Source organism: Mobula birostris, chromosome 19, assembly GCF_030028105.1.
Source record: "Mobula birostris isolate sMobBir1 chromosome 19, sMobBir1.hap1, whole genome shotgun sequence".
Lineage (NCBI taxonomy): Eukaryota > Metazoa > Chordata > Chondrichthyes > Myliobatiformes > Myliobatidae > Mobula > Mobula birostris.
Genome location: NC_092388.1, coordinates 4,634,109 through 4,778,287, shown reverse-complemented (window position 1 = coordinate 4,778,287; position 144,179 = coordinate 4,634,109). Strand labels below are relative to the sequence as shown.

The 144,179-nt window shown below is 43.9% G+C and overlaps 1 protein-coding gene across 2 annotated transcripts; it reads right to left on the bottom strand.

The window, feature by feature from the left end:
* Positions 1-29,780: 29,780 nt before the first annotated feature.
* On the bottom strand, positions 29,781-138,024 carry LOC140212390 (ubiquitin-conjugating enzyme E2 E1-like). Of its 2 annotated transcripts, none has more exons than XM_072283139.1 (5): positions 137,552-138,024; positions 137,031-137,081; positions 62,263-62,395; positions 58,542-58,689; positions 29,781-30,397 (listed from the first exon to the last, which is right to left on the bottom strand). In XM_072283139.1, exons 1-5 carry the CDS (start codon positions 137,752-137,754, stop codon positions 30,327-30,329), a joined length of 606 nt encoding a protein of 201 aa, XP_072139240.1. In that variant the 5' UTR covers positions 137,755-138,024; the 3' UTR covers positions 29,781-30,326. The 2 variants fall into 2 exon arrangements, with proteins under 2 accessions (XP_072139240.1, XP_072139239.1); XM_072283138.1 differs by lacking the exon at positions 29,781-30,397 and adding an exon at positions 54,755-55,940 and having other exon boundaries at positions 137,552-138,020.
* Between the last annotated feature and the right edge of the window lie 6,155 nt (positions 138,025-144,179).

The following is a 144,179-nucleotide window of genomic DNA, read 5'->3' as shown; positions in this document are numbered from 1 at the left end:
TCCAACAGAGTGTCTCCTCAATTCCAAGCCCTTCCCTCAATCAGGGTGTTCCCCCAACAGGCTGCTTCCTATTCCTTAACTATTGAGAACATCTAGAAAGACTGCTTCTAAAAGAAAGCAGCATTCACCATCCTGGCCGTGCTTTCTTCTCACTGCTGCCATCTGGAAGGAGGTCCTGATCCCTTAGATTTCACATCACCAAGTGTTCAACCATCGGGCTGTTGAAGCAGCTTGGATAACTTCACTCACAATAACTCTGAACTGACTCCATAACCTACAGACTCAATTTCAGGGCTCTTTGCATCTCTTGTTCTCTGTCTTTTCTTTTATTTGCACTGTTTTCTTGCATTCCCGGGAATGGAAAAGGCTACAGTTATGGATACAGCCCAGTCCATCACAAGAAAAACTCTCCCCACCATTGAGCACATCTACAAGGAGCACTGGTTCAAGAAAGCAGCATCCATCATCAAAGATTTCCCATCATCCAGAACATGCTCTCTTCTTCCTGCTGCCATTGGGCAGGAGGTACAGGAGATTTATGTCCCATACCCCCAAGTTCAGGAACAGTTATTACCCTGCAACCAAATTTCAAAGAAAATTTATTATCAAGTACTTATACACTTATTGGCCACTTTATTAAGTGCCTCCTGTACCTATTAAAGTGACCATTGAGTGTATGTTTATGGTCTTCAGCTAATGTAGCCCATCCACTTCAAGGCAACGTGTTGTGTATACAGAGATGCTCTTCTGCACACCACTGTTGTAACACGTGGTATTTGAGTTAGCTTGTTAGCTTTCTATCAGCTTGAACCAGTCTGGCTCTTCACTTCTGACCTCTCTCATTAACAAAGTGTTTTTGCCCACAGAACTACCAATCACTGGATTTTTTTTTTGGCAGTATTCTCTATTAACTCTGGAGACTGTCGTGCAAGAAAATCTCAGGAGATCAGCAGTTTCTGAGATACTCAAACCACCCCATCTGGCACCAATAATCATTCTACAGTCAAGGTCACTTAGATCACATTTCTTCCCCATCTTAACGTTTCAGCTGAACAACAACTGAACCCTTCAACCTGGAGTCCACAGACCCCTCGCTTAATGGCATTGGTCCTTAGCATTAAAAAGCTTGGGAGCCCTGCTTTTGACCATGCCTGCATAGTTTTATGCATTGAGTTGCTACCACAAGATTGGCTGATCAGATATTTGAATTAATGAGCAGGTGCACCTAATAAAGTAGTCACTGAGTGCATATTATGATATAATGCCTTGAAATTTATTTTCTTGCAGGTAATAGAATAGATGTATAAAAAACTATACAAAAACAAAGATTGACAAACAACCAGTGTGCAAAAGAAGACAAACAGTGCAAATTAAGATAATACGGCTACTCCTGAATCTACATGGATAACTTAAGCCACCCCTTCTCTGAACTGATTCTACCATCCACAGACTCACTTTCAAGGACTCTTTATGATTTGTGCTCACAGTATTCCTCAAGAAGCCAAATGCAATGTTAGTATCTATTTCAAGAGGACTAGAATATAAAAGCAAGGAGGTAATGCTGAGACCTTATAAGGCAATGGTCAGATTACATTTGGAGAAGGTTTGGGCTCCATGACTAACAAAGGATGAGCTGCCACTGGAGAAGGTCCAGAGGAGGTTTACAAGAATGCCGCAAAAGATTCTGCAGGTGCAAGAAATCTGGAGCAATGTTCCTCCTCTATATATGCTGCCTGAATTGCTTAGTTCCTCCACCACTCTGTATGTGTTGTTGTAAAATTTCTTTGCCATAGATTTCTGTGGAGACCACATTACTGGGTACATTTAAAGTGGAGGTTGATAAGTACTTTATTACTAAGGTTTGCATCTTTGAGCATTGGTCATGTCTCCAGCCATCTGTGTACCCACGGACCAGTCCAGACCCTACAAACTGTGGATGACTTGAGTGGTAAGAGGTTTGAGAATTATGGGGAGATGACAGTCTACAGTCTGCTCCACCATTCAATCACTGAATTTACTTTTGTCCTTGCAACTACATTCTCCTGGCTTCTCAGTTAGGCACCCTTATTAATCAAAATCCTATCAACCTCGGCTCTAAATCTCTCCAATGACTTGAACCTGGAGGTTTCTGCACCTCCTGCCCAGTGGTAGCTGTGAGAAGATGACATGGCCCGGATGGTGATAATCTTTGATGCTGATGGTGCTTTCTTGAGGCAGAACCTCCTGGAGATAATAATCAATGGTGCCATGGCTGAATGCCAAATTTTATTAACTTATTTATGGTAATATTTTGTCTTATGTGCTGTGTGTGATATATTTTTTGTGGGTGCACCTTGGTCTGGAGGAACGTTGTTTTATTTGTTTGTATTGTCACGTAAACCGTGATGGGTTAAAAAACCAGAAATGGAAAACACTTTGGAGTCCAGTATTGCTATTAATTAATAATATTTATTAGTAACTATGCAATACAGTAATATAAAATCAGATATATAAAGCAGGTTAGCAATGAACATATATATATATGTGGAAATATATGAAAAATCAAGCTTCTTCAAGTCTAGGAGTAAATATATACTGTCTTACGATGATGAGTAAAGTTCAGTTCAGTTCGTGGTATTGAGTTGAGTAGTGATGGAGAGATAGAGAGGGAGAGATTTGAGTCTTTAGGTGAGCCGACGCTGTCTATCTTCCCGTTGTCCTCTGAAATCTTTTAGAAGTCACCGACTGTGACCACAACAAAGGGGACCATTCTTCTGTAGTGGAATTATCAACCCAGGCGAGGGTTGGACACACAAACAACTCCCCATTGGTCACTCCCTTTTTCACACTGTGGGAGCCATTGATCGATCTGCCTGATCGATCCTCCAAAACCCACCCTTTTCAGTGGACACAACAAAGCGCATTCAGTGTCCAAAACCATGTGTCTGTCCATTTATCATCTGACCTCCTATTTATCTCACCGCGCTGAATACTAGCTGTCCATCAAACAGCTCCTCCTCTCTCTCTCTCTCTCTAAGAATACAGAAGCTAAAACCAGTGTCCTTGTAAAAATGTAAACATGCTGCAGCAAACACGTAACATCATCCAAAGCTGTCTTCATCTCTCTCTGTCTCTCTTAAAAACAAGATGTCGGTGTTAATTAACTCTCTCTGTCTCGTTTCAAAAGCACAGCTCATAGGGGTAATTCAGGACCCCATCACAGAATATATGTACAGTCAGATTCAATTCAAGTTTAATTGTCATTCAACCATACATGAATACAGCCAAACAAAACAGCATTACTCCAGGGTCAAGGTGCAAAACACAGTACAAACAGTCACACACAACACAAAGCACACACAAGATAGCAAGCACGTATGCTATCACAATCACACAATAAGAGGGTCCAAACTTGTGCCATCAATCTTCAGTCGACCACAATAGAGTGAACACAGGAGGGGTTGGAGGGCCAGCTCTGACTCCAGCCTGGGCACCGTGCCACACCCCTCCCGTGGAGTGCACCGGCTCTGATGCCTTTCTCAGACAACACTGCAGCATGAGGCCTAGTCCTCCCATATAAAAGATTACAAGCACGTATACTGTATGGTGTACATTGGTTGATGTATAAGCAGGATAGACAAGGGAGAATTGTTTGATGTTGTGTTCTTGGATTTTCAAAAAGCCTTTGACAGGGTGCCACAAGCTACAAGCCCATGGTATTACAGGAAAGATTCTAGCATGGATAAAGTAGTGGCTCCACAGGGATCTATGTTGGGATAGATTATTTTTATGTTATATGTCAATGATTTGGATGATGGACTTAATGGCTTTGTTGCAAAGTTTGCAGATGATACTAAGATAGGTGGAGGGGCAGGTAGTTTTGAGCAAGTAGAGAGGCTACAGAAGGACTTAGAATGATTAGGAGAATGGGCAAAAAAATGACAGATAGAATACAAGATTGGGAAGTGTATGTTTGTGCACTTTGGTAGATGAAATGAAAGGGTTGACTATTTTTTTAAATGGAAAGAAAATACAAGGGACAAAGGGACTTAAGGTGCAAAGGGACTTGGTAGTCCTTGTGCAGGATTCCCTAAAAGTTAATTTGCAGGTTGAATCTGGTGAGGAAAGAAAATGTGATGTTAGCATTCATTTCAAGAGGACTAGAATATAAATGCAAGGATGTAGTGTGGAGACTTTATAAAGCACTGGTCAGGCCTCAGTTGGAGTATTCTGTGTGGTTTTAGGCCCCTTATCTTAGAAAGGATGTGCTGAAACTGGGGAAGGTTCAAAGGAAGTTCATGAAGATGATTCCATGATTGAATGCCTTGTCAAATGAAGAGCGTTTGATGGCTCTGGGCCTGTATTCATTAGAATTCAGAAGAATAAGGGGTGAACTCATTGAATCCTATCAAATGGTGAAAGGCCTTCATAGAATGGCTGTGGAGAGGATGTTTCCTTTGGTGGAGAGTCTGGCCAGAGGACATAGCCTCAAAGGAGCATCCTTTTAGAACGGAGATGAGGCAGAATTTCTTTAGCCAGAGAGTGGTGAATCTGTGGAATTCCTTGCCACAGACAGCTGTGAAGGCCAAGTCTTTATGTTTATTTAAGAAAGAGGTTGATAGATCCTTGGTTGGCCAAGGCATGGAGGCAGGAGATTGGGGCCAAGAGGAAAATTGGATCAGCCATGATGAAATGGTGGAGCAGATTCGATAGGCCAAATGGCCTAATTCTGCTCCTATGTCTTACGGTCTTATAAGTAAAATACAACCAAGCAGATGACTTGAACTTGAACATTCACTTTAAAAAAGATTGGCTATGCATTGCGATCTATCTTTCCAGTTTGCAGTTCACCACTACTCAGATCAGGAGTGAAAAGAACAAGTAAAGAATATGAACACATATTAAGCACTTTATTCCAAATAATAATTAATCTAAAACAGCATTTTACCAGCTATTGCATACACAATTTAAAATAATTTATGGCGTGCCTGAAATTAAATTGCCTTGATCGACCGCTCACTGTGCCATGCACAATTTAGCAGGATACTCAAGGGAGGGAAAGAAACGTTTAAATTGCCTCTGCTTGCCTCAATACTCTTACAAACTTATATTGCTAGTTTTGCATAGTTTGTTGTCTTTTGCACATTGGTTGAATGTCCAAGTTGGTGCGGTCTTTCATTACTTTTATTATGGTCATTATTCTACTATGAATTTATTGATAATGCCCACAAGAAAATGAATCTTAGGGTTGTATATGGTGACATATATGTACTTTGATAATGCATTTATTTTGAACTTTGTACTTTTGGAACTTTAGACGAATGAAAAATCTTCTCAGTTAGACCATAAGTCATTGGAACAAAATTAGGCCATTGAGTCTGCTTTGCCATTCAGACATGGCTGATCCTTTTCTCCCTTTCTCGGTCCCAGTCCACGGCCTTCTCCCCGTAACCTTTGATGCCGTGTCCAAATCAAGAACCTATCAAGCTCTGCCTTAGATACAGCCAATGACCTGGCCTCCACAGCTGCCTGCAGTAACAAATTCCACGAATTCTCCACCCTATGGCTAAAGAAATCTCTCCGCATCTCTGTTTTAAATGGATGCCCCTCTATCCTGCGGCTGTGCCCTTTTGTCCTAGGTTCCCCCACCACGGGAAACATCCTTTCCACAACTACTTTGTCTAGGCCTTTCAGCATTCGAAAAGTTTTCATGAGAACGCCCCTCATCCTTCTAAATTCCAGTGAGTACAGAGCCAGAGCCATCAAACATTCCTCCTATGATAACCCTTACATTCCTCCTATAATATCCCTTTCATTCCTGGAATCATCCTTGTGAACCTTCTCTGAACCCTCTCCAATGCCAGCACAAACAAGGGAAAATCTGCAGATGCTGGAAATCCAAAGCAACACACACACAAAATGCTGGAGAAACTCAGCAGGCCAGGCAGCATTTATGGAACCAGGCCAGTCGACATTTTGGGCCAAAACCCTTTGGCAGGACTTCACACACTACAACATCTGGCACACTGCTAGTGTTGTCCACAGTGAAGACTGTGCAAAATACTCATTTAGTTCATCTGACATCTCCTTGTCCCCCATTAATTCACCAGCCTCATTTTCTAGTGGTGGTATATCCACTCTCATCTCTCTCTTAATTTTTACATACTTGGAAAAGTTTTTACTATCCTTGATATTGTTTGCTAGTTTGCTTTCATATTTCACCTTTTCCCTTATAATGATTCTTTTAGTTGCTCTCTCTGGTTTTTAATAGCTTCCCAATCCTGTACTTTCCTGCTAATTTTTGCTTTGTTGTATGTCCTCTCTTTTGTTTTTACATTAGCTTTGACTGCCCTTGTCAGCCACAGTTGTACTATTTTGCCATTTGAGTATTTCTTCATTTTTAGAATACATCTGTCCTGCACCTTCCTCATTTTCCCTCGAAACTCAAACCATTGCTGCTCTGCTGTCATCCTTGCCAGCATCTCCTTACAATTTACTTTGGCCAACTCCTCTCTCATACCACTGTAATTTCCTTTACCCCACTGAAATACTGCTACATCAGACTTTACTTTCTCCCTATTGAATTTCAAGTTGAACTTAATCATAATGTGATCACTGACTCCTAAGGGTTCTTTTATCTGAAGCTCCCTAAATGCCTCTGGTTCATTACATAACACCCAACCCAGAATAGCTGATCCCCTAGTAGGCTCAATGACAAACAGCTCGAAAAAGTCATGTCATAGGCATTCAACAAACTCACTCTCTTGAGATCCGTTACCAATCTGATTCTCCCAATCAACCTGCATGTTAAAAGCTCTCATGACTATGATAACATTGCCCTTTTGACATGCCTTTTCTATTTCCGGTTATAATCTGTGGTCCACATCCCAGCCATTGTTGGGAGGGGAAGACCCCAAATCCTCGGCTTTGCCTATTGCCTGTTGCCGGGGCTGGGAGTGAAGCACTCGGCAGAGATGGTGCTTGGTGTTGGAGGGCTGGTCTGAGGCTCGAAGTTTTCGGACGGACTCGAGTCGGCTGTGGTCGGGTACTGCATCGGCAAGTTTGCGGCGCTGGACGTTCATGGCAGAGAGAGAGTTTCTGTTCCTTCTACCGTCTGTGTGAGATGATAGGACTTTCGAGAGGCTTTGGGACTTTTTTTTACTGTGCCCATGGTCTGTTCTTTATCAAATTACGGTATTGCTTTGTATTGTTGTAACTGTATGTTATAATTATGTGGTTTTTGTCAATTTTTTTAGTCTTGGTTTGTCTTGTGTTTCTGTGATATCATTCTGGAGGAACATTGTATCATTTCTTAATGCATGCAGTACTAAATGACAATAAAAGAGGACTGCGTGTCCTCATAATCTAATCTAATCTAATCTGCCATCAGGGTCTTTTTACCCTTACAGTTTCTTAACTCAATCCACAAGGATTCGACATCTTTCGATCCTATGTCACATTATTCTACTGATTTGCTGCCATTCTCTACCATCAGAGCCATGTCGGCCCCTCTGCCTACCTTCCTATCCCTCCCATACAGCGTGTAACCATGACGTTCAGCTCCCAGCTGCAGCCATCCTTCAGCCACGACTCAGTGGCTGCAACATCATACCTGACAATCTGTAAAAGCACAACTAGATCATCCACTTTATTTCTTATACTCCCTGCATTGAGATATAACAATGAGTACTGTATTTGCTACCATTTTTGATTCTGCATCCCTAATGCACTGATACTCAGCCTGGTGGCTGCAATTTTGTCCTATCATCTGCCTGCCCTTCCTGACAGTCTGACTGCATGCTACCTTTGCTTTTTTACCATCTGTCCTATCCTGAGTCCCTTCACTCTGATTCACACTCCCTGCCAAATTAGTTTAAGCCCTTCCTAACAGCTCTAACAAACCTGCCCACAAGAATATTTGTCCCCCTCAGGTTCAGGTGCAACCTGCTACTTTTGTACAGGTCATACCTCCCCCAGAAGAGATCCCAGTGATCCAAGAACCTGAAGCCCTGCCCCCTGTCCCAGCTTCTCAGCCATGAATTTATCTGCCAAATCATTCTGCTTCTCGGCTTTCTGCCTAGTTCTCTAAATTCTCTTTTCAGGACCTCATTGCTTTTCCTTCCCATGTCATTGTTACCAATATGTACCAGGTCATCTGGCTGCTCTCCCTCCCCTTCCAAAATGCTGTGGACATGACCCAAGACATCCCTGACCCTGGCACCTGGGAGGCCACAGACCATACTATTCACATCAACAGAATCTCCTGTCTGTTCCCCTGACTATTGCGTCCCTTATCACTACCGCTCCCTTCTTCTCCCTCTTTCCCTTCTGCACCACGGACCCACGCTCAGTGCCAGTAACCCTCTCTCCATGGCACTCCCCTGGGAGGTCATCCCCACAACAGTATCCGAAATGGTATACTTGTTTTTCAGGGGAATGGCCACAGTGGTGCTCTGTGTTAACTGCCTATTCGTAATTCCATTTCTCCTGACAGTCACCCAGCTACTCACCTCCTGCAACTTCGGGGTGACTACTTCCTGTAACTCTGATCGATTATCTCCTCACTCTCCCATACAAGCCAAAGATCATCCAGCTGCTGCTCCAGATTCCTAGCATGGACTTCATGGAGCTGCAGCTGGATGCATTTCACGCAGATGTAGTTCCCTGGGAGACGCAGAGTCTCCCAGGACTCCAACGTCCAGTACAAAGAACTCACAATGCCGTTAGGTCAGTAATAGAGAAAAAGGGAGCCTTAATAGAAACTTACCCAGAACCAACGCCTCTATCGAGCTGAAGCCTACTACTCTCACCACTGGCCTACTCCCAACAATGCATAATCATAAAATACTGTATCTTTTTGAATCCACCTAAACTATACAATTACATTGTTGTCTGCAGTGTGGGTTCTTAACGAAACCAGAGCTGTCTAGTATTGAGATAGCACTGAGAAATGAATGAGTAGGTGGAAAAGAGGAAATAAATAGATACATTTGTGAATAGATATTTGGAAGAGGGTAGAGACAGTTACAATGAGTGATAGAGAAATCTGGGAGGAAATGGGTGAAATCAAAAATATACTCTTTGGTTTAAGATTTTTTTTCCTGAAGGGTAAATCTGCCTTAGTTTGTCCAGAAACAGTTTTGACCTGAAATGCTGACAATTTCTTTCCTCCCTCAGATGCTGCTCAACCTACTGACTTCCTCCAGCAGATTATATACTCATGATATTCTGCAGGTGCTAGAAATCCAGAGCAGCACACACGAAATGTGGAGGAACTAGTTTTGGGTTGAAAAACTTCATCAAGACCAGAAAGGGAAGGAAAGACCTTTCTATCTTTTGATGAAGGGTCTCAGCACGAGCTGATGACTCTTTATCCTCTCCATAAATGTTGCTTGCCCTGCTGAGTTCCTCCAGAACTTTGTGTGTGTTTGCCCAGCAGATTGTTTGTTGCAGCGTCTGCAGTCCTTTATGTCCCTGTCTTTGCATGTACCTGTATAATATGGTAGACACTCTCTTGAAAATACAGGATAGCATTTAGCAGCAATTAGGGAACATCAGAGATATTTTACAATGCTACACAAATTGGTAATTTGTTGAATTAGTTTATTATTGCCCCATGTAGGGGAACAGTGGAAAAATTATTCTTGCATATGCTTCATGTAAGTCAATGATACATTGAGGTAGAACAAAAAGAAAAGATCAGGTTTAGCTTTATTTGTCACATGTACATGGAGACATAAAGTGAAATGCGTCATTTGCATCAAAGACCAACACAGTCCAGGGATGTGTTGGAGGCAGCCTGCAAGTGTTTCCATACTCTGGTGCCAACATAGCATGCCCACAACTTACTGATCCTTACTAATCCCTACATCCTTGGAACGTGGGAGGAAACTAGTGTACTCAAAGGTAACCCATGCGGTCATGGGAAGAACGTAAAATCGTCCCTGTCCCATCAGGCAGTCGAGTATCTCCGTTCCATCCACCAAAAGCAGAAATTCCCAGTGGCCAAACATATTAGTTCCAATTACAATACGTCAGTCATGATGAGGCCACCCTCAGGGTGGAGGAGCAACACCTTATATTCTGTCTGGGTTGCCTCCAACCTGATGGCATGAATATTAATTTCTCCTTCTGCTAAACCCTCACACCCTTCTTCTATTCCCCAGTCTGGCCTCTTACCTCTTCTCACCTGATTATCATCTCCTCCTGGGTCCACTCTTCCTTCTCTTTCGCCTATGGTCCACTCTCCTCTCCTATCAGATTCCCTTCTCTCTAGCCCTTTATCTTTCCCACCCACCTGGCTTCACCTGTCACCTTCTAGCTATCCCCCTCCTCTCCTCCCACCTTTTTATTCTGGCATCTTCCCCCTTCCTTTCCAGTCCCGAAGAAGGGTCTCGGCTTGAAATGTTGACTACTTATTCTGACCTTATGAGTTCCTCCAACATTTTGTGTATGTTGCTTTGGATTTCCAGCATCTGCAGACTTCCTTGTATTAGAAGACACAAAAGCCTGAAAGAATGCAGCCCCAGGCTCAAGGTCAGCATCTACCCCAGTGTTACAAGACTATTGACTAGTCTGCACATACAATAAGATGGATTATTGACTTCACAATCAACCTCAATATGAACTTGCACCTTATTGTCAGCCTGTACTGCACTATCTCTGTAACTGTAACATTTTCTGTTAGTGGTAGAATAGCGGCTAGCACGATGCTTTTCAGAGCCAGTGACTGGGGTTCAATTCCCGCACTGTCTGCAGGGAGTTTGTACGTTCTCCTGGTGACTGTGTGTGTTTCCTCCGGGTGCTCTGGTTTCCTCCCGCATTCCGAAGACATATGGTTTAGGGTTAGTGAGTTGTGGGAATGCTGTGTAGGTACCAGAGGCATGGCAGCTCTTGCGGAATATCCCCAAGCACATCCTCGGACTGTGTTGGTCATTGATGCAAAAAAATGACATCTTTCACTGTATGCTTCAACGTTTCCAGTCTTATCCTTGAGCAACATACACTTAAAAGCTTATTTTTTAATCAATGATTGAGTATAATATTTAATTCAAACAGTCTTCGAATGCCTTCAACAAGACATAGGAGCAGAATGAGGCTACTCGGCCATTCCATCACGACTGATTTATTTTCACTCTCAACCCCGCCTTCTGTCCATAACCTCTGATGTTCTTCTTACTCATGTTCCTGTTTGTTGCGACTTAACATTTCAGTAATATTTGAGTAATTTTATAAATATATTGTTTGATTAAACATTCTTTGTTTATATAATTCATTATTGTCATATGTACAAATACATGAATTGCATATGTCATCACACTACCACGTAATACGTGCACACCTTTCTTTAAGTAAAGCATAAAATTAGACCCACATTTCGGACTCTAGTGTGTTCCTCTGAGTTAGTTTAATGTTTTGAAGTTACAAAACGTAACACTCTCAGCCTACGATTGAAATACTCATTGACTTAAACTCCACAGCGAATTCTACAGATACACCACCCCCTGGCTAAAGAAATTCCTCTTCATCTCTGTTCTAAATGGTCGCCCCCCCCCCCCCCCATTCTGAGGTTGTGCCCTCTGGTCCTAGACTCCCTCACTATAGTAAACGTCCTCACCACATCCACTCTATCGAGGCTTTTCAACATTCAGTAGGTTTCAATGAGATCCACCCCCCCCGTCCCGTCATTCTTCTTAACTCTAGTGGGTACAGACCCAGAGGCATCAAAAGCTCCTCATGTGTTAACCCATTCATTCCCGGGATCATCTCATGAATCTTTGTTAAAGGTATAGTTAGCATGTAACTGTAGTCGAATAATTTGGAAATTCTTCCAAATGCATTTAATTTACAACAACTACAACTTGTATTTAGAGACAACCAACAGGAATTCTGCAGATGCTGGAAATTCAAGCAACACACATCAAAGTTGCTGGTGAATGCAGCAGGCCAGGCAGCATCTGTAGGAAGAGGTGACTGCGTTCACCAGCAACTTTGATGTGTGTTGCTTGAATTTCCAGCATCTGCAGAATTCTTGTTGTTTGCTCTTGTCTTCTATTCCCCCTCACTACCTATCACCTCCCCCAGGTGCCCCTTATTCTTCTCTTTCTCCCATATTCCACTCTCCGCTCCTATCAGATTCCTTCTTCTTCAGTTAGTCCTGACGAAGGGTCTCGGCCTGAAACGTCAACTGCACCTCTTCCTACAGATGCTGCCTGGCCTGCTGCGTTCACCAGCAACTTTGATGTGTGTTGCTTGTATTTAGAGAATGCATTTTAATGTAGCTAGAGGCTTTGAAATTATATCAAATATTGAACCATTTTTCATAAATGTTAATTATTATAAACAATATTAGGAGTTAAGTTGTGAAATTATGTACTTTAAAGTGGCCTACATTTTAGTCACTCTTAAGGCTAAATCTTTGCGATGATACAGCTGAATTACATCTTAGCCCAATTTAATGCATTACTACATTCTATTACATGACTTGACATGAGACATCCTTCATATTGTGTCGACAGCTCTTACAACCGGCAGATTCTAACGACGAGCATATGAATGTATTTTAAAATTTCCAATTATGGGAATAATTATGAGACTAGGGAAGATATCGTACAACAGTGTGCATTGGTTTTTAATTCAGCAATACATAAACCATTGCTCCCTGTAGATGAGAAAGTTAAAATTAATTAAATGTTAGTTCTTACACTTTCTGGATTGTGAATGTGCTTCCATGGTAACTGAATTGGAACAATAGATTTATAGCTATAATATAAATATGTTTCTAAATTTACATTTATAAAACATTATCTGGATTTTAGTGGGGATTTCTCTCTAGTTAGTCACATTAAACCATTCACTACTGCTAGGATCTAAGTTTGGACATCTGGAAAAAGATAGGATGAATAGTTTCCTGAAATAAACTGAAACCCATCTACTAGCTCAGCAGAAGTAAACTCATAACATTGCTCAGTGAAACATAGGAAGTATTCTTGGAATCTTCCATCTGGGTACCTTCGGGGCTGATGGAATGACATCTATTTCTCTCCCTTCCTTGCTTTCTCTTTCCATCCCATCTTCCCCCTCACCCGGCTTCACCAATCACCCCCACCTTCTCAATTCATCCCCTCCCCCACCCACCCACCCACCCCCTCACCCGGCTTCACCAATCACCCCCACCTTCTCACTTCATCCCCCTCCCCCACCCACCCCCTCACCCGGCTTCACCAGTCACCCCCACCTTCTCACTTCATCCCCTCCCCCACCCACCCACCCCATCACCCAGCTTCACCAATCATCCCCACCTTCTCACTTCATCCCCCTCCCCCACCCACTCCCTCACCCGGCTTCACCAATCACCCCCACATTCTCACTTCATCCCCTCACCCACCCACCCCCTCACCTGGCTTCACCAGTCACCTCCACCTTCTCACTTCATCCCCTCACCCTGACCCAGCTTCACCAATCACTCCACCTTCTCACTTCATCCCCCTCCCCCACCCACCGCCTCACCCGGCTTCACCAGTCACCCCCACCCTCTCACTTCATCCCTCTCCCCCACCTACCCACCCACCTGCCTCCTCACCCGGCTTCACCAATCACCCCCACATTCTCACTTCATCCCCTCACCCACCCCCTCACCCGGCTTCACCAATCACTCCCACCTTCTCACTTCATCCCCCTCCCCCACCCACCCACCCCCTCACCCGGCTTCACCAATCACCCCCACCTTCTCACTTCATCCCCCTCCCCCACCCACCCCCTCACCCGGCTTCACCAATCACTCCCACATTCTCTTCATCCCCTCACCCACCCCCTCACCTGGCTTCACCAGTCACCCCCACCTTCTCACTTCATCCCCTCCCCCTCACCCAGCTTCACCAATCACCCCCACCTTCTCACTTCATCCCCCCTCCCCCACCCACCCACCCCCTCACCCGGCTTCACCAGTCACCCCCACCTTCTCACTTCATCCCCTCACCCACCCCCCCCCCACTCCCTCACCCGGCCTCACCAATCTCCCCCCCACCTTCTCACTTTATCCCTTCCCCCACTCACCCACCCTCCCCCTCACCTCGATTCACCAATCACCCCTCACCCCCAGCTTCTAACTTCATCCTCTTTACCCACCCACATTCCCCTCGCCTTGCTCCACCTATCACCTTCTAGCTTGTATACCTTCCCCTCCCCCACCCCATTCTGGCTTCTTCCCCTTCCTTTCCAATCCTGATGAAGGTTCTTGGCCTGAAATTTTGACTGTATATTCTTCTCTATAGCTGCTGTCTGACCCGCTGATTTCCCATGGAATCCCACGGATTTGCAAAAATGTTCTTCCTTCAATTTACAGTCATCAAAACACATTCATGATCAATTTCCTCTCTTGCTTAAGACACCTTGCAAATCCACCTCTGGTGCTTCACCAAGGAGGCACCCAAGAAAAGGCACTATCTCTATAGTACTACCTTGTTACTAATTCCTGTCCTTTCTGCTTTTCCTTCAATAGGCCATACAAATCTTGTGGTTTCCTTCCTTTCTTTTTCCCAGCATCGATCTAAAAGCTGCTTAGTTGGGTGATTTTCTGCATACCCTTGTAGGTTTGCCCAATAAGTTAGTGCAAGCTGTGTTCTTCTCATTTCCAGTGGTGTCTCTCCCAGCTCGCCTGCATTTCCTCCTTAGCCCACTGATGAAGCATAATTCTTGACCTTAAATTATACTGTATCCAACTTCCTGAGTGATACTGATCCATATTCCGTAATCCGTAGTCCAGTGTTGATTTTATTAATCCAATGTATATTGCTTTCAAGGATTTCCGATCAGCTCCCATTCCTTTTCGTTGGAACACTTCAGAACATTGAGCACTTTCTTACTTTCGGTTCTTATTTCCTTAATAATGTGTTGACATGTGAAATTCCTAAAAAAAATTAAAGGTATCCATACTTTCTAATTCTATAGCATAAAGTTTTAGTTTGATCCTCTTCCTAGTGAAAATCATTATTTTGGATTTCTCTGCTGAAAATCTGATTCCCCATTTTACTGCCCAGGCTTTCACCTTAACCATTGCCCCTCGAAGTTTCTGTATTATAAATTCAACCTTAACCATTCCCCCTTGTCCACAGCGCCTCACTCTCCACAAATAATATACTTGAATCTTAAGTAAATAACAGTTTTTATCGATATTTACAAATATATCGATGCTTCAAAAATGGTAATAGTAGATGAGGGGTTGGATTAGTAGTGCCTGATTTGAATATTAAAAAGCAGGTGAGGAGAGGATACATAATGATCTCAGTGTGTACGTGTGAACCAACAGCTGGACTATTGGAATAGGTGGAAGAAGTGAAATCAAAGAGAGTTGTAATATTGTCTGATTCAAGCTCAAGTCTGTGAGTTTTACATTCAGAGGCAAGATCTGACATTATGTGTGAGATAATACAAACCTTATTTAATCGTAAAAATGATGGGACTATGTTTTATGTGGATTCCAGCATGTGTTGGTATTAGAGGGAAAGAGCAAGCGGATAAATTAGCAAAGGAGGCAACTAGAAGAGCAGAAGTGGACATTTAAATAAATTATGGTAAAGGAGAAATGAAAAACATTATTAAAAGTGAAAACAAAAAACTATGCAGAAAACAATGGGATGAAAAGAGAACAGGAAGTAATCTTTATAACATCTGGAAAGAAGTGGGATGGTGGAGGAATAGAGGATAGAGCAGGAGGGAGGAGGTGATAATATTGAGATTGAGGTTTGGGCACACAGGGTTAAATAGTACATGAAGAAACACAATAATGGGAGGTGTGAGAGTAGGGTAACATAATTGGGAGAAATGCATGCAATTCACAACCACAAACATTGAGCTAGGGTTTCCCTTTCAGACTGGTCTGACGTGATGATGTTATGTAAGGGTTTTTAGCCCGCTTTTGTGTTTAGATTTTCGAGTTCAATAAAACGTGTTATAGGTTTCATTAATCATAAAACAACTCACTTTGCTTTATTTGTGAAAACCTACATGGATATTGTAATCAACAAGAAACGGTTGAACATGAAGTACCCAAGATATAATCATGAGAGGGGGATGACTGATTTTAAAGTTGTCATGGAATAAAATACAATTTAATATTAACAGTATTTTACAGAAAGGATCACAAGATTACTGCTTTAAATGTATAGCACAGCTCTTAAGAATACGTCATTTTATATAGAATTTAATAAAAACATAAAAATATAGGATTTAGATATCCTGACCCAGTTTGCCAACCACCATAAAACATCGGAAGAAGAAGAAGCTGGATTTAAAGCTGTTATAATTGGATTTCAAGTTTGAAAACTGCAGTTTCAAAGCAAGAAGAAAAAACAAGCCTAAAATCTAATAGATGCCTATTACTTCTCACAACTAAGGAAGTTCAAAGTAAACTTATTATCAAAGTACATCTATGTCACCATATACGGTACAACCCTGAGATTCACTTTTTTTGTGAGCATACTCAATCAATCCATGATAGAATCAATGAAAGACATCTGCACGATTCCAGAAACAATCACTTATGTCCTTTACTTCTTTCCAAGAACATACTGGTGCCATCATAGAGATATCCTCACATCAGCCATTACCGACTGGTTTGATGCAACATCTCACAGTATACAGCCCAGCAGAAAAGCTCCCTGTCTGCAGTCTACCATCACTGCCGGACTTGTGTGTGTCCAGGACAAAGAAACGGGCAGGAAAATCATTGAAGACACTACCCACCTTTTCTAAAGGCTCCTTTCTGGAAAGTGCTATCGGGCTATTAAAACAAAAACTTCATACCATTTAAAAAGTTTCTTCCCCCAGGCAGTTAATCTGATCAACCATTCTAGTAAGCCTCCCCCATCTATTACTACTATCACTGCACTGTACTGTAAACACTTTAAACCACTTTGTATAATGGTGTTTACATTGTAGTTATTGTGTATTGAATATTTCAGTAATATTTGAGTAATCTTGTGTGTATATATATAGTTTATTTAAATAATTAGGTATGGGTTATATGTACAAATATGTGAATTGCATACGTCATCACACTACCACATCATATGTGCGCTCCTTGCTTAAAATAAACCCGAAGTTAGACCCTCATTTCAGACTCCCGAGTCCTCCTTTGAATTAGTTTAATCTTTTGAAGTTATAAAACGTAACTATAAATACATGCTGATATTTATGCACATTTTATTCCATATCCATACTTTAACATCTAGCTTTAATTTTTCTATAATTCTTTATTTTTCATAATTGCTGAACGTTGTCTTTTGTTGCATGTCTCCTCCTGACCAACACACCACAGCAAATTCCGAACACGTAAATGTACATGGTGAATGAAGTTGATTCCTCGTCCTTGACCCTTGACCTTGTGGCTGCCGGATCTGATGCTATTTATAATTGTGACTGGATTTCAAATGTAAGGGAAGAGGTGCTCGACAAGATTCATTGCTGTGCAGTTTCAAAACAAGTAGAAAAACGAGCCTGAATCCTTATAGTTCTCAGTCACTTCTCAAAAAAAAGCAGCTCAACCAGTTAAAGTCACAATTTTATTCAAGTAACCATCTTGGATACCTACCAAAGTCCTACAGTCAACATGACTATATATAGTATCTAATGAGTGTTGGTATTGTTAGTTAAATAATAACTGTTAACTAGAGCATCAACAGCTATATTTCATTAGGAGTTTGAGGAGATTTGGTATGTCACCAAAGAATTACAGATGTCTACCAATGTACTCTGGAGAGCCTCACCGTCTGGTTTGGGGGGTAGGGGATTATACCATAAGACCATAAGACAAAGGAGCAGAAGTCGGCCATTCGGCCCATCGAGTCTGCTCCGCCATTTTATCATGAGCTGATCCATTCTCCCATTTAGTCCCACTCCCCTGCCTTTTCACCATAACCTTTGATGCCCTGGCTACTCAGATACCTATCAATCTCTGCCTTAAATACACCCAATGACTTGGCCTCCACTGCCGCCCGTGGCAACAAATTCCATAGATTCACCACCCTCTGGCTAAAAAAATGACTTCTCACTTCTGTTCTGAATGGGCGCCCTTCAATCCTTAAGTCATGCCCTCTCGTACTAGACTCCCCCATCATGGGAAACAACTTTACCACATCCACTCTGTCCATGCCTTTCAACATTCGAAATGTTTCTATGAGGTCTCCCCTCATTCTTCTAAACTCCAAGGAATACAGTCCAAGAGCGGACAAACGTTCCTCATATGTTAACCCTCTCATTCCCGGAATCATTCTAGTGAATCTTCTCTGTACCCTCTCCAACGTCAGCACATCCTTTCTTAAATAAGGAGACCAAAACTGCCCACAGTACTCCAAGTGAGGTCTCACCAGCGCCTTATAGAGCCTCAACATCACATCCCTGCTCTTATACTCTATTCCTCTAGAAATGAATGCCAACATTGCATTCGCCTTCTTCACCACCGACTCAACCTGGAGGTTAACCTTAAGGGTATCCTGTACGAGGACTCCCAAGTCCGTTGCATCTCAGAACCTTGAATTTTTTCCCCATTTAAATAATAGTCTGCCCGTTTATTTCTTCTGCCAAAGTGCATAACCATACACTTTCCAACACTGTATTTCATTTGCCACTTCTTTGCCCATTCTTCCAATCTGTCCAAGTCTCTCTGCGGACTCTCTGTTTTCTCAGCACTACCGGCCCCTCCACCTATCTTCGTATCATCAGCAAACTTAGCCACAAAGCCATCTATTCCATAATCCAAATGGTTGATGTACAACGTAAAAAGAAGCGGCCCCAACACTGATCCCTGTGGAACACCACTGGTAACCGGCAGCCAGCCAGAATAGGATCCCTTTATTCCCACTCTCTGTTTCCTGCCAATCAGCCAACGCTCTATCCACGTATGTAACTTTCCCGTAATTCCATGGGCTCTTATCTTGTTAAGTAGCCTCATGTGTAGGGCCTTCTGAAAATCCAAATATACAACATCCACTGCATCTTCCTTGTCTAGCCTACTTGTAATTTCCTCAAGAAATTGTAATAGGTTTGTCAGGCAGGATTTTCCTTTAAGGAATCCATGCTGAGTTCTGCCTATCATATGCCTCCAGGTACTCTGTAACCTCATCCTTGATAATCGACTCCAACAACTTCCCAAACACCGATGTCAAGCTAACAGGTCTATAATTTCCTTTTTGCTTCCTTGCATCCTTCTTAAATAGCCAAGTGACATTTGCAATCTTCCAGTCCTCCGGAACCATGCCAGAATCTATCGACTTTTGAAAGATCATCACTAATGCCTCCGCAATCTCCACAGCTACTTCCTTCAGGATTGTACTGCACAGGATCGGAAAAAGCTGCAGAAAGTTGTAAACTCAGCCAGCTCTATCATGAGCACTAGCTTCCCCAGCAGCAAGGACATCTTTAAAAGGTGATGCCTTTAAAAGCTCATTAAGGACCCCCATCACCCAGAACATGCCCTCTTCCCATTGCTACCATCAGGGAAGAGCTACAGAAGCCTGAAGACACACATTCAACATTTCAAGACCATCTTCTTCCCCTCTGCCATCAGAGTTCTGAATGGACAATGAAGCCATGAACACTATTTCACAATTTTTTTCTCTCTTTTTTGCACTACTTCTTTAAATTAACTATATATATGTATTTCCTACTGAAAAGTATTGTACATTCTGTGTCTTGCACTGTACTGCTGCCACAAAACAACAAATTTCACGACATATGCCAGTGACAATAAACCTGACTCTGATTCTTTGCGTCCCACTTCAAGTTGAGTGGTGATATCATTTAATATTCATTGGATCCAGTAGATGGAGTCTCAGCTTAAAACTCAACATTAGGTGAAACAACTCTCACGCTCCACACTGAAATCCCAGCCTCTATTATCAGCTCCAGAATATTTTTGACACAGGGTCATTAATGTTACTTGCTGAGCCAAAAGTACAGTTACAATGTATATTTGAATGTAAAACAAGGTGTTTATTCTTTATTTATTTAATTTATTTAGAGATACTGTGCAGAACAGGCCCCCTCCGGCCCAACAAGCCACAAAGCTGAGCAACCCACCAATTTAATCACAGCCTAAACACAGGACAATTTACAATGACCCATTAACCCTACTAATCAGTACGTCTTTGGAATGTGGGAGGAAACTGGAGCACCCAGAGGAAACCCACGCAGTCTCAGGGAGAACTTACAAAAAGCGTTCAAATTAAACTCCAAACTCTGATGCCCCAATCTGTACAGCGTCACGCTAACCACTATGATACAGTACAGTATCTATAAATTCAGAATCAGATCAGGGTTATTACCACTGATGTAAGTCGTGATATTTGTTGTTTTGCGGCAGCAATACAGTGCAATACATAAAAATTAGTGTAAGTCACAATAAGAATACATTTTTAAAAAATAAATAATTAATGCAAGAAGAGAGCAAATGTTCATGGGTCCCAGGACCATTCAAATTCTGATGGTGGAAAGGAGGAGGCTGTTTCTGAAACACTGAGTGTGGATCTTCTAGCTCCCGTACCTCCTCCTTCATGGTAGGAATATGAGGAGGCATATCTTGGATGGTGAGAGTCCTTCATGATAGATGGCACGTTCTTGCATGTTGAAGATGTCCTCGATGGAGGGGAGCTTAGTGCCCTTGATGGAGCTGGCTATGTTTACAGCCCTCTGCATCTCTCTCTCTGATCCAGGGCACTGGAGCTTCCATACCAGGCTGTGATCCACCTGTCAGAACGGTCTCCAGTGTACATCTGTAGAAAGTTGCTGGAGTCCGTGATGACATAACAAATCTCTTCAAACTCCTAATTAAATATAGCTACCTGGAGTCCCTCCTTTGTACTTGAATCAATATGTTGGATGTAGGATAGATCTTCAGAAAGATTGACACCCTGGAACGTAAGATGCTCAGCCTTTCGCCACTGACCTCTCAATGAGGAATGGCATTTGCTCTTCTGACTCCTCCTTCCTGGAGGCCATAGTCAATTCCTTGATCTTACTGATGTTGAGTGTGAGGTTGTTGCTGAAACAGCACTCAACTAGCTGATCTACCTCACTCCTGCACACCTCCTCGTCACCATCTGACACCATTGTATGGCTAGGCACAGCTCTAAGGGCTAACTATAAATTCACAGATGACACCCACGGTTATTGGCAAAATCTTAAATGATGACGAGGAGTCAGATAGATTGGCTGGGTTGAGTGGTGTCACAAAGCAACTTCAAATTGACAGTCAGCAAGAGGGAAGAATTGATAGTCCACTTGGGAAAGAGAAGTCAGGAGAATGCATACCAGTCCTACTGAGTGACCAGAATCAGAATCAGGTTTAATATCACTGGCATATGTTGTGGAATTTATGCAGCAGCGGTACATTGCAATACATAGTAATAAAAACTGTAAATTACAGTGAGAAGTGTGTGTGTGTGTGTGTGTGTGTGTGTGTGTGTGTGTGTGTGTGTGAGGTTGCAGAGGGTCGTCGACTCAGCCAGCTCCATCATGGGCACAGGCCCTCCCCTCCATTGAGGACATCTTAAAGAGGCAGTGCCTCAAGAAGGCGGCATCCATTATTGAGGGTCCTCACCATCAGGGACATGCCCTCCTCTTGTTATTGCCATCGGGTGGATGTACAGAAGCATGAAGACCCACACTCAATGTCCTCCCCTCCACCATCAGGTTTCTGAACAGCCCGTATACCCGTGAATACTACCTTTTATTTGCACTATTTATTTTTAAAATTCATAATAATTTTTATGTCTTTGCTCTGAACTTCTGCACAAAAAAACAAATTTCATGTCACATGTCAGTGGTAATAAACTTAATTCTGATTAAATATACAGAAAATCAATTAGAAAGTCCCTTTCTAGCAGAATTAAAGCTCATAAATGTAAATATTTATGTTTGGACAAGCATTTGGTAATTTTATTGACAGCATATTTTTACAATGTGGCCATAATGTGGTATATCTCCAAGGTGATTATATGTTTAACAGTTACAATTTAAATGTTTTAAATTTAAATTTTGATTATACTGTATTTACTCAGTGACAGCATATGAAATTTTGAACTGTTAACATTCTCCACGTTTTAACTTTAAAGTCATATTTATATCTTCCAAAGTTCAGTAAATTGCAATGACTTTTGTGTGGCAGTCCCAAGAGAAAAGGCACGATGACGATGTAACATTAAAACCACTCTGTAATATTTGCCAGATCCAGCAAAAACAGATTGCTACTAATCAACTTGAGCTGCCAATACAAAGTGTGTTTGCATAACACGAAAGGCGTGTGATTTGCACATTGTGTAGATTTTTAGGGTAAGCACAGCTGAAAACCAGTCAACTGTGTTGAGAAGCTACTAATTTTATCATGGGGGAATTAGTAGAATTTCAGATCCTGCAGAGTTGTCACAAAGGACAATTTAATGTCGTTATACTGTTATTATCATCTGCACTAACAGATGATCTCTCTCTCTCAATATGCCTATGACACTTTTATAAAAATTACTTACAAGTGATTTGGGTTTTAGGTTAATAGATTCTGCCATGTAAATAGTGTAATCCTCTCTATTATTCCTGTACTGAGCACCGTTGATTCTGGAAATATTCGGAGTGTAAAAGACCTCCAAATGTCTTTTCTGTTCTTGGCTAATTAATTAAAAAAACACAGGTTAGGACATCAAAAACATTTTATTAATCTTACCACACACAAAATGCTTTAGGAACTCAGTAGGCCAGGCAGCATCTATGGAAAAGAGTACAGTCGACGTTTCAGACCGAGACCCTCCAGCAGGTCCTGCTGAAGGGTCTCAGCCCAAAACATGGACTGTACTCTTTCCCCTAGTTGTTGTCTGACATACTGAGTTCCTAAAGCATTTTGTGTCTGGTACTTTGATTACCAGCATCTGCAGATTTTCTCTTGTTTGCTATTAATTTTAAGTTTGCTTATGGAAGTGATTTAAATTCCAAGTAAAATTTATTATCAAAGTGCATGTATGTCACCATATACAGCCCTAAGATTCATTTCCTAGTGGGTATACTCAATAAATTCACATTTGAATAATAACCGAAACAGAATCAATGAACCACTTGGCCATTCAACCAGTGAGCAAAAGACAACAACTGTGCAAATACAAAAGGAAAGAACGATGAAGACTGCCCTGGCTGCCTGCTAATATGATGAACTGATAAGCAAGGCTTTGGGCCTACTCCAGACTGTTCTGGGGTTCAGAATGCTCTTGTTACTCGCTTCAATTGTTCGCATGATTTATCTTTCTGTCTTTTGTGCATCGAGTGTTGGTCTTTTATAATTTTTTTCTTTAATTGGGTTCTTTCGGGTTTCTTCCTTTGTGGCAACTGTGAACGAACAAATCTCAAGGTTGTATAATTTATACATTTTCTGATAATAAATGAATTTTGAATCTTGAAATAAATAAGCAACAAATACTGAGAACATGAGATGAAGAGTCCGTAGGTGTGGGAACAGTTCCATGTTGGGGTGAGTGAAGTTGAGTGAAGTTATCCCCTCTGATTCAGAAGCATGATGGTTGAGGAGTAATAATTGTCCCTGAACCTGGTGGTGTGGATCCTGAGGCCTCTGTAGAACTTACAGAGCTCTACAAAGCTGGAGAGTTGTACACTCAGCCAGCTCCATCATAGGCACCAGCCTTCCCAGAATCCAGGACATCTTCAAGGGGCAGCATGCGTAATGAAGGGCCCTCACCTCCTAGGACAGTCCCTCTTCTCAGTACTACTGTCAGGGAGAAGATACAGTCCCTCTTCTCATTACTACTGCCAGGGAGAAGATACAGTCCATCTTCTCGTTACTACCACCAGGGAGAAGATACAGGAGTATGAGGACACACACGACATTTCAGGAACATCTTCTTTCCTTCAACCATCAGACTTCTGAACGGACAATGAGCCCAGGAATGCTAACACACTATTTTTTCTCTCAATTTGCACTACTTATTTATTTATTTATATATATATTTGTAATTTATAGTATATTTTACATATTGCACTGTTCTGCTGCCACAAAACAACAATTTTCACAACATATGTCAGTGATAATAAACCTGATTTGGATTCTGATTCTAATGGAGCTTGGCAGAGATCATTTACAGATTGTAGGCAAGGTAAATCTGAAGGTCATTTATAGATCTAGCAGTTAATATCGAGAAACAGTTTTCATTAATATAATTTAAATAGTTTCTGACTTCTTGATGCTGAGAAATTTCAGATGGCTGGTGTAATTCTGACCAAAGGAATTCTGCAGATCTTGAGCAACACACACAAAATGCTGGAGGAACTCAGCAGGTCGGGTAGCGTCTGTGAAGGGGAATGAACAGCTGATGTTTTAGGCCAAGATTCTTCATCAGAAAACTGCCACACTATTTCCTCTCTTTTTGTACTAAATATTCTTAAATTTATATTTCAAAATTGCACTGTTTGTTACAAGTCCATGGAAGAATCTGGATATTCAGTCTCTGTGTAGTTTTTCAGAAATGCTATTGGGTTTCTGTATTTTCCTATAAATGCCTGCTAGAAAATGAATCTCAGGGTAGTGTATGGTGAAATACTTTGTTGATAAATTTACTTACGACTTTGAACTTTCCTCTAAAGTGAACTGTTTCAATACAGCTCCTGTCAGCCTCACTCACTCATCATGAAGGACTTTTTGCAGCATCGATAGATGACATCCAGGTTTCACGAGGTGACCCAGTAGTATGGCAGTGATTCGCTGAGTACAGAGCCCTTGATAGCTGATCTGCTGTTCCCGATATTCCGTTCTCTCCCACGACGCTTCAGTCAGTGGCACTGGCTTAAGATCAGCCCGTCCACAGGGCCGTGAAGCCTCAGAATCCCTAATGCTCCCCTTCTAGACTGCGTCCTTGGAATATCGCAAAGCGGCTGGTCGTGAGCCCCTGGGAGTGTTTCAGGTCCCACCGCCGCAAGGAACTGAACCCTTAGTGTCGCACCAGGTCAGGGTCTCCAACAGAACCCCATCCACCCAGAAAAGGAAAAAGAGAGACGTGGAAGATGAAGGAGTCGCAATTTAGCTCCGCCGCCTCCCACATTCCAAAGGTAAGACCAAAGGGAGATAAAGGAGCAGAATTTGGTCCATCGAGTCTGTTCCGCCATTCAGATGGCTGATCCATCTCCCCTTCAGCCCCAATCTCCTGCCTTCTCCTCGTATAATCAGCAATCTATCACCCTCTGCCTTAAATATACCCAATCACTTGGCCTCCACAGCAGTTGTGACAATGAATTCCACAGATTCACCACCCTCTGGCTAAAGAAATTCCTCCTCATCTCCTTTCTAAGTGGGTGTTGTTCTATTCTGAGGCTGTGTCCTCTGGTCTTAGATCCCCCACCATGGGAAATATCCTCTCTATAGCCACTCTGTCGAGGCCTTTCAATACTCGACAGCCCCACCCAGTCTTCTGAATTCCAGTGAGTAATCAAACTCTCTTCATATGACAAGCCTTTCAATCCCAAAAGCATTTTTTGTGAATCTCCTTAGAATCCTCTCCAGTTTCAGCACATCTTTTTTTAGATAAGGAGCACAAAACTGCTCACAACATTCCAAATGAGGCCTCATTAGTCCCTTATAAAGCCTCAACGTTACATCCTTGCTTTTATATTCTAGCTCTCTCGAAATGAATGCTGACATCGCATTTGGCTTCCTCACCACAGACTCAACCTGCAAATTATCCTTTAGGGAATCCTGCACAAGGACTCCCAAGACTCTCTGCGCCTCATATTTTTGAATTTTCTCTCCATTTAGAAAATAGTCTGCGCTTTTACAGTATTTCTTCTACCAAAGGGCATGACCACACACTTCCCGACATTGTATTCCATCTGCCATTTCATTGCCCATTCTCCTAATCTGTCTGCCCTTCAGTAGCCTCTCTACTTCCTCAAAACTACCTGCCCCTCCACCTAACTTCACATTGTCCGCGAACTCGGCCACAAAGCCATCATTCCCATCATCAAAATATGTATTTGCAAGCTGTGGGTATGTAAAGTCAACAACAGAAGCATGATAAGACTTATGGTCTGCCCCTATCACATCCTCAGATTATATGCAAATTACTAATTTCAGTGTATATTTTGATGTAACGGGCCTATGAACCTTGATTTCTCTAACCTCCAGTAATTTTCCCCTCCCCCTTCTCTTTTTTCTCCATTTCCCATTCTGGCTCCCCTTTATCCCTTCTCTTCTTCCTACCTGCCTATCACCTTCCTCTGTTGCCCCTCTTCTTTCCTTTTCTCTCTTCTCCTATCAGATTCCTTCTTCTTCAGCACTTTACCTCTTCCACCTATCACCTTCAATCCTCTTACTTCAATCCTCTCCCCCATCCACACACTCTCTTCCTTATTTGCTCTCACCTATCACCTTTCAGCTTGTTTTTCTTTCCCTTACCCCAATTTTATATTCTGGCTTTTCCCCACTTCATTTCCAGTCCTATTGAAGGGTTTTGGTCTGAAACGTTGACTTGTTATTCCTCGTCGGGATCTTGTGTGTGTTTGGCTCAAGATTTCCAGCATCCTCAGAATCTCCTCGTTGACGATTCATTTGTCTCATCCCTTGTGGTAGCTTGAAGTGACTTGAAGTGATAATCACGATGCCTGTGGTCTGTCTGTCTAGAGCTGGGAACCACGTGAGGAGATAACAGTGACTGGCAGTGTTTGAGTGAAATCCAGTTGGCATGGTCTGAATTGGCAGATCCATGCCCAAGGATTTTTGATGCCCCAAATCACAGGTCTCCGTTCTTTCCGGACCCTCAAAACTGTGACTGAATACCATCAAACACAGGAGAAGAATTAGGCTATTCGGCCCATCGGGTCTGCTCCACCATTCCATCATGGCTGACTTATTTTCCCTCTCAACTTTATTCTCCTGCCTTGTACACGTTAGGGAGCAGTTACTCTACTGGGGGTATTCTATAAGCCCCCTGGTAGCAGCAGAGATACAGAGGAGCAGATTGGGAGGCAGATTTTGGAAAGGTGCAAAAATAACAGGGTTGTTATCATGGGTGACTTTAACTTCCCTGATATTGATTGGCACCTGATTAGTTCCAAGGGTTTAGATGGGGCAGAGATTGTTAAGTGTGTCCAAGATGGATTCCTGTCACAGTATGTGGACAGGCCGACCAGGGGGAATGCCATACTAGATCTAGTACTAGGTAATGAACCGGGTCAGGTCACAGATCTCTCAGTGGGTGAGCATCTGGGGGACGGTGACCATCGCTCCCTGGCCTTTAGCATTATCATGGAAAAGGATAGAATCAAAGAGGACAGGAAAATTTTTAATTGGGGAAAGGCAAATTATGAGGCTATAAGGCTAGAACTTGCAGGTGTGAATTGGGATGATGTTTTTGCAGGGAAATGTACTATGGACATGTGGTCGATGTTTAGAGATCTCTTGCGGGATGTAAGGGATAAATTTGTCCCGGTGAGGAAGATAAAGAATGGTAGGGTGAAGGAACCATGGGTGACAAGTGAGGTGGAAAATCTAGTCAGATGGAAGAAGGCAGCATACATGAGGTTTAGGAAGCAAGGATCAGATGGGTCTATTGAGGAATATAGGGAAGCAAGAAAGTTACTTAAGAAGGGGCTGAGAAGAGCAAGAAGGGGGCATGAGAAGACCTTGGCGAGTAAGGTAAAGAAAAACCCCAAGACATTCTTCAATTTTGTGAAGGAGAAAAGGATAACAGGAGTGAAGGTAGGACCGATTAGAGATAAAGGTGGGAAGATGTGCCTGGAGGCTGTGGAAGTGAGCAAGGTCCTCAATGAATTCTTCTCTTCGGTATTCACCAATGAGAGGGAACTTGATAATGGTGACGACAATATGAGTGAGGTTGATGTTCTGGAGCATGTTGATATTAAGGGAGAGGAGGTGTTGGAGTTGTTAAAATACATTAGGACAGATAAATCCCCAGGGCCTGACGGAATATTCCCCAGGCTGCTCCACGAGGTGAGAGAAGAGATTGCTGAGCCTCTGGCTAGGATCTTTATGTCCTCGTTGCCCACGCGAATGGTACCGGAGGATTGGAGGGAGGCGAATGTTGTTCCCTTGTTCAAAAAAGGTAGTAGGGATAGTCCGGGTAATTATAGACCAGTGAGCCTTACGTCTGTGGTGGGAAAGCTGTTGGAAAAGATTCTTAGAGATAGGATCTATAGGCATTTAGAGAATCATGGTCTGATCAGGGACAGTCAGCATGGCTTTGTGAAGGGCAGATTGTGTCTAGCAAGCCTGATAGAGTTCTTTGAGGAGGTGACCAGGCATATAGATGAGGGTAGTGCAGTGGATGTGATCTATATGGATTTTAGTAAGGCATTTGACAAGGTTCCACACAGTAGGCTTATTCAGAAAGTTAGAAGGCATGGGATCCAGGGAAGTTTGGCCAGGTGGATTCAGAATTGGCTTGCCTGCAGAAGGCAGAGGGTGGTGGTGGAGGGAGTACATTCGGATTGGAGGATTGTGACTAGTGGTGTCCCACAAGGATCTGTTCTGGGACCTCTACTTTTCGTGATTTTTATTAACGACCTGGATGTGGGGGTAGAAGGGTGGGTTGGCAAGTTTGCAGACGACACAAAGGTTGGTGGTATTGTAGATAGTGTAGAGGATTGTCAAAGATTGCAGAGAGACATTGATAGGATGCAGAAGTGGGCTGAGAAGTGGCAGATGGAGTTCAACCCGGAGAAGTGTGAGGTGGTACACTTTTGGAAGGACAAACTCCAAGGCAGAGTACAAAGTAAATGGCAGGATACTTGGTAGTGTGGAGGAGCAGAGGGATCTCGGGGTACATGTCCACAGATCCCTGAAAGTTGTCTCACAGGTGGATAGGGTAGTTAAGAAAGCTTATGGGGTGTTAGCTTTCGTAAGTCGAGGGATAGAATTTAAGAGTCGCGATGTAATGATGCAGCTCTATAAAACTCTGGTTAGGCCACACTTGGAGTACTGTGTCCAGTTCTGGTCACCTCACTATAGGAAGGATGTAGAAGCATTGGAAAGGGTACAGAGGAGATTTACCAGGATGCTGCCTGGTTTAGAAAGTATGCATTATGATCAGAGGTTAAGGGAGCTAGGGCTTTACTCTTTGGAGAGAAGGAGGATGAGAGGAGACATGATAGAGGTGTACAAGATAATAAGAGGAATAGATAGAGTGGATAGCCAGTGCCTCTTCCCCAGGGCACCACTGCTCAATACAAGAGGACATGGCTTTAAGGTAAGGGGTGGGAAGTTCAAGGGGGATATTAGAAGAAGGTTTTTAACAGAGAGTGGTTGGTGCGTGGAATGCACTGCCTGAGTCAGTGGTGGAGGCAGATACACTAGTGAAGTTTAAGAGACTACTAGACAGATATATGGAGGAATCTAAGGTGGGGGCTTATATGGGAGGCAGGGTCTGAGGGTCGGCACAACATTGTGGGCTGAAGGGCCTGTACTGTGCTGTACTATTCTATGTTCTATGTTCTAAATATACCCAATGACTTGGCCTCCAAGGCCATCTGTTGCAATGAATTCCACAGATTCACTACTCTCTGGCTAAAGAAATTCCTCCTCATCTCTGTTCTAACTGGACATATTTCTATTTGGAGTCTGTGCCCTCTGGCCCAAGACTTTCCTACTATAGGAAACATCCTCTCCACACCCATTCTACCTGGGCCTTCCATACCAATACAGCATTTTCCTGCTATGTCATTAATGACTAGGTTCAGATGACTTGCATTGGATGAAGAACAAGCACTCATTATATTTTAAGTGTTAAACACTCAGTGGCCACTTTATTAGGTACACCGGTGCAAGTATCTAATCAGCCAATCATGTGGCAGTAACTCAGTGCATGAAAACATACAGACATGGTCAAGTGGTTCAGTTGTTGTTCAGATCCAACATCAGAATGGGGAAGAAATGCAATCTAAGTGACTTTGACTGTGGAATAATTGTTGATGCCAGACAGGGTGGTTTGAGTATCTCAGAAACTGCTAATCTCCTAGGATTTTCTCCTGGGGAAGTCTCTAGAGTTTACAGAGAATGGTGTGAAAAATAAAAGGATCCAGTAAAGATCCGTTGGGCATTATTTTTTGGCTGTTTCAAATTCACCCTCACCTATCGTCCTGGTTCCAAGAACGGGAAGTCAGATGCTCTCTCTCGTCAATACGTCTCCAAGGAGGGCCTTCCCAACCTTGATACCATCCTCCCACCATCCTGTGTTGTGAGTGCCCTCACCTGGGAGATCGAATCCATAGTCAAAGAGGCCCAAAGGATGCAACCTGACCCAGGCGATGGACCCCCCCAGTCACCTCTTTGTGCCTGACTCTGTTCAGTCTCAGGTTCTCCAGTGGGGATATACTTCCCGTTTCGCCTGCCATCCCGGAATCGATCGAACTCTGTTCCTTCCTGTGGGTGAAAACACCTTGTTAATGAGAGAGGTCAGAGGAGAATGGCCAGACTGGTTCAAGCTGACAGGAAGGCGACAGTAACTCAAATAACCACACATTACAACAGTGGTGTGCAGAAGAGCATCTCTGAATGCACAGCATGCTTAGCCTTGATGTGGATGGGTACAGCAGCAGAAGACCATGAACATACAAACAGTGTCACTTTTTAGGTGCAGGAGGTACCGAATACCTAATTAGTGCTTACTAATAAAGGAGTATAGTATATATTCCTGCTATGTCATTAATTATTAGATTCAGTTCACTTGAGTTGGATGAAGAACAAACACTCATTATATTTTAAATGAAATACATTGCTCAATAAAACAAGTGGCTCTAGTGGCTCTAGTATTACATTTAACTACCAGTCTGATAGTCAGAACTATCGAGCTGGAGATCAGGATTCAAATCTCAACATGCAGTTTGGAAATCTAAATTTTGACCTGTAGGTACAGTATGTGAGACAAGCTTCTCACTTGGTACATGTGTCAATAATAAACCAAAAGCAAAGTGGAAACTAGAAGTGAAATTGTCTTGCATACCATCCATGCAGATCAATTCATTACAACGGTGTATTGAGGTGGTACAAGGGAAAACAATAACAGACTACAGAATAAAGTGTTACATTTACAGAGAAAGTGCAGGGCACATAGACAATAAGTTGCAAGTTTTTGAGTTGGCGTTTAAAAGTGTAAACTGAGTCTGCATCCCTTATAGTTTTAGTATAGAATTTCACACTTTAGGACCGTAGTTCAAAAAAGCTAACCTGCCAATTACCTTTTGAGGGAGATTGCTTAAATCTAAGAGACTGGCAGAAGAAGACCTGAGAGCTTGAGCAGGGTTATAAAACAAAAGTGATTTTGTGATGCACTCCAGTCCCAGATGATTGAGAGCTTTGAAAACAAGTAAGAGATCTATAAAAACCAATTCCAAAAGATATAGGAAGCCAGTGCAGGATGGGAGTGGTATGGTTCCTCATCCTGCTTTTGAGATTAAAGTCTAGCAGTGGTGTTCTGAATGAGTTGAAGTTTGTCAATAGATGTCTTCGGAAGGCCAGTAAAAAGTGCATCATAGTAATCTGGTCAATTCAATATAAAGGTATTTTTCACTATCATTGCGTGACAGAAACACTAACTAAAAGTTACTAACATGGTTAGAGCATTGGCTGTTGGGTAGGAGGCAGTGAGTGGGAATAGAACAATCCGTTTCTGGTTGGCCGCCAGTACCTAGTGGTGTTCTGCAGGGGTTGGGACCACTTCTTTTTATGCTGTATATAAATGATATAGATGATGGAAGAGATAGCTTTGTTGCCAAGTTTGCAGATGATACAAGATTGGTGGAGGAGTAGGTAGTGTTGAGGAAACAGGTAGAATGCAGAAGGACTTAGACAGATTAGGAGAATGGGCAAGAAAGTGGCAAATGAAATACAATGTTGGAAAATGCATGGTCATGCACTTTGGTAGTAGAAATAAATGTGCGGAATATTTTCTAAGCGGGGAAAAAATCAAAAAATCTGAAATGCAAAGGGACTTGGGAGTCCTTGTGCGGAACACCCTAAAGGTTAACTTACAGGTTGAGTTGGTGGTGAGGAAGGCAAGTGCCACGTTAGCATTCATTTCGAGAAGTCTAGAATATCACATCAAGGATTTGGTGCTGAGGCTTTATAAGGCACTGGTGAGGCCTCACCTTAAGTATAGTGAACAGTTTTGGGCTCCTCATCTTAGAAGAGATGTGCTGGCATTGGAGAGGATCCAGAGGAGGTTCACAAGAATGATTCTGGGAATGAAACAGTTATCATATGAGGAACATTTGATGGCTCTGGGTCTGTACTTGTTGGAATTCAGAAGGATGGGGGGGGATTTCATTGAAACCTTTCGAATGTTGAAAGGCCTAGACAGAGTAGATGTGGAAAGGATGTTTCCCATGGTGGGAGAGTTTAGAACAAGAGGACACAGTCTCAGGATAGAGGGGCGCCCTTTCAAAACAGTGGAAAAATTTCTTTAGCCAGAGTGGTGAATTTGTGGAATTTGTTGCCACATGCAGCTGTGGAGGTCAGGTCATTGGGTGTATTTAAGGCAGAGATTGATAATTCCTTGATTGGAAATGGTATGAAAGGTTACGGCAAGAAGGCCGAGAACTGGGGTTGAGGAGGAGAGAAAGAAAGGATCAGCCATGATTGAATGGCAGAGCAGACTCAATGTGCCAGACAGCCTAATTCTGCTCCTATGTCTAATGGTCTTATGGAAACAGGTGTACCATTGCATGTATGGGAAGAAGACCTGGGATTTTATGTTGCACTTGTACACATTGTACATTGAAAGAGGATGTTTCTGAATGTGGAGGAGTCTGGGACTGAGGGCATAGCCTCAGAATAGAAGAACATCTCTTTAGAGCAGAGATGAGGAGGAATTTCCTTAGCCAAATGGTGATGAATCTGTGGAATTCATTTCCACAGACGGCTGTGGAGGCCAAGTCATTGGGTATATTTAAAGTGGAGTGTTGACAGGTTCTTGATTCGTCAGGGTGTCAATGCCTATGGGAAGAAGGCAGGAGAACACGGTTGAGAGGGATAATAGATCAGCCATGTTGGAATGGTGCTGCAGATTCAATAGGCTGAATGGCCTAATTCTGCTCCTATGTCTGATGGTCTTATAGTCTAAGCCACTGGTGAGGCTGCACTTGGAGTCATCCTGTTATATGAAAGATATAGTTAAACTGGAAAGAGCGCAGGAGTAATTTGTGAGGATGTTGCCAGCACTGGAGGACCTGAGTGATAGAGAGACATAAGCCAGGATAGCCTTTTTCGCTTTGGAATGTAGGAAAATGAGGGATCACCTTACAGAGGTGTTGAAAATGATGAGAGAGATAAACATGGTAGATGGTTATGGTCTTTTTCCCAGGGCAGAAGAGTCTAAAACTTGCAGCTTTCATTTTGAGTGAGAGAGTAAAGGTTTAAAAAGGATCTGAGGCGCAACTTTTTCACACAGAGGGTGGTGAGTGTATGGAACGAGCTGCCAGAGGAAGTGGTTGAGGCAGGTAAATAGTATCATTTAAGAAGCATTTGGTTAGGAAGGTAGACGAGTGGGGCTTACAGAGATGTGGGCCAACTTCAGGAAATTGGGCCTAGCTGGGTGGGTGCTGTGGTCAGCATAGACTGGTTGTGCCAAAGGGCCTCTCTGTGTCTATGCTCCATTCTTCTGTCTCGATGACTTTACAGAACTCAAACTCTAAACTGTAGAGGGCAGCAAATCAGAGATTTTTATACAGTATTTAAAAAAAACTGGCTCATGATGTTAGAGGAAGTTGAAACCACAGATGTTTATGAAGAAAACCTCAGTCTGTAGGTCAGGCAGCAGAGGAGACAATCAGGGAAGAAATGATGAGAAGGAAGAGGAAATTTGAAGAAGCAGTTTGAAGTTCTACAAAAGTCTACAGAAAGTGCCGGACACAGCCCATTCCATCACAGGAAACACCCTCCTGTCCACTGAGCACAACTACACAGAGCACTGTCACAGGAAAGCAGCAGCTGTCACAAGGACCCCCACCTCCACCCAAGCCATTGTCTCCTCTCGCTGCTGCCATCAGGAAGGAGGTACAGGAGCCCCAGGTCCCACACCACCAGGTTCAGTAACAGTTATTATGCCTCAACCATCAGGCTTCTGAACAGCATGGAGAACTTCACTCACCTCCACTCTGAACTGATTCCACAACCTCTGGGATCACTCTCAAGGAGACCACAACTCATGTTCTCAATATTATTTATTGACTTTTTTACACATTGGTTGTTTGTTATTCTTTGTTTATGTATACTTTCTTTTTCATAAGTTCTATTGTATTTCTTTATTTCCCCGTAAATGCCCGCAAAAAAACAAATCTCAGGATTGTGTATGATGATGTACTTTGATCATAAATTTACTCTGACTTGAACTAAAGAACAGGAGGTTCAAAGGATGTGCCAACGAGGGGAGAAGTCCATAGAAAGAAAACCAGCGGCAATGGCTTAGAAGGGTGTAAAAAGAAGGCATCGTACACCAATGACATGTTATTGATAGAAAAGTGGGAGTGCCTGGGATGAGGCACGATTTGCATATGTTGGCGCCTACTTGAGTCTATGGATAGGACGTTGAGAAAGTTGTTGATTAGCTGCACTTGACAACGTACAAGTCCGATACCCAAAATCCAACTATATGTCACTAATGTACAAAATAAATGTGCATATTCTGAGATTCAACCAACTCGGAGTTTATTCCTCAGACCGCTGGAAACTGAGGGGTGATCTTACAGAGGTGTATAAAATCACGAGGGGCATAGATCGGGTGAATTGTTGAGGCCTTCTTTGGAACATTGTGTGCAGTTTTTGGCACCTACCAAAAGGAAGGTTGAAAGAGTGCAGAGAAAATTTACAAGGCTGTTGCCATGACTTGAGGAATGGAGTGATAGGAAAAGGTAATTAGGTGAGGACTTTATTGTTTGGCGTGTAGGAGAAAGAGGGGAGAATTGATAGAGGTATACAAAATTATGAGGGGAATAGATAGGGTAAAAGCAGGCTTTTTCCACTGAGGTTCTGGTGAGACAAAAGTAGAGGTCATAAGTTAAGGGTGAAAGGTGAAATGTTTGATGGAAATATTTGGAGGGGGACTTCTTCACTCAGAGGATGGCAAGAATATGGAATGAGCTGCCAGCACAAGTGGTGAAGTTGGGCTTGATTTCAACACTTAAGAAAAAGTTGGATTGATATATGGGTGGTATAGTCTGCGTGCAGATCGATGGGACTAGGCAGATTAAAAGTTTGGCATGGACTCGATGGGTCAAAGGACTCTGATGACTCTATTTAGAAAGGCACTATGGGGTTTCACACAATAAAATCGATGGTTTGTTTAATCCAAGAAAATCAGTTGAAACTTCAACATTTTGTAAATTCCTAGGGGTTTAACACATGAAAAATGCTGGCAATAGCATTGGCCATTCAACTGGAGTTGTGAGGTAGAGTTGTGATGCTGCTGGGGATTCAGGGGGTTTGTGGTGACAGGGGTGGGGGTGAGGTTGATGAACTGTGGTAATTCCTTCTCTGCAGTTTCAGGAGTCAAATGGTTGAAGGGAAGTAGCTGTTGTTGGTGTGGGATGCCAGGCTTCTGTACCTCCTGCTCGATGGCAACAGGGAGAAGATGGCATGGCCCGGATAGTGGGGATCTGTGATGATGGATGTTGTCAGCTTGAGGCTGAACCTCCTGTAGATACCAGCGATGTTGGGGAGGGATGTGCCCGTGATGTACTGGGCAGAGTTCACTGCTCTCTGCAGCTTCGTACGTTCCTGCGCGTTCGAATTACGGCACGAGACTGTGATGCAAACAGTCAGGATACTTTCAACAGTGCATCTGTAGAAGTCAGCTGGAGTGTTGAGTGACAAACTGAACTTCCTTAACCTCCTAGGAAAGCAGAGAGCTGCTGCACTTTCCCCATGATTGTGTCTGCGGGCTGAGCCCAGGACAGTGGGAGCTAATCAATGTTCAAAATAGATTCGGTAAAACTTCAAATCCGTCTTTCAGAAAGAAAGCACACTGCACACTTCACTCTGTAGGTATAGTCCAAGATGTTGGCAGTTTCTTGCATTTGTGATGTAATAGCATATACACTCATTGGCCACTTTATTAGAGACTACCTCCTGTACCGAATGAAGTGGCCACGGGGTGTATGTTCATGGCCTTCTGCTGCTGTAGCACTCCACTTCAGGTTTTGACTTGCTGTGCCTTCCGACATGCTCCACTGCATGTCACTGCTGTAACGTATGGTTATTTCAGTTCCTGTCACCTTCTGGTCAGCTTGTATCAGTCTGGCCATTCCCCTCTGACCTCTCTCACTAACACGGCATTTTCACCCTCAGACTGATGCTCACTGAACGTATTTTTGTTTTCCACACCATTCTCTGTAAACTCCAGTAACTGTTGTGCTTGAAAAGCCCAGGAGGTCAGCAGTTTCTGGGATAGGCAAACAAACCTGTCTGGCACCAACCATCATTCCACAATCAAAGTCCCTCCCATTCTGATGTTTGATCTAAACAACAACTGAACCTCTTGACCAGGTCTGCATGTTTTTATGTATTGAGTTGCTGAAACATGATTGGCTGATTCGATATTTGCATTAACGAGCAGGTGTACAGATGTACCTAATAAAGTGGCCACTGAGTGTAAATTAGAAAAGCCCAAGGGAAAATAATCATACCGTCCGACAGAAACAAAGCAAGGAACCACCAGAGGCAACAGCACAGAGAGAATCGCCAAAGGCAACAGTGTGGTGAGAGTCGAGACGGGGACGGGACGGAGAGAATCGAGACAGGGACAGGACGGAGAGAATCGAGATGGAGACATGATGAAGAGAATCGAGATGGGGACAGGACGGAGAGAATCGAGACAGGGACGGGACGGAGAGAATCGAGACAGGGACGGGACGGAGAGAATCGAGATGGAGATGGGACAGTGAGAATCGAGATGGAGACGGGAGGGAGAGAGTCGAGATGGAGATGGGACGGAGAGAATCGAGATGGAGGCGGGACGGAGAGAATCGAGATGGAGACGGGAGGGAGAGAATGGAGATGGGGACGGGACGGTGAGAATCGAGGTGGGGATGGGTCAGAGAGAATCGAGATGGAGACGGGACAGTGAGAATCGAGACAGGGACGGGACGGAGAGAATCAAGATGGGGATGGGACGGAGAGAATCGAGATGGAGACGTGACGGAGAGAATCGAAATGGGGACGGGATGGAGAGAATCGAGACGGGGACGGGACAGACAGAATCGAGATGGGGACGGGACGGAGAGAATCAAGATGGAGACAGGACAGAGAGAATCGAGATGGAGACGGGAGGGAGAGAATGGAGACGGGGACGGGACGGTGAAAATCGAGATGGGGACTGGATGGAGGGAATCGAGATGGGGACGGGACGGAGAGAATGGAGATGGAGACGGGACGGTGAGAGTCAAGATGGGGACGGGACGGAGAGAATGGAGATGGAGACGGGACGGTGAGAGTCAAGATGGGGATGGGACGGAGAGGATGGAGATGGAGACGGGACGGTGAGAGTCGAGATGGGGACGGGACGGAGAGAATGGAGATGGAAACGGGACAGTGAGAATCAAGATGGGGATGGGACGGAGAGAATTGAGATGGAGACGGGACGGAGACAATTGAGATGGAGAAAGGGTTGGGTTGGGTTGTGATGGAGGGCAAGGTAGAGTGGAAGGGAACATGGAGAATGAATTATTTTATCTACTGATTTAGAGATACAGTCCATTGTATACATTTACATTTTCTGTGGTGTGTTCGTCATGGTGTGACATACAACAAAAAAAACAATATTCAACAATTGTAAAGAATAAAGATTTATTTATTTAATTTTGTTCTTTTATTTGTTTCGAGATACAGCTCAGGAACTGTCCCTTCCATCCTAATGAGCCCTCGCTGCCCAAATACATCCATGTGACCAACTGAGATCGGTACATCTTTGGAATGTGGGAGGAAACCAGAGCACCCGGAGGAAACTCATGTGTTTGAAACCCAGGGGGAGGACGTACAAACTCCTTATGGACAGCAGCAGGAATTGAACCCTGTTTCTGGCACTGTAACAGTGTAATGCAAACTGCTACACTACCGTCCATTCAAACTCTATTATATGGTTCTCACTGCATTCCAGAACATATGGATCTTGGACAGGGTGTGATGTATATTCGCCAAAATATTCCTGTAGCTGAAAGGATTCAGTTACGGCAGCAGATTGCTTTCCCTCAAGTATAGAGGATTAAGGGATGATCTAATTTACTTAAGATGATTAAGGTATTTGAGAGGAAATGCTTTTCACTGTGGGATGTATTAAATAGAGCAGAGTGTTAAATCAAAGTTGGCCTTGGACTATTTCTGACCTCTCTCCCTTTTGTGTGTTTCTTTGAATGTGTTCCTCTCTGCTGTAGTTATTGATGCAAACATTCCAATGAATTACTACACCAAGCGGCATTTCACAATGTAAAATGCATTTTAAGGCTGAAATAGTTAACATTTTAATAGTCGTTGTTTAAGTTTATTACAGTGCCTATAAAAAGTATGCACCCCTTTGGAAGTTTTTACATTTAAATGTTTTACAACATTGAATCACAGTGGATTTAATTTTGCTTTTTTGACACAATCAACAGAAAAAGACTCCTTCATGTCAGTGTAAAAACAGATCTCGACAAAGTGATCTAAATTAATTCCAAATATAAAACACAAAATAATTGATTGTATAAATATTCACCCCCTTCAAGTCAGTATTTAGTAGATGCAACTTTGGCAGCAATTACAGTCTTGAGTCTGTGTGGATAGGTCTCTATCAGCCTTGCACATCAGGACACTGCAATTTTTCCCCATGCTCCTTACAGAATAGCAGCGGAATTGAACTCTGAACTCCGGAATGCCCCAAATTGTAACAGTTTCGCACCAGCCGCTGTGCTACCGTGGCACCCAATTTGGATAGGTACATGGATGAGGGTTATGAAGGCCTATGGTCCAGGTGCAGGCCGATGGGACTAGGCAAAATAACAGTTCAGCATGGACAAAGTGGGCCGAAGGGCCTGCTTCTGTGCTGTAGTGTTCAACGACTCTATCTCTTTCATTTGTATGTGGTGCAGTTTTACTAACACGGATCAAAGTCTCTTTCTCACCAAAGTTGGTATTTTTAATCACATAAATATAGCTTCAATGACCCATGTTTACCCCTGACCTCCAGAGCTGTGTGTCTGTGTATGTGTGTGTGTCTGTAAGTGTATGTATGAGTGTGTGCTAATGTCGCTGAGTGTGGGACTGTGAGTATGTGTGAGTGACTGTCAGTGAGTGTGTGTGTAAGTGTAGGTATGTGTGTGAGTGTGTCTCTGTGTGTACATTACTGTGTGTGTGAGTGTGCATGTGTGTCTGTGTATGTGTGTGTGTGCCTGTGTTTGTCTGTGAGTTCATGTGTGTGTGCGTGTGTGTGTGAGAGAGAGAGAGAGAGAGAGTCTGTGCGAGTGTATATCCAAGTGTGTGTGAGTGCCTCCATGAATGTGTGTGAGTGTGAGTGTGTATGTGTGTATGTGCCAGTGTGTTTGAGAGAGTGAGTGCATGAGTGTGTGTCAGTGTAAGTATGACAGAGTGTGAGTGTGTGTCTGTTTGAATGTTGTATGTGTGATTGTGTGTGTGTGAGAGAGTGTGTGAGTGTGAGTGAGTGAGTGTGTATGTGTGAGAGAGAGTGTGTGAGTGTGTGTGAGTGAGTGTGTGTGTGTGTGTGTGTATGTGTGTGTTTGTGCGTCTGTGTGGAGTAGAGATTTGCACATTCTACGACTCTGCCTGTTTGCAACGTCAGCTTCTCCTACGTCCCAAAAGAGACTGTCTCTTTGTATTATTGGCTACAGTCAATGAACCTTTGCATAGGTGAGTGCTGGGAGAATCACATCAGAATGTAGTAGTGTTAAAGATTAGCTTTATTTGTCACATGTCTATTGAAACACACAGTGAAACATGCCATTGTATGTCAATGACCAACACCTTCCGAGGATGTGCTGGGGGCAGCCCACAAGTGTCACCACACTTCTGGCAAAAACATAGCATGTCCACAACTTACTAATAACATAGCATGCACACAACTCATAGTCATAGTCATACTTTATTAATCCTGGGGAAACTTACTAATAACATAGCATGCACACAACTTACTAATAACGTAGCATGCACACAACTTACTAACACTAACCAGTATGTCTTTGGACTGTGGGAGGAAACCAGAGCACCCAGAGGAAACCCACACAGTCATGGGGAGAACATACAGACTCCTTACAGACTGTGGTGGGAAGTGGAAACAGGACAGAGAATTGGTTACCAGACACAGACACAAATGTGGGAATGGGGTTGACGGTGTTCCTCCAACAGAAAGCAGTATCTCGATGGGCCAAACATCTTTCAACTACGTCACAAGGAAATACTCAAATAAAATTGTATATAACTGAAAATGTTAAATATTATACAGAACCAACTTACTGCTCATGTTGGTCCAGTGATAACCTCTGTACAGATGATTAAACTTGTGCTTAAACAGTTCTGAACAATTCATGAACCATATCTGAACAGTCTTTGCATTGTACTTCTGCCACAGAACAACACATTTCACCATATTCCTGTTGCTGATAATAAACCTGAATCTGACAAATGTTTAATCTGGCTACATTGAAGTCACATTCAGATGAAACTTGTAAAAAGTGATTCATCTGTCCTGGGGGACAGGCGGGATCAGTTTTAGTTCACTCTCTTAATCTGGCATAGAAAGATAGAGATAGGGAGAGGGAGAGAGAGATAGAGATATAGAGGGACGGATTCAAACACACACATATACACTCACACAAACAGACATGCATACTCACATGGGCGTGCAGCCACACTCACACAAGACACATACACACACAGGTACACACACACACACACACACACACACTCACAAACACACACTAACACAGAAAAAATATTAGAAACCTGATATGACTCAAATTGCTCTTAAAATTCTAATCTTTTGCACATTGCAGTTGCACTCACATTTATGCTTTGAGAGGTTGGTCATAGTTTTTAGCACTACCTTACTTTCCATTTTTCTATTTTCTATTTATGATTTATAATTTAAGTTTTTAATATTTACTAATTTTTACTATTTTTAATATTTAATATTTGTAATCCAGGGAGTGGGAAGCACAGAATCAAATATCGCTGTGATGATTGTACATTCTAGTATCAATTGTTTGGCGACAGTAAAGTATAAAGTATAAAGTTAGAATCGACTCCTGTCTCAGAAGGACCTGGACCCACTGCAATCTGCCTATCGCCACAACAGGTCCACAGCAGATGCTCCCCACGCAGCCTTGGATCACCTGGACAATGCAAATACCGTACCTAGCAGCTCAGCGTTTAACACAATCATCCCTACAGTTCCGATCAAAAAGCTACAGAACCTGTGCCTTTGTACCTCCCTCTGCAATGGGTTCCTCGACTTCCTAAACAGATGATCCCAATCTGTGCGGATTAAAAATAACTTCTCCACCTCGCTGACAGGTGCACCTCAGGGACGTGGGCTTCGCCCGCTGCTCTGTTCCCTCTACACCTGTCCAAGTGGCTGGGCATTGCTCAGATACCATCTATAAGTTTGCTGATGATACAACCATTGTTGGCAGAATTTCAGATGGTAACAAGAAGGTTTACAGGAGCGAGATATACAGTGCCTATAGAAACTATCCACCCCCCCACCCCTAGAAGTTTTTATGTTTTATTGCTACAACATATGATCACAGTGGATAAAATTTGGCTTTTTTGACACTGATCAACAGAAAAAGATTCCTGTGTCAAAGTGAAAACACATCTCCACAAAGTGATCTAAATTAATTACAAACATTAAACACAAAACAATTGATTGTATTAGTATTCACCCTCTTTAACTGATCCACTAAATCATCACGGGTGCAGCCAATTGGTTTTAGAAGTCACATAATTAGTTAAATGGAGATCTGTTTTTGGATATCTCTGTGCAGTCAGGGTGTTTCAATTGATTGTAGTAAAAATACATCTGTATCTGGAAGGTTCAACTGCTGGTGAGTCAGTATCCTGGCAAAACTACACCATGAAGACAAAAGAACACTCCAAGCAACTCCACGAAAAGGTTATTGAAAAGCACAAGTCAGGAGATGGATACAAGAAAATTTCCGAGTCACTAAATATTCTTCAGAATACAGTTAAGTCAATCATCAGGAAATGGAAGGAATATGGCTCAGCTGTAAATCTGCCTGGAGCAGGGTGTTCTCAAAAACTGAGTGATCGTGCAAGAAGGGGTCTAGTGACAGAGGCCACCAAGAAACCTATGACAATTCTGGAGAAGTTACAAGCTTCTGTGGCTGAGATGGGAGAGACTGTGCAGACAACATCTATTGCCCGGCTGCTTCACCAGTCACAGCTTTATGGGAGAGTGGCAAAGAGAAAGCCATTGTTGAAAAAAAAATCACATGAACTCATGGCTAGAGTTTTGTCAGAAGGTATGTGGGAGACTCTGAGGTCAGCTGGAAGAAGGTTCTATAATGCGATGGAACCAAAATTGAACTTTTTGGCCATCAGACCAATCACTACATTTGGCGAAGGCCAAACACTACACATCATCAAAAAGACACCATCCCTACTGTGAAGCATGGTGGTGACTGCGTCATGCTGTGGGGATGCTTCACTGTAGCAGGCCCTGTAAGGCTTGTGAAGGTAGAGGGTAAGATGAATGCAGCAAAATGAGGGGAAATCCTGGGGGAAAACCTGATGCAGTCTGCAAGAGGACTGCAACCTGGGAGAAGATTTGTTTTCTAGCAAGACAATGACCCCAAGCATAAAGCCAAAGCTACGCAGCCAAAAACAATAAAGTTAATGTCCTGGAGTGGCCAAGTCAGAGACCAGACCTCAATCCAATTGCAAATTTGTGGCTGGACTTGAGAAGGGCTGTTCACTCACCATCCCCATGCAACCTGACAGAGCTTGAGCAGTTTTGTAAAGAAGAATGGGGAAAAATTGCAGTGGCCAGATGTGCAAAGCTGATAGAGACCTATACACCAAAGGTGCATCTACTTAATACTGACCTGAAGGGGTGAATACTTATGCAGTCAATTATTTTGTGTTTTGTATTTAGAACATAAGAACATAAGAAATAGGAGCAGGAGTAGGCCATCCAGCCCATCGAGCCTGCCCCACCATTCAATAAGATCATGGCTGATCTGTCTGTAAACTCAGCTCCATCTACCTGCCTTTTCCCCAACTATGTAAAAATCTATTTAACTGTATCTTAAATATATTTCCAGATTCACCATTCTCTGGGAAAAACAGTTTCTCCTCATCTCCATCCTAAATCTTCTCCCCTGAATATTGAGGTAATGTCCCCTAGTTCTAGTCTCACCTACCGATGGAAACAACTTTCCTACTTCTATCTTATCTATCCCTTTCAAAATTTTTGTATGTTTCTATATGATCCCCTCTCATTCTTCTGAATTCCAGAGAGTATAGTCCCAGGTGACTCAATCTCTCCTCATAAATTAACCCCTTCATCTCTGGAACCAACCTGGTGAACCTCCTCTGCACTGCCTCCAAAGCCAGTACATCCTTCCTCAAGTATGGAGACCAGAACTGCACACAGTACTCCAGGTGCGGCCTCACCAGTACCCTGTATAGTTGCAGCATGACCTCCCTGCTCTTGAATTCAATCCCTCTAGCAATGAAGGCCAACATTCCATTTGCCTTCTTAATAACCTGTTGTACCTGCAAGCCAACTTTTTGTGATTCATGAACAAGCACTCCCAAGTCCCTCTGCACAACAGTATGCTGCAAACTTTCACCATTTAAATAATAATCTGCTCTTCTATTATTCCTTCCAAAGTGGATGATCTTGCATTTACCAATGTTGTATTCCATCTGCTAGACCTTGGCCCACTCACTTATCCTATCTATATCCCTCTGCAGACTCTCCACATCCTCTGTACAAGTTGCTTTTCCACTCAGTTTAGTGTCATCAGCAAATTTTGCTATGCTACACCCAGTCCCCTCTTCCAAATCATCAATGTAAATGGTAAACAGCTGCGGGCCCAGCACCGACCCCTGCGGCACCCCACTCACCACTGACTGCCAACCAGAGAAACACCCACTTATACCAACTCTCTGCCTTCTATTGGTTAACCAATCCACTATCCATGCCAATACACTTCCTCTGACTCCATGCATCTGTATCTTATTTATAAGTCTCTTGTGCAGCACCTTATCGAACGCCTTCTGGAAATCCAAGCATACGACATCCACCTGTTCCCCTCTATCCACTGCACTCATTATGTCCTCAAAGAACTCCAGTAAGTTTGTCAAACAGGACCTGCCCTTTCTGAATCCACGCTGCGGCTGTCTAATGAACCATTCCTTTCTAAATGTTTCGCTATTTCTTCCTTAATGACAGCTTCAAGCATTTTCCCAACTAGCCTTCAAGCATTTATAATCAATTTAATGTGATTCAATGTTGTAAAACAGTAAAACTTGAAAACTTCTGGGGGGTGGGGGGAGATGAATACTTTTTACGGGCTTTGTACCAGCTAGTTGAGTGGTGTCATAGCAATAACCTTGCACTCAATGTCAGTGAGTAGTGGGTAGTGGCTCCATACATCACTACTACAGGGCGTGACGACCCTGCCCTACACGAGTCCCGGGCTCAGCTGGCTCCGGCTGACAGTACCCGGAATGGGCCCCTATCCAGGGTTACGGATCCCACTGCCTTGTGAGTATCTTCAGGAGAAGAGAAGACTAAGGAGTAAACCCTACACAAATCCGGAGTGGAGCCCCCAAGGCGGTTGGATGACGTATCACGTCACCTCCTGGCAGCTCCTGCAGCCAAGCTGATGCCAAACGTACTGCTTCGCATTCCTTTGGACCACGTCCGCGAGGCCGAGAGGGGGATCTTGATGTCCGGACAGCCCAGGATCTCCATATTCATTGCCCAGGTCTGTGCCCTGGAGAGGATGGTGCATCCATTGTCTACTTAGATAGACGCAGCCATTATTATTATTATTATTATCAATGTCAGTAAGAACAAAGAACTGATTGTGGACTTCAGAAAGGGTAGGATAAGGGAGCACAAGCCATTCCTCATAGATTGGTTTGGTCAGGGCATCAAGGGCGAGAAGGCAAGTGTGTGGGTTTGAGTGGGATCCGGGATAAGCCATGATGGAATGGAGGAGCAGACTTGATGGGCTGAATGGCCTAATTCTGCTCCTAAGTCTTATGGTTTTATAGAGGGATCAGAAGTGGAGAGAGTGAGGAATTTCATGTTCCTGGCTGTCAATATCTCTGAGGACCTAACCTGGACACAACATATTGATGCAGCCCTAAAGAAGGCAAGACAGTGGCTATATTTCATTAAGAGTTTGAGGAGATTTGGTTTGTCGCCAAAAACACTCAAAAACTTCTACAGGTTTACTATGGAGAGCATTCTGACAGGCTACATCACTGCCTGGTATGGTGGATTGAAGTAAGTTGCAGAAAGTTGTAAAATTAGTCAGCTCCATCATGGTTACTAGCCTCCGTAGTATCCAAGACATCTTCAAGGAGTGGTGCTTCAGGAAGGAGGCACCATCACTAAGGAACCTAACCACCCAGGACGTGCTCTCTTCTCACTGCTACCGTCAGGTAGGGGGTACAGAAGCCTGAAGGCACACACTCAGTGATTCAGGAACAGCTTCTTCCCCTCTGCCGTCCAATTCCTAAATGGACAATGAATCCATGAACGCTACCTCACTTTTTTGTATGTCTGTACTGAGTTAACTTAACTATTTAATAGACATACCGGAATTCAGTTTTTTTCTCTATATTTCTGTACTGCTGCCACCAAGTTAACAAATTTCATAAAAAATGCTGGCGAACGCAGCAGGCCAGGCAGCATCTATAGGAAGAGGTACAGTCGACGTTTCGGGCCGAGACGAGGGGTCTCGGTCGGAAACGTCAACTGTACCTCTTCCTATAGATGCTGCCCGGCCTGCTGCATTCGCCAGCATTTTTATGTGTGTTGCCTGAATTTCCAGTATCTGCAGATTTCCCCGTGTTAACAAATTTCATTTACAATGACCAATTAATTAAGCTTCTAACCAGTACGTCTTTGGACTGTGGGAGGAAACCAGAGCTCCCGGAGAAAATGCACACGGTCACGTATGAACTCCTTACAAACATTGTTGAAATTGAACTCTGAACTGTGACATGCTAACTGCTACACTACTGTGGTGCCCCAATTTCCAATTTGCTCTGAATATAGTACTGTGAAATTTTGAAGCCACAGTATCTAACTCTGTAACACATAGAAAATAGAAAACTATTTCAGGAATTTATTTTTACATTAAAGGTACTCCAAGCAGAGTGCAGTCTGTTAGTACGTTACAGACATTTTAAAAAGTCAATTGTATGTACATTATCAAAAATCACTTTAAAATGAAACACATGCACACTGATCCTTCTCAAATCAAATTGACATTGACTTTTGGATCTCCATTGTTTCTGCCCTGTTAACAAGTACAGCTGATTTAATTAACACCTTTCATCCGTCGAGCTGATCTGCCTGCATATAATCTCTGATAAATATTGACATTGCTGACTACTTCACAGCTTGCGAGCAGCCAGGTTTACACAATCATTATAATCAATTAAAGCCACTTTATTCCTGCTGAATCATTGCCCACTGAGTCTCTGTGGATGTTGACGAGCAAGTGGGTCAGCTCAGTTGTGATATATTCCAATGCAGCATTCTAAACTAACCAGAACAATTGGACTGAAGTCAATCATATCAGGGACAATTGTGCCATGATGGAACATAAACTCAACTACATACTTTGCAACCAATTATTTCACTATATTTTAAATGATATATTAAATGTTTATATGCACTGTTGTTACAGTAAGTAGATTTCTCAATTTTCCCTTACGAAAGAACTTCATTTTCCTAGAACATCGACATTAAAATCTGCAAGTTCAAGTTGATTTTTTTCAACCTATTGATCGGAAGAGTTGTCACAGGAAACCCGCATTGATAATTAAGAACCATCCCACACCACCCAGGACATGCTCTCATTCCACTGCTGCCATCAGGAAGAAGGTACACCCACCACCAGAAACAGTTATTACCCCTCAACCATCGGGCTGCTGAACCAGAGGAGATAACTTCACTCTCCCCATCACTGAACTCTTCCCACAACCTATAGATTCACTTTCAAGGACTCTTCATCTCATGTTCTCAATATTTATTGTTTATTTAATTATTACTTCTTTTGTCTTTTTGATTTTTGCAGTTTTTCATTGATCCTGTTGTGTTTCTTAGTTCACAGTTCGTGCTTAATTATGATTCAATCACACACGTATCCCCATGTATACAGCAAAATAAAGTGTTACTGTACAGTGTCTTTGTATTTACTGTGAATGCCTGCAAGAAAATGAATCCCAGCATTGCATCTGCTGACACATAAATACTTTGATAATAAATGTACTTTGAACTTTGAGGAGGCAGAACATAGTGTAGTGGATACCGTAATGCTACACAGTCCCAGGGGTTCGATACCCGTTGGGGCTCAGTAAGGAGTTTGTACTCCCCCCCCCCCACCCCGAGTCCACGTGGGTCTCCTCTAGCTGTTCTGCTTTCCTCCCCGCATGCCAACGATGTTAGAAAGTAGTAGGCATGCTATGGAAACATGGCATCACAATCCTCAGACTGTGTTGGCTGTTGATACAAATGATATACTTCACTGTATGTTTTGAGTACATGTGACAGATAAAAGTAATCTTTAATCAGAGGTTCCATTGATTTGTTGATTAAGTGAATGCCCACAAGAAAATTAATCTCAGAGTTGTATATGGTGACATACTTTGATAATAAATTTACTTTGTACTTGAGTTTGTCTCTCCACTTGCTGGCTGACCTACTGGATATTGAAAGGCCTAGACGGAGCGGTCGTGAAGAGGGTGTTTCCTATAGTGGGGGAGTCCAGGACCAGAGAGAGAGTGAATGTGGAGAGGATGATTCTTATAGTGGGGGGGTCCAGGACCAGAGGGCAGAGAGAGAGTGAATGTGGAGAGGATGATTCTTATAGTGGGGGAGTCCAGGACCAGAGGGCAGAGAGAGAGTGGATGTGGAGAGGATGATTCTTATAGTGGGGGAGTCCAGGACCAGAGGGCAGAGAGAGAGTGGATGTGGAGAAGGTGATTCCTATAGTGGTGAGTCTAGGACCAGAGGACACAGATAGAGTGGATGTGGAGACGATGTTTCCTATAGTGGGGGAGTCCAGGACCAGAGGGCAGAGAGAGATGATGATTCCTATAGTGGTGAGTCTAGGACCAGAGGGCACAGTCTCAAAATACAAGAACATCCCTTTAGAACAGAGATGAGAAATTTCTTTAGCCAGAGGGTGGTGAATCTGTGGAATTCATTGCCTCAAATGGCTATTGAAGCCAAATCACTGGGTATATTTAAAGTGGAGGTTGATAGGTTCTTGATTATTTAGGACATTGTAAGTTACAGGAAGAAGGTAGAAGAATGGGGTTGAGAGGGATAATGAATCAGCCATGGTGGAATGATGGAGCAAAATGGCCTAATTTTGCCCCTATATCTTATTGTCCTAAGACCTGCTGAGTTCTTCCTGTATATTTGTTTTAGTGTCAGAATTCCAGTGTTTGTGGTTTCATATTTGTATTGTAACTTTCTCCTGTCAAACTGTTCAGTCCAACGATTACCTGGTCAGTCTTATGATTACCTGGTGAGTCCAACGACTGCCTGTTCAGTCCTACAACTACTCGGTCAGTCCAACAACTACCTGGTCAGAACAACAACTACCTGGTCAGAACAACGACTACCTGGTGTTGAACGACGTTTATCTTCATTAGCACAAGTAGCAAAGATCTACCAGTTCAGTAAAGAGGAGGTATATTGTTTTAGAAGAGTATGAAAGGATGGTGGATCTGTCAGAAGAATACCATTGAAGACTAAAATGAAGTTTGTTGCATCACAGATGAATCACAAGGAACACAAAGAGAAATAGACTGGAGGCCAGGATCACATCACATCCATTGTGGGACAGAACGAGATTGAGTGGCCTTTTAGTTTACTTTTAAAATATTACTTATTTGAAAGGGTTTCTTAGCTCTGGATGATCTTATCTGTTACGTTTGCTGCCACCATTCCTTATCTTCACTCACAGGGCCAAACCTCAAACACATTTCCCCAACAGATCTCATCATACAACCGCCACTCTACAACCATTTACCAGGAGCGTTGCAGATGAACGGCCCAAAGTATTGTTGAAGATTTCCACCTCCCATCCCACAATCTCCTTGACCCAATACCGAGAGGAAGGAGGTACAGGAGCATCAGGGCTAGGACAGTCAGTCTGGGCACAGCTTTTTCCCTCGGGCTGTGAGACTAATGAATACCCTGCCACCTTAGGGCAGCTGTTTACATGCATTTTGAATTATATTGATTAACTTATTCATGGTAATTTTTATGGGTGCCATGGTAATGTAGCAGTTAGAGCGATGCTGTTACAGCTCAGGCTGTCAGATGTTGGAATGCAATCTGATACCATCTGTAAGAAGTGCGTACGTCCTCTCTGAGACCGCGTGGATTTCCTCTGGGCTCTCTGGTTTCCTCCCACAGTCCAAAGGCATACTGGTCGGTAGGTTAATTGGTCATTGTAAATTGTCTTGTGATGAGATGCGGGTTAAATTGTGGGTTGCTGGGTGGTGTGGCTCGAGGGACCGATTCCACACTGTATCTCCATAAATACTTTGGTTTACCTGCTGTGTGTGATACAGTATGTTTTGTGGGTGCAGCATGCTCCAGAGGAACATGGAATGCTTGGGTTTTCTCCGGGTTTGCCGGTTTCCTCGCACAGCCCAAACACGTACCGAAAACGTAGTTGGACATTGTAAATTGCCCTGTGTTTAGATTAGGGTTCAGTTGGGGTTGTCAGGGGCAGCATGGCTCGAAGTTCAGGGGGGAGCCACTCTGCGCTGTATCGCTAAATAAAATAAACATTGCTTTGTTTGGTTGTATACATGTACAGACAAAGGGCAATAAACTCAAACATGTACCATCAGGAGTGTGGATGACTTCACTCACCTCACTTCTGAAATGATTTACTTGCTCGGACTCCACAACTCGCCTTCTTAGTATTATTATCTGTTATTTGCACAATTTGTCTCATTTTCACATCAGTTGTTTGTACATGTACAGTTTTCATAATTCTATTGTATTTATTGTCCTGTATGAAAATGACCCTCAAGGTGGTATATAGTGACGTATACGTGGTTCGATAATAAATTTACTTTGAACTCTGCCCCAATACATGGAAAGAGTATAATGTCCAGCTCCACAATGACCACCCCACCCTCCGCTCTTCATAGGAATTTCCACTGAGCAGCCTATGACGGCAGTGCGTCCTGCTTTCCGGTATCTTCCTTGAAGACTGAATGCAATCGCTCTCCCCTTTTTGCAAATGGTAAATGGCAAAAAGACTTCAACAACAATTCTGGTTTCTGCTGATTCATCAGACCAGCTGCCCTGGAACTTGGCCAAACATATGCAACCATCTGAGCAACAGCCAAGTATAATAACCCAGCAATTTATACACAATGCTTTCAGAAAATCTAAGAGTACAATAAAATCTGACAAACAGGGCCAGTTCAAAGCTTCCATAGAGGTAAGAGTGGCCTCAATTCAGCACTGCCTGTGTGTCAGTTTCATGCCACCATACCTTCCCTGCAGTGGGGGACGCACCCTTTTCACAAGGTTGCACTGCACAGCCACAAACAAACTGCTGGAAGATGAGGTGTTGCAGCTGAGCTCAAAATCAGTATCAGGTTTTCTATCACTTTTCACACAAATGTGGAATTTGCTGTTTTGTGGCAGCAGAATAATGTGCAAGGTTAAAAAGTTACTGCAAGTTACAGAAATAAATACACCAAGTGGCCACTTTATTAGGTACACCTGCTGGTTAACGCAAGTATCAAGTCAGCCAATCGTGTGGCAGCAACTTAATGTGTAAAAACATGCAGACATGGTAAAGAGGTTCATTTGTTGTTCAGATCAAACATCAGAATGGGGAAGAAATGTGATCTAAGTGACTTTGACTGTGGAATGATCGTTGGTGCCAGATGGGGTGGTTTAAGTATCTCAGAAACTGATGATCTCCTGGAGTTTACAGAGCATGGTGTGAACGCCAATTGTGAGGGTGAAAATGTCTTGTTAATGAGAGGTCAGACTGGTTCAGTTTGACAGGAAGGTGATAGTAGCTCAAATAATCACACATTACAATAGTGGTGAGCAGAAGTGCATCTCTGAGTGCACAGCACGTCGAACCTTGAAGTGGATGAGCTGCAGAAGCAGATCATCACACCAGGTTCCACTCCTGTACCTACTGAGATGCGTGTAAATAGATAGAGCGAATGAGTAATAATAAAGTAATTATCATGGACCATTCAGAAATAAGACCATTAGACATAGGAACAGAATTAGGCCATTCAGCCCATCATGTCTGCTCCACCATTCCATCATGGCTGATTTATTATCATTTCAACCCCATTCTCCTTGTAACTTTTGACACACCTTGACTAATCAACAACCTATCAACCTCTGCTCTACATATACTCAACCTGATGACAGAGACGAAAAACTGTTTCCAAAATGTTAAGTGGGTCTTCAGGCTCCTGTAATGATGAGAAGAGGGCATTCCTGGACAGTGAAGATTCTGAATGATGAATGCCGGCTTCTTGAGTTCACCACCTCGTTGACGATGGGGGAGGGTTGCCAGCATCCTTTTATGTGCCAGATTTCCTGATAGCAACCATTAAAGTCCATTGGCTCAGGGCCACTCCACTGTCTGAAGTAAAATCTCACACCAAGAAAAACCTGGACTGTTGGAGGACAACCATCTCTACCCCAGGAGAGCATCATCTGAATTCACCTCCAGCTGCTTCATCAACAGGTCAGGAGTGTGGCTGTCGACTGACGCCACGGTGATTGGTTCATCCAGTTTCTTCCCCTATGTCATCAGGTTGGGTATATGTAACACGCTGTAATGTTTCACCGTAGCAGCAATATTTGGGTTATGACTGGAGATAGCGGGGCTTTGGAATGTTGTTCTTTCTTGTGAAACTGCAAGAGAGATTTTCACGGTCTTTTGCCGAGGAGAGACGGGGAGAGAATACACGAATGGTGAGAGTTGTTAGACCACCGGACAGAGTGGACTGGGAGCGAGGGTCTGAAGGTCAGCGGCAGAGGAGGTCAATGGTGGACGAACGGCCTTATCAGTGGGCTTCAATGTTGCACATTGTGTTTCATGAGAATGGGCCCTTTTTCTATTTTTTTGTTTTCTTTACTAACCATATAGTCAAATTAAGAATTATAAAGCTCAATTGTTTCATCGCATATTGTGTACTGTTTGTTATTTCATGGTACTGATTTGTAACAGGGAACACATCACACAGCATCCACCCAAACAAGATTTTGTAAGTTTGGCCGGGCTGGCGGGCTATCACCCCCATATTAAGTGGCTAGCCGAAGCGACAGTCACATATACATGAAGCAAAGTTTGACAGATCCTTGATTAAGGATGTCTCAAGTTATGGGGAGAAGGCAAGAGAATGGGGTTGAGGGGGGACAATAAATCAGCCCTGATGGAATGCAGTAAGACAGGGAACATTATGGCACAGTCCAGGCCCTTCAGCTCATGATGTTGTGCTGAACTTTAACTGACTCTAATATTAATCTGACCCTTCCCTCCATTTTTAGCATAGAGCACTGCAGCACGGTACAGCCCTTTCAGCCCACAACGTTGTGCTGACCTTTTAAACTACCCTAACATCAATCTAACCTTCCCTCCCACACAACTCACCATTTTTGTATCATCCATGTGGCAATCTAAGAGTCTCTTAAATATCTCTAATGTATCTGTCTCTACCACCACCCCTGGCAGGGCGTCCATGCACCGACACTCCCTGTGTAAAAAATTTATCTCTGACACCCCCCTACACTTCCCTCAATCACCTTAAAATTATGCCTCCTTGAGCCATTACAGAAAACATTCTAGTCTGTTAATTGTACAATTATATAAAAGCAGAAAGCTGATACTGCTTTCTAGTTCTGTGTCAGGTTTAATGAAGATACACAATTATTTAAAGTCCTGTGACAGCAATACCTTGAAACTGCCTTTGATAAATTACGAACATTCGCAAGAAGCAGGACCAACTACATCTGCGGAACAAATAGAGTCAAAGAGCACTGCAGTACAGAAACAGGCCCTTCAGCCCATCTAGTCCATGCCAAACTGTTACCCTGCCCAGTCGCATCAGCTCACGCCCTGACCATAGCCCACCAAATTTCTCTTAAATGTTGAAATCAAACCTACACCCACCATCTCCGCTGGCAGCTCATTCCACACTCTTACCGCCCTCTGAGTGAAGCCGCCCCTCAGATTCCCTTTAAATATTTCATCTTAACCCATGGCCTCTGGTTCCAGTCTCACCCAAACTCAGTGGAAAAAAACTGCTTGCATTTGCCCTCTCTATACCCCTCATAATTCTGTGTAAAATACAGTGCCCATACAAAGTATTCAACAGATGACATTTCAGGCCAAGTCCTGATGAAGGGTCTTTGTCCAAAAAGTCGACCGTTTATTCATTTCCATAGATGTTGCTTGCCCTGATGAGTTCCTCCAGTATATTGTGCGTGTTGCATCTGCAGAACCTCGTGTTGACACTTGAACATTGTACTTTATGTTATTGTTTTTATATTTACATATATTGCATTTTAAATTTTTAAAAATTGTCTTCTTATTGTGTTATTTTATGCTACATCGGATCCGGAGAAACAATCATTTTGGTCTCCTTTACTGTACTGAAGAATGGCAATAAACAATCTTGAATTTTTGAACTCTGAATACTAGGAAACTGAGAACACCCATTACAACTCAGTTAACAAGCAGTACATTGCTACTGGTGCACAAAACATTTTTGCTGAAAAGTTTCCAGCAATAAGCACCTTTCAAATGGGCAAATATTAAATGAGTTGTTTAATAACCACTTTGAAGCTCAAACCAGATTCCCTAACACTGAAAGTACTAGGTTTTACTGTAAGACATAGGAGCCCAAAACAAAGTTGGATCTTAACATCCTATCACATGGTGATGATTCACGTAGAAGTTGTGTAAGACTCCTGCAAGAATGCTGCAAGTCTGGTTCACTGGTTAATTAGTGCGGCCGACGGCAGGGGAACTGTATGGCTTCGGTGGTGGTGAGGACTAGACCTCAAGCCTGCTTGCAGCCGTCCAGGAGAGAGGTGTCGGAGTCGGCGCTGGAGGCAGTGTATTGTGGCATCCACGCTGGAACAAATGCTGCCCTCCAGTGTTTGCCTGGCGGGAGACTAGGCCTCAAGTCGCAGTGTTGCCTGTTTGCAGCTGCCTAGGAGAGACCGTTTGTTCGGCAGAAGACAGGCTGTATTTGTTCGAGTGCAGAATGCTGCAACATTCAGGGACTCAGGGTCTTGGATGAGCTTTTTTTTGTGATGGTACATTTTACTCCTATCCCATATGTGCTGTGTGTGACTGTTGGTACTGTGTTTTGCACCTTGGCCCTGGAGCAACACTGTTTCGTTTGGCTGTATTCATGTAAAGCTGAATGATAATTAAACTTGAACTTGTACAAGTTGTAAATGTGGAGTTTATCTGATTTTCAAGTATTGCTCACTGAGTAACATTTCATGATCAGTGTTTTTAATTACTACATGTAAATTTCCCGAAGACAACACCAGCAGTTACAGAGGTTACAGACTGGTTGAGGGCCAACTTCCTTTAATTTTGTAATGTGAATGAGGCCAATAGATTTATAACAATAACTGAGAGAACTTTAAAGATTTCAATAGCTAACAATTCATTCTCAAGTTGTAATGGTGTTTAAAGTCTTTTAAAAAATTAGAATTAAGATGCAGACTTCTCTTTTTTTCTGCAAACTCTGCATCAAATAAGCAGCCATACATATTTCAATACAATACTCCCATTGGACTACAGCGTGACCATTGACGTAACTGTGCGTTGAAACAGATATTTCTAGAATTGGAAACCACCACAGACTCAGAGCCTTCCACCTGTCTTGAAGGTTACAATTTGTGAATTTTAAACGGTGCCCAAATCTGTACAAAATTAAATTGAAACTGCCCCTATATCACAACTGCTGTGACGCTGAGTTTACATAAGGCAAACAGTTATTTGAAAGGATTTTGGAATCTTCTCACATTGTCTCCTTGCTTTCTGCAAATTAAAACCTGCTCCCCCCCAAACATTCTGCCAATTTATTTCTTATTCCCTGAATGAAGACAATTCCACATTCTCTGACCATTATTCTAATGGGGTTTTCAAAGTTCTCGATGATGCTGGCTTTCCTTTACATTTCCATTTTGTTTTAACCCCTGATTGGCAAACATCTTCAAATTGTGACCGTACATAGTGAACGCAAACAAGTAAAACTCATACCAGTAAAGAGGTATCACTTAATATTTCAGTAACAAATCTGGGTCTTCGTGACCCATCATGTCGTATTCTTCAAACTTTTCCATGTGAATTTCCTACCTATTTATTTCAATAGTTTATTATTTAAGCTACAATAACAAAGCTCATCAAGAGTTCTGACTAGACTTATGCAAATAAAAGACTTGTCGCATTTAAAACCTGTAATAGGAATGCTTCTGCCATTGACCTCCCCCCACCCCATCACCCCCGGCCCCTTCCCCTTTTCGATCCAGTGAGGAGCAGCTCGTTTGCACCAGAGACCAATGACGACCATCCAGTTTATGTGGCGTATTTCTTGGTCCACTGTCTTGCTATTCTGTCATGTTCCGCCCTGTTAGTCATATACTGTGTGGCTATGCTCCCAACCAAAGGGTCCGCTGTAATGGAAAAGAAACGGCAAGTGAGTCTTTTGCTGGTACAACTCGCAGCATGCAGGTTTCTCAATCCCAGCAACAGAATCTGATAAGCTATTCTAGTTAGCATCTCCACCCCACCCCCACTATCTTTCCATTACCCCAATCACTGCACTCCAAAGTCTTTAAACGCAGCATGGCAGAGCAGACTCACTGGGGCTAAAGTCCCAATTCTGCTCCTACGTCTTACTGCCTATGGTCCAAACCACTTCTTAATTGTAAACATGTGCTGGTGTTTATTTATTTATGCACATATCGTACGTTAACCTCTAACTTTACATTATGTTGTTGACTTGTTACTTTTTGTTGTATGTCGTGCTCTGACCAACACACCTCAGCAAATTCCTAACACAAGTAAATGTATCTGGCCAATCAAGTTGACCCTTGACACAGGGACAGCTACATGAAACTTCTAACTTTATTCTTTATACAATTCTTTATAATTGCTAATGTTGTTTTTATGGTTTCACGTTGCACCAACACACCACAGCAAATTCTCAAACACAAGAGATTCTGCAGAGTAACACACATAAAATGCTGGAGGAACTCCAGCCTCGATGAAGGCTCACAAGTCCAAAACGTTGACTGTTTATTGTCTCTATTGATCAGAGATTCCCGACCTGCGGTCCACTGATCCCTTGGTTAATGGTCGGGGTCTCCGACATAAAAAAGGCTGGGAAGCCCTGCTATAGATGCTGCCTGACCTGCTGAGTTCCTCCAGTGTCTGGTCTGTTTTCTGGCAAATCCCTGATATCTTTAAGAGTATATGGTGAAAAAGGTTGATCCAGATTGTCTCCCACTTTCCATCCATGAAGCAGCAGCCTGCCTCACGTCACCTTGCACAAGAGACCGCGTTATCATCATCTATTTAATGTTGGAAGGAATAGAAGTAAGTGGGTCTTAACCAGGGACAGGAATCCCACAATTCTTTCCTTTTCAGAGAATTGAGAAGTCCACATCAGCTAAAAGTTATACACGTGATAATAAAAACTGCCACATCTTTAGTTTGGGTGGCAGGATGGAGATACGTCTCTACCAAAGGAGGTGTAAGGCACTCCTTCCCTCCACTAGTCTGCAGGTCACCCTTGGGCAAGGTGTAGCACCCAGTCAGGGTCACGTGAAACCACAGGAGCAGGCGGTGGATGGTCGTAGGAGCGCTGGTGCATATCACAGGCCCTGGTTATGCGACCACTGACGTCAGGCAGACAATCTCTGAAGAGTATCGGTAATGGCTGGGGTCACCCGTCTTGTAAAGACACTGCCCAGAAGAAGGCAATGGCAAACCACTTCTGTAGAAAAATTTGCCAAGAACAATCATGGTCATGGAAAGAACATGATCAGCCACGTCATATGACACGGCACATAATGAATGAATGAACACCTTTAGCTGCTTCTTCGGAGAATATAACCGGTTCATATGGTATAACAAACTCAGATAAATAGAATATAATCGGTTCATCAGGGATAATCTACTGAACAACCTCCACTTTAAATTTACCCAATGACTTAGCCTCCAGAGTCATCTGTGGCAATGAATTCCACAGATTCACCAACACCTGGCTAAAGAAATTCCTCCTCATCTCTATCTTAAATGGACGGCCCTCTATTCTGAAGCTGTGCCCTCTGGTCCTACAGTCTTCCACTGTAGGAGACATTCTCTCCACACCTACTCTATCTAGGCCTTTCAATGTTCAATAGGTTTCAATGAGATCCCTCCTCGTTCTTATAAACTCCAGTGAGTCCAGGCCCGGAGCTATCAAACACTCATATCTTAACCCTTTCATTCCCAGGATTATTCTCATGAACCCATGACTGTAAGGGTGTAGGTCGATGGGACTAGGTAGATTAATAATCTGACATGGATGAGATGGGCCAAAGGGCCTGTTTCTGTGCTGTAGTCTCCGATGACTCTATAACCTACCCTCTCCAATACCTGCATGACCTCTCTTAGCTGAGGGGCCCTAAAGGGCTCACAATACTCCAAGTGTGGTCTGACCAGTGCCACATAAACTCTCAACATTACATCCTTGCTTTTATGTTCTAGTCCTCTTGAAATGAATGCCAACATTGCATTTGCCTTCTTTACCACAGACTCAACCTGCAAATTAATTTTCAAGGAATCCAGTATGATGATGGCCTAGCCGCTTTGCACCTTAGATTTATTTATGGCTCCCCATTTAGTCTCCGTTTTTATTTCTTTTCCACCACTGTGCATGACCAAACACTTCCTGCCATAGTATTCCATCTGCCACTTCTTTGCCCATTGTCCTAATCTGTCTAAGTCCTTCTGCAGACTCCCTGCTTCCTCAAGCCTAGCTGTCCCTCCACCTATCTTTGTATTGGCTGCATTGTCTTATGGCCACGTTGGCATCTATTTAAAACTGTTGTCAGGACATAAAGAGGAAGTTGTTGATTAGCTGCAGTTGACAATGCACCAACCCGATACCCAAAATTCAACCAACCGTTACTAAAATACAAAAAAAAAGGGTATAACAGTGTGATAAAAACAGCAAAAGTTAGTTAAGGATTTACACTATGCAGATTAAATGATGTAATTGCTCTTACCGGGGTTGCAGTCTGTTAGAAGTGAACAAATTGACAGAAGAACCTTCGAGATGGTGAGTGCTGGGCTCCAGTTATCCTTCAGAATATCCAGACAGATCACTCCCTGACTGTTGATATTGCAATGATAGATTCTTGTCCGGAATGTCACCTGTCAACATTGTTTAAAAATTAGCATGGAATTTTGAAGAATAAGAAAGCAGAACATATGCCCAATAATAGTCTATTTATGTTATTTAGTGATGCAGCATTGAGTAGCCCTTCTGGCCCCTCGAGCTCTGCTGTCCCAGCGAATCCTGGCAACCCTCACCTAATCATGGCGCAATTTACAATGACCAATGAATCTACCCAGTACGTCCTTGGACAATGGGAGGGCCCAGAGAAGAACCCATGCATTCCCGGGGAGGGTGTACAGACTCCAGGTTAGTCCACCTTTGGTCCCCACCTGGCACTCAGCTCTCACCTGTGGCTCCCCGTAGCTGTTTGCATGCGACAGTGACCACACCCCGGGCAACGGCTTCGACAAGCCGGCTAAACCAGGTGAGGGTAGCCGACGGGTCTCAAACCCTCGGTGAGATAGGGAGTTGTCTATCCCAGCATATGAAGACAGACTCCGGCGGATTGAGCGGACGAGACCAATGGAAGGTCCAATGGTCAAGAAGGCGGTCTCTGCAAGCGTCGTGGAATGTGTAGAGCAGGACAAGACACAGAAGACGACCTGGTCATCCACTGTGCCTAGTCCCATCTCCAGCCATCTAGACTCCGTCTTGCCACTGGATCCAGATGGGAATTGGGAAGAGAGAGTGAGGCTGACGCTGCGCAACTCTCCCTCACTTAAATCCAAATCACGCGCTAGTCTCAACACCATCATCATCATAATGGCGTTGAGGTCCTCACCGACGTCAATGATGGACGAACAAGTACAGACTCCCTACAGAGGTCACCAGGACTGAATCCCAGCTTCCAATGTTCCAAGCTGCAACTGCGTTGTGCTAACCGCTATGCCAGCGGCGGCAGAAACATACTCAAGTAGAAGATGTTGAGCTGGGAAGTCTCTGAGTCTTTGACGGTAAGTTACTGAGTTGATGGTGGCTAAGAACTGACCTGGGATTGATGCAAGTGGATTTTAGAGATATGGTTAGGATCAGAGCTGCAGATCTAAAATAACCCCGGCAAACACAGATAATAGCCACTTACAACATGATTAAGCACAGAACTATTCCAGAGACTACAAATGCATATAGTTAATCAAACTGAAATGTATATTTAATTGAAACTGCCTGTCAACTATCCCTTCGTTTAAACATTCAGCATTGCTGCAAATCATTGTTCCATTTCGGGATTATTAGCCTTGAGCAGGGGTTCCCAACAAGTACCCCTCAGTTAATGGTAGGGGTCCATGGCGTAACAAAGGCTGGAAATCCCTGCTCTAGACTCACTCTCGCGATCTCACCACCTATGAAATTTGTTCCCATTTCCTTGCCGGTTCTTTGCAAGTCTACGATTAGAGTGAACACAGTACAGAAACAGGCCCTTCAGTGCATCTTAGTCCATGCCTAGACCCATCAATCCGCATCTGGAACACAGCCCTCCGCACCCCTCCCATCCACGCCCCTATCCCAATTTCTCTTAAATGCTGAAATTGAACCCACACCCACCATTCCTGCTGGCAGCTCATTCCATACTCTCGTCATCATTTTAATGAAGAACTGGGCCTTTTAATTGTTTTTATAAATTACCTTTACAAAAAACAGGGAAAAACTAACTTTTCATACAACAGGTCATTGATAGAATGCAAAGATGGGCTGAGAAGCGGCAGATGGAGTCCAATCCAGAAACTTGTGAAGTGATTCCTTTTGGAAGGTTGAACAGAGTTACTGGTAGAATTCTTAGCAGTGTGGAGGAACAGAGGGACCTTGGATTCCGCTTCCATAGATTCTTTAAAGTTGACGTGAAAGTTGATAGCGTTGTTAAGAAGGTGTATGGTGTGCTGGCCTTCATTAGTCAGGGGATTGAGTTCAAGAGCCATAATAATGTTGCAGCTCTAAAAAACCCTGGTTAAACCACACGGAATTTTTCTGTTCAGTTCTGGTCATCTCACTATAGGACGGATGTGAAATCTTCAGAGAGGGAAGGTGTGGCTCCAAGGAGGCAAATCATTTCTATATTTGGCCCAGTCGACATTTCAGGCCGAGACCCTTCGTCAGGGCTTCCTTCAGTTAGTCCTGACGAAGGGTCTCGGCCTGAAACATCGACTGCACCTCTTCCTAGAGATGCTGCCTGGCCTGCTGCGTTCACCAGCAACTTTTATGTGTGTTGCTTGAATTTTCAGCATCTGCAGAATTCCTGTTGTTTTCATTTCCATATTTTTTGGGATTGCCCTAAATTAAGTTTATATTGGGGAGGTATTCACAGAACATTAGTTAAGGTATTTAAGACTCAGATACCTCTGAACTTTGAGACTCTCTACTTGGAGTATGTATTGTTTTTGGAACAGAAGAAAGATATAAAGCTGCTGCAGGCTCTCTTAGCGGCAAGTAAGAAATCAATCACCAGAAAGTGGTTAAATCCAACGTCACCTACATTAGAAGATTGGTATGAAATCATTTTGGAAATATTTAAAATGGAAAAGATGACCTACTCTCTGAGAATTCAAAAGGAAAAATTTTTATCAAATTTGGAATAAATGGATGGAATTTATAACCCCAGAGTGAGCAGACTTTAGATGACTCCCCGAATGATTTATACTGTTTGTCTCACCAACATAGTAATAGTGTTAACATAAGTACCCTTGGCTCGAATGTTTACTGTTCTTTTTTTTTTGGAAAATGTGGAATTAAATCTTCAGAGAGGGTGCAGAGGAGATTTACCAAGATGCTGCCTGGGTTAGAGAGTGCAAGATTGCTGTTGCAACACTATTCAACCTGCCGATCTACCCCACTCCTGTACAAATCCTTATTGCCATCTGATATTGTGCCATCAACAGTGGCGTTTTCTTGTCGTCACCTCCCAGAGAAAAGACAAGCAAAGCCCTAGCTCACTCACAATATATTCTGTTAAAGTTTGTGTGTCATTCATTCTCAGCAGTGAATAACACTGTGCCAAGTAGGCAACAGAAAAATCTCACCACTTAAGACTGGCATTTCAAATACCTATCAAAGCAAAGCAAAGCAAAGCCTCTCTGCCACAGGATGTAGAAATGAACACTGAGCAGCTAAAATGCAAACAGATGCCCCGATGAAGCCGCTCTCAGATTGGAGGAGCAACACCTCATACTCCATCTGGGTAGCCTCCAATCTGAAGACATGAACATCGACTTCTCCTTTTGGTATTTTTCCCTCCCTCTTTCCTCCTCTTCAATTCCCCCTCTGCAATCTTACTTCTTCTCGTCACCTGCCCATCATCTCCCCCAGGTCCCCCTCCTCTTTTCCTTTCTGCCACAGTCTCCTCTCCTCCCCCATCAGATTCCTTCTTCTCCAGCTATCATCGCCCAGTTTCATTCACCCCCACCCACCCACCTTCCCACTTGTCCCCCTCCCCCCCATTCCAGTGCTGATGAAGGGTCTCAGCCTGAAACGTCGATGGTTTATTTCCCTCCATAGATGCTGCCTGACCTGCTGAGTTCCTCCAGCGTCTTGTGCATGTTGCTGTAAATAGACCAATTATTCAGCAAAATTTTAAACAGAAACCAAACAGATGAAGCGGAGTTATGAAGTCTGCTTACCTTGGGTGGTTTAAAAGGATACTCTGCTGAAAACACGATGTCAAGGAAGAACACACCGCCTTCATACACCGAGCCGGGGGGCCCCAGGATTGTTGACCTCCACTCATACACATTGTCACCTTTAGGTCCAGCACTGGAAAAGAGGTTTTCAAAAAGACAAAGTGTAATTAACATACAGCACAGCACAGTACCAACCCTTCAGCCCGCAATGTTGTTCCAACCTTTTTACCCACTCTAAGATCAATCTACACTTTCCCTCCTACATAGGCCTCCATTTTCCTATCATTCCCATGCCTATCTGGGACACCACGGCAGTGCAGCAGTTAGAGTGATGATACTACAGCTCGGGGTGTTGGGATTCTTAGTTCAATTCCAAGGAGTACGTCTCCCCATGGAATGCGTGGGGTTTCCCCAGGTGCTCAGCTTTCCTCCCACAGTCCAACAAAGATTTACCAGTTGGTGGATTAAGTGGTCAGTGTGTGTTGTCCTGTGATTAGGTTAGGGTGAAATTGGGGATTGCTGCACCGCTTGAAAGACTAGAGGGGTCTATTCTCAATAATAAAATAAAACTCTATGCCCCCCCCCATTTTTCTTTCATTCATGTACCTACCTCAGAGTTTATTAAAAAAAATGAATAAATTAGGGGGGGCAACGGTATATAAAGCATCCCAAGTATTCCAGGACAGAATCAGGTTATAAAATTGTTGGAATAGCGTCACACAACAAGGAAAGAGGCCGTTTGGCCCAACAAGGCACCCCATCCAACCTAGTCCCACTTGCTAGTATTTGGACCATGCCCTTCTAAACCGTTCCATGCCAGGGTAGTGTAGCGGTTAGCGTAACGCCAGTATAGTGACACCGATCGGGTTCCGTTCGTGCCGCTGACTGTAGGAGTTTATACACCCTCCCTGTGAACTCCAGGTGCTCAGTTTCCTCTCACACTCCAAAGACGCCCCGATTAGTAAGTTGCCGGCGTGCCCTGCTGGTGCCAGAAGCACGGCAACACTTGCGGGCTGTCCCCAGCACATACTTGGACAGTGTTGGCTGTTAATGCAAACAACGCTTTTCACAGTGTGTTTCAATTTTTATGGGACAGATAAAACTAATCTTTTAAATCCTATTAACTTGACTTATTGTACTACAACTTCCCCTGTTGGAGTTACTTTTACCAAACCATACAAAGATTGAGATTACTGTGTGTTCAGCTAAGGACTGACCGAGTCTTGTACATTAAAAAAACTGCTGTAATTAAGCAGTTACTTATATTAAAACAAGTTTTAATCATAAAACTTGAGATGTACACTATTGGAAACCAATATATTAATGGTATAGTGTGTGCCTTTCTTTCATACGGATGATTCATTTTATTTAAGATATTACCATCTGAAATCGTTCATTTATTTGTTTGTTGTTTAGTTATTTAGCAATACAACATGGAGTAGGCCCTTTGAGCCACACCAGCCTAGCAACTCAACAAACTCGATTAACCCTAACCTAATCACAGGACAATTTACAATGACCTATTAATCTACCCAGTATGTCTGTGGACTGTGGGAGGAAACCAGAGGACCCGGGGAAAATTCATGCCTCCCATGGGGAGGACGTACAGACAGCACCAGAACTGAACTCCAAACCCTGGAACACCCTGAGCTGCAACATCATCCTGCTGACCGCTACACTACTGTGTCTCAATTCATTCAAACAATTGATGGACAATAATCATCCATATGAACTGGAACAGTACAGTACACAATGTTGTGCTGAACCAATTAACTTATAATCTAATCGTCAACTGCAGGTTTCCCCTGACACCTGAAGGTAGAGAGTTCTTATGAAACGGTTCGTAAGCCAGAATGCCGTAAAGCGAAGAAGCAATTACCATTTATTTATATGGGAAAATTTTGTGAGCATTTGCAGACCCAAAAAATAACCTACTAAATCATGCCAAATAACACATAAAACCTAAAATAACAGTAACATATAGTAAAAGCAGGAATGGAATGATATGAGAAATACACAGCCTATATAAAGTAGAAACACTTTTCCACAATCATTGCCGGCACTGTTCCTGTAGCGAAAATCTCACGCAAGCGCCATCAGCAGAAACACGGTGCAAGCGCTGTTGGCAAAAACACTCTCTCCAGTAACCTTTAAGCTATGAAGCTGCCAAATCATACCAAATAACACATAAAAATACACAGCCTTTATAAAGTAGAAATAATGTATGTACAGTGTAGTATCACTTATGGGAATCGGGAGGACAGCTTGCCAAAGACACTGATGATGGTGCGTTAGACTGAGTTGTCGGCGTTTGGGTGGTGCAGTGACCCCCACCCTCCGGGCAGCGACCCGATACCGATCAGCGAAGAATGCAGCGGTACAGCGGTAGCTTGGAGGCATCCAGCACATCTTTAAGAAAAAAGCAGAAATAAACAAGTTAATTAATTAGGTGCCGCCCGGCATGTAAATGTCGGCCCAGATCAGAGACGACGCAATCGGCAATCACCTGTGATCTGGGCCGACAACTACGTGCCAGGCGGCACCTTATTAATTAGCTTGTTTATTTCGCCTTTTGTCTTAAAGATGTGTTGGGTGTGCCTCCCCACTACCGCTGCATCCTCCGCGAATCGGTATCTGTCTGTGGCCTGGGGGTTGGGGTGGTGGGACACTGGGGTGTCATCTGTTTTCATCAGGGCAAGCAGGTCATCTTCTCCTATGACTGCTCGCCCCGATGTCGAAGGTCGAGGTTGGTCGTCTGCTGCGGCTGATGTGGAAGGCTTGCTTGACTGCTGAGCCTCGCGCATTGTTCTATCATACAGTTCTTTGTAAGCGCTCAAACCATCTTGTAAATACTGTATGCCCTAAACCAACGTACTCTTTCAAAATTAAAGTCGCACTTTATCATTGCAGCGAAAATCTCATCTTGTTAACGGCTGCTCACAGGCATGTGTTTAAGCAATGCTGGCGAGAATGGCGTTCCAGGGGAGAGCGACTGCTCGGGGCGCGCTGCCTTTTACCGCGCGCTTATTTTTTTCACACGCTGCCTTTCTTCGTAACAGTGAAAACACCTCGTGTTAGCGGAAACAGGGAACTAATGTAGGTCTTTCGTAACAGTGAAGTTTCGTAAACCAATCTCTTCTGCCTACACAATGTCCACATCCTTCCATTCCCTCACATTCATGTGCCGATCTAAAACGCTCTTATAAGTTCCTAATGTATCTGCCTCTACCACCACCCCAGGCCACTCATTCCAGACACCCACCACTGTCTGTAAAAGGCCAAGCCCCTCCCATCTCCTTTGAAATTACCCCCTCTCACCCTAAATGCATGCCCTCTGGTATTAGACATTTCAACCCTGGGAAACAGATACTCTCTGTCTACTCTATCTATGCCTCTCATAGTCTTATAAACCTCTATCAGATCTCCCCTCAGCCTCCACGATTCTAGAGAAAACAAGGCAAGTTTGTCCAGCCTCTCGTTATAACACATTCCCTCTAATCCAGGCAGCACCCTGGTAAACCTCTTCTGAGCCCTCTCCAAAGCCCCGGCACCCTTCCAGAAAGACTCTGTCCTTTAAAGCTCTGAGCTCATTTTTATTTCCGGATTAGTTCTGGCATGTCAGCTTGCAGCTTAAACACTTCCCGTAGCAAAATTTGACTTTTGTTGTAGCATTTGGGAATGGGCTTGAGCCGTTACACTTAAATACCGTGAAAGGGCCTTTTTAAAATAATAACGTGTTTTAACCAAAGCAGTCTGTAGCCTGAAGCCAGGGTTTAAGTTAACAGAAAAGGATGAGTGGAATATAAAAAGGTGAAAAAGTCTTAAAACACAAGAGATTCTGCAGATCCAGAGCAACACACACGAAAACGCTGGAGGAACTCAGCAGGTCAGGCAGCATCCGTGGAGGAGAATAAACTCGACGTTTCACGCCAAGAGGACTGGAAAGGAAGGCTGAAGAAACAAGTATAAAGAAGGTGGGGAGGGGAAGGAGGATAGGCTAGAAGGTGATAGGTGAAGCCAGGTGTGTGGGAGAGGGAGATAATGCAAGAAGCTGGGAGGTGATAGGTGGGAAAGGTAAAGAGCTGAAGGAGGAGGAATCTGATAGGAGAGGAGAGTGGACCGTGGGATAAAGGGAAGCAGGAGGGGAACCAGGGGAAGGTGACAGGCAGGTGAGAAGTGGTAAAAGGGGGTCAAAGTGGGGAATTGAAGAAGAGGGAAGTCTTTCTTATTCTGGCTTCTTCCCTCTTTCTTTGTTGCTCTGAAAGAGATTTATTTGTTCTGTGCTTCAGTGGCTGGTGAGATGAAGGAATATATCACAGAATTGTTGGCCCATTTCAGTTTACAGTAGCGTCTCCACTTCCAGAAGAGATTGAGGTGAGTCAGCGCCCCTATTCTAACCACTGTTTACAGAGCACCATCAAGAGTGCCCTAAGCAGCTGCATTACCGTGGGGCACAGGGACCACAGGGCCCTTACAAAGGATTGTGAGAACTGGGGTACAGGGACCACAGGGCATCTGACCGCCAAGTCCCTACAAAGGATTGTGAGAACTGCTGACAGGATTGTCGGGGTCTCTCTTCCATTGAGCAGGTACATGTCCAGAGTGCTGCATACGTAGGGCCCTTAGCACTGTCAATGATCCCGACCATTCATCCAACAATCTCTCTGACGCCCTACCGTCAGGCAGGAGGAACTGTAACATTAGGACAAGAAGTGTTAGGGTGGGAGACAGCTTCTTCCCCCAGGCCGTGAGACTACTGAACTCCCTGTCACCACCCAGGTCTCATCATGGATGAAACACCAGTAGTGTTGTACTGTTTACTTTTTAAACTTGTAATGTAAACGTACCTTCTTATCTTAGTTTACTAGTGGTAATATCACTGTATGTGTACTGTGTGTGGGTTGTATGCACTGTGTTGTGTTGATCTTGGTCGAGAGGAACGTTGTCTCGTTTGGTGGTACACGTGTGTACAGTAACTACAGTGAACAACAAACTTGAACATGAACTTGACTTCCCATTCCAACATGTCGGTCCACGGCCTCCACCAATCACGATGAGGCCACACTCAGGTTGGAGGAGCAACACCTCATTTTCCATCTGGGTAGCCTCCAACCTGATGGCATGAACATTCAATTTCTCAAACTCCCTCCTCCTCTCTTTTTCCATTCCCATTCTGGCTCCCCTATCACCCTTCTCTTCTCCTCACCTGTCCACACCTCCCTCTAGTTATCAACATGACAGTTTCTGCAGATGCCACACACAAAACGCTGGGGAAACTCAGCAGGTCAGGCAGCATCTATAGAGAGGAATAATCAGTTGCTGTTTCGGGCTGAGACCCTTCATTTGGGAAGTTGGTGGAAAGTTGGGGCAACATGCGAGAGGGGTTAATGGGTTATGTGTTCTGGAGTACTGGGAAGTGAGTGGGGGAAGGGAGAATGATACTACTCCTGGGAACAGCGTGTACTAAATAGTGGCCCCTGATGTCATAAGGAAATGGGAAATGTGAACTGCCTGCAGGAGCTTCACTTGGCTTCTGTGAACTGACCTGTGCTGCACTGTTACCTCTCCGCACAAAGGGTAAAAAGAACCAACTCCACATGATAAATAGAAATTTTATTATCTTGTAGAAAGAAGTGGCTGCATTAGAGGACAAACTCCAGGTGACAACGTCCGTTCCCCCTCCCCCAACACTTAGCCATCCACGTTACAGAATTTCACCCTTACAGTATTCGCAAATCGCTACCGACCCAAAAATTTGAGATACAGAATAAAATCCTCTCTTGCAAACTGATGTGAAAGAAGTCAGTAAATAAACACACAATTAAATTTGTTTTCAACTGGTGGTTCTTGACACACACACAAACATGGTGTGAAATCTCAGCTCCCCTGCCTGCCGCCCGATGGCAGCAGTGAGAAGGGACCGTGGTCTGGATGGTGGGGGTCCCTGATGGCAGCAGTGAGAAGGGACCGTGGTCTGGATGGTGGGGGTCCTCAATGGCAGCAGTGAGAAGGGACTGTGGTCTGGATGGTGGGGGTCCTCGATGGCAGCAGTGAGAAGGGACCGTGGTCTGGATGGTGGGGGTCCCTGATGGCAGCAGTGAGAAGGGACTGTGGTCTGGATGGTGGGGGTCCCCGATGGCAGCAGTGAGAAGGGACTGTGGTCTGGATGGTGGGGGTCCCCGATGGCAGCAGTGAGAAGGGACTGTGGTCTGGATGGTGGGGGTCCTCGATGGCAGCAGTGAGAAGGGACTGTGGTCTGGATGGTGGGGGTCCCCAATGGCAGCAGTGAGAAGGGACTGTGGTCTGGATGGTGGGGGTCCCTGATGGCAGCAGTGAGAAGGGACTGTGGTCTGGATGGTGGGGGTCCCCGATGGCAGCAGTGAGAAGGGACCGTGGTCTGGATGGTGGGGGTCCCCGATGGCAGCAGTGAGAAGGGACCGTGGTCTGGATGGTGGGGGTCCCCGATGGCAGCAGTGAGAAGGGACCGTGGTCTGGATGGTGGGGGTCCCCGATGGCAGCAGTGAGAAGGGACCGTGGTCTGGATGGTGGGGGTCCCCGATGGCAGCAGTGAGAAGGGACCGTGGTCTGGATGGTGGGGGTCCCCGATGGCAGCAGTGAGAAGGGACTGTGGTCTGGATGGTGGGGGTCCCCGATGGCAGCAGTGAGAAGGGACCGTGGTCTGGATGGTGGGGGTCCTCGATGGCAGCAGTGAGAAGGGACCGTGGTCTGGATGGTGGGGGTCCCCGATGGCAGCAGTGAGAAGGGACTGTGGTCTGGATGGTGGGGGTCCCCGATGGCAGCAGTGAGAAGGGACCGTGGTCTGGATGGTGGGGGTCCCTGATGGCAGCAGTGAGAAGGGACCGTGGTCTGGATGGTGGGGGTCCCCGATGGCAGCAGTGAGAAGGGACCGTGGTCTGGATGGTGGGGGTCCCCGATGGCAGCAGTGAGAAGGGACCGTGGTCTGGATGGTGGGGGTCCCCGATGGCAGCAGTGAGAAGGGACTGTGGTCTGGATGGTGGGGGTCCCTGATGGCAGCAGTGAGAAGGGACCGTGGTCTGGATGGTGGGGGTCCTCGATGGCAGCAGTGAGAAGGGACTGTGGTCTGGATGGTGGGGGTCCCCGATGGCAGCAGTGAGAAGGGACCGTGGTCTGGATGGTGGGGGTCCCCGATGGCAGCAGTGAGAAGGGACCGTGGTCTGGATGGTGGGGGTCCCCGATGGCAGCAGTGAGAAGGGACTGTGGTCTGGATGGTGGGGGTCCCCGATGGCAGCAGTGAGAAGGGACCGTGGTCTGGATGGTGGGGGTCCCCGATGGCAGCAGTGAGAAGGGACCGTGGTCTGGATGGTGGGGGTCCCCGATGGCAGCAGTGAGAAGGGACCGTGGTCTGGATGGTGGGGGTCCCCGATGGCAGCAGTGAGAAGGGACCGTGGTCTGGATGGTGGGGGTCCCCGATGGCAGCAGTGAGAAGGGACCGTGGTCTGGATGGTGGGGGTCCCTGATGATGGATGCTGCTTTCTTGTGGCAGCACTCTTTGTAGACGTGCTCAGTGGTGAATTCTCAACATCATAGCACAGAGCAGTTTTAAACACAAAATCACTTCGGCTTTTAAATATTTGGGCCAAATGATTCTCAGTTTTCACTGAGGCCCTCCGTTGGTTGGCGTCGACCGTAGATATTGTGTCCTAGCTGTCTATGTAGTAGGCAAGCAAGGGCAGTACAACAGACCAAGCTGTTGGCCATACGGCAGGCTCCCGCTCTCCACACATCTGATGAGCTCAAGGGGACAGCAGAGACCAATGCAGTTCAGCACCAGTGGCACCACTGGAGCTGCCAGTCAGCATTGAACTCAATGTAGGACTGGCTTAGGGGCTCCAGCTCTGGAGTTTTCCCTCGGGGTTTACTCCCAAAGCCTTCCCCATGAGTGGGTATAGTCACAAGGTAGTGGAGGTTTGAAATCAGAGTTTTCCTTCTCCTCGATGAACTGCCAACCACGGCTGATGAGCACCATCTGCCTGAATTTTCATCACGTTTTAACAATTTGAAGATGGTATTTGTGTAAACAGGTGCAGTTTCAGGCTATAGATCGCCACTGATGGGCTGATTACCATGTTGTCTTGGACAAGCACACCATTACCTGGTAGTGCATTTATCCTGACTGACATTTCCGACTAATGCACATGGGAAAAATGTGTATTAGCCTAGCAGTACGCACAGTGCTGGAGTCCAATTCCAGCACTGTCAATATGGAGTTTGTCCATCCAGTCAGCTCCTAGGTTTCCTCTGGGTGTTCCGGTTTCCCCCGCAGTCCAAAGACATATGGGTTAGCACGTTTACTGGTCATTGCAAATTGTCTTGTGACTACCCTAAGGGGTTAAATTGATAGGTTGCTGGGCAGCGCAGCTCGTTGGGACAGAAAGTCTGTTCAGCATGGTCTCTCTAAATAAATAAGTGTATTGTAGCATAGCTCAGCATATCACAGGAATCAGCCTCCACTCCACAGACTCAATCTATACTTCCCAATGCCTTGGTAAAGCAGCCAGCATAACTGAAGACCCTTTACAACCTGGACATTCTCTCTTCTTCCCCACTCCACCAGGCAGAGGTCTGAAAGTGCATACCACCAGGCTCAATGACAGCTTCTATCCCTACTGTTATCTGACTCTTGCACAGTAACATGGAGTCTTGGCCTCATAATCTTCCTCGTTATGACCTCGTACCTAATTGTCTGCCCGCACTTTCTCTGTAACTGTAACACTTCATTCTATATTATTTTACCTTGTTTTACCTCAATGGGTTCCCAACCCGGGGTCCACGGACCCTTGGTTAATAGTAGGGGTCTGTGGCATTAAAAAAAAGGTGGGAATACCAGTTCTACCTTAATGAACTGTGTAACAATTTGATCTGTATAAACAAAAGATTTGAAGTACATTTATTATCAAAGTATGCACGCAGTTACAATCCTGAGATTTGTTTTCCCACAGACAGCTACAAAACAAAGAAACACCATGGAATCTGTTTGAAGAAAACTATCAAACCTCCAACGTGCGCAAAAATGAAAAAAAATTGTGCAAACGGCAAAAAAAACAACAAAAAAAACCCAATGTGAAGCAAAACCACAAATCATCCAACCAGTCCAGGCACAATCAGCTCAGTTCAGTTCATTCCAGCCTTGTGTCATTCATTTATTTCAGGCCACCGAGCCAGTCTGCCCGGATCAAAAACACCCAAAATAGCAACAAAAAAAAAGGGAATGACCAGAAACACATCATAACATGAGCTACAGAGTCCAGCACACAAAACGCATCAATTAAACCTTGCCCAAGATCTCAGACTGGCACCATCGAACGAGAGGAAGAGAGACCATTCAAACACAGGGACCTTTCTCCAGGAGCAGTGGGTGAGAGGGAGAGAGACTGTCACACAGAGACACCTTCCTCCAGCAGCACCAAGCATTTATAAACCAATTTACCAATGTTACTGCAATGCTGGAGAGGTTTTGGGTGATGATGGTTTAATGCCTGTGATTTCTTCTTCACTGGAGACTAAATACACAAGTAAAGTGGACCTATAATGACCTAACTATAACTTATCTCTATGATCAGTGCAGGTAATTGCCTTAAATACTTTATTAAGAAATATGATCTTGGGCAGGGCTGCAATTGCACACCCCCTCAGGGCTAAACCGAATTAGGGCTGTTGGAAGGATAAATGATGGATTCTGAAAAAGAAGCGAGACACAAAGGGAGAATATCTGATGTTTTGTTTGGAGTGATTTTTTCCCTCCCATTGAACACACATCTTGCATCATTCACGGTCACAGAGCAAGTCGAATTATAATCTTATTTAAATTTGATTTTTAAAAAATTAGTCATTCTTGCTCTGGGTTCAGAATACTCCATTTCCTTGTTCACAAATGATTCAAGTAATTGGCCTTGTAAAAGAAAATGTAATCATGGATTTTGTCCAACCAGAAAGAACATGGAACATTACAAACAGTACAGGCCCATTGGCCCACAATGCTGTGCTGGCCTTCTAACCTACTCCAAGATCAATCCCACCTATCCCTCCAGTTCTCTATCATCCATGTGCCTATCTAAGAGTTTCTGAACTGTCCCTAATATATCTGTCTCTACCACCATCCCTGGCAGGGCATTCCACACACCCATCACTCCGTAAAACACCTACCTCTGACATCCTTCATTTACTTCTCTCCAGTCACCTTAAAATTATGCCCTCTTGTATCAGCTATTTCCTCCCTGGGAAAAAGTCTGTCTGTCCACTCAATCTATGCCTCTTCTCATCTTGTACAGCTCTATCAAGTCACCTCTCATTCTCTTTTATGCCAAAGAGAAAAACCCTAGGTTGCTCAACCCATCCTCATAAGACGTGCTCTCTAGCCCAGGCAGCATCCTGGTAAATCTCCTTTTCGCTCCAATGGGAGAGTCTAGACCAGAGGGCACAGACTCAGAATAGAGGGACAACCCCTTAGAACGGAGATGATGAGGAATTCCTTTAGCCAGAGGATGGTGAAACTGTGGAATTACTGCCACTGACAGCTGTATTTAAAACAGAGATTGATTATTCAGAATGTCAAAGGCCAAGGGGAGAGGGCAGGATTGAGAGGGATAATGAATCAGCCATGATGGAATGGCAGAGCACACTTGACGGGCCGAATGGCCTAATTCTGCTCCCATGTCTTATGGTCTAAATCAATGAAATACTTTTAGTTACGGTGAACATCGCAAACTCATTCTAAACATGAGGTATTGTTATTGTCATATGTAGCAAAATACAGTCAAGACCTTTTGCCTGAATGCCATCCTTACCCAGAATGCCATCGATTCCACACATACATACATCAGGGCAGAGAAAAGCAAAGCAATGCACAGTGCAGTGTTCTTGCTGGAAAGGAAGTACAGTCACGACAAGCCGGATTGACGGATCAAGAGTATGAAAGCCAAGACCCATAATCTGGAATCAGTGAGTGTTACTCCCAAGCACATCTATTAATATTTGACCCCCCACTTTGGAAAAAGTTATTCACAGTAGTTCAGCATGGAAACAGGCACACATATACACATTATATATATTTATATTTTTATGTATATTTAAATAAGTAGTGCTATAAAAATTAGTGAGATAGTGTTTATGGGCTCACTGACCATTCAGAAATCTGGTGGCAAGGGGAACAAGCTGCTCCTGAATTGTCGAATGTGTGTCTTCAGCAGTTCTGAGCTCCTGATCTAAACCTTTCCAGTTCCTGAACAGGACTTTTAGAAACTGTTATTGTACATGCCTCAACCACCTCCTCAGGCAGCTCAATCCACAGAGATATCTCCCCTTGTGTGAAAATGTTGCCCCTTCAAGTTCCTTTTCAATCTTTCCCCTCTCACCTTAAACCAACGTGCTCTTGTTTTTGATTCCCCAACTCTGGGGGAAAAGACTGAGTGCATTCACCCTGCCTAAGCCCCTCATGATTTTATACACTCTATAATTTATCATCTCCATCCTTCACGCTTCAAGGAATAAAGTGCTAGCTTTTTTTAGTAATGGTTGGTTAAATTTTGGATGTTGCACTTGTACATTGTCAACTGTAGCTAATTAACTTCTATGTCCTTTCCACTGACTTATGTAGGCCATCAGATGTAGGAACACAACTAGACCATTCGGCCCATTGAGCGTGATCCATCACTCCTTCATGACCGATTCCCCTGCCTTCTCCCATAACTTTTGATGCCCAGACTAATGGAGAACCCATGAACCTTCGCCTTAAATACATCCATTAAAGCCTCAAGACAAGAGGATTGACAGAACAAGCTCAATACATTTTCTAACTGTAAATCCGTGCTCAAATACTTAAAGTTGGCAAAGACTGTGCAGCAGTTTTGCCTTGGGTTTGGAATGTGGGAACAAATTCTCTCCACTGGAATAGATAAGTGGATGTAACAACCTGCAATGTAACTAAAAAGAAAAAAAAACGAAGCACTCTTACATTTTCTGCTCAAATAAAACTTACACCTCAGGGATGTTTTGTAATTACTTGCTGGGTCCCAGTAGCCCCGAGTAAAGGGAGGAGAAGATAAAAGTTCAGCAGAGTTTGAACCGTTCAGCGTTATCCAGTGACCTCTGCAAGCGTTAGATATAAATTAGACTGCCTGTGTACACAAGGCAAACCATTCATTAGTAAGGTCAGACAAATGCCGTGAGTGTCCACTTTCAAGCTTCAAGCAGACTTCAATTACACTGGTGCCCAAGAAGAGCGTGGTGAGCTGCCTCAATGACTATCATCCAATTGCACTTGCATCCACTGTGATGAAGTGATTTGAGAGGCTGGTGATGAAACATTTTAGCTCCTGCCTGAAAGATTACTTGGATCCACTCCAATTTGCCTACCAAAGGAATGGATCGACAGCAGATGCCATCTCATTGACTCTTCACGCAATCCTGGAAGATCTGGACTGCAAAGATGCATACATCAGGATGCTCTTTATTGACTACAGCTCAGCATTCAATGTCATCAACCCCTCAAAACTAATCAATAAGCTCCAAGACTTTGGTCTCAATACCTCCTTGTGAAAATGAATTCTGGATTTCCTCACTTGCAGACCCCAACCACTTCAGATCAGCAACACCATCTCCTCCACGATCTCCATCAACACAGCTGCACCACAAGGCTGTGTGCTTCGCCTTGATCTACTAACTTTACGTCTACAACTGTGTGGCTAAGAACAGCTCCAACAAAAGCCTCAAGTTTGCTGCTGTGGGCCAAATCAAAGGTGGTAGTAAGTCAGCACACAAGCAGCAGGTTGAAAAACTGGCTGAACAACAACCTCTCACTCAATATCAGCAAGACCAAGAAACTGATTATGGACTTCAGGAGAGGGAAACCACAGGTCCTTGGGCCAGTACTTATCGGAGAATCAAAGGGTTAGCAGCTTTAAATTCCTGGATGTTACTATTTCAGAGGAGCTGTCCTGGACACAGCACACAAGTGCAATTATGAAGAAAGCCCGGCAGCACCCCTACTTCCTCAGGGATCTGTGGAGATTCAGCAAGACATCTAAAACTTTAACAAACTTCTATAGATGTGTAGTGGAGAGTATTGACTGGCTGCATCACAGCCTGGTACGGAAATACCAATGCCCCTGAACGGAAAATCCCCATCAATGAAATGCTCCTACAACCAATGATCTCACTTTAAGGTCTCCTTATCTTATTATCTCACATTCTCATTATGTATTGCTATTTATTTATATTTGCACAGTTTGCTGTCTTCTGCACTCTGGTTGATCTTTCATTGACCTTGTTTATAGTTTCTATTCTATAGATTTGCGAAGCATGCCCACAGGAAAATTAATCACAGGGTTGTATATTGTGACATACATGTACTTTGATAATAAATTTACTTTGAATTTAATTAGGCATACCTGTACACCTGCTTGTTAATGCAAATATCTAATCAGTCAATCACGTGGCAGCAACTCAATGTATAAAAGTATGCAGACATGGTGAAGAGGTTCAGTTGTTGTTCACATCAAACATCAGAATGGGGAAGAAATGGATCTAAATGACTTTGACTGTGGAATGACTGTTGGTGCCAGTCAGAGTGGTTTGAGTATCTCAAAAACTGCTGATCTCCTGGGATTTTTCACGTACAGTTTCTAGGATTTACAGAAAATGGTGCAAAAAGCAAAAGCCAGCAGTTCTGTGGTGGAAAATGCCTTGTTAATAAGAGTGGTCAGAGGAGAATGGTCGAACTCTTTCAAGCTGACAAACTCAAATAACCATGTGTTACAACAGTGGTGTGCAGAAGAGCATCTTTGAATGTACACGTTGAATCTTGAAGTAGATGGGTTACAGCAACAGAAGACCACACCAGGATCTACTCCTGTACTTAACAAAGTGGCCACTGGGTGTAAATCACCCTGATGACAGACAAATGTCAGCAGGACTACCTTGGAACAATTAACTTTATAAATAGCAATTGCTGAAACTAATCTATTAATATTCTGCATGTAAATATCCATAGCATGGGCCCTAGCTATAGCTGCCTTTTTGTTGGCTATGTACAACAGTCCATGTTTGAAGCCTTCCCGGGCAATGCTGCCTAACTCTTGCTTCACTACATTGACGAGGCATTGGTCCTGCTTCAGGTACCCATGCTGAACTCGTCAATTTCATCAACTTTGCCTCTAACTTCCACCCTGCCCTTAAATTCACTTGGCCCACTTCTGACACCTCTCTCCTCTTTCTTGATCTCTGTGTCTCCATCTCTGGAGACAAACTGTCAGCCGACATCTTTTATAATTCTACTGATTTCCACAGGTAACTTGACTATACCTCTCCAGCCTGCCTCCTGTAAAAAATGCTATTCCCTTTTCCCAGTTCCTTTGCCTCTGCTGCATCTGGTCCCAGGATGTAGCTTTCCTTTCCAGGACATCAGATGTCTTCCTTCCTCAAAGAACAGGATTTCCCTTCCTCCACTACTGATATTGCCCTCACCCTCCATTTTACAAGCATCTGCTCTCACCCCATCTTCCTGCCGCTTTAACAGTGAAAGAGTTCCTCTTGTCCTTACCGACCAGCTCATGAACCCCTGCATCCATCACATCATCCTCTCTAACTCCCGCCATCTCCAAAGGGATCCTACCACTAAATATATCTCTACCTGTCCCCACCCCTCCGCTCTGCGCAGTGATTCCATTCTCATTCATCCCTGCCCACTCCTGTCACTTATCCCTGCAAGCAGCCCAAGTGCTACACCTACCCATTCACTTCCTCCCTCACCTCCATTCAGGGCCCCAAACAGCCCTTCCAGACAGGGCAACACTTCACCTGTGAGTCTGCTGGGGTTGTCTATTGTGTCCAGTGCTCCCAATGTGGCCCCTCCTCTACACTGGGGAGAACCATCTGCCACAAACTGAACTTCCTGGTGGCAAAATACTTTAATCTCGATTTCCATACCGATATGTCAGTCAATGCCAAGATGAGGCCACCCTCATGGTGGAGGAACAACACTTGTGTTCCATCTGGGTACCCTCAACCTGATGGCATGAATATCGATTTCTCCTTCCGATAAATAATTTGTTCCCTATCCCCTCCTTTCTTCTATTCCCCTCCTTGGCCCTTTACCTCTTCTCACCTGCGTAGCACTCCCCCCCCCCCCCCCACCCCCCAGGTGCCCTCCTCCTTCTCTGTCTCCCATGGTCCACTCTCCTCTGCGACCCTTTACCTTTCCCAACCACCTGGCCTCACCCGTCACCTTCTTCTTCCCGTCCCCCTGCCTTTTTATTCTGGCGTCTTTCCCCCTCCCTTCCCAGTCCTGATGCAGGGTCTCAGGCTGAAACACGACTGTTGATTCATCTCCATAGATGCTGTTTGACCTGCTGAGTTCCTCCAGGATTCTGTGTGTATTGCTTTAGATTTCCAGCAACTACTGACTTTCTCGTGTTTAAATATGCATTTGGTTAATACAGAAAATTCATTAACTCTGGCAGATGGATTGCTTGTATGACAATTAACAAAATAACCAAATTATTAAGCCAATTGATTAACAGTCCCTGTGAGGTCTTGGTGCAGTTTAATTAGGTTTCAGCCCCGGAGCCCCAAGGTAATGTTACAGCTCTACACAACCCTGGTTACACTGCTCTTGCAGGACCATGTTCAGTTCTGGTCGCCCCATCGTATGAGGATGTGGAAGCTTTAGAGAGGGTGCAGACGAAATTTACCAGGATGCTGCCTGGATTAGACAGCATGTCTTATCAGAACAGGTTGAGTGAGTTAGGGCTTTTCTCTTTGGAGAGGAAGAAGATGAGAGGCGACTTGTAGAGGTGTGCAAGATGACAGAGTGGACAGCCAGTGACCTTTTCCCCAGGGTAGAGATGGCTAATCCAAGGGGGAATAATTTTAAGGTGATTGGAGGAAGGTACAAGAAGAATGTCAGAGGTAGATTATTTTACACACAGGGGCAATGGTAGAGGTAGACACATTAGGGACATTTTAGCAACTCTTAGATGGGCATGTGGATGATAGAAAAATGAAGGGCTATGTTGGAGGGAAGGGTTAGATTGGTTTTAGAGTAGATTAAAAGGACAGCACAACATCGTGGGCCAAAGGGTCTGTAGTGTGCTGGAATGTTCTATGAAAGATGCTGTGTGTATTCCATCACCAAAAGGGACTGCAGCAACATAAAGAAGAAACCAAACACACCATAAATGCTGCCCTGTCAACACAAGTAAGCTCCACACACCTGAACACACCGAAAGTTCACTGGTACAGGGCACCTCGTTCCTAGGAGTGGCCATCGCCAATAGCCTGTCATGTTCCAACCACGGCCAAGAAAGCCCACCAACACCTCCACTTTCTTGAGAGGCTGAAAACATCTTGCAAGTCCCTGTTGACCCTCACCAATTTTTGTAAAAGCACCACCAAATGCATTCTGACTGGATGCATCACGACTTGGTAAGGCAATCGCAGAGAGTTGTAGACACAGTTCAGCACATCACAGGAAACAGCCAGCCCTCCACAGACCCTGTCTGGACTTCATACTCTCAGAAAACAGCTCCCCCGCTCCCCCCCCCCCATGGACTCTGTGTACACCTCACTCACAGAAAACAGTTCCCCCCACCAGCTCCATGGACTCTGTCAAAACTTCTCACTGCTTCTGTAAAGCAGCCAGCATAAAGACCCCACCCTTCTCTCCTCTCCCATCGGGAAAGATACAAAAGCACGTGGACTGTTGCTGCAAAATATACAAGACAGTGACAATAATACTAATTCTGATCTTAATAATGCATTGATATTGATCTGGTTCCTCTAAGTATTTGTGGAAGGATATTTGTTTTACAAATTGAAGTACACATGGATTATCAATTTCACCTGCATTTATCAAATTATTCACTGATTCTATCTACTTCACCGGAAGTTATAAAAGCAAATGTTACCCATAAATTGTGCTCGTCAAGATAGTGATAGCTGGTAACCTTCTGGGTGTGGAAGTGAAAGTAAAAATTCCTTCTTCCGTAGAGATACAGTACCTTTGAAATAAGGGGCTTGGGAGATTTTGAGAATACATTAGAAGCTTATTACTGCACAGGAGCCTTTACAATGCTCAATTTATCCAGTTGTGTCCCAGGGGATAGATCACTTCTGTCGCTCGACAATCTAACATCAAGGTTTGATCCCTAAAGCAAGCCAAAACAATCAGGAAATGGTTTCATAATCCTTGGCAGATACTTGCGAGAAGGGAGAGGTTGAAAGTCAGTTGTGCAAGGTTATAGCAATTGTCATATTAAAATACATGACTGAAATTAAACACCCTTAATTCAACAGCAATTTTAATGAAAATCACCAATTCAGATTTTATTTAAATTTGCTTGCCACATTAGCCATATGATCCCAGAACACACAAAGCAAAGAGAAGCATGCTTGGCCTGTTCAACACTAACATTAAGCCGTGAATCTGATGTTTTTCAACAGCAGTACATTGCAAAACATAAAAAAATTACTGTAAGTTAGAATAAGAAATATACAAAAGATAAATAATAGTGCAAGAAGAGCGAAATAGTGAAGTGATGGCAGACATCCCACCCTGCAAAAACTCATTTCAGGGAGGTAGCACCATCAATTTGCGGGAGACTTCTGGGAGAGTGGGATGTCTGCAATAGAGTAGATCCTTAGCAGCTGGCCAGCTAGTTTAAATAACGTTAGCTATGCTAATGAACGAATGACACCTGTTAAACTCACCTCAGCATGTCTTTTACAGTCTTAACCCACCATGGGCAATAGAAAAATCACTGTTGCAAACAGTGCAGCGAGCAACACTGTCATTATTTTGACCCCTATTAGGCAGGGGTACACTTTAGTGTAGTCCGGGGTGATGTATGTTTTATATTTTTTTGGAACACTCTGCCATGGCACGCTCTCACTCGCGCGCTCTGTCTGTCTTGTGGTCGCTCGCGCGCTCTCAAGCGCTCTCACTTGCTTTCTCGCTCGCTCGCACTCTCTCTCTCTCTCGCGGTCGCTCTTGCTTTTCTCTCACTCGCTCTCAAAAAACTTGATTTCCGTGATATTGTATATAACTTGCGGGCATCAGGGAGCCACTATTAATATGCGGGAGACTCCCGGAAGTTGCGGGAGAGGTGGGATGTCTGTGATGTTCTTGGTTCAGGACCGTTCAGGAATCTGACGCAGGTGAAGAAGCTGCTCCCAAACTGCTGAGTGTGTGTCTTCATACTCCTGATGGTAGCAATGAAAAGAGAGTGTGTCCTGGATGCTCAGTGACCCTGATAACCGGCACAGCCCCTTTGAGGCATTACCTTTTAAAGATGTCCTCCATGGCTGGTGCCCACGATGGAGCTGGCTGAGTTTACCACCCTCTGCAGCTTTCTGTGATCCTCTGCAGTGGCTGCTCTGTACCAGACAGATTGTGCTCACCCTTTCCATTTCTGATCCCTCAGCAAGGACTGCTGTGTGTTCTCTCGACTTCCCCTTCCTGGTCCACAATCAACTCATTGATCTTAGTGACACTGAGTGCAAGGTTCTTGTTGAGATACCACTCAACCTGTTCATCCACCTCACTCCCACATGGCTCCTCGTAACCATCTGAAATTCAGCCATTAAGACCTTAAGATGTTGGGGCAGAATTTGGCCATTTGGCCCATTGAGGCAACTCCGCCATTCCATCCAATTTTTCTCTCAGCCCCAATTTCCTGCGTTCTCCCCTTATCCCTTCATGCCCTGATACAATTAACAATTTTACCACTGGCAAATTTGTAGATGGTGTTTAAGCTGTGCCTAGCCACACAGTCATGGGTATAGAGAGAGAAGATCAGTGGGACAATCATAAACACCCTTGAGATGTGCCAATGTTCACTGTCAGCGAGGAATGTTATTTCTGATCTGCAGTGACATTTCACATCCCTCAAATAAACCTCCCCTCAGGCCACTGTCCCCTTTTATACAAATAAACCTCCCCCCAGCCACTGTCCCCTTTTATACAAATAAACCTCCCCCCAGCCACTGTCCCCTTTTATACAAATAAACCTCCCCTCAGGCCACTGTCCCCTTTTATACAAATAAACCTCCCCCCAGCCACTGTCTCCTTTTATACAAATAAACCTCCCCTCAGGCCACTGTCCCCTTTTATACAAATAAACCTCCCCTCAGGCCACTGTCCCCTTTTATACAAATAAACCTCTCCCCAGCCCACTGTCCCCATTTATACCAACAAACCTCCCCCCAGCCCACTGTCCCCCTTTATACAAATAAACCTCCCCTCAGGCCACTGTCCCCTTTTATACAAATAAACCTCTCCCCAGCCCACTGTCCCCATTTATACCAACAAACCTCCCCCCAGCCCACTGTCCCCTTTTATACAAATAAACCTCCCCCCAGCCACTGTCCCCCTTTATACAAATAAACCTCCCCCCAGCCCACTGTCCCCATTTATACAAATAAACCTCCCCCCAGCCCACTGTCCCCTTTTATACAAATAAACCTCCCCTCAGGCCACTGTCCCCTTTTATACAAATAAACCTCTCCCCAGCCCACTGTCCCCATTTATACAAATAAACCTCCCCCCAGCCCACTGTCCCCATTTATACAAACAAACCTCCCCCCAGCCCACTGTCCCCTTTTATACAAATAAACCTCCCCTCAGGCCACTGTCCCCTTTTATACAAATAAACCTCTCCCCAGCCCACTGTCCCCATTTATACAAACAAACCTCCCCCCAGCCCACTGTCCCCTTTTATACAAATAAACCTCCCCCCAGCCCACTGTCCCCTTTTATACAAATAAACCTCCCCTCAGGCCACTGTCCCCTTTTATACAAATAAACCTCCCCCCAGCCCACTGTCCCCGTTTATACAAATAAACCTCCCCTCAGGCCACTGTCCCCTTTTATACAAATAAACCTCTCCCCAGCCCACTGTCCCCCTTTATACAAATAAACCTCTCCCCAGCCCACTGTCCCCCTTTATACAAATAAACCTCCCCTCAGCCCACTGTCCCCATTTATACAAACAAACCTCCCCCCAGCCCACTGTCCCCTTTTATACAAATAAACCTCCCCTCAGGCCACTGTCCCCGTTTATACAAATAAACCTCTCCCCAGCCCACTGTCCCCCTTTATACAAATAAACCTCTCCCCAGCCCACTGTCCCCCTTTATACAAATAAACCTCTCCCCACCCACTGTCCCCCTTTATACAAATAAACCTCCCCTCAGCCCACTGGCCCCGTTTATACAAATGAACCTCTCCCCAGCCCACTGTGTCGTTTATACAAATGAACCTCTCCCCAGCCCACTGTGTTGTTTATACAAATAAATCTCTCCCCAGCCCACTGTGTCACTGTTTATAGAAATAAACCTCTCCCTAGCCCACTGTCCCCCTTTATACAAATGAACCTCTCCCCAGCCCACTGTCCCCCTTTATACAAATGAACCTCTCCCCAGCCCACTGTCCCCCTTTATACAAATAAACCTCCCCTCAGGCCACTGTGTCCCCATTTATACAAATAAACCTCCCCTCAGTCCACTGTCCCCCTTTATACAAATGAACCTCTCCCCAGCCCACTGCCCCCATTTATGCAGACAGATAAACCTCCCTCTCAGCCCACTGTATCCCACTTTTTACAGACTTCCTGTGTAAACAACAAAAAAAATCAGTCTATTCAACATCTTTGGAAGTTTATTCTGCATGCTTTCTAGAACAAAAGACGATGTTTTATAATAATTTTAAATTACCGGTAGGATATGAAGGAAATTATACAATTGCTTTGTTTATATCTTAGCCTGGTTAAAAATAAACCACAAGGGCAAAAATAAACAGAACTCATTTGGGGATTTAGGAAGTGACAAGTTCAATTCTGTGTCTTCAAAAGGCTATGCCTCAAAAAGACGGCATCCATCATTAAGCATCACCATCACCTACTATGTGTCTCCTTCTCATGGCCACCATTGAGAAAGATGCACAGGAGCCTGAAGACACACACATTTCAGGAACAGCTTCTTTCCCTCCGCTATCAGATTTCTGAACGGACAATGAAAGCACGAACACTGCCTCGCTAGTTTTGGCTCACTTTTTTTGCCCTACTTATTTCATTTAATTTTTTTTATTATAAGTTATAGAAGGAAATATATACTCTCTCTAAACTTATTCATTTTTATTTAAAGACACAACATGGAACAGGCCCATCTGGGCCACTGAAATGCACCGGCCAGCAACCCACTAATTTAACCCTAGCCTGATCACAGGACATTTTCAATGACCAATTAACCTTTGAACCAGTCGGTCTGTGAACTGTGGAAGGATCCCAGAGCACCCAGGGAAACCCATGTGGTTCATGGGGAGAATGAAGAGACTCCTTACAGACAGTGGCGGAATTGATCTCCGACCTCCGGAATGCCTCGCGCTGCAATTACATCGCACTGAGTGTTACATTGCTGGATTTTATTGTAATTCAGTGTTTAAGTCTTGCACTATACTGCCGCCACAAAACAACACATTTCACAACATATATCAGTGATAACAAACCTAATTCAGATTCTGGGAAAACAAAATTATTCAAAGGAGTCAGAACAAAATGACAACCAAATTTATAAGCCATTATACAGTGATTATAAAAAGTATTCACACCACCGCCCACCCCCCGCCCCCAGGAAGTGTTCATCTTTTATTGTTTTACAACACTGAATCACAGTGGACTTAATTTGCCTTTTTTGACACTGATCAACAGAAAAACTCTTTCATGTCAAAGTGAAAACAGATCTCTACAAAGTGATCAAAATTAATTACCAATATAAAACACAAAATAAATGATTGCAGAAGTACTCCCCCCCCCCTTTTATATGACACACCAAATCATCACTAGTGCAGCCAATTGGTTTTGAAAGTCACATAATTAGTTAAATGGGTATCTGTTTTTGGAGACCCGCGTGCAGTCAAGGAGTTTCAATTGATTATAGAAGAATTGATTACAGTGCGATCATGTTTGCTGTTGTGTGCTGGGGCAGCAGGCTGAGGGTAGCGGACACCAACAGAATCAACAAACTCATTCGTAAGGCCAGTGATGTTGTGGGGATGGAACTGGACTCTCTCACGGTGGTGTCTGAAAAGAGGATGCTGTCTAAATTGCATGCCATCTTGGTCAATGTCTCCCATCCACTACATAATGTACTGGGTGGGCACAGGAGTACATTCAGCCAGAGACTCATTCCTCCGAAATGCAACACAGAGCATCATAGGAAGTCATTCCTTCCTGTAGCCATCAAACTTTACAACTCCTCCCTTGGAGGGTCAGACACCCTGAGCCAATACGCTGGTCCTGGACTTATTTCCTGGCATAATTTACATATTACTATTTAACTATTTATGGCTTTATTACTATTTAATTATTTATGGTGCAACTGTAACGAAAACCAATTTTCCCCCGGGATCAATAAAGTATGACTATGACAAAACACACCTGCATCTGGAAGGTCCAACTGCTGGTGAGTCAGTGTCCTGGCAAAAACTACACCACAAAGACAAAAGAACACTTCAAGCAACTCCGCAAAAAAGGTTATGAAAAACACAAGTCAGGAGATGGATACAAGAAAACTTCCAAGTCACTGAATATCCCTTGCAGTACAGTTAAGTCAATCAGCAAGAAATGGAAGGAATATGGCACAGCTGTAAATCTGCCTGGAGCAGGGTGTTCTCAAAAACTGAGTGACCGTGCAAGGGGACTAGTCACAGAGGTCACCAGGAGACCTGTGGCAACTCTGGCGGAGTTACGAGTTTCAGCAGTTGAGATGGGAGAGACCGCGCCAGTGCTTCACCAGTGGCAAAGGGAAAGCCACTGTTGAAAAAAAAATCATGAGAACTCAGCTAGCGTTTGCAAGAAGGCATGTGGGAGACTTTGAAGTCAGCTGGAAGAAGTTCTATGGTCTGATGAAACCAAGTGGGAGGAGGTGAATACTTTTTATATTACACAGAATTAGGAGGCGTATAGATAAGGTAAATGCAAGTAGGCTTTTCTGATTGAAGATGAATGGACTACAACTGGATGTTAAGGGTGTTTAAGAGGGACACGCGAAGAAGTTTCTTCACTCAGAGAGGGTGGTGCGAGCTGCCAGTGGAAGTGGTAGATGTGATTTCGATTTCAACATACAAGAGAAGTTTGGATAAGTACAAGGATGGGAAGGGCATGGTGGGCTATGGTCCAGGTGTAGCTCGAGGGGGAGTAGGCAGTTTAAATGTTTCAACATAGAATAGATGGGCCGAAGGGCCTGTTACTGTGTTTCAACTTTTCTCTGACTATTAACCTGGATAGTAATCACCATTAACTCGCAAACAATCCCATAACTTGTGAAGTAAAAATTTCCCAGGCAAGTTATATGGATAATCTTACCAAAGCTGACAGAAGGTCTCACTGGGTGACTTTCCATGGAATTAATAGCTATGTTGTATTTCTATCATAAGTCCTAATTATTTTAAAAACTATTTAAGATATAAACAAAGTGATTATGTAAGTCCCTTCATAGGGTAACTGCACCCCTTTGTAACCAGTGACTAAGTCTGAAGAAACTGTTGCAATGTTGGCAGCAACTCACTAATAACGAGTCTCACACAAACAAATGCTTTTGTAAACAATGTGGTGTTATTGGAAGAATAAATGTTGGCCATGGGACCAAAGTGAACTCCCAGCATTTGAATGTTCTGTTTCAATCCACCCGAGGCGACACACACACACAAACACACACACTCAGCAGGTCAGGTAGCATCTGTGGAGAGGAATAAACTGTTGACTTCTGGAACTGAGACCCTTCATTAGCCCGTAACACACAGAAGCAGAGTTAGTCCATTCAGCCCAGCGAATCTGCTCCGCCATTCTGTCATGGCTGATCCTGGATCACACTCAACCCCATACACCTGCCTTCTCACCATATCCGTTCATGTCCTGACTGAACAGGAAACGATCAATTTTCATATAAACATACCCAAGGTCTTGGCCTCCACTGCTGTCTGTGGCAGAACATTGCGCAGATTCACTGCTCTCTGGCTAAAATAATTCCCCCTTACCTCTGTTCTAAAATGTTCCCCCTCAATTTTGAGGCTGTGTCCTCCAGTTCTGGATACCCCCACCATAGGAAACATCCTCTCCACATCCACCTTATCTAGTTCTTCCACATTCAGTAGGTTTCAGTGAGATCCCCATGCAGCGTTTTTTATGTTGTTTTATTTAGAGATACTGTGACAGTATTAGGTATATTTAAGGCAGAGGTTGATAGACTCTTGTTTGGCCAGGGCATGAACGGCTACGGGGAGAATGCAGGAGACTGGGGTTGAGAGGAAAATTGGATCAGCCATGATGAAATGGCGGAGCAGACTCATTATAATTGATCTTGGAGTAGGTTAAAAGGTCACATAACATTGTGGGCCGAATGGTCTGTACTGTGATGTAAAGCTCTATAAGACGCAAGGTATAAATTAAGCTGTACTATCTTACTTCTGTAGGAGTTCAGACGTCATCTGTTTACTTTTCAAGCTCCGATACAGCAAATACACAGATGAACACACATAAAACGTCAGAGGAACTCAGCAGGCCTGGCAGTATCTATAGAAAAGAGTAAACAGTCCCGAAGAAGGGTCTCAGCCTGAAACGTCGACTATTTATTCATTTCCACAGATGCCGCCTGGCCTGCTGAGATCCTCCAGCATCTTGTGTGTATTGCTTGGATTTCCGGAATCTGCAGAATCTCTCTTGTTTGAATTACACAGATGAGACTGAGTGGTTCACCTTGCTACCTTCCGGTCCTCACCTGGACTCACCTATCACCCCGCCCCCCCACCCCGCCCGACTCTTATTCCAGCTCTTATCCGTTTTCCTTTCCAGTTCTGATAAAGAATCTGCGCCCGAAACACCGACTGTTCATTCCTCTCCATAGTTGCCGCCTGATCTACTGACTTCCTCCAGCATTTCATGTGTGTTGCTTTCAATTTCCAGCATCTGCAGGAATCCAGATGTGGTTATGACTTGCTGCTCCACTGCAAAGTCCCTTCAAGGTATAGCTACCCTGAAGTTTAAATCTTCGATGGGAGTTTAGTGAGACTCTCTCTCACTACTCCCCCTCTGAGATCTCTGCGGCTCCCCAGCTCTTTAACCACCTACTCACCCAGCCTCCCCCACCCACCTTACCCCTCACCTGATCTCACCTATCATCAGCCATCAAATCTGGGCAGAAAAGTGTTAGACGGGGCTGAATGCAGACAATTATAAGGTCCTGCATTTTGAAAGGTCAAAGGCAAGAAAAAAGTAAATAGTTAATGGCTGGTCCATTCAAAGTGTTGCCATTGGTTTATTATTGTCACGTGCACTGAGATCCAGTGAACAATTGTCTTGCGTAAGATTCATACAGATCAGATCGTTACAGAGGGAGAACAATAACAGAATGCAGAATAAAGTGTCACAGTTACAGAGAAAGTGCAGTACAGGCAGACTATAAGGTGAAAGGTCATGACAAGGTAGATTGTGAGGCCAAGGGTCCATCTTATCATACAAATGGTCCATCCATGAGTCTGGAAACAGCAGGGTAGAAGCTGATAGTCAGCCTGGTGGTACGTGATGGGAGAGGGGAGAGGAGAAAAATCTGGGGTGGGTGGGTGGGCTTTTGATTATGCTAGCTACTTTACTGAGGCAGTGAGAAGTGTAGGGAGCCATCATCATGTCCAAGTCATCAAAACGCTTTGTAAGGAAAATAGTTTCAGAAAAAAAAATGTAGGCATAATCGTGACATTAGTCACTTGTCAGTGCACAGGAGTTAGAGAAGTTTCTCCTCCCTAGCTTCAGGGTCTCAACACAACTGCAGTAACTCCAGTGGCTTTGCAGCGAACACTAACATCCATTCACGGGTGTTTGGTATGAAGGTGCAGTGCCATAACAAGCCAAGAACAAAATGTCCACCTATACGTCATAAGTAGCAGATGGAATGGGAAGTGTACGGCCATGCACTTTGGTAGAAGGAATAAAGGCATGGAGTATTTCTAAATGGGAAGAAAATTCAATATCAAAGGAGCAAAGGGACTTTGGACTCCTTGTGCAGGATTCCCCAAAGGTTAACTTGCAGGTTAAGTCGGTGGTAATGAAGGCAAATGCAATGTTGGTGTTCATCTGAAGAGACCAGAATGCAAGAGCAAGGATGCCATGCTGAGGCTTTATAGGACATTGGTCGGACCGCACTTGAAGTACTGTGAGCAATTGTGGGTCCCTAATCTGAGAAAGGACGTGCTGGTGGAGGTGGAGCAGAGTAACGATGGCACTAAACGGCGACTCCTTTGTTTGCATCTTCGGAAACAGCTCTACTTCTATCTTTGATATCTCTTTTTCTCCCCTTCCAAGGTTCTTTTGAAGACCCTGACCTGGAGTTACACTCCGACTTCGGTTCTTTGACCCGGAGTTACATCCTGATCTCGGAATGGGACCTACTCTCAGAGACCCACGACCGGCCGCTTTTCGATGTGCCAAGGACGTGGCCTAGAAGACTAGCGCACCTTCAGGGTGCCGGATTTTCGTGGCTCTGGAGGCAGGCAGATTCAAGGCTGGTGCTGACGACGACCTATGCGTCGCGGGAGAACAGGGAAGATCGGAAGAAGTGAGCTTGCTGTTGGCTGTGTGCCCAATGGCATGGAGCTCGGAAAAAGTGACACAACAGACTTCTCACACCATAAATCTGTCTCCCTTCTTGCTGTGAAACGGGGACACCTCTTTTTCCCTTATTAGGGAGAGAGAGAGCCTGTGGTATGTCAAATAGCAGGTGAATGAGTAGTCTTTGGGGTATTGCAAGTTTGTGTCTTTAATGATGCTTTGCTCAGTGGGGGGGGACGATGCTTTTTTGCTGGTGGGGGAGGGTCATCGCTTTGCTGCTGCTTGTGCATGGGAGGGGGGAGTTGGGGGGGCGGGGCTTTGGGGTTTTAACATTTAATTGTCATTCATTCTTTGGGGCACTCCTCTGTGTTCATGGATATTTGCGAAGAAGAATTATTTCAGGATGTATGTTGTATATATTTCTCTGACATTAAGTGTACCTATTGGTGTTGGAGAAGGTCCAGCTGGTTCACGAGAATGATTCCAGGAATGAAAGAGCAGGTATACGAGAGTGATTGATGACTCTGGGCCTGTACTCACTGGAGTTTAGAAGAATGAGGGTGGATCTCATTGAGACCTATCGGATGTAGAAAGGCCTAGATGGCGCCACATGGCACTTGGAACAGCATGTTCAAAACTCCGCCTGGGCAAGACAGCACACACAGATAAATCCAGGCCACTGTAAAACTGCATTAACTGTACCATCCAAAAGAAACGAAACTCGAACATAGAACACTACAGCACAGACAGGCCATTTGGCCCACGATGTTGTACTAACCTAAATAAACCTACTCCATGATCAAACTTCTCGTGGCTGCCTCCCCTCCCACACAGCCCATAACTCTCCACTTTTCTAACTTACAGCAGCATCACAGGCACATTTCAGAGAAGCAGCATTCGCAAGAAAAACAAATTATTACATGAAAAAATCACAATCAGAACGAAAAACAGAAGTAATTTCAGAGTAAGTTGATCAGAGTGGTCATAGTGTTACTACATTGTAGTGATGATAAGGGTTTTACTAGCTGAACTTAAGCACTGAATGTTACAGCACAGTCAAGACCCTTCAGCCCACTACGTGGTGCCATCCTTTTAGCTACTCTAAGAATCAATCTAACATAGGTCCCTATTTTACTATTATCCATGTACCCATCTAAGAGCCTCTTAAATGCTCCTAATGTCTCTGCCTCTACCACCAACTCTGGCAGCACATTCCACACACCCATCACTCTGTGTAAAAGCAAACCTTACTTCTGACACTTCCCCACACAACTTGATCAAGAATTTGAAGAAAGAGGCACCAAGTTATTTTCTGATGAGTGTACAGCACCAGTGTAATGTTAAATAAGCCCCTATATTTTGTTAGAAGTTTGCACAACTAAAAGTTCAACAACTTCTCTAAGTGCACTGTAGAGAGTATCCTGAATGGTTGCATCACAGCCTACTATTGAAATACCAATGCCCAAGAATGGAATTACCTGCAAAAAGTAGTGGATACAGCCCAGTCCATCACAGGAAAAAACTCTCCCCACCACTGAGCACATCTACATAGAGCGCTGCCACAGGAAAACAGCATCTAGACACCCGTCGCCATCCAGGCCATGCTCTCTTCTCGCCACTGTCATCGGGAAGCAAGTACAGGAGCCTCAGGATCCACACCACCAGGTTCTTGAACAGTTATTGCCCCTCAACCATCAGCCCTTCAGCTCTTGAACCAGTGTGGATAACTTCACTCACTACAACAAGGAACTGATTCCACAGCCTATGGCCTCAATTTCAAGGTCTCTACAACATGGGTTCTCAATATTATTTACTATTTATTTATCAGTATTTGTTTTATTTTTGTATTTGCAGTTTGTCTTTTGTACATTGGTTGTTTGTCAGTCTCTGTGTGTAGTTTTTCCATTGGTTGAGGACGAGATTTAAAAAAGGATCAGCCACGATTGAATGGCGGAGCAAACTCGATGGGTCAGGTGTCCTGACTCTGCTCCTGTGTCCTATGTGTTATGATTCTACTGTATTTTTTTGTTCTACTGTGAATGCCTGCAAGGAAATGATTCTCAGGGTGGTATAAGGTGACATGCATGTACTTTGATAATAAATCTAGTTTGAATGTTGAAACAGATGACAGGCTATACTGTCAGCACATACAACAGGAAACAGTTGTCATAATACTATTCTGTGTACACTCGCTGAATATTGTGAAGTCATCTACTACCTCATGTTGTGAGATGGATGTAAGATTTAAATAAATTCAAATTCAAAGACTGTTTGATGTGTAGTTGCTATGACAGATTGGGCACATGAAGAGACCGAAAACCAGCCCAAATCTGATTTGAAGGCTTTGATATTTAAATAGTATGCGTGCATTATAAATAAAAACACGTTTCACCTTAAGCAGATGGGATGGGGAAGACAGCACATGGCACGCTTGGCTTGATGGGTTGACGTACAGAAAATTAAAGTTTGGGTTGGTATGACGTAACTTTACAAAGCTCTGGTTAGACCACAACTGCAGTATGTATGTGTATGTACACCTGAAGGTGGGGCTGTGCTGGACAGAGTGTACACAGATTCACCAGGATGCTGCCTGAGCAGAGGATGTTAGTTATGGGGAGAGACTGGACATGACGGGCTTATGTTCCCTAACGCAGAGGAAGCCAACAGATGACATGAATACTGTTGTAACAGGCTTACATACTGAAGGTTGCTAGAATCTTGTTTCAAAAACAAGAGTGCGCAGTTTTAAAGTAAAAGAAAAGAGCTTTAGAGGGAATTAAGAGAAAGTTTAATTTTTTTTTAAAAAATCTGGGATGCTCTTCCAGAGGAAGCGATGGAGACAGATACACTCACCATGTTACGAGAAATTTGAATGTACACTTAAACAATGAGCCACAGAGAGAACAGATTTAATGCAAGGGAATAATTCGTCCAGTTTGGCAAAAGGACATGATGGGTTGAGGAACTGTTTCATGCACTGCACAATTCTATTAACCAGAACCAAGTTTATTGCCACTGACTTGTATTCAAGATTGTTTGATGTCATTTCCTGTATACAAGTGTAAAGGAGAATGAAACAATTGTTAGTCCGGATAAGATAAAGAACAAAATAGAAAAAAAACATTAAATAAGTACATAAGGTAGCTGATATACATTGATTGTACGTCCATAAAGTGACGCTAAGCACAGGAGTGTCTGTACGTAAGGTGACTGACAGGAAGTGAGAAGGTGGTGGTGATGGGAGTGTGTGGAGGTGTTGATCAGCCTTATTGCTTGTGGAAAGTAACTGTTTGTGAGTCTAGTGGTCCTGGCGTGGATGCTACGTAGTCTCCTCCCTGATGGGAGTGGGACAAACAGTCCATGAGCAGGGTGGGTGGGATCCTTCATGATGTTACTGGCATTTTTCTGTATTTGTGTCCTTGATAGCATGACATTTGTTGTTTTGCAATAGCAGTACATTGCAGAGACATCAAATTAGTATAAATTATAAAATAAATACACAGTGCAAAGCGAAAGGAATCACAAGGTGGTGTTCATGGACTGTTCAGAATTCTGATGGTGCAGGGGAAAAAGCTGATTCAAAAAAAATCACTGAATGTGCGTCTTCAGGCCCCTGTACCTCCTCCCCAAGTGCTGTTTCAGCGTACATGTGATAAATAAAAGCTGATGTAATCCAGTGGTAGTAATAGGAAGAGGGTTTGGCCCTCTTATCTACAAGTTTAACAATGAATATAAAATATTCAAAGCAGCTTCAAATATGATGATAGAATATCAAATGTGATGGCAGAATATAGTATTAATGGTAAGACTCTTGGCAGTGTGGAGGATCAGAGGGATCTTGGGGTCAGAGTCCATAGGACGATCAAAGCTGCTGTGTAGGTTGACTCTGTGGTTAAGAAGGCATACAGTGCATTGGCCTTCATCGATTGTGGAATTGAGTTTAGGAGCTGAGAGGTAATGTTGCAGCAATATAGGACCCTGGTCAGACCCCACTTGGAGTACTGTGCTCAGTTCTGGTCGCCTCACTACAGGAAGGATGTGGAAACCATAGAAAGGGAGCAGAGGAGATTTACAAGGATGTTGCCTGGATTGGGGAGCATGACTTGTGAGAACAGGTTGAGTGAACCCGGCCTTTTCTTCTTGGAGCGATGGAGGATGAGAGGTGACCTGATAGAGGTGTACAAGATGATGAGGCATTGATCATGTGGATAGTCAGAGGCTTTTTCCCCAGAACTGAAATGGCTAGCATGACAGGGCACAGTTTTAAGGTGCTTAGAAGTAGGTACAGAGGAGGTGTCAGGGGTAAGTTTTTTTTTTAAAAACATAGAGAGTGGTGAGTGCGTGGAATGGGCTGCCAGCAACGGTGGTGGAGGCAGATACGATAGGGACTTTTAAGAGACTCCTGGAAAGGTACATGGAGTTTAGAAAAAAAAAGAGGGCTATGGGTAACCCTAGGTAATTTCTCAGGTAAGGACATGTTCGGCACAGCTTTGTGGGATGAAAGGCCTGTATTATGCTGTAGATTTTTCAATGTTTCTATACTTCGATACATCTTGCAGGAATCCACTCTCCCACAAATTCACATCATCTAAAATTTTTTAACTGCGCATTTACTGGGCCAAGTTTCCGACATATTTAAAGCGGAGCTTGATAGGCTTTTGGTTAGTCAGGGAATCAAAAGTTTACGGGGAGAAGGCAGAAGAATGGGGTTGAGAGGGATAATAAATCAGCCGTGATGGAATAACTGACCCAAAGTAACCAGTTGTGTTTATTTCATCCACAAAATGCTGGAGGAACTCAGGCCAGGCAGCATCTATGGAAAAAAGTACAGTCGACATCTTGGCCCCAGACGTCAACTGTACTTTTTTTCCATAGATGCTGCCTGGCCTGCTGAGTTCCTAAAGCATTTTGTGTGTGTCACTTGGATTTCCGGCATCTGCAGACTCTCTCTTGTTAGTGTTTTTTTCATGTTCAACATTTAACACAGATTACCTTGTTAATTAACAGGGAATAATTAACCAAGAGGATTGGTTGCCTATTTTGGAGAAAATCAGTGGTTTTATTTATCACTTTGAGGTAAAGCCCACTCCATTACAAGCCCTCCACGTACAAGACTGAGTACGTTTATAAGGAGCTCTGTCGTAGGAAAGCAGCATCCGTCATCAAGAACCCCCACCATCCAGACAATGCTCTCTTCTCACTTCAACCTTCGGGAAGAAGGTACAGGAGCCTTAGGACTCACACCATCAGGTTTAGGAACAGTTATTCCCCCTCAACCATCAGGCTCCTGAACCAGTGGTTTAACTTCACTCACCTCAACACTGAACAGATTCCACAACCGATGGACTCACTTTCAAGGACTCTGCAGCTCATGTTCTTAGTATATTTATTTACTTATTATTATTATTTGTTCTATTCTGTATCTGCAGTTTATCTTCCTTTGCACATTAATTGTTTGTCAGACTGTGTGTAGTTTTTCTATTGATTCTATTGTATTTCTTTGTTCTATTGTGAATGCCTGCAAGAAGATAGATCTCAGGGTGGTGTATGGTGATGTATACCTCAGGAAGGAGGTACAGGAGCGTCAAGACAAGGACTGTCAGACTGGGTAACAGCTTCTTCCCTCAGGCTCTGAGACTAGTGAATACCCTGCCACCACCGAGGTCTCGTCACTCGGACAGCCAGTTGTTTACTGTTTACCTGTGCTGTGCTCTACATATACTTTGAATTATATTTTAATCTATTTGTGGTAGTATTATTCTAAGTGCTATGTGTGATAGATGTTTTGTGGATGCACTGTAGTCCGGAGGAATGTTGTTTTGTTTGGTTGTATATATGTACAGTCAGAATTGAATTGAATTGACTTTATTTCTTACATCTTTCATATACATGAGTAAAAATCTTTACGTTAATTCTCCATCTAAATATATAATGTGCAATCAGAGTAATTTATAATAAATAGAACAGTCAATGTAATATAGAGTACACTCAAATCAGTGTGAGTTCATCAGTCTGATGGCCTGGTGGAAGAAGCTGTCCCGGAGCCTGTTGGTCCTGGCTTCTATGCTGCGGTACTGCTTCCCGATGGTAGCAGCTGGAATAGATTGTGGTTGGGATGGTTTGGGTCTCCAATGATCCTTCGGGCCCTTTTTACACACCTGTCCTTGTAAATGTCCTGAATCATGGGAAGTTCACAACTACAGATGCGCTGGGCTTGTCTGCACCACTCTCTATAGAGTCCTGCGATTGAGGGAATCCCATACCAGGCAGTGATGCAGCCAGTCAGGATGCTCTCAATTGTGCCCCTGTAGAATACCAAACTTCCTCAGAGGCGCTGTTGTGCCTTTTTCACCACACAGCTGGTGTGTACAGACCACGTGAGGTCCTCGGTGATGTTCATGCCAAGGAACTTGGAAGTTGTTCACCCTCTCAACCCCAGATCCATTCCTGTCTCCATTCCTCCTGTAATTCACAACCAGCTCCTCTGTTTTTGTGACACTGAGGGAGAGGTTGTTTTCTTGACGCCACTGTGTCAGAGAGATGACTTCTTCCCTGTAGGCCAGCTCATTATAGTTTGAGACAAGTCCAATCAATGTAGTGTCATCGGCAAATTTAATTAATAAACTTGAACATAATATATGTACTTTGATAATAAATTTACTTTGAACTTGAATCAGGTTAATTAAACCTCATCTCTCAAAGCAGAACAGGAATCACCAAAAATTTTTTCATGACATGAAAAATCATTTTCTGGCATCGAGTCTTGAACTTCAGCATTTTTAGGATACAATTAGAAGTTAGTAACAATGAAAATACAGCACTTCCAAAGTTAGAAATTGCACTGATCAGCCTTCAATGAATTTGTTCAGGAACCCAAGGTCACCAGCACCTCCATAAGAGCATTTCCAGAGAGTACAAACACTGAGATTTCCAAATGCCAGAGAGTACAAATACAATACACCCCAATTACCAAGATTCCCAAATACCAGAGAGTACAAACACCGAGATTTCCAAATGCCAGAGTACAAACACTGAGATTTCCAAATGCCAGAGAGTACAAATACAATACACCCCAATTACCAAGGTTCCCAAATACCACTGAGTACAAATAATGATTCCCAAATACCACAAAGTACAAATACTGAGATTCCCAAATACCAGCGAGTACAAATACCAAGATTCCCAATGCCATACACCACAATATACCGAGATTCCCAAATGCCAAAGACAACAAATACTGAACTGTGTAGTGGAGTGCACTGACATACCAGTGAAAGAAGAGCTATGGATCTATTTGCATAATAAGATGGCATTATTTTATGTGAGAATGGCATATGGCTCACGTGAATATTTATTTGAACATAATTTGATTTGCCTATTCAGGAATTCAGGTTGTTTAGTCTTGCTGAATCTCAAGTTATGAAAGCAACAGCATTCCTCTCCGTGAGGAAGTCTACAAAGTTGTTTTGCTGGCTAGGAATAGATGAGATATCTGCTGGCATAATATGGGGCGCCATAGTCCCGTAGCAATTAACGTAAAATGTTACAGTGCTAGCTGCAAGATCAGGGATCAATTCCAGCCACTATCTGTAAGGAGTTTCTACATTTTCCCCATGACGGTGTGAGTTTCATCCAGATACTCCAGTGTCTTCCCACATTTCAAAGACGTGGGTTAGGGTTATAGAGTTGTGGGCTTGCTATGATGGCATCAGAACATGGTGACACCTGGGGTTTCCCCACAGCAAATCCTCGGACTCTGTTGGTCACCGATGCAAACAACACATTTCATTGTTTGTTTTGTTATACATGTGACAAATAAAGCTAATCTTTCTTTTCATCTCTCTTTGATATCTGATTCGAGAACCACAGAAGGCTTTGAATTACAAAATACTTATCACTTTTTTTTAAAAAAGTGCATTTTCTTCAAATGTCAATGGCTTTGCATCTAATTTTCTTGTCCATTTTTTGTATAATCTTTTGACACTTGATGAGGATTCACTGAACAGTAACCAGGAAGCCTCAGAATTTCTCCTTCCAAACTCCAGGCACAGAGACCATAAAGACCCACTGCAATATTGACCTGCACCAATTAACTCATTGACCTTTACATTAAACACTGACCTTTCTCATTGCTCAACTAAACCGCAGTATAGAACATTACAGAGCCTTCGGCCCAGGATATTCTGCTGTGATTTTAAGACATTGGAGCAGCATTTGGCCATTCAGCCCATTAAGTTTTCTCCACCCTGTGATCATGGCTGATCCATTTTCCTTTCAACCCCATTCTCTTGCCTTCTCACGTAACATTTCACACCTTGAGTCTATTAGCCTCTGCCTTAAATACACCAAATGGCCTGGTTTCTATATCCACCTGTGCCAAAGAAATCCACAGATTCACCACCCTCTGGCAAAGAAATTCCTCTTCATCTCCATTCCAACTGGACGCCCCTCTGTTCTGAGGCTGAGTCTCAAACACTCCTCATACGATAAACCCTTCGATCCTGGAATTGTTTTTCTGAACCCCTTTTGAACCATCTCCAATGTCAGCACATCCTTTCTTAGATAAGGGGCTCAAAACTAGAACCCTGCCTTCTGGACTTGTTCCTCAGTCATACATGCATCTGCGAAATCACCCTGTTCTTACCCTCACTGGTGAGTGGCACGTTCAAGTTCATTGGCATTCAACTGTAGACATGTATACCAGCAAACAAAAAGATGTTCCTCTGCACCAAAGTGCACAACACAGTAACATACAACTCACACACAACACACAAAGTAGTATTACCACAAATAAATGAACAAATAATGAAATATATTCCAGAAAATTGACACTTAGCATAAGGTGCATTTATGACACAAATTAAGTGAACAGTATAATGCCCCTGGCACTTCATAAGTGACGAGACCAGGGTGATGGCAGGGAGTTCAGTCTCACAGCCTGAGGGAAGAAGCCGTTTCCCATCCTGGCAGTCTTTGTCCTAATGCTATGGCACCTCTGGCCCGGTGGTGGTGGTGGGGGTTGTGGAACGGATGGGAGGGGTCAGTGACAATGCTGACTACCAAAGGAATGCCAGTCTCAGAAGATGGGCATGTTCGCATCATGGGCAAGACAGACTGGCATGGCATTAATTGTAAACAGCCAGCTCCTTCACAGGCACAGCTGCCCCACCAGTGAGGATGTTTTCAAGAGGCGGTATCTCGAGAACGCAGTACCCATCACGAAGGACCCTCACCATCTGGGACATGCCCACTTCGCCTTAGCACCAGGTACAGCAAGTCAAGTCACTTTTTATTGTCACTTCCACCATAACTGCTGGCACAGTACACAGTAAAAATGAGACAATGTTTTTCAGGACCATGGTGCTACGTGAAACAATACAAAAACTACACTGAACTACGTAAAAAGCTACACAAAATCTACACTAGACTACTGACCTACCCAGGACTGTATTAAGTGCACAAAACAGTGCAGGCACTACAATAAATAATAACAAGACGATAGGCACAGTGGAGGGCAGTAGGTTGGCGTTAGTCCAGGCTCTGGGTATTGAGGAGTCTGATGGCTTGGGGGAAGAAACTGTTACATAGCCTGGTCGTGAGAGCCCCAATGCTTCGGTGCCTTTTGCCAGATGGCAGGAGGGAGAAGAGTTTGTATGAGGGGTGCGTGGGGTCCTTCATAATGCTGTTAGCTTTGCGGATGCAGCGTGTGGTGTAAATGTCTGTAATGGCGGGAAGAGAGACCTCGATGATCTTCTCAGCTGAAGATACAAATTCAACGATTCAGGAACAACTTCTCCTCCTCCACCATCAGATTTCTGAACGGACAATGAAGCCACGAAGGCTACTTGACAATTCCTATAGCACGATTTAGGAATTTATGACAGTTTTCATTTCTGTGCACTGTTACTGCTGTTGCAAAACAACAAATTTCACATCATACAAGTCAGCGATAACAAACCTCATTCGGTTTCAGACCTTTGACCCAGCCTGCCAACTGGGGAATTTAAGCTTAAATAATTAAAACTTGCAACCAAAAGGATGTGGATTGCTGTTGAACCAGATGGGAGTTCACTGGTTAACAGTGACTCAGGTCAGGTTATTAATTGCCACAGGCTCTTCTGGGCAACACTGAAGCGAAGCAGTCAGCACAAAGCCATTACAACTCAAGGCTTTCCGGAATCCAGAATCCAGAATTCCAGCGTCCTCTGTAAGGAGTCCCTGCGCATCCTCTCCGTGGAATGTGTGGGTTTCCTCTGGGTGCTCTGGCCGTCCCTCACATTCCAAAGACTCACCGAATGGGTTAATTGGTCATTGTAAATTGCCCCGCGCTTAGATTAGGGTTAAATTGGGTATGTCAGGGATGCTGGAGTGGCGCAGCTCAAAGGGCCAGAAGGGCTTACTCCACTCAGTATTGCCAAACAAACAAATCCAGTCCATAAATCCACTTCAATCCCCTGGAAGTTTCAGGAATGCGCAATAACTGTTACTGTGTCCACATTGCACAGTTAAAAAGAAAGTGTGCGTGTATTGTTGATAATAAAACAGCTCGGCCACGTATTATTAATAGCTTGTCATCCAGCACAAGAGGCTATTCCACCTACTGGGTCTACACTGGCTCTTCATAGGGGCAGAATCAGGCCATTCAGCCCATCGAGTCTGCTCTACCATTCCATCACGGCTGATTCATTATCCCTCTCAACCCCATTCCCCTGCTTTCTCCCCATAACCTTTAACACTCTTACTAATCATGAACCTGTCAACCTTCGCTTTAAATATACCAACAACTTGGCCTGCACAGATTCACCAGACTCATCCTGTATTTATTTTCTAGGCATAACCATCAAAAGTCCCCTCATTCTCCTGACCCACCAGTACCAGGGGTCACATTCAGACTTATTTATCATGCCTACATCAAGGCATACAGTGAAGTGCGTTGTTTGCATTAACAACCAACACACGCGAAGAAGTGCTGGGAGGGGGGCGGACAGCCTGCAAGTGTTGCCACACATTCCGCCGCCAACACAGCGCGTCCACAACGTTCAACACCTTCGAAATGTGAGGTAATTCGAGTACCTACAGAAAGAACAGGTGATCACAGAGTGAACGTGCAAACTCCACATAGACAGCAGCCAACATCAGGTCAAACCGGGGGCAGGGTTGCAATAACTAATTCTGAAAAACTACACATAACTGCACGTCCTTTCCAAAAGAAATCAAAGTCTCAAAATGTATGGGAAAAAAAAATAAATTAACTAAAGGCAGCTTTGCCTTGCAGGGTGTATTTATGTTACCAAAGAGAAAACACTACATTATTCACTCAGTGGCCACCCTATTAGTTACCTCCTGTACTTAATGAAGGGGCCACTTAGTGGATGTTCATGGTCTTTTGCTGCTGTAGTCTTTCGGAACTATGTTATTGTGACATGAAATTTGTGGTTTTGTGGTTGCTGTAAGTGCAAAGACAAAAGTTAGTACAAATTACAAAATAAATAGATAATGGAAAAAATAAAGAACAACAATTTAGTGCTCATAGACTGCTCATGAATCTGTTGGCAGAAGGGAAGAAGCTATTCCTTAATCATCAAGGATGGGTCAGGCTCCTGTATCCCCTCCCAGAGGATAGTAACAAGAAGAGGGCATGTTGTGGGTGATGAAGGTGCTTCGTGTTGGATGTCACATTCTGAGGTACTGCCTCCTGAAGATGTCCTCCATTTTCATGAACCCAGGAGATTCTGCGGACGCTGGAAATCTTGAGCAAGACACACTAAATGCTGGAGAAACTCAGCAAGTCAGGAAGCATCTATGGTGGGAGAAAGTGGCACTCCAATTTTACATAATTCTCACATTATTATACCCAGCACTGTGCAATACTCAGCATTAAAACAAATTCACAGCATGCATAGAGCTCAAAGCAAGGCTGCTGCCTAAATATTTATGAGTGGGTAGCATACAAAATTCCTGCACCTCATCCAAAAAACTTCTGAAAAATCCCTCGAGGAAACGTGAATTTTTTTTTGTCAAAGGGCTATTTGTTTAAATCATCAAGAAGTGTTTATTAATAAGGAGATGGAGAATTTTCATCCTTGTGCTGGTATTATTTATTGATGTTTTTCTTAACTAGAATTTATTTTAAAATTGACTTGCTCATTGATAATCTGCCAATGAAAAAAACATGTCTTAGAAAGCAGAGTGACAAGGCATTGATTATATCGCCTTGTACCTTTGCATTCACGTCTGACGAGGCAAGTTTGTAAAGAAACAGATTTAACTAATTAGCAACTCAATGACACCAATCATTGGCCTCTACAACTGACGTCCTCATCGAGTCATAGGAAACAATGCAGAAACAGGCCATTCGGCCCATCTAGTCCATGCCAATCCATTTAAACTGCCTACTCCCATCAACCTGCACCCAGACCATAGAATTATTTGCAGTTTGTTTTCTTTCGCACATCAGTTGCTTGTCAGTCTTTCTGTGTAGTTTTTCATTGATTCTGTCGCACTGCTCTGTTCTACTGTGAATGCCTGCATGAAAATGAATCAGCAATCTGATAATAAATTGACTCTGAACTTTGAACAGGTGTAGGGAAGATAGTAAAGATTAGCTTTATCTGTCACATATACATTGAAAACACTGTGCAATGTGCCATTTTGCATCAAATCAAATCAGTGAGGATCTTGACCTTACAATCTACCTCGCCATGGTCTACCTCAACTGCACTTTCTCACCTTTGGGCCAGGAGTAGCACCTGCTTAGACCCACCCCTCCCGATCAGGGTCATGTGAAACTATGGGATCAGGTGGTGGATGGTCGTAGGAGCAGCTGGTGCATATCACAAGTCCTGGTTACGTGACCACTGACACCAGGCAGACAATCTCTGAATAGTATTGACAATGGCTAAAGGCACTGCCCAGAAGAAGGCAATGGCAAACCACTCCTGTAGGAAAATTTGCCAAGAACGATCACTGTCATGGAAAGACCATGATCACCCAACCCCACGAAATACAGCACGGATGAGAACGTTCCTTCTGTTAGCATTCCAAGTTGCTGTTAGTGTTATCACTTCCATTTCAGAATACAGGAAAAAATTCTAACTCCAAAAATACATCTGTGCATATTCTGAAAGAATCATACTGTCAATACGTTGTAAAACAACAGTGGTAGAACAGGCCCAAATAGCTGAAGCAATGATTCCTTTAATCCTTCCTTCACAACATTGCCTCTGAGAGTCGTATGCAAGAAATTTCAGTGAGTTGTGGATACAACTCAGCACGTCACAGGAACCAGCCTCCCTTCCGCGGCTCTGTCCTTCCTTCTAATTGCATCGGTAAAGCAGTCAGCATAATCAAAGTCCCCAGCCACACCAGCCACTCTCTCGTCTCCTCCCTCCCATCAGGTTTTCCCGGGGTTACAAAAGCATGAAAGCACGTACCACCAGGCCGACTAACAGCTTCCACCCTGCTGTTATCAGACGCTTGACTGGAATTCCTGTCTGATAAGATGGACTCTTGGCCTCAAAATCCACCTTGTCATGACCTGCATTACCGTTTAACCTGTAAGTCTTTATTCTGCATTGTTATTGTTTTACCTTATTCTGCCTTAATACACTGTGGAACGATTTGATCTGTATGAACCTTGTGCAAGACAAGCCTTTCCCTGTACCTTAGTATATGCAACAATAACAAACCAAGTCAGCGCATATGAATAACCATACTGGTAAAAGGTCTGAGGCCTACCAAACAGAGTTCAGAGAAGATTTACAAGGATGATTCCTGGAATGCAGGGGCTAACATATGAGGAGCGTCTGTTGGCTCTTGGACTGTATTCATTAGAGTATAGAAGAATGAGAGGGGATCTCATAGAAACGTTTCGAATGTTGAAAGGGTTGGACAGAGTAGATGTGGAAAGGTTGTTTCCCTTGGTGGGTGAGTCCAGGACAAGAGGCCATAGTCTTAGAATTAGAGGGTACCCAGTTAAAACAGAGATGAGGAGAAATTTTTTTAGCCAGAGGGTCGTGGATTTATGGAATTCGTTGCCACGTACAGCTGTGGAGGCCCGATCATTGAGGGTGTTTAAGGAGGAGATTGACAGGTATCTAACTAGTCAGGGTATCAAGGGATATGGGGAAAAAGCCGGAAATTGGAACTAGATGGGTGAGTAGTTTAGCTCATGGGGGAGCTGCAGAGCAGACTCAATGGGCCGAATGGCCTACTTCTGCTCCTTTGTCTTGTGATCTTGTGAAACAAAAGTAGTGGCATCGGTATCAGCAGTAAGCAACGGTTTCCTCCCACAGTCCAAAGATGTACCAGTTGGCAGGCTAATTGGTCATTATAAATTGTCCCGTGATTAGGCTGGGGTTAAATCAGAGGTTGCTGGGCAGTTCTGCTCAAAGGGTCTGTTCCGCTCGGCATCTCAATAAATAAATAAATAGTTAAATTGGGGAGGAGGCTTGATGTGTCGAATGGCCTAATTCTGCTCCTAATCCACGATGACAATACAGCTGAATGAAAAGTATAGGGAATCTTTGAACACAGTAGCAGAATACTGAGCAAACAGTAAAATTGCTGAACATCTTGAATTAAAATGTAGACAGGAACACAAAGCCAGAATAAATTTGGCTTTTCCACCCAACAATTTTCCAGTCAGGTTCATGGTTTTGATCTCAAGCTAGTTTATTTCCATCCATCAAAAAGATTCCCATCACTCTTGCTCAAGCTTTCCAATTCTCTCAATTTTTTTTGTCATATCACAACAAAAGGAAGTTGGCTTTCTAAAAACCCTATTACATTTAATTCTAGGGGAAACCCCAATTCTTACAAGTGGAGTCTGCCCAATACATCATGGGCACATCCCTCCCGACTACAGAATCTACAGGAGGTTCTGCCTCAAGGCAACAACCAAAGATCTTCTCGCAGCTACCACTAGGCAGGAGCTACAGAAGCACGAACACCCACACCACCAGGATCAAGACAAACAGCTTCTTCCCTTCAACCACTTGGTTCCTGAACCAACCAGCAAGACCCTAACCATAAACACAAGATTGTGCAGGTGCTGGAAATCCAGAGTGACACACACAACACTTCCGGCAGTGCACTTGAGCACAGCAGCCTCTACAGGATCAACCAAAGGTGTTATTGTCTTCTTTAAACGTTATTTTTTTTCTGAGTGCAAGACCCTGCTGAACATTAAAAGTACTGCAGGCCTACCCCATCCGTGAGTTTATCGCTGGCGGAGAAACTGAAGGAGCTGGACTTGGTGTGGACAACAATGCTGCCCGCAACATAGAAGAATCGAAGCATGAAGGAGGTGTGCAGTCCAACAGTGAGTGATTCTCTTAGTCACTTTTCTTGGGATCTCAAGACCCCGTTGGACATCGGTGGTGTGGAACGCTGCAAGCCCCATTCATTAGCTTATTGGCAAATTGCAGGGGAGCTGCATGACCCTGACCGTAGTAAGGATTAGGCCTCAAGCTGCAAAGTCACCTGTCCTGGGAAAGGCATCGGAGAGAGTGCTGGGGGCAGTGTGGTGCGGCGTCCATGCTGGAGTTAGAGCTGGAGCTGCCCACCATTTCTGACTTGGCAGAAGACAAGCTCTATTGTGTTCGACTGCAGGCTGCAGCAACATTCATGGATTTTGACTATCTATTTTTTGTGAGACTGTATTTTACTGATCTTTTATATGTGCCGTGTCTCTGACTGTTGGTACTGTGCTTTGCACCTTGGCTCCAGAGTAACTCTGTTTCATTTGGCTCTATTAACAGGAATTTGTGTACTGCTGAATGATAATTAGACTGGAGGCTGAAGGAAATGCTGGAGGAACACAGCAGGTCAGGCACCATCTATAGAGAGGAATAAGCAGTAGACATTTCAGGAAGAGACCCTTCATCAAGGCCAAATCACGACAGGTTAGGAATAGTAGGACCATTTTGCATCGGCCACAAGATACAGGAGCAGATTTAGACCATTTGGACCATCGAGTCTGCACTCAATGCTGGCTGACTGATTACCTCTCTCAACCCTAGTAAAATGGACTGTTGTGTTGTTCTGTGTTTTTCCGTGCATAATCAAGTTTAGATTGTCTGTTTTTTTCCCAGAATGCTCTTATATAATGCAAGCTTTTCATCGCACCTGTGCAGACACGTGCTTGTGCGGGTGACAGTAAACTCAACCTCGATCCTGACACCAGCTTGTGAAATGAGACAGGATACTTAATAAAATAAATCATAACTCACAATGATAGACGGTCTTTACAACATCATTCAGCTTTGTATCCTGCGATACACACCAAGCACTTCTTGTGAACCTTGCTGGGTGAGTTACTCTCCCAGTTACTTATCCCCGATAAGCATTACCGGGGATTTTTTTTGGAAAACAGTAGCAGACTATCACAATTTTTGGATGTCTTTAGAGAAATCCATTCTACTAACTGAATCATGGAAACAATGACAAGCTGGGAGCTGGGCAAATGAGTTAATGCAATCGGAAAGCTCACCAGTTGCCAGCACAGACGAAGCACGGAAAACACCCAAGCAAAGATCACTATCTGTAGCAGAGAAACTGGGACATACAATTTACTCGAAGCAGGCAGCTGATTTCTCTTCCTTCAAAATCCTAGTGGATATTTAATTTACTAGAAATCTTTATTCAATTTCTAAAAACATCCAAAAATGTGATAGTTTGATACTGTTTTCCAAAAAAATTTCCCATAATGTTTGTTTGGTTCTGTTAGCATTAAGGGGAGGCAGGCAAAACTGAAGTCAATGGGCATCAAATGAAAACACTCTACTGTCTGGATTCATAACTGAGGAAGAAGTCTGTGTAGGTCAATAACCCTAGCAGCAGGAAATTAGTGTTGGATTTCCTTAAGGCATCACCTGAGGCTTGAAAACTTCCAGCTTCTTTATCAATTGCTCCCCTATCATGACCATGGAGAGAATTCTGACGGGTTGCAGCACCGTCTGGTACGGAGGGGCCACTGCACAGGATCAGAAAAAGCTTCAGGAAGTTGTAAACTTGTGTGCATGAGCCTCCCCAACACTGAGGACATCCTCAAAAAGGCAACATCTGTCATTAAGGACCCTCACCACCTGGGAGATACTCTCTTCTTATTAAGGAGGAGGTACAGACTTCAGATCTGAAGCCTTCTAAGTACATTTATTATCAAAGTATGTATAAATTATACGATCTTGAGATTCATCTGCTTACAGGCAGCCACAGAACAAGAAATCTGAAAGAACCCAATTTTTAAAAAAGCCCAACACCCAATGCGTAGAGGGAAAAAAAAACAAACCAAATCAAATCATGCGAACAATAAAGCAAGCATCAGCATTCAGAACAAAACTGAGTCCATAAACCTGAAGCTGCATGCAGCCGGAGTCGGCCCCTAGTCTCAGTCCATCACACACAGGCAAATCACCAGAAAGCTCACAGGCACTAAGCCCAGAGCAGCCAGGGCACGACACAGCCTGAGTACCGAGGAGAGCAGAAAAATATCGCGGAGCAGAAGTGGCTCGACTCTCGCCTCTGGTCCCGGCACCTTGTGTTTTCAGTCCATTTGGCCCAGTGTTTAAACTGTTCAAGCATTGAGTTATCCCCCAAATTTGGGCCCGGGCCCCACCACAGCGCTACACTCTGGGCCACATCTGGTTTAGGTGGACGAGCTCCGAAACAGCTCTGCCTCAGCTTTTCTCCACTCCACTTGCTCCATCTACGTCTCTGATTCCAACTCCATTTTCTGGAGTATGCCTCAACTTCACTCTGGCCCTGTCTCGCACCCACACACCTCGACCCTTGAATCAGCCTCAGCTTCACTCGTGTCTTCAATGTTTGTGGTTATCGTTTACCACAATTTTCCTTATAAAAAGTGTAATTAGAGTATTTACTTGAATTCCTTGCATTGAGAACCACCAGAAAGCTGTCACTCACACGCAGTAGTACCATCTTAAACCTCATCAGGGAGGAGTTACAGGAGCCTGAAGATGCATATAGGTAGAACTTTTATATGAATAGTTACAGGCAAACTAGGAACTGATTAGAAAGAAATAGTAACTGGATGAACTAAACATTTACCAATGACTGTTCCCAGGGAGAACTTTGTGTTCTTACTGATCCTTCTTCCTCGATATCAACCCCGTAATTTGCAGACTTGTGTCCATCACTACCTCAGCATGCACTGACATATACATAACTCTGCAATTTAAAAAGGATTTAGTCATCGAGCTCAGCTCCCTTCTGATTTTTTTTAGATTATGAGAACACTCAGTCCTCTTTTATTGTCATTTAGAAATGTATACATGCATTAAGAAATGATACAATGTTTCTCCGTAGTGATATCACAGAAAACAGGACTAACACTGACAGAACCACATAATTATAACATATACATAGAATAGTACAGCACAGTACAGGCCCTTCGGCCCACAATGTTGTGCCGACCCTCAAACCCTGCCTCCCATATAAGTCCCCACCTTAAATTCCTCCATATACCTGTCTCATAGTCTCTTAAACTTCACCACTGACTCAGGCAGTGCATTCCACGCGCCATCCACTCTCTGAGTAAAAAACTTTCTTCTAATATCCCCCTTGAACTTCCCACCCCTTACCTTAAAGCCATGTCCTCTTGTATTGAGCAGTGGTGCCCTGGGGAAGAGGCGCTGGCTATCCACTCTATCTGTTCCTCTTAATATCTTGTATACCTCTATCATGTCTCCTCTCATCCTCCTTCTCTCCAAAGAGTAAAGCCCTAGCTCCCTTAATCTCTGATCATAATGCGTACTCTCGAAATCAGGCAGCATCCTAGTATAGCTACAGCAGTGCAAAGCAATACCATAATTTGATGAAGAACAAACCATGGGCACGGTAAATAAAGTCTCAAAAGTCCCTGAATTGATCGACTCTCGAGTCCCCCCCCCCTGCCATAAACCTCCAGGCACCGTCAACTTGCCGATGCCTTGGAAGCAGCCGACCACAGCCGACAGCATGATACCTAGTCCTTCCAGCCCAACAAGTAAGCGCGACCAAATATACACAAGACCAACTAACCCACTAAGCCGGAATATTGGAGGAATCTGGATAGTCTGGAGAAAACCCACGTGGTCACGGGGAGAATGTACAAACTCCTTACAGACAGCAGCAGAATTAAACCCGGGTACAAGTCAGTGGTAGAGCCACACTTGGAGTACAATGTACAGGTTTTGTCACTGTTATAGGAGAGACATGGTTAAACTGGAAAGAGTGCAGAAAAGATTTACAAAGATGATGTCAGAGCTAGAGGATCTGAGTTCTAGAGAGGTCAGCCAGTCTAGTTTATCCCTTGGGATGCAGGAGAATGAGAAGTGATCTTATTGAAACATTTTTAAACTACGAGAGCAATTTTGTTTATTTTAGTGAGACAGTGCGGACTAGGATCTTCCAGTCTATTCCATGTTTGTGATATGCTAACAACCCTCCTACCTCTCACAGCTGGGAGAGCCAGACCAGGGAGATGATGGGTTCCTGTTCCAGGTGGGGGTCAGTGGGAGAACCAGACCGGGGAGATGATGGGTTCCTGTTCCAGGTGGGGGTCAGTGGGAGAACCAGACCGGGGAGATGATGGGTGCCTGTTCCAGGTGGGGGTCAGTGGGAGAACCAGACCAGGGAGATGATGGGTTCCTGTTCCAGGTGGGGGTCAGTGGGAGAACCAGACTGGGGAGATGATGGGTGCCCGTTCCAGGTGGGGGTCAGTGGGAGAACCAGACCGGGGAGATGATGGGTGCCCGTTCCAGGTGGGGGTCAGTGCCAAGTCAGTAATATAGTTGAAGTAATTGAAGTAATTCATGAGTAATACGATGAAGTAAATGATGAGTAGTTGTCACTGAAATCTGTAACACAATTAATCTTTGTGACATCAGACACCTCTCCTCCTCACCCTCCCACACTGAGTTATTTCACAGTGCGAGTGTGGAACAAGCAGTCAGGCTTGATTTCAGCATTTATTTCTTTAGTGATACAGCGCGGGGTACATCCTTCCAGCCCGGTGAGCCAGACCACCCCAGCAACCCCTGTCAAACCCGATTACCCCTAACTTAATCACAGAGCAATTTACAATGACTAATTAACTTACAAGTTACATCCTTGAACTGTGGTTAGAAAGCAAGAGCATCCGGGAAAACCCTCGTACCCCAAGGGGAGGACATACAGCTTCCTTACAAAATGACGCCAGAATTGAACCGGAACACACCGTGTAGTAATAGCAGTGCACTACTGTGGCACAGTTAGGGTCGACGGGGCGGGGAAGTCCAAAATTAGGGGTGAGAGTGGAAAAGATTTAAAAGAGACCTGAGTGGCAACTTTTCCACGCAGAGGATGAAAAATATATGGATAAGCTGTCAGAGGAGTGCTGAAGGCAAGTACAATAGCATCGTTTAAGAAACACTAGGATAGGTACATGGGTGGATGGGTGTAGAAGGATACGGGCCAAATGCAGGAGTTTGGGATCAGCTGGGTGGAGGGGTGTAGGAGGATACGGGACAAATGCAGGAGTTTGGGATCAGCTGGGTGGGCGCCGTAGCCAGCATGGACCGGTTGGGCTGATCTATGCTGTACTAATGTATGACTACAGTAGTGAGTGTATGCATCTGCTATGACAGCAGAACTGAATACATTTACTTTCTCAAAGCTCCCTAAACAGCGTGATTATAAAGATCAACAGTCAGACAAGCAAAGTTATAGAAATTACAAGAAACGTACTCCAAGGGCATAACTGTAAGGTGATTGGAGGAAAGTAAGGGGATGTCCCAGGGAGTGGTGGGTGTGTGGAACGTGCTGCTAGGTGGGTTGCTGGAGGCAGATACATTAGGGACATTTAAGAAACTTTTAGATAAGCACATAGATGATAGAACAATGGAGAGCTGTGTACGAGGGAAGTGTTAGATTGATCTTGGAGGACCAAGATGGCGCTGTAAAGAGGTGACCCTTTGCAGCAGCACTGAATACTCAAATATTCCTGTTTATGATAACTTCCATTTTAAAACACACAGTTGTGGCCATGGGTGCTTTAAGATTTCTGAACGGGCGATGAACCCACGAACACTACCTCTCTACCTTTGCTCTCCTTCGCACTGCTTAATTAATTTATAAATATATATTTCTTATTGTGATTTATATTACGTATTGCAATGTACTGCTGCCGCAAAACAACAAATTTCACAATCTACGCCAGTGATGATGAAGCTGATGCTGGCAGCACCACCGTGGGCCACAGGGCCTTTCCTAAATGACTCACAGTTTTACACTTTTAACGGTCTAAAGCTGAACAAAATTAAAACAGACTGAAGTGTAACCCACAGATTTCTCATGTATATGCACTCACATAAAATCCAAATAAGTAATCGGAACTTGAACTAATTTTAAGTAAATATTTTCCTGAAATTTGCTGTAGTAACTTTCACACCAAATCAAAATAAAGACCAAGTTTAGTATTTGATGGTAAACTCTGTATGGAATTAAATGACTTATCTACATCTACCGCTCATCTGTCTCCTCAGCTTGAGGTGTTATTGATAACTCAATCCTCTCCAGCCTTATCTGTTATGTTCAGTTCAGTTCGATAGGATCTGACTAAAGTCAACATATCATCACTGAAAATCATCCATCATTACAGAGGAAAGAACAAACACGAATTGATCCACTGATTTATCTACAATAATTGCATCACTGCAAACAAATATATGTGCTGGATTGCAATGTAGAAATATTATATATAATAGTAATAAACATTATAGAGTCATAGAACACTACAGCACAGAAACTGGCCCTTCAGCCCATGCTGAACTATTAATCTGCCTGGTTCCAGTGACCCTCACCTGGACCACAGCCCTCCCATCCATACACTTATCCAAACTTCTTTTAAATGGTGGATGCAGGCTCATTTAAAACAACTAGCATCGCCTATTTCTCTGGCAGCTCATTCCACACTCTCAACACGCTGAAGAATGAAGTTCCTCCTCATACTCCCCTTAAACATTTCACCTCAACCCATGACCTCTAGTTTTAGTCTCACCCAACCTCAGTAGAAAAAGCCTGCCTGCATTTACCCAATCAGTACCCCTCATAACTTTACCCCTATCAAATCACCCCACAGCCTCCTACACTCCAGGGAATAACGTCCTAACTTATTCAATCCTTCCCTAGAAATCACAGGTCGCACATCCTCAAAATCCTTGCAAACTTTCTCTGCACTCTTTCAATCCTATGCGATTCAGCTGGGAGAAATGTGCAGACATAGTAGGCTGTCATCACACAAGGCTGCTGAGAACGTTCCAGGATAAAAGGGAGACACTGCCTAGAGGAGCGGTCACTGAAGGAGTGGTCGTCGTAGCGTAGGGCTGTGACTCATTGGGGCTTCAGCAAGGACGGGACTCAGCAAGGTAATTGTAATGGCAAAGGTAAATTACTTTCATATCTCTTTTTTTCTCTAATTTAAGGATAGTGGGTATGACTGCAAGGCCAGTTTTCTGTTCTGGGTGACAGATGTGGGATATCTGGGAGACTTCCAGCCTCCCCGATGGCCACATCTGTGCCAGGTGCATCGAGATGCAGCTGCTTAGAGACAGAGTTAGGGAACTGGAGCTGCAGCTGGATGACCTTCGGCTTGTTCGGGAGAGTGAAGAGGTGACCATTAGATGCTACAGGCAGGTAGTCACACCAGGGCCACAGGAGGCAGATAAGTGGGTGACTGTCAGGGGAGGGAAGAGAGGGCGCCAGGTAGTGGAGAGCTCCCCTGTGGCCGTCCCCCTTACCAATAAGTACTCCATTTTGAGTCCTGTTGGGGGAAAATGACCTACCAGGGAAGCAACAGCAGCCGTGCCTCTGGCACTGAGTCTGGCCCTGTGGCTCAGAAGGGTAGGGAACGGAAGAGGATGGCAGTAGAAATAGGGGACTCTATAGTTAGGGGGACAGACAGGCAATTCTGTGGGTGCGAAAACGAAGCATGGATAGTAGGGTGCCTCTCAGGTGCCAGGGTTTGTGATGTTTCTGAACATGTCCACAAAATCCTGAAAAGGGAGGGTGAGCAGCCAGAGGTCGTGGTACATATTGGTACAAACGACATAGGTAGAAAAAGGGAGGAAGTCCTGAAAGCAGAATACAGAGAGTAAAGAAGGAAGCTGAGAAGCAGGACCTCAAAGGTAGTAATCTCAGGATTGCCGCCTGTGCCACGTGACAGTGAGGCTAGGAGTAGAATGAGGTGACAGATAAACTGGCAGCTGTAGGAGTGGAACAGGGGGCAGGGATTCAGACTTTTGGATCATTGGGACCTCTCCTGGGGCAGGTGTGACCTGTATAAAAAGGACAGGTTCCACAAATCTGAGGGGGTCCAATATCCTGGTGGGGAGGTTTACTAATGCAATTGGGGAGGGTTTAAACTAGATTTGCAGGGGAGTGGGAACCGAATTGAAGAGGCAGAGGATGGGGCAGTTGGCAGTTATATCCCTAATCTGATTAGGGATAGTCAGCATGGCTTTGTCAAAAGCAGGGAGTGCCTTACGAACCTGACTGAATTCTCTGAGGACATAACAAAACACACTGATGAAGGTAGAGCCGTGGATGTAGTGTATATGGATTTCAGTACGGCATTTGATAAGGTTCGCCATGCAAGGCTCAAGTAAGGAGGCATGGGATCCAAGGAGACCTTGCTTTGTGGATCCAGAATTGGATTGCCCACAGAAGGCAAAGAGTGGCTGTTGATGGCTCGTATTCTGCTTGGAGGTCGGTGACCAGTGGAGTTCCGCAAGAATCTGTTCTGGGAACCCTCCTTTTTGTGATTTTTATAAATGACCTGGATGAGGAACTAGAAGGGTTCCTGATTACTGATGACACAAAAGTTGGGAGTGTTGTGGATAGTCTAGAGGGTTGTCAGAGGTTACAGCGGGACATCGATAGGATGCAGAACTGGGCTAAGAAGTGGCAGATGGAGTTCAACCCAGGCAAGTCTGAAGTCGTTCATTTTAGTAGGTCAAATTTAAAGACAGAATATAGTATTAAAGGTAAGACTCTTGGCAATGTGGAGGATCAGAGAGATCTTGGAGTCTGTGTCCTTAGGACAAATACTCAAAGCTGCTGCACAGGCTGACAGTGTTGTTAAGAAGGTGCATGGGGTGTTGGCATTCATCAACCATGGGATTGAGTTCAAGAGCGGCGAGGTAATGTTACAAGACCTTAGTTAGACGCCATTTGGAGTACTGTGTTCAGTTCTGGTCACCTCACTACAGGAAGCATGTGGATACTATAGAAAAAGTGCAAAAGAGATTTACAAGGATGTTGCCTGGATTGGGGAGAATGCCTTATGAGAACAGGTTGAGTGAACTTGGCCTTTTCTCCTTGGAGCGATGGAGGATGAGAGGTGACCTGACAGAGGTGCATAAGATGATGAGAGGCACTAGATAGCCAGAGGCTTTTTCCCAGGACTGAAATGCCTAACATGAGGGGCATAGTTTTGAGGCGCTTAGAAAGAGGTACAGAGGGGATGTCAGGAGTAGGTTTTTCTGCACAGAGAGTGGTGGGGGTATGGAATGCACTGCTAGTGAAGGAGGTACAGGTGGATACAACAGGGTCTTTTAAGGACTCTTAGATAGGTATATGGAACTTAGGAAAACAAAGGGCTATGCGGTAGGGAAATTCTAGGCAGTTTCTAGAGTAGGTTACATGACTGGTACAAAAACGTGGGCCGAAAGGCCTGTAATGTGCTGAAAATTTCTATGTTCTATGTTCTTATTGATATCTTTTACTGACGTCGTATACAACTTCAATACAACATCCCAAATCCTGTACTCAATACATTGATTTACGAAGATCAATGTGCCAAAAGCTCTCTTTATGACCCTATCTACCTGCATCATATAATCTTTAAAACACAATTATATGTGTGACACTGTCACAACATATAGCAATGGTGTACGGATAAGGTCAACCAAAATGCATTGGACATAAAGGGTCACGTCAGCAATCTCTGAAAAGTGTTCACACATCAATCCCAAAGCAAACCGCGTGAATTTTGTATACCAGGCAAGTAAACCAACATATCAGGAACAGGCAGTGCCAAACAGCACTGTATAAAAATTAACCTTCGATACAATGGTTATTTATTTCTATTTAATTATTATTTTTTTTTTAAAGTGCAATGATTGTAGTCCAACAAAAGCACAGTTAGTAGTTAGTATATCTGCTGCACACACAAAATGCTGAAGAACTCAGCAGGCCAGGCAGAATCTATGGAAGAAGGTACAGTTGACGTTTTGGGCCGAGATCCTCCAGCAGGACCTGCAGTGACCCTTCAAGTAGATGCAGTACAACAGCAGAAGACCGCGTCGGGTTCTATTTCTGTACCTAATAATGCGGCCACTGGGTGAAAAATCAGTATAAAGGTTTTTAATTATTAAAATTTAAACATTTTAATAAAATCTAACCTTTAGGATATCTGTATTGTGGCTCTCTTTTTGATAACAGTGGATTAATAAACAGGAAGATTGGAATTAAACAGCAGCTAACCATCTGTTTATTGCTGTAGTATCACCTTTACAAAGTACTTTGTAATGTGTTCAGGAATAACAGATATTAAAAGCAAGCAGTAAAACACGTCGTTAAAGCAAACAATCCAAACACATCATTTTTTTTAAACATTGCACGTGGCTCGTAAAAGTTTTCAAAGTCAGTTTACTGTCATGTACAGGAGATTTCAGGAACCACACACTAGGTTCAGGAACAGCCATTACCCACTGCAACCATCCATCTCCTGAAGTGACATGGATATCTTCACTCACCGCAATTCTATGGTCGCCTACAGGCTCACTTTCGACAACTCTGCTACTCGTTCTCACTGTTATTTCCTTTATGTGCACAGTTTGCCTTCTTTTGTATGCTGGTTGTTTGTCAGTCTTTATGTATAGTTTTTCAAATTCTATTGCATTCTTTTATGCTCCTGTAAATGCCTACAAGAAAATGAATCTGAGGGTAATAGAGACGTGTACTTTAATCAATTTACTTTGAAGTACAGATGTGCACAGGTGCAATTAAAACTTACTGCAGCAGCATCGTAGACACAGAGGTTCATAGTGCTGATTGAAGAATAAAACAAGCAGTCGTAACTTTTTTTTCCATAAATTTTTCCAACATACTTTAAACTATTCTCTTGGTACACATGCTATTGACCAAGTTGTTCCTAAGCTGCACACACAAAATGCTGGAGGAGTTCAGCAGGTCAGGCAGCATCTTGGAAATGAATAAGCAGTCAATGTAACACACATCAAAGTTGCTGGTGAACGCAGCAGGCCAGACAGCATCTCTAGGAAGAGGTACAGTCGACGTTTCAGGCCGAGACCCTTCGTCAGGACTAACTGAAAGAAGAGCTAGTAAGAGATTTGGGAGGGGGAGGGGGAGATCCAAAATGATAGGAGAAGACAGGAGAGGAGGGATGGAGCCAAGAGCTGGACAGGTGATTGGCAAAAGGGATACGAGAGGGTCATGGGACAGGAGGTCCGGGGAGAAAGACAAGGGGGGGCGGGAACCCAGAGGGTGGGCAAGGGGTATAGTCAGAGGGACAGAGGGAGAAAAAGGAGAGAGAGAGAAAGAATGTGTGTATAAAAATAAATAATGGATGGGGTACGAGGGGGAGAAGGGGCATTAACAGAAGTTAGAGAAGTCAATGTTCATGAAGTCAATGTTTCAGGACCAGACCTATCATTATGACTGGAAAGGATGGGGTGGGGTAGTGGGGGGGAGATGCCAGAATAAGGTGGAAGGAATACAAACTGACAGGTGATTGGTGAGACCAGGTGGAGGGGGGTGGAAGGGGGATGAAGTAAGAAGCTGGGAGCTGATAGGTGGAAAAGGTAAAGGGCTGAAGAAGGAATCTGATAGGAGAAGAGAGTGGACCATGGGAGAAAGGGGAAGAGGAGGGGCTCTGGGGGGAGGTGACAGGCAGGTGAGAAGTGGTAAGAGGGTGGCCAGAGTGGGGAAATGAAGAAGAGGGAAGGGAGAGGAGAAAATTACTGGCATTTGGAGAAATTGATGTTCATGCCATCAGGTTGGAGGCTACCCAGACAGAATAAGAGTTGTTGCTCCTCCAACCTGAGAGTGACCTCATTGTGGCCTAATCTTCATTGCTTCCTTTCTGAATGGCCATTTTGCATAAATTGACACAGTGTGGGCTGAATGTTCTGTTCAATGCTGGACTGTAAATACAAAAAATTCTGTGGATGCTGGAAATCCAGAGCAAAAAAAAACCCCACAAAATGTTGTTAAAGCTCAGTAAGTCAGGCAGCATCTATGGTGGGATGATCTAACCTGGACCCACAACACCTCCTCATTTGTCAAGAAGGCACAGCAGCGTCTACACTTTCTGAGGAGAATGAGCCTTGCAAGGCTCCTTGCCCCCACTCTAACAACTTTCTACAGGAGCATCGTGAAGACTATCCTGTCTGGCTGCCTCACTGTGTGGTACAGAAGTTACAAGGCATCGGACCACAAGATCCTAAAGGGGATAGTAAAAACTGTGGGAGGGTCACTAGGGTCTCCCCCCCACCCCTATTTGTGACATTTACCAGGAACACAGCAGACAAAGAGCCCACAGCATTGTTGAGGATCCCTACCCCGCCCACCCCACAATCTTTTTGACCCACTACCATCAGGAAGGAGGTACAGGAGCTTCAGGACTAGGACGACCAGACTGGGTAACAGCTTCTTTCTTCAGGCTATGCCTCCACTGAGGTCTTGTCACTAGGACAGCAAGGGAGTGATGAATCTATGGCCAAGATTGATAGATTCCTGATTGGTCCAGGCATGAAGGGATACGGGGTCCAGGCATGAAGGGATACGGGGACAAGGCAGGAGATTGGGGCTGAGATGAAATAGCGGAGCAGACTCAATGGGCCAAATGGCCTTATTCTGCTCCTATATCTTATGGTCTTCCTGTTTACTTATGTTGCACGATACATATATTTTATTAACTTATCCGTGGTAATATTTTGTTTTACGTGCTGTGTGTGATATACGTGTTTCAGAGGAACTGTTTCATTTGGTTGTATATATGTGCAGTCAGATTACAATAAACTTGAACTTTGGAAGTAAAAGCAGTGCAAGGTTCTCATTCTTTACAGTTATAATTAGCTCAGTTTACCAATTGCCGAGACCCTTCATCGGGGGGGGGGGGGGGCAGAAGCCTACATAAGAAGGCAGAGGGAAGCGCTGAATTAGTCTGTCTGGATATCAAGCCAAGTGCATGTCTCGTCAGTCTCAGAGTGAGAGGGGTTCTAAGTAGGGTCAGCATTAGCTGCTGTAAAACCAAAGTTTCTAATGAGGACACAACCAGACGGTGAGGTGAGACTTTCCACAGAAACAATCAGAGCAACATGAAACACAAAATGACCTTTCAAGTCAGATAAAGATCTCAAGAGAAAACATTGACTGTTTTATCTGCTTCCATCATGAGACAGCAGCTCGAAAATGGTAGCTGGAACAGAAAATGTGAACAACGAAAACTCAAAGAGCAAGTTAGTGGTAACAGGTGCTGAGAACTTCAGGAAGTAGCATATTCACACTCCACACCTCATACCTACACTGACACAGTCCCTGTCCTATTGTGTTTCCCTTTGCCCTGCTGCTACAGAGAAGAGCTCCTCTTGCTAAAAGTCACTGTCGCTATCGTTTCTTGTCAGAAATTATGTTAAGATACTCAGAAGTTCAAAGTACATTTATCATGTATGTATATGTCACCATATGCAACCCATAGACTCATTTTTTGAAGGCATTCACAGCAGGACAAAAATACAGAAGAGTCAATGAGAAACTACAAAGACTGATGACAAACCAGTCTGCTAAAACTTTATCTATATACAATCAGTCTATGTACATAAATGTACATAAGTTAATCTTATGTGTAGACAGCCACACTCAATTACCAATACATTGTGTTTTATAGGATTGCTTTTATATTTATTGTATTTTTATGCTGCATTGGATCCAGAGCAACAATCATGTTGTTCTCCTTTATACTCGTATACTGAAGAATGACAATAAACAGTCTGGAAATGTTACATGTACCGAGTGAATAACTTGTCTGGTATACTGTTCACTGAGAAAGTGCAGTGCAGGTTGGCAATAAAGTGCAAGTCCATAACGAGGTAGATTGTGAGGTCAATAATCCATCTTATTGTAATAACCATTCTGTAAGTTTTCTAACAGTAGCATAGACAAAACTACAGAAAGTAGTACTCCTCTTGTGCCAAGATGAGGCCACCCTTAAGGTAGAGGAGCAACACATTATATTCTATCTGGGTACCATCCAAACTGATGGCATGAACACTGATTTCTCCGTCCTGTAAACCCCCTCCCCCCTCCCTTCTCTATCTCCCACTCTGACCTTTAATTTCTTCTCAACTGCCTATTTCTTCCCCCGGGCCCCTTTTTCCTATTGTCCAATCCCCTCCCTTCAGATTCTTTCCTCTCCAGCCCTTTACCTTTCCCACCCACCTGGCTTCACATATCATCTTCCAGCTGGTCTCTTTTCCCTCTCACCACCATTTTATTCTGGTATTATCCCCCTTTCTTCTGACTCCTGAAGGATCTTGACCCAAAAAGTCAACTGTTTGCTCTTTTCCAAAGATGCTGCCTGACCTGCTGAGCACCTCCAGCATTTTGTGTGACTTGCTTTGGATATCCAGCACCTACAGGCTTTGTCATGTTTGGAAGAAGTAAATGATTGGAGGCAGCAGAGCCTGGGGACAAATCACTGAAATTCCTTTTGCAGAAAAGATGCAATGTCCTAAAAGCAAGGTGATTTTCCCCAACAACTTTGCAATAGATCCAGGTCCCAGCAGTTGTAGCTTGAAGCAAGCCTTTTGAATGTGACACTTAGATCTATTTATCACGCATAATACATCAAAACATATAGCAATTTGTGTCAATGCAAAGTGTAGCCCCCCCCCGGCCACCCTCAGGGTCGCTCGGCTCACTGTCGTCTAGGGAAACAGCCTCGGCCCCGCCAAACTGGGTAATTCGTTTGTGTGGATGCTGTGTGAGGTACCCCACCCCGCCCAAATAACAGACAATACACCAGATGCAATTAAATGATATACAGTTTATAGATATTACTGGAACTATACATTTAAAAGAGAATATAATATAAAAGGAAAATAAAAGGCGCCACACTTATCAAAGTTCAATCTCTTCATGCACAAAAACCGTTGGAGCTCAAGGACCTTCTTCTTCACCCTGCGACCCCTCGGACCACCTCGACTGGCCGCCTGGGACCAACAACGGTGGTCGACCAGACGCTCCACACGAGTCCGAGTCCATCTCCGTTTCCTCGCCGAATGTCCCGCTCGGGGTCCGACCCCGTTAGCGGACTCACAGCACCTCGTCCACCCTCTGTCTTGCTCTCCCGCCTTCTCCCCCAAAACCCCATGTATACAGTATCTTCAAACACACCAAAACCATAACAACTATCCCAATTGGTTAATAGCACTCTCTTATCACACACTAAAGCAAAAACAAACTGTTAGCGCAAACTTTCTCAGCGTTTAACACAACAAAGCCACATTCCCCAGATTAACATAACAAAGACGCCATTTTAATTAGCCTCCGCAGTAACATAAAAGTCGAAACCCCCTTACGAAAGCAAATCAGTGAGGATTGTACTGGGCTTCCAGCATCAATTTAACCTGTGAACAATTATCAAGATAGTTTAGGGCAATGCTATACTTTGTTATAAATATACTTAGAACCTTGTACTAATACTAACCGTGCGTCTTTGGAACGTGGGAAGAAACTGGAGCACATGGAGGAAACCCACCTCCCATCTTCTCACATCTACCATCAGCCAGGAAGCACAGAACCATGAAGCCCTACACCACCAGATTTAAGAACAGATACTTCCCTTTAACTATCCAGTTCTTGAATCAACCAACACAATCGATTCCACTTCAGCAAAGGAACACTACGAACAGTACGAACCGTCGCTTGCACTGCGATTGACTTGTCACTGATTCTGTTTGCACTAATTTCTTGCAGTGAAGTCTCTCCAATATCTTGTATGTTTATGTTGTCATAGCCGGGGGGGGGCAGAAGAGGAGGAGAGGAAGTGGGGATAAGCTCCCACTTCGTATTAAAAAATGTTCCCAGTGGCCTCTAACAACCAAGTCCAGCTCCTGGCCTTCACATGTGGCTTAGCTACTAAGGCTGGCAAAACCATTTCTTTTTTTTAAAATTAATTTTTTTTATGAGTTTCTACAACAAAAAAACCCACGAGCAAAAAAAAGATTTATACAGTGCAAAACAAACATGTCTAATATATAATTCATAACAGTAGAAAAAAAGCACCCAAAAGAAAATCATATAAAGTTAGTATTCTCCCCACCTGCCCACTGCGCAACTCCAAGCCAAACATTTTGATGCAAAGAACAGTTAAACGGAGCTTTTGTCACCATAGAGCTGTAAATATAAAAAAAGTATATTGCCTACCTACACTGCAATATACTTCACATGAAAAAAACCATAAAACTTAACCAGGAAAAAAAAGCTGAAAGTAAGCGAATAAAATAGAAAAAAAAAGGAGGATAAACCTTTAATCTAAAGAGGATTTATGAAAATACTCAAGAAAAGGTCCCACACCTTATGGAACTTAATGTCCGAATTAAGAAGTGAATAATGAATCTTTTCAAGGTCTAAGCAGAACATAATGTCTCTAAGCCATTGAGCATGAGTGGGTGGGGCAACGTCTCTCCACCTAAGAACTAAATGTCTAGCCAAAAGAGAGGCAAAAGATAATGTTCGAAGTTTAGTCGGACTCAAACACGTGTCAACTTCACCCGAGGTGCCAAGTAGAGCAATCAAAGGGTCAGGTTCTAAGTGGCAATTAAGAATATGAGATAAAGTTAAAAAGACTTCTCTCCAAAATTTCTCCAAACTAGGACAAGCCCAATACATATGGATAAGAGAAGCCTCGACCACTTTACACTTGTCACACCAGGGCCTAATATCAGGATAGAACCGCGATAGTTTAGTTTTAGACATATGAGTACAACCTTGAACTGCAAAAGACAGTGGCGAGTGCATAAAGAGGTTGAGTTAACTGACTTAAGAATTGAATCCCAAACCTTGTCGGACAAAGAAAGGTAAAACCATTTCTACCGACAGGAAAAGGGGGCAAAGGCAGGTTACCGGCACCTTAAAACTAGTTGCTCCAGGCAAATAGGTCTCGTCAGTCATGGCTGGCAGCTCATCTAGGAGAGGGAATATCTGGTCTCAATCCCCCACTGCTTTGCGCCTATACCCACTCATGGGGAAGGCTTTGGGAGTGAACCTCAAGGAAAAATCCAGAGCTGGAGTCCCTAAGGCAGTACTACATTGAGCTCAATGCTGACTGGAAACTCCTGTGACACTGCTGGTGCCAAACAGTGTCAGTCTCTGTCGATCCTTTGGATTCACTGGGTGAGGGCAGAGGGGCAACATCTTGCTCTCCATATCGTATTGCCCTGGCTTGTCCCTTATGTAGTAGACAGCTAGGATGCAATATTCACGCTGACCCGACCAACAGAGAGCCTCAATTATGTCTATTTTGTGCCTTAACCTTAAAGTGCCCATGATGCTGCTGCAAGTTTCTTAGTGTACTTGTGCACAGTGACAATAAACTTGACTAGACTTTCCATCTCCCAGCTTCTTACTGAGGGCGAATGACCATTAAAAATATGACACCAAATAAAACCAATTCAATTATGATCAGCTCCCAACTATTTGACGGACCAACTTTATTCACCATATACATTTACATGTGTTCGGAATTCACTAGGATGTATATTAGTCAGGGTGCAACATGCAACAAGAAACAAAAACATTCAATAATTATGAAGAATAAAAAATTATATAAAAAAATAAAGTTGGAGATTAAAAGTACAGATATGGAGTAACAAGTGCATTCATAGAGAGCCTATAAAACTATTCACCCCCCCCCCCGGAAGTCTTCATTTTTTATTGTTTCATAACACTGAATCACAGTGGATTTAATTTGACTTTTTTGACACTGATCAACAGAAAAATACTGCTTTCTGTAAAAGTGAAAACAGATCTCCACAAAGTGATCTAAATTAATTACAAATATAAAACACATAATAATTGATTGCATAATTACTCACTCCCTTCAAGTCAGTATTTAATAGATGCACCTTTGGCAGCAGTTAGAGACTTGAGTCTGTATGGATAGGTCTCTGTCAGCTTTGCACACCTGGACACTGCGATTTTTCCCCATTCTTCTTTATAAAACTGCTCAAGCTCTGTCAGATTGCATGGGGATTATGAGTGAACAGCCCTTCTCAAGTGCAGCCACAAACTCTCAATTGGATTGAGGTCTGAACTCTGAATTGGCCAGTCCAGGTCACTAACTTTGTTAATTTTAAGCCATTCCTTTATGCTTGGAGTCATTTTCTTGCTGGAAAACAAATCTTCTCCCAAGTCGTAGTTCTCTTGCAGACTGCACCAGGCTTTCCTCCAGGATTTCCCCAGATTTTGCTGCATTCATTTTACACTCTACCTTCACAAGCCTTCCAGGACCTGCTGCAGTGAAGCATCCCACAGCATGACGCAGTCACCACCATGCTTCACAGTAGGGATGGTGTTTTTGATGATGTGTGGTGTTTAGCTTACACCAAACATAATGTTTGGTCTGATAGCCAAAAAGTTCAGTTTTGGTTTAATCAGACTATAGAACCTTCTTCCAGTTGACTTCAGAGTCTCCCACATGCCTTCTGGCAAATTCTAGCCATTATTTCACGCAAGTTTTTTTTTCAACAGCGGCTTTCTCTTTGCTACTCTCCCATAAAGCTGTGACTGGTGAAGCACCAGGATGAAAGATGTTTTATGCACAGTCTCTCCCATCTCAGCCACTGAAGCTTGTAACTCCTCCAGAGTTGTCATAGGTCTCTTGGTGGCCTCCCCCACTAGTCCCCTTCTTGCACGGTCACTCAGTTTTGGAGAAAGAGCTGCTCTAGACAGATGTAAGCCGTGCCATATTCTTTCCATTTCTTGATGATTGACTTAACTGTACTCCAAGGGATATTGAGTGACTCCGAAATTTTCTTGTATCCATCTCCTGACTTTTCAATAACCTTTTCGTGGAGTTGCTTGGAGTGTTCTTTTGTCTTCACGGTGTAGTTTTCACCAGGATAGTGACTCACCAGCAGTTGAACCTTCCAGATACAAGTGTATTTTTACTACAATCAATTGAAACATCTTGACTGCATACAGGTCTCCAAAAAAAAACAGATCTCCATTTAACTAATTATGTGACTTCTAAAACTGATTGGTTGCACCAATGATGATTTGGTGCATCACATCAAAGGGGGGGGGGGCGAATACTTGTGCAATCAATTATTTTGTGTTTTATTTCTTTAACTAATTTAGATCACTTTGTAGAGATCTGTTTTCACTTTGACACAAAAGAGTCTCCTTCTGTTGATCAGTGTCATAAAAGCCAAATTAAATCCATTGTGATTCAATGTTGTAAAACAATAAAACATGAAAACATCCAAGGGGCAGGGGTGAATACTTTTTATGGGCACTGTACATAAATGGCAGCATTTACAAACGGCATTATAAAAAGTGCTTTACCGTGTTTACAGTGCAGGAACGGGGCTAATTAATAGAGGGGGCAGGGAGGCTAACTAGAACAGTTGATCAGATTAATTGCCTGGGGGAAGGAAATTTTAAGAAGGCGTGAAGTTTTTCATCCATTCTGTGGATGGGGCTGCATCTGGCTGCCGCCTCTTGCACGAGTCTGTACTGCAACTGGCTCTACCTGTTTACATTGGAACAAGATTTCAACAAACTCTTTTTAATAAAGCTGCCAAAAGGGCAGGTGAGTGTGTCAGCATTAAATGCAGGTGGCAGGCTGCTCTCGAAGCCAATGTACCAGCAGGAATAGCAACGAGAGTAGCTCTTTAAGTCATTGTTCAAACTGCAAGTGGAGTATTGTGCGCAGTGTTGGGCCCTTTAGAAAAGGTGTGCTGGCGTTAGAGAGGAGATTCATGAGAATTACCCCAGGAATGAAAAGGTTAATGCACAAGGAGCATTTGATAGCTCTGGGTGTGTATTCACTGGAGTTCTGAAAAATGAAGGTGGGGGGTGGGGGAGAATCTCACTGAAATCTATTAACTATTGTGGATATGGAGAGGGTGGAGAGAAAAGACATCCCTTAAGAAGAAAGATGTCCTTTAGCCAGGGGGCAGTGACTTTGTGAAACTCATTACCACAGATGGCTGTGGACGTAGAGGCCAAGGCAGAGTATACTTAAAGTGGAGAATGATAGGTTCTTGATTAGTAAGGGTATCAAAGGTTACAGGGAGAAGGCAGGAGAATGAGGGAAAATAAATCAGCCATGATGGAACAGCAAAATAGACTCGAGGAGCCAAATGGCCTAATTTGCCCTCAGGTTTTATGTTCTTATGGTCTTAATATATGTTTTATTTTATTTCCAAAATACAAGCCCTTCCAGTCCAACAAGCCATACCATCCAGCAACCCACCCATTAACCCCAGCCTAATCACAGGACAATTGACAATGACCAGTTAACCTACTAACCAGTACGTCTTTGGACTGTGGAGGAAACTGGAGCGCCCGGAGGAAATCCACGCATTCACGGGGAGAACATACAAACTCCTTACAGAACTCAAAGTTGCAATGGTGTCGCTCTAAATGCTACGATATGGTGGTGTGAGATTTTATTTCTAATAAACTGAAGACCCTGTATTGTTCCAAGTTTTGCACTATGTATTTTTTCACTTGAATATTGTACTGCTGCCACAAAACATTTCACGTCATACAAGTCAGTGACAAAAAGCCAGATTCTGTTTTTGATCCTCAGTTCGTATTTGACATTTGTCTTAAAGAACTGTTGTCGACAGCCGTCAGCCCATTCCAACACACAGGGCAGAATAAATGCTAGACAATTGTCCTGGCAATAATCAAGCAGATGCATTCCGGCACAGATGATGCTCAAAATGGAGAGAAAAGATATCAAATTACTGCCTCTTAACTATAGAACACAGACCAGTATAAAACAGTACAGGCCCTTCAGCCCACAATGTTGTGCCGACCTTTTAACCTAACCCTTCCCTCCTCCACAGCCCTCCACTTTTCTATCATCCATGTGCTTAAGAGTTTCTCAAATGTCCCTAACGTGTATGTCTCTACCACCATCCCAGTACCCACCACTATCTGTGTAAAAGTTCATCTTTGACATCCTTCCTAGATTTTGTCCAATCGCCTTAAAATTATAAGCAAGAGACTACACACAAAATGCTGGAGGAACTCAGTGGGCTTGAAAATTACTCCTTTTAGTATTAGCCATAAAATAGAGTCGGCATATTATAAATCATACAGCGTTACATACAGAGTTTACTTAATATTACAAGAATATACATTTTCATATCAAACTACAAGATAATTCCAATATCCAAATCAAACACCTCCAACTGCACCCATCAGTTTCCACAAATAAAGACTTCAAGACACGTGAACCTTATTTGTCACATGTACATCCAGACATACAGTGAAATGTGTCATTTGCACCAATGTCCAACACAGTACGAGGATTGTGCTGAAGGCAGCCCACAAGTGTCATTGCCCTTCCAGCACCAACACAGCATGCCCACAACTCAATAACCCTAACCCACATGCCCTTGGAACATGGGAGGAGACTGGAGCGCTCAGGGAAAACCCACGCGGCCACAGGCAGAGCTCTTTACAGACAGCGTTGGGAATCGAACCCCTATCTTACAGCTGGTGCTGTAAAGCATTATGCTAACCACCACGCTCCTGTGCCGTCCAAACTATATGTACCCAGGAAAGCTGGACAGTAATAGGATTTTCAAGCAATACATCCCTTCTTTCAAAAAGAATGAAATTACACATCTGGGAGTAATTTCACAAGTCTGCAATCTATAAGGAGTACAGATCACATACAGAAGAATTACACTTAAATTGTTTGAACTTTGTCATTCAATTTTATGCATAAATGCATAGACATGTCCGTGATACCTTAGGTTCCCAGATTTTCTCTCTTCCGCATGAGTTTGCCCGAGCTGGGGCACGACTCCCAAGGGCAGCATGGTAGGTTAGAGGCTAGTGTGAAGCTAACACAATGCTACTGACCCGGTTTCAATTTGTACATTCTCCCCGTGACCACGTGGGTCACCTCCGGGTGCTCCAGTTTCCACCCACATTCTAAAGACAAGTGGTTTAAGGTTTGTAAACTGCGGGCACGCTATGCCACACTGGAGGGCTACCCTGGCACGTCCTTGAACTGGCACAAGCAATACACTTCACTGTTTGTCTTGATATACACTCGGTGGCCACTTTATTAGGTACACCTGCTCGTTAATGCCAATATCTAATCAGCCAATCAGGTGGCAGCAACTCAATGCATAAAAGCACGCAGATATGGTCAAGAGGTTCAGCTGTTATTCAGACCAAACATCAGAACGAGGAAGAAATCCTCGTGCAGCCATTCCAAATGATATCGATTACATGTAACTAGGGGACCGTGCACAATCCAGATTTGATGGAGACAGCCATGAGAAGTGCGGACGAATACCTGGAGTAACCTCTGAAATGCTTGCTTCACTGCCACTTGCTACTGCGCGATCGAGAATCTCCGGAGGGGAAGGCCCCAAATCCTCGGCTTTGCCTATTGCCTGTTGCCGGGGTTGGAACGCTTGGCAGAGATGGTGCTCGGTGTCAGAGGCTTGGAGTCGGACTGTGGTCGGATGCTTTCGGGATGCTGCATCAGCAAGTTGGCGGCGCTGGAGGTTTACCATCTGCGTGAGATGATGGGACTTGAGAGACTTTGAGACTATTACCGTACCATGGTCTGTTCTTATCAAATTACAGTATTGTTTGCACTGTTGTAACTATATGTTATAATTATGTGGTTTTTTTTAGTTTTTAAGTCGGTTTGTCATGTGTTTCTGTGATATCATTCTGGAGAAACATTGTATCATTTCTTAATGCATGCATTACTAAATAACAATAAAAGGGGACTGCGTGTCCTCATAATCTAATCTAAATGTGATCTAAGTGACTTGCCCGAGGAACGATGGTGCCAGGCAAGGCAGCTTGAGAATCTCCTGGGATTTTTCAGGAACAACCTTGTCTGGAGTTTATAGAGAATGGTGCGAGAACAAAAAACATCCAGTGACAGGCAAACACGAGGAAATCTGCAGATGCTGGAAATTCAAGCAACACACATCAAAGTTGCTGGTGAACGCAGCAGGCCAGGCAGCAACTCCAGGAAGAGGCACAGCCGACGCCTCGGGCCGAGACCCTTCCAGAGGCAGCTCTGTGGGTGAAAGTGCCTTGTTAATGAGAGAGGTCAGCTGACAGCAACTCAAACAACCACGCATTACAATAATGACATGCAGAAGAGCATCTCTGAACGCACAACACGACAAACCTTGAAGTGGATGGGCTACAGGAGCAGAAGATTATGAAGAGATGTATTCAGACTCACAACCAGCAGAAAAGAGACAAAAAAAACCTCTTGTTGTCCAGCCTACATCAATAATTCACTACTCTCCGAGCTGAGAGGTAGTAATTTGCCCAAGTTAGGAACTGCTTCTGACACGTAGTACCTCCAAACCATACTGACTAGCACAATCGCTTTACAGCACCAGCAAAGACCAATTGGAGTTCGATTCCCACGACTGTCTGTAAAGAGTTTGTATGGTCTCCCCATGACTTGGTATTTTCTCCAGGTGCTCTGGTTTCCTTCCACATTCCAAACACAAGACATAGGTACCAGATTAGGTTATTTAGCCCATTGAGTTTGCTGAGGCATTCCATTGTGGCCAATTTATTACCCCTCTCACCCCAATCTCCTGCCTTCTCCCAGTAGCATGTGACGCCCTGTTTAATCAAGAACCTATCAACCTCCATTTTAAATATATTTAATCACTTGGCTTCTGTGGTAAAGAATTTCAGACTCACCACACTCTGCGTAAAGAAACTCTTCCTCATCTCAGACAGTTAGATTTAGAATTAATGGGCATACTGTGCTGGCACCAGCAATACAGTAACACTTGCAGGCTGCCCCCAGTATAATCCAAGGATGGTCTGCGTAGGTCACTCACACAAAACAAAGCATTTCACCGTGTTTCGATATACATTTGACAAATAAAGCTGATGTTTCAAAGTTCAAAGTAAATTTATTATCAAAATACGTGTATGTCACCACATATGACCATCAGATTCATTTTCTTGTGCACATTTAGTGAATGTATCTATAGAGTCAATTGACAGAAGCAGCATGGACGTTTCAATGTGTTTCTGGGTGGGGGGAACAGACGTTAAAACAGGCGTCTCATCCTGGGGAAGCAGCAGACGTGTTCTCCGAGGTTTATTAATGAGCCACAGCTGCAGACCAAGTTCTCCACTCCCTCCTCCCCCCGCCACCACCCCTTCCCTCAATCTCATGTTTCTGATTCCCATAATTAGTCGACTTCTCCTTATTTCTACAAACAAGAGTCTCAACTGCCAACTGAATGACATTTATTCTCAACAATTGATGTCCTAGATATTTATAGCTTATTTATTATTTTCTTTTTTTTTGTATTTGCACAGTCTGTTGTCTTTTGTACACTGGCTGTTTGTCTATCTTTGTCATGTATGGTTCTTCATTGATCCTGATGCATTTCTTTGAATGCCTACAAGAAAGCAAATTTCAGGGTAGTGTCTGGTGACATACGTGTACCTTGATAATATATTTACTTTCAACTTGGATTAGGTTACCAGACAGTTGATGCATCCAAACACTGACACAACCCAAATGACAACATACAAATTTAAATTCATTTAAAAACTAAGAAGTAAACTGCTTGCTTCATTGAAAATGCCAGGGGTCTATAAGGATGTTGTCAGAACTTGAGGGGCTGAGTTATAGAGAAAGATTGAATAGGTTAATACTTTGCAAGCAGGCTTTTATCCACTGAGGTTGATAAAGACTAGAACTAGAGGCCATAAGTTAAGGGCAAAAGGTGCAATATTTAAGTGGAACACGAGGGGGACAGAGGGTGGCGCGAGTGTGCAATGAGCTGCTGGCACAAGTGGTGGATGCGGGTCTGATTTCAGCATTAAAGCGAAGTTTGGACAGGTACGTGGACAGGAGGGCACGGTGGATTACGGTCCGGGTGCAGGTCAATGGGACAGGGTGGAAGAAGTTTGGGCAGATCTGAAGGATAGTGCTCTATGACTCGAATGCACACTACACCAAGAGATTTCTATAAAAACTCCGCTGCCTAAAGACAGAAAACATCACATCATATGTCAAAGGTAGAAACAGGAGAGGATGCGGAACGAGAAATTGAAACTGTGAATGTACATTTAAGGAAAAATGGACAAACAGGAGGGAGAAGGGAACAGAGGACATGTTCTCTTCTTACTGTTGCCATCAGGAAGGAGGTACAGGAGCTTCAGGACTCATACCACCAGGTTCAGGAACAGTTACTACCCCTCAACCATCAGGCTCCTGAACCAAAGAGGAAAATTTCATTCAGCTTCACGTCCCCGAACTGTTCCAAGAACCAAAGGACTCACTTTCAAAGATTTCTTCATCTCATGTTCTCAGTATTTATTTATTTATTTGCACTTTGGTTGTTTGCCCATCTTTGTTGTGTGTGGTTCTTAACTGATTCCATTGTGTTTCTTTGTACTTCTTTACATTTACTGTGAATGCCTGCAAGAACATGAATGTCAGGGTTGGATATGGTGACCCATATGTACTTTGATAATGAATTTACTTTGAACTCATGAGAAAATGTATTCACTTGAATCATCTCGAAAGATCGTGACGACAAGTGAAATGGAAGCCCAGTTTAAAAAGTCATTTGTAAAAGAAGTTGAATGCTCAATGAACACAATATTCATCAAGCCTGATTAAACCTTCTTGTGAGTGAAGTTTGAAAATGACCGTTATCCAGGAAATTCAAATGAAACTTCCCAGTTGATAAGTAGAAGTGGGTTTGGTTGGAATATTGAGCTAACAAGCAAATCCATGGAGTTCTTCCGCAAAAGGCACGCACGTCCCCAGCAACAGTAGCATCCACGAGATGTAGCCTCAAGAAAGCAATATCTGACCGATATCCCCACCATCCAGGCCATGCCACCTTCTTGCAGTTCCCACTGGGCATGAGGTACAGAAGCCGGAAGTCCCACACCACCAGGTTCAGGAACAGCAACTTCCCTTCGAATCCAGAGCCGACCAGCAAAACCTTCATCTCTACAAGTCAGCAAGACTATGACCACTCAGATCACTTTGCACTAGAATGGACTTCAGTTCTGTTCTTCTCTTGTAAAAATCGTGCATCATTAATGTTTTTCTTGTAAATACTGCTTATCTAATGCTCTGTCCCTGTGATGCTGCTGCAAATAAGTTTTTCCTTGCACCTGTACACATATGGACTTCTGCAGATGACAATAAAGTTGACTTTGACTGTCTTGGCGATGGTTCTACACCTATTTTCCAGTTACAGTGGAGAACATTCTGACTGGTTGCATCACTGTTTAGTATGGAGATCTAATGCATGTGACTGGGGAAAAACTGCAGCCTCAGCCATCTCCATCATGGCACTAGTCTCCCCACCATCAAGGACATGGTCAAAAGGCAGCGTGTCAACAAGTTGGCATTCATCATGAAGGATACTGCCCTCTTCTCATTACTACTATCAGGGAGGAGGTACACTGAAGATGCACACTAAGGGACCAACTTTATTCGCCATATACATTTACATGCATTAGGAATTTGCTGTGGTGTGAGAGGCAACAAAAAACATCGACATTCAATAACTATACAGATTAAATAATTATAAAAAATAAAATTAAAAGTATAGATATGGAATAAAATGCACATGAATACACAAATACTAGTATGTATTTACAATGCAAACAGTATTATTCAAAGTTTTAGGAAGTTTCTTTCCCTCAGCCGTGAGATTTCTGAACAGTCCATGAACACCAACTTACCACTAATTTGTTTAAATATTCTTATTGTAACTTACAGTAATTTTTATGTCTTGCTCTGTATGGCTGCCAGAAAACAACAATTTTATGACATATGTCAGTGATAAACCCAATTCTGAATCTGACAGTTCAAATGGTCTGATGTCAATATCAGTTTGAATTTAACTAGTCTGAACTGATTTAGTAAACCCAACAACATACTTCATCACTGAATCACCACTGGAGCCACAAAGAATAATACCAAGTTTTCAGCATCCCACACTCTGAATGGATTGGTTTTATCCACACTTCTGCACAATGTGGCCAGTGTAATGCACAAAGAATATTTACCATCCTGGCAGTTACTGGCATCCTGCTGAGAAGAGTTGTTGTTTGTGAACTGTCATACTTGGTTTTGTGGAAAATAGACTAAATCTGAGGATAAGAGATGGCAACTCAGCACCCAAACTCATTCTATCACAAGATATAGAAGCAGGATTTGGCCACTTAGCCCATCGTCTGTTCTGCAATTTCACTATGAGTGATTTATTTTCCCTCTCAACCCCATTCTCCTGCCTTCCCCCCGTGACTTTTGATGCCCTGACTAATCAAGAACCTGTCACCTCCGCTTTAAGTATGCCCAATGACTTGGCCTTTACATTCAATCATATCAGATCTGTTTGTGGCCATGTGACCATGTGGGTTTCCTTTGAGTGCTCTGGTTTCTTCCCATAATCCAAGGATGTAGCGGTCAGGGTTAGTGAGCTGTGGCCATGGTATGTTAGTGCTGGAAATGTGGCTGCACGTGCAGGCTGCCCTCAGCAAGATCCTCGCTGATTTGATTTGATGAAAACTATGCCTGTAACTCCACATGTTGATGTACATGCAACAAATAAAATCTTTACAAAAAAAAAACACATCACAAAAATATCACTTCTGAATAACCCAGGTCTGACCTGAAGGCCCCCATCTCCACAGGAACCTGGACTCCACCACAGGACATATGAAACCCTTTAATCGCCACAGAAGGCTCAAGGTCTTGTGTGAGTCAGAATGCTGGTGCGTGACAGAGAAGTTCCTTGCCAAAATGTCGCCATTCCACACTACGAGCCTCCGGAAACTCCCCCGTATCTTCTGGACGAGAAAGATCTCCAACCACGCCATACTCCTTCAGTGTCACCAAGAGGACATGGCCACAATCCTCATTGGGCTGGGCACGTAATGAGAAGAGAAGCCAGCTCCATCATCAAGATAGAATATCATTGGACTCCCGAAGGGCAGAGGAAACGTGGGAGACCAAAGACAACTCGGCACTATTCCATAGAGGCAGAAGTGAGAATCTTGAACCACAGATGGGCATAATAGAGAAGATGGCCAAGGACAGACAGCAATGGAGGACTTCATCGCTGCTCTAAGCACCAGCAGCGTAACCGGCAGCAACTATCCAAGACATACCCTCCTTTCATTACTACAATCGGGGTGGAGGCACAGGAGCCAAAAGATATGCACTCAATAATTAAGAACAGCTTCTTCCCCTCTGCCATCAGATTGCTAAACACAACCTCACTATTACGCTCTCTTTTTGCACTTATTATTTTTTATATAACTTCTTGTTGTAATTTAGAATAACTTGTGTTGCACTGTACTGCTATCATAAAACAAATCTCACAACATATGTCAGGCGCAATAAACCTGATTCAGATTCAGAAGTGTGCTTTTTAAAAATTGGCTATAAAAATCTAGACACTGTCTATCCGAACTTCAAATTGTACGATGGTATTACTGGAATGACACTGATTTTAATCCTTCTGATTAAAGAATATAGGACTAACAATAATACATTTTTAAATTGAAATACAGATCCCTAAGACAGGAAAGATGAATCTAATGAAGTTATGCATATATTGTCTGTGTATTCCTCAGACATTTTCAAATCAAATAAACCACATAACCAAATTTTAAATCTTCCCTCGTGTCCTCTTATGAAATTGCCCATGAAGATCAAATATCAAAAACAGTAGGCAAACAAAGCAACCAGTTCAGTATGTACTGCACTCTGTATTAATACCCAGAAATTTGTGCATGATAGGCGCCTATAAATCCTACATCACACTTGCTAAGTTTCACTTCAACACTAGCACTGAAACAGTTCCTTTCAAGAGACCACAGCCTTGTTGCTATACTCGATGTGTACAACAAAATTCAAGAATACAAGGGTTTCAATACAGTCGATGTGCTATGCTCTCTTAAGGGCCCCCGTTAAATTAAAGCCATTCAGATAAGACCATAAGACACAGGAGCAGAATTGGGCTATTCAGCCCACCAAGTCTGCTCCACTATTCCATCGTGGCTGATTTATTATCCCTCTCCAACCTTATTCTCCTGCTTTCTCACTATAACCTTTGAAGTTCTGATTGATCAAAAACCTTTCAACCTCTGCTTCAAATATACCCAGTGACTTGGTCCTGCACAGATTCACTAACCTCTGGCTAAAGAAATTCCTCCTCATCTCTGTTCTAAAGGGATGTCCCTCTATTCTGAGGCTGTGCCCTCTGGTCCTGGACTCTCCCATTATAAGAAACATCCTTTCCTCATCTACTCTTTCTAGGCATTTCAGTATTCGATAGTTTTCAATGAGATCGCCCCTCATTCTTCTAAACCCCGGCAAGCACAGGCCCAGAGCCAACAAATGCCCCTCATACATTAACACTTTCATTCCCAGAATCATTCTCATGAACCTCCTCAGAACCCTCTCCAATGCCAGCACATCTTAGATAAGAGGCTCTCAATATTCCTAGTGCAGACTGACCAGTGCCTTACCAAGTCTCGGCATTATACCCTTGCTTTCATATTCTAGTCCTCTTGATAGCCTCTACAGCCCTGAAGTGGCCTTGTTAAATTGACTTTCTGTTCTGTACCACCTGTTGGCCTGACTAACTTGTGACATTCAGAAATATAATTGCAGTGTTCACAAATTGCGCCTGAGGAAGATGCATTGAACAAGCCCGTGTGCCTGTATTTAGATTTCCACATCAAGGAAAATTATCATGACCAGAATGTTGCCTCAAGAAAGCAGCATCCATCACCAAGGACTCAGTCCATCGTGGGTAAAGCCCTCCACACCACTGAGCAAATCTACACGGAGCGCTGTCACAGGAAAGCAACATCACCAGCGACCCCACCACCCAGACCATGCTCTCTTCTCGCTGCTGCCAACAGGAAGGAAGTACAGGAGCCTCAGGTCCCACACCACTAGGTGCAGGAACAGTTATTACCTCTCAACCATCAGGCTCCTGAAACAAAGGGATTAACTTCGCTCACCCCATCACTGACGTGCTCCAATAACCTATAGGCTCACTTTCAAGGATTCTTCATCTCATGTTCTCGATATTTAATGCTATTTATTTAGTATTATGATGAAACACCAACGCCCTTGAATGGAAAATGCTACAAAAATTATTGGTTATAGCCTAACCCATCATGGGTAAAGACCTCCCCACCCTAGAGCACAATGACATGGAGCACTGCACAAGAGCGTAGCTCCTGCAAGTTCAGGAACAGTTATTACCCTCCAACCATCAGGCTCCTGAACCACCACAGATAACTTCACTCACCTGAACGCTAAACTGATTCTGCAACCTACCAGCTCACTTTTAAGAACTCTACAACTCATGTCCTCAGTATAGAGAAATACTTGTCTTTTTTTTTTGTACTTGAAGTTTGCTTTTTTCCCCCCGCACATTGGTTATTTATTAGTATACATCACTTATGAGATTATTAATGAGAAAATGAGATTCATTTTCATTTTCTTGCAGATATTCACAGTAGAACAGAGAAATACTATGGAATCAGTGAAAATCTACACACACAGACTGAAAAACAACCCAAGTGCTAAAGATTATGATTTCAGTCAAAAACTGCCTGTAAAAAAAGTTATGATAGCGCACATTCACTGAGAAAACCTAAAGTCAAGTGGAGTTTACTGTCACCTACACCACTCCGTGTGCGCACAGGTGAAATGAAAAACTTACTTGCAACAGCATGACAGACACGGAGCATCAGGTAAAGATTTTAAAGATTAGCTTTTACGTCATCTATTCACCAACACGTTGAAACATAGAGTGAAAGGTGTCTCTTGCGTCAAATCAAATCAACGAGGATTGTGCAAGTGTCACTACGCTGCTGGTGCCAAGGTGGCATGCCCACAACTTACTAACCCTAACCACAGTAACACACACAAAATGCTGGAGGAACTCAGCCTCTCTGATGTCTTGGGCTGAGACCCTCCATAAGTAGCGACGAAGGGACTTGGCCCGAGGTGTCGACTGTTTACTCCCCTCTATAGATGCTGTCTGGACTGCTGAGTTCCTCCAGCATTTTGCTCGTTACTCCGGACTGCCATGACCTGTGTTTAACTGCACATCTCTGGAATGTGGGAGGAAACTGGGGACACAGGAAAATCCCACATGGTCACAGACAGAAGGCACATTCTCCTTACAGACAGATAGGATTCTGATTGGCGTCCACTGGCTCTGTAAAGTGTCGTGCGAGCCGGCATGCTAGCATGCAGCCCACAATACAAGTAGCATTCACAAGAAAAACACAAAACAGCTTTTTTTAAACAAGGGGGAAAAAAACAATTAGGGGAAAAAAAAAAGTCTGATTTAGTGCAATGTGATCCTAGTCACAAGAGATTCTGCAGATGCTGAAGGTACCCATCAGAGCAGGTAGCAATAAAGAGTCAATGTTTTGGGCTGAGACCCTTCAGAGGGACTGTTTATAAAGCGGTCATAGTGTTGCTGTACTGACTAGTCAGTGTGATGTTTGTCATTTCAAGTATATTATGCAAATTACACTAAACATTTGTTTCAGTGAACCTAAGAGCAGCAATTCAATTTCAAGAAGTCACTGCCAACCATTATTCTCAGTTTATGGTTTCTGTATAAATTAACAGTCCAAACTCACTGACATTCCGTTATTGTACTATAACTCAAAGGGAAGAAACGTATCTAGGTTACAGAATTTCCAGAAACGAGAGCATGATGAGAGCATGCCAGATTTTCTGAAATTTGATCAGATCTAAACCTAAAAAGAAAACATATTCTCAACCCAAAAAGGAGTCACTTTGCAGGATTTAATATGATTCCAGTGGCCAAAGTAGATAGAAACCAAAAAGAATTTAGGACTCGTTTCTGAACAGACCTGATAAGTGACCAGAACTCGAAATCGTGAAAGAATTTCACAGATGGTAAATGACCAAGTCAAAACTGGACTTTTAAATATATTTCTTCACGGTGATGTGATCCCCACAGTAAAAGAGTAGCAAGGAACCACCAGAACACAGGGGTTATGAATCAGCCTGCTATCCAGCAGTCTGACAACATCCCAGCTACATAAGGTCAAATAATTATACATAATTATTAGCAAATTGTGTCAAATAATTATACATCATCAGTAGCCAAATAAAGTCAAATAATCCTACATAATTATTAGCCAAATAACATCAAACTATTTAAAATAAGTAATTACTTTTTTCGGGAGCTGCTGAGGTACCAGATCAGATTCAGAATAATTCCCCGGTGAGTTTATAAATGACCCATTGCGGACCCTGACACTTTGTTGACAGCACTGATAACCCTCTCAGCACAAAGCCACCTCTTCGCACCTCCAGTTTCCCGTGTGACCACAGAACCTCTGCAATTCGGGGGGAAGATTCCTGCACACGCACACTCCACTGCAAGAGTCTCTAAGCCCCTCACCAGCAAAGCAGTGGACTCCAAACCGAACAGCATAGGATGCCTGAGTTCCTCCACCGCCTTGTGCCCAGGCCACCAAGTGCGCTGACTGCTGATGGGACCCAATCCTCAGCCCCCTCCCCCGCCCACCAACAGCGAGGAAAGTTTCAAACTACCAAGCCGAAACTTGCGGTAAACATCTCAGCCGGTGTCTGATGCGTGCTTTGGATCTAAAAAACGCAAAAAATCGGGCCTCCATCCCAACTTCTATCGCAGCGCAGCCCCGCCAGCGCCAGGAGGTGAATGATTAACCCGCTCCTGATGGGCAAAACAACTGCCTCTCGCCTCCTGACCGTCACGCTGATCATTTAACCCCGAGCAACCCACCAACCTGCAGTTCGGCGGCGGATCCAACGTGATATCGGCCAGCTCCTTCTGGATCCTGTGAATCAGAAAACGTTGATTTTCTTAAATAAACACACACACACTCACATCCCGCGGCACCCGCTCCGGACCAGCGCCGCTCGCTCTCCGGAGACCCCCCCTCGCTCAACTTGACGGAATTTAAAGTGAAGAAAAGGGGAAATAAGCGAAAAGACCCTGACCTCTGCATGAGGAGAAAGCAAACATGGCCGCTTGTGGTAGGCTCCAAGAAGCCAAGCACCGTGAAACATTTCCCCCCACCTCGGTGTCCCCGGCTCCCGGGAGGGGCGAGCGCCGGGTGCCGCGGCAGCCCGAGAGGGCGGCTGACAGCCGAGGAGGGGGCCGGGGCTTCAAATCGCGGCGCTGCCTTTCTGCACAAAGCGATTTTTAGCTCCTATGCAAATCAACCTCGGGTATTAAAGTGAAGCGAGGGTGAGGGAGAGAGAGAAAGCGGGGGGCAAGTCCCGAGTCGCTCGCACTCACACTCACCTCTTGGCGCTGGTGGTGAGCAGTTTGGGGTTCTTGCTCATGGTGTTCGTCTTGCTTTCTCGTTTCCTCTTGTTTCCGCCGCCGCTGCCTCCGCCGCCGCCGTTGTTGTGGTTGCCGTCCGTCTCCCCGTCGGCTGCGGGCGGCGAGCAGCTGGGAGAGGACGAGGAGGGGCTGGAGCTCGCCCTCGAGTCGTCATCCGACATCGCGGCCGCCGGCACAAACGCTTTCCCTTGTGCTGAGACACGACAGTGTGAGTGTGTGTGTGTCTCACACTCACTCTCACCAACTACCCACCCACAACACCAACTAAACACCCGGGAAATACAACAAAGGACTTTAACAACAGGAATCACGACACAGAGAGAGAAATAAAAGTAAATAGCCAAGCAACAGATCAGTACCCAAAGAGGAAACTGTACATAGAGAGGGCGAGGATACAATGTCACTCCGAGTGAGTCACAGTGTATCTGTGTAGTGTAATACTCAGAGGCGTAACTCATGGACTAACACTCACGGGGTAATATCCCGTCACGCGTTCTCGTAACACCACGCTGAGGAGTTACTCTCTCCTCCCCACCCCACCCCTACTCTATCTCCCTCTCCTTCCCTCGTACCCATCCTCTCCTTGCCCACCCTCCATCTCCCCTACTTCGCCCCGTTTCCCTCCTCCGAATCCTCCCCTCCCTCATCACCCTCCCAAGCCTCCACCCTTCCCTCCATCCCCCCTCCAACTCCTCCTCCCTCCTCCCTCCTCCCTCCTCCCTCCTCATGTCCCCTCTGCCCTCCCTCCTGTCCTGTCCTCGCCCTCCCTTCCCTCCCGTCTACTTCCCCTCCCTCACCCCTCCCCCCAGGGGCCAGGTAGAATGCAGAAGGACTTAGACAGATTAGGAGAATGGGCAAGAAAGTGGCAAATGAAATACAGTGTTGGAAAATGCATGGTCATGCTCTTTGGTATCAGAAATAAATGTGCAGACTATTTTCAAAATGGGGAGAAAATCTAGAAATCCAAGATGCAAAGGGACTTGGGAGTCCTTGTGCAGAACATCCTAAAGGTTAACTTGCAGGTAGAGTCGGTGGTGAGGAAGGCAAATGCAATGTTAGCATTCATTTCAAGAGGTCTAGAATACCAGAGCAGGGATGTGATACTGAGGCTTTATAAGGCATTGGTGAGGCCTCACCTTGAATATTGTGAACAGTTTTGGGTCCCTCATCTTAGAAAAGGTGGGCTGGCATTGGAGAGGGTTCAGAGGACTTTCACTAGGATGATTCCAGGAATGAAAGGGTTACCATACGTGGAGCGTTTGATGGCTCTGGATCTGTACTCACTGAAATTCAGAAGGTTGAGGGGGATCTCATTGAAACCTTTTGAATGTTGAAAGGCCGAGGCAGAGTAGATGTGGAAAGGATGTTTCTCATAGTGGGGGGAGTCTAGGACAAGAGCCTCAGGATAGACGGGCATCCATTTAAAACAGAGATGTGGATAAATTTCTTTAGCCAGTGGGTGGTGAATTTGTCACTACAGGCAGCTGTGGAGTCCAGGTCGATGGATGTATTTAAGGCAGGGATTGGTAGATTCTTGATTGGACACGGCATCAAAGGCTGGAGAGTGGGGCTGAGGAGGGGAAAATGGATCAGCCATGATTGAGAGGCAGAGCAGACTCGATGGGCCAAATGGCCTAATTCTGCTCCTATGTCTTACGGTCCTATTTTAGAGTAGGTTACAATCTTGCTGTTCATATTTCACAAGAGAAACATTTTGCTTGCTTTCTCATGAGTAAAACACAATGACTTGTGAATTGAATTAAAGAGGCACGTGTGTTTTATATATACAGTATATCAGAATTGTTCTGTCAGAGACATCTAACATCTTGTGAGTGTTACTCTGCATTTCCAGCGTCTGTATTGTAAAAAGACCCTGATTTATTCTGTGGTCAGCTTGGAAAGAACCTACATTTTGATGTGTCACCTTTGGTCACCCTGGTTTTCCAAACCACTGGAGAACCAATGAAGAACTTCTGAAAGATCAAGGAATATTTACTAATAAAGTACGTAGATACAGAAAGGTGCCGGTAAAGGACCAGGAACATCATAAAGGATGCCACCCACCGTGCTCATGGGCGGTTTGTCCAATTCATCAGGGAGGAAGCTATGTAGCATCCACACCAGGACGACCAACTCAAAAACAGTTAACAACTCCACCCACTAACCCACCGCTCGACACCCTTAATCACCATTACTTTATCATTTCCTGGCAGACATTTCCTATCTGGACATTAAATCAAGTTGTATATAAGCCATTTTATGTATTTATGTGTTTTTTGTGCCTCACCCGATCTGCAGTAACAAATATTTTGTTCTCCTTTACACTTGTGTGTACGGGGAATGACATTAAACAATCTTGAAGCTTGAAAATGTCACCACATACTACCCTGAGATTCTGAAATCAGAAAGACAGCCCTGGCAATGCAGGGAAGGTGACAGGTAATCCACACACAGCAAGTTCCCACAAGTAGAAAGGTGATAATAGCCTTGTAATCTGTATTTTTATTGCTGGTAGTGAGTGGCCAGGTCCATGAGAATTCCCTTTTACTTGAAGGCAGCATTGCCAGAGTAGCAGTACTGTACAAAACAAAACAAAACAAAACAAAACAGCCCAAGAGACTCAGGGCCCAGTGTGAAGCTTTATTTTATTTAGAGATACAGGGTGGAACAGGGCCTTCAGACCCAACGAGCCGCACCGCCCAGTGACCCATCTATTTAACCCTATCTTCATCACAGCACTGTTCACAATTATCAAGTAACCTACTAACCGGTGGGTCTTTGGACTGTGGGAGGAAACTAGAGCATCCGGAGGAAATCCACATGGTCATGGAGAAAACGTACAAGCACCCTTACAGGTAGCGCTGGAACTGAACTCCAAACTCTGTTGGCCCCAAGCTGTAATAGTGTCACACTAACTTCCTGTACGTAATAATATGGCCATTGCATGTCTGCTCATTGCCTTCTGCTGCTGTAGCCCGTGCACTTCAAGGTTTGACCTGATGTGCGTTCAGAGATGCTCTTCTGCTCACCACTGTTGTAACATGTGGTTATTTGAGCTACTGTCACCTTCCTGTCAGCTCGAACCAGTCTGGCCATTCTCTCCTGAGCTCTCTCATTAACAAGGTGTTTTTGCCCACAGAACTGCCACACTAGACTTTTATTTTGTTTTTCGCACCATTCTTTCCTCTTTTGAGGGAGTTCCTCCAGCATTTTGAGATTTTTTTTTCTGGATTTCCAGCATCTGCAAAACCTCTCGAGTTGTAGAGAGAAATCTGAGGCAGGTTGTGCTCTGAGTGTCGTTGAGGAAATGCCGATATCTGTTATCCCCACATCTTCCCTTACTTTCCCATGGAAGGCTCCCTCGGGGACCCTGGAGTTAACCCCTCCCCAACCTCTCTGCACTCTCCCCTTCATTCACACCATTCCCAATACTCAAATCAGCCTCTTACTGTGAGACTGTGATTAGATTTCAGAATTTAGTTTAATATCGATGGCACATGTTGTGAAATATGTTTTGTGGCAGCAGGACAGTCCAATACATAAAAATCACAGTAAGTTACAAAATAATAACCTCACTCACCTCAATGCTGAACTGAATCCACAACTTATTGGCTCATTTTCAAGGACTCTACAACTCGTGTTCTCAGTCTTATTTGTTTATTTATTAAAATTTATTATTTTGTACGTTGGATCCTTGTCTATATTTACGATTGATTTAGAGAAACTGGCCCTTTCCGTCCAACCACCTGCACTGCCAAGTAACCCACCTATTTAACCCTAGTGTGAACACAGGACAATTTAATGATCAATTAACCTCATAAACAGAACGTCTTTGGACTGTGGGAAGAAATTGGAGAACCAGGAGGAAACCCACATGCTCATGGAAAGGATGTACACAGTTCTTACAGATGGCAAAACTTTTTTTTATATAAATGCCTACAAGAAAATGAATCTCAAGGTAGTACATGGTAACTTTGATAATAAATTTACTTTAATCGTTAAACTTTGAAAGAATAGTGCAGAAGAGAAAAATGACGAAGTGTGGACTGTTCTGAAATCTGATGGACGTGAAGAACAGGCTGTTCGAAAGAAATTGAACAACACACACAAAATGCTGGAGGAACTCAGCAAGTCAGTCAGCATCTATAGAGGGAACCCAACAACTGATGTTTCGGGTCAAGACCAAGTGTGCCTGACTTGCCGAGTTCTTCCAGTATGTGTGACGGGACGTTTAAGAGACACTTGGAAAGGCACATGGACAAGAGTAAAATGGAGCACTATGGGGGAGGCAGGGGGTAGATTGATCTTCGATCTTTGGTAATTAGGCCAGCACAACATCGTAGGCCAAAGGGCCTGCACTTTGCTGTACTGTTCTAAGTTTCATATTCTAAATCTAGGACTACATTTCCAACATTTGCAGAACCTCCAGTGTCTCTGTTTTACATAAAACACTGAATGTGTGTCTTCAGGCTCATGTACCACCTCCCCATTGGTAGTGATGAGAAGGGGGCATGTTCTGGATGGTGAGGGTCCTCGGGAATGGATGCTGCCTTTCTCAGGCACTGCCTCTTGCAGATGGACAATCCAGCCAGATGTAACACTAAGTTCATGCCCACAATGATATGCTAAATTGGTTTAGTATTGTACTGGGGTAGAGTGAAAATCTTGTTTTGCATAGTACCCATACAGTTCAAATCATTACACAGTGCATTGAGGTGAAACAAGTTAAACAATAACGGGATGCAGAATAAAGTGTAACTGCGTGTGTGTTCCATTGGGAAAATTTGTCACCTTTTGTGTAACGATAGAGGAGGAGGCCATTCCTCCCGTCAATTCTATGTCAGCACTAAAAACAGAGATTCACATGTACCTCCTATAAACTGGTCTATTGCATTAGGTGCATTAGGTGCCCTCAGTAAGGCCCCCTCAACATTGGAGAGACCAAGCGCAGACAGGGTGACCTCTTAATCCTCAATGTCCATCTGTAGCTGCTGGTTTCATGCCATTTCAACTCCCCTCCCCATTACTGCACCAACTATCTGCCCTCTACTTCCCTCCTTCAATGCCAAATGCAAACTAGAGGAACTGCTCCTCATGTTCTCAAATTTAAGTTCAAGGTTATTGTCATCAGACTATATACGTATTTAACCAAACAAAACAACGTTCTTCCAGATGGGTTCTGCCTGGTAGTTGACAATCCAACAGTGGGAACAACCCCAGGTAACTCTCAAGCCCTCTACCCTTTTCCTCTCCTCATGATTCACCTGGGTCCTCTCACACACCCTCTTCTTCCTAACAATCTCCCTCCACTCTCCAGCACCTTGTTTCTCAGTTCCTCCCCCTGCAAACCCCACCCCTCCCCCCAGCCTGGTCTCATGAGCTTATCTCCCACGTCCTCCCTGCACTCGGTCCCTCCCCTCCCCCTACTGTTGCCATTTGTCCAGTACCCCTCCTTTAGCTAGCTCCACTCACCAACTCTCTTCTCCCCCTTCCCCATCAGGCAGAAGGTACAAAAGCCAGGTACCACCAGGTTCAAGGACAATATGTATCCCACTGTAATCAGACACATGAAAAGACCTCGTACAATAAGGTGGACTGCTGACTTCACAATCAAACTCATTGTGATCTTGCACTTCATCGTTGTCCTGCCAGCACTTTATTGGTTATTGTTATTGATTTACCTTATTCTAGCTCAATGTACTGTTTACAAATCTTTTACTTATTCCTTTAAAAGACTCAGTGAGACTGCAAGAGTATTGCTATCTCTTTAGAACCCCATCCTTTCGGTGTACAGTGTGAGTGAAGGTACTGTTTTCATTCCTACACCCATTGGGTTTCGAGCATTCGGCATAACACTGTAACAGTGTAGGACTGTGAGGCAAGACCCTTAACAGGGTTGACGAGCAGAGAGATCTTCTGGTCCACGTTCAATGCTCCCTGAAAGTGGCTACTCAGGTTGACAGGGTGGTTAAGAAGGCACACGCTATACTTGCCTTTGGGTCGGGAAGTTAAGTTGCAGTTTTACAAAACTCTAGTTAGGCCACAACTGGAGTATTGCATACAAGTCTGGTGAGATCATTGTAGGAATAATGGCAGGAAAGAGGGTGCAGAAGAGGTTCACCAGGACGTTGCCTGGATTAGAGGGCATCTGAATCAGAATCAGGTTTAATATCACTGGCATTTGTTGTTTTGCAGCAGTAGAACATTGCAATAACATAATTAAAAAATTATAGAACATAGAACATAGAAAAGTACAACTCAGTACAGGCCCTTCGGCCCACAATATTGTGCCAACCCTCAAACCCTGCCCCTCCCATATAAACCCCCACCTTAGATTCCTCCATATACCTGTCTAGTAGTCTCTTAAACTTCATGAGTGTATCTGCCTCCACCACTGACTCAGGCAGTGCATTCCACGCACCAACCATTCTCTGGGTAAAAAACCTTCCTCTAAAATCCCCCTTGAACTTCCCACCCCTTACCTTAAAGCTATGTCCTCTTGTATTGAGCAGTGGTGCCCTGGGGAAGAGGCGCTGGCTATCCACTCTATCTATTCCTCTTATTATCTTGTACACCTCTATCATGT

What these genes read in the sequence shown, in the direction of transcription:
- LOC140212390 (XM_072283138.1), bottom strand. Translation starts at nt 137,754, where the DNA reads ATGTCGGATGACGACTCGAGGGCGAGCTCCAGCCCCTCCTCGTCCTCT. An exon ending in CTCACCACCAGCGCCAAGAG is followed by an intron (nt 137,082 to 137,551) that starts GTGAGTGTGAGT and finishes TCTGATTCACAG; the next exon opens with GATCCAGAAGGAGCTGGCCG. An exon ending in ATCCTTTTAAACCACCCAAG is followed by an intron (nt 58,690 to 62,262) that starts GTAAGCAGACTT and finishes CAATGTTGACAG; the next exon opens with GTGACATTCCGGACAAGAAT.